The sequence below is a fragment of the Erythrolamprus reginae genome, chromosome 7, assembly GCF_031021105.1.
Source record: "Erythrolamprus reginae isolate rEryReg1 chromosome 7, rEryReg1.hap1, whole genome shotgun sequence".
Lineage (NCBI taxonomy): Eukaryota > Metazoa > Chordata > Lepidosauria > Squamata > Dipsadidae > Erythrolamprus > Erythrolamprus reginae.
In genome coordinates, this window is record NC_091956.1 from 15,953,726 (window position 1) to 16,076,281 (window position 122,556).

General features: G+C 42.1%; 2 protein-coding genes across 3 annotated transcripts; one reads left to right on the top strand and one right to left on the bottom strand.

Annotated features, from left to right (window-relative positions):
- Window positions 1-5,402: 5,402 nt before the first annotated feature.
- RELL1 (RELT like 1) lies at window positions 5,403-43,947 on the top strand. The gene is made up of 7 exons (XM_070757100.1): window positions 5,403-5,525; window positions 28,683-28,913; window positions 30,338-30,409; window positions 35,644-35,701; window positions 37,424-37,654; window positions 41,108-41,366; window positions 43,588-43,947. Exons 1-6 carry the CDS (start codon window positions 5,471-5,473, stop codon window positions 41,322-41,324), a joined length of 864 nt encoding a protein of 287 aa, XP_070613201.1. The 5' UTR covers window positions 5,403-5,470; the 3' UTR covers window positions 41,325-41,366; window positions 43,588-43,947.
- A 17,323-nt stretch (window positions 43,948-61,270) lies between these two features.
- On the bottom strand, window positions 61,271-105,905 carry PGCKA1 (PDCD10 and GCKIII kinases associated 1). 2 transcript variants are annotated; one of them, XM_070757123.1, is made up of 4 exons: window positions 105,295-105,530; window positions 67,491-67,539; window positions 63,925-63,979; window positions 61,271-62,954 (listed from the first exon to the last, which is right to left on the bottom strand). In XM_070757123.1, the coding sequence occupies exons 3-4, from the start codon at window positions 63,954-63,956 to the stop codon at window positions 62,015-62,017; spliced, it is 972 nt and encodes a 323-aa protein (XP_070613224.1). In that variant the 5' UTR covers window positions 63,957-63,979; window positions 67,491-67,539; window positions 105,295-105,530; the 3' UTR covers window positions 61,271-62,014. The 2 variants fall into 2 exon arrangements, with proteins under 2 accessions (XP_070613224.1, XP_070613225.1); XM_070757124.1 differs by lacking the exon at window positions 67,491-67,539 and having other exon boundaries at window positions 105,295-105,905.
- Window positions 105,906-122,556: the final 16,651 nt, after the last annotated feature.

The window sequence follows — 122,556 nt, forward strand, 5'->3', positions numbered from 1 at the left end:
CAAAGGTGGGTTCCTACGGTGTAGTGCACCATTCCATTAGTGCCCCGATTGCACAATTTTGGTGTAACGATTCTAATGCTGCCTTTGCTCGTCCATACGTGCTGCCATCTTTGCCCCCCTCATTCTTGGTGGTTTTTCACCTTTCTGAGCACGTGCAGAAGGAAAATAGTCCCACTTCATATGCGCATAAACAAAATCACACGAGGGAACATGCGCAAGCGCACACAAAACATTGTGAAGCGCATGCAATGCACCAGTAGGAAGGTAAGAGGAACCCATATCTGGGCCAGTCAGCAAAGCTTTCCAAAATTTCTCTTAATGTACCAGTTGTGTCATTTCCAGCATTAGTAGTCACCGTGCGTAGTCATGCAAATTCTTCCAGATTCAGTTTTTGCAACTCACCCCAGTAGGGCTGCCCTTCAAAACCAAAATATATGTTTAGAAAAAAAAATACACAGAGGATGGAAGGAATGGAAAAACGCACACAAAATAAACAGATCCCTTTTTGTTTAGGTTAGTGGCGATCGCTGTTGGAAAAGTCTATTCATTGAAAGGGCCATGTTTACTTTTGACCTCAGGAAACGTTGCTTTTTCTCAGAATTCTGGCTCTTACGTATCCTGGACATGTTAAATTTATGCCATTGAACTGCTGCTCTTTTGAAGCAACCGTTTGAAACGTCACTTTTGGAAGATGCCAAGATTCTGACCTATTCCTGATTGAACTGCATATCTTGTGTCCACGCAATCTTAACAACGGCAGGGGCTTACCTGTTCTCCCGGCTGCTGCCTTCTTTATGCCTTTCAAAGGATTAACAAGTTAATAATTCACAAATATGTATACAATGATTTCCAAGCTCACTGCCTGCTTATTGGATCACAAGCGGAGTTGCTGGCGGATTTGTTTGAAGGGCACAGAAAACCCCCCCCGTGTACTCAGGGACAATAAATCTGGAAGAGGAATGAATTGAATTTATTGGAAATTTAGGTGAATTTCCAAGCTCTTGGGATGAAGGAAAATACTTTCAAATATACCTCTAACACTGATGACATTACCTAGATGGGCCGTGAAAAGTCCATAGGGAAACAATGAGGGTTCTCCGGAAAGTATGGTTACAAGGCACGTAGCTCTCGCGGGGAAATGTTCGCAGGGGAAGTTGGTTTTACTGTTGTGTAGCAGGAAGCCAGCGGAAGAGAACGAGCAGTGCCCAGTAGACCATCAACTGGCGTTGTGGTGAGCGTCCTCATTCTGTTTCTCTCCAAGTGCGAAGTGTGCGCTGTAAAACTCTACCTGAATGCTAAGAGCATGAACACTGCTGTGATGGGTGCCTAAGATTTGTTCCCAATGGGTGCCCAAAATTTTTCTTGCCAATTGCTGAATTTTGAATTTTTTGGCTAAAGGAGAATGGGTATAGCGCTACTGCATTGATTGACGTTTGTTCTCTGACAGAAACGGCTCCGTGATGTCACCAGTGGTTTGCTACCAGTTTGGGCGAATTAGGAGGAACCTGCTCTGCCCTCAGTGACAAACATATCAAAACACACCGTTTGAACGGACTTAATTTAAGCAATGAAATAACTGGCTTAGCAGTAGGGTGGAGAGACACACACACAAATAAAAAAACAACCCTTTTTTGCAAAAAGTCAGTTGTTATTATTATTATTATTTATTGGATTTGTATGCCGCCCCTCTCCGCAGACTCGGGGCGGCTAACAACAGCAGTAAAACAGTACAACAAAATCCAATAAAAAAACAGTTAAAAACCCATTACATAAAGACCAATCATACATACAAACATACCATACATAAAATTGTGAAGGCCTAGGGGGAAAGTGTATATTAGTTCCCCCATGCCTGGCGGCAGAGGAGGGTTTTAAGCAGCTTACGAAAGGCAGGAAGAGATGGGGCAGTTCTAATCTCTGGGGGGAGTTGGTTCCAGAGAGCCGGTGCCGCCACAGAGAAGGCTCTTCCCCTGGGGCCCGCCAACCGACATTGTGTAGTTGACGGGACCTGGAGAAGGCCCACTATGTGGGACCTAATCGGTCGCTGGGATTCGTGCGGCAGAAGGCGGTCCCTGAGATATTCTGGCCCGGTGCCATAAAGGGCTTCATAGGTCATAACCAACACTTTGAATTGTGACCGGAAACTGATCGGCAACCAATGCAGACTGCGGAGTGTTGGAGAAACATGGGCATATTTGGGAAAGCCCATGATTGCTCTCGCAGCTGCATTCTGCACGATCTGAAGTTTCCGAACACTTTTCAAAGGTATTTATTTATACTTATATGCCGCCCAGTCCCAAAGGGACTGCCGCTCAGACACTATACTTTTCCGCTCACCCTGAAAAAAAATTAGAGGGAACACTGACTGTGAGTAGTGACTCCCGGTCCAAATAGGGTCGCAACTGGTGCACCAGGCGAACCTGGGCAAACGCCCCCCTCCTCACAGCTGAAAGGTGTTTCTCTAATGTGAGCTGTGGATCGAGGAGGACGCCCAAGTTGCGAACCCTCTCTGAGGGGGTCAATGATTCTCCCCCCAGGGTAATGGACGGACAGATGGAATTGTCCTTGGGAGGCAGGACCCACAGCCACTCCGTCTTGTCTGGGTTGAGTTTGAGTTTGTTGACACCTATCCAGGCCCCAACAGCCTCCAGGCACCGGCACATCACTTCCACAGTTGCTAAATCAGCTGGGATAAGTTCAAACAGTCTTAACTCAAAGTAATTCAATTAGACTTGGCAAAATGTCCAGGAGTCTTCCTTGATAAGCAATCCGAGGCAGAAACAGAGTAGAGATTTTCACGAGACAATCACGACTGGACAAGACACAGGTCTAAACTGTTGTTTCTTGCAGCCTTTCAGCTGCCTCTATTGTTCTTAAGTAGTCTAGGGGAGTGGCCAATTAGCCCCCAGTCTTACTCCCGAGGTGACCTTCTTCCTCATCGCTGCTAAGAGGTGCTGAAGGCCCTGGTTGAACCTCTGCCTCTGGCACTGAGTCCTCGCCATTCTCTGTTTGGATGCCAGGTGTACAGGCTTGCTGGTGCATCACCAAGTTGGTCTCTTCTTGAACAGGATCCACTATCAGCTGCACGTGCTGCTGTCGGGCCACAACACAATCCACCTCTGGTTTTAAGTGCATATATTGTCCCCGAGTCTTATCCAACTATTTCCTCAACAGCGAGACAGGGCCTAATTATATGGTTTCCCAGAAAGATAATAGATGGTGTTAAAGCACAAATAATTCTTTTCCTGGCTGTCCCCTTGAGCTATCATTTGTGGTTTCTAATTTTCAGAGCAACCTTAGTTAGCAAACCCAGGCTGTGCATCCCCACAAATAAAGGGATTGAGGAGGGAAGCTGAAGGATATGTAGACTTTTATTTTAACGCAGATCAGAACAACGCAGAGGCCGTTGGAATGTATTGGCAAGATCCATTTCTAGTTTCAAAGCTCAGACCGAGTTAACTGCTTGGACCAGGCAGGAAAGAAAATTCCAGAAATCACAGCTCAGAATAATTATTAAGAGATTGGATATTCATTTGTCTACAGTGGTATAGGGTTTCCTGCCAAAGCAGGGGGATGGACTGGAAGACCTCTGAGTTCCCTTCCAACTGTTTTCTCTTCTCTTCTCCTCTCCCTTTCCCTCTATATTCTATTCTACTCTATATTCTATTCTATTCCAAGATGGTCTTCATATAATTTAATAACTGTTCTCCCAGAATAAAAAATGTGAACATGCTTGTGCGTGCACCTTGCACACATGCGTGCTGCATCAAATATGGCAATTCTCTCATGTGTGCCATCCACACATGCATGCAGTGTCCAAACACACAGCAATTTGTTCACAAACATACGTCTGGCATCAAAAAGGTGATATAGGACAGGATTGTGCCTGGTAGTGGCCCAGATCACTACTGCTGATTCACCGGAACCTGTCCAAGATTCTAGTCTACTATTCATCCCATTATTGTTTTGTTGTTCTATTTTTCATTCTATTATTCTGTTCTACTTGTCTCTATTCTATTCTCCTCCTCCTCCTCATTCTATTTTATTCCATTCCATTCCATATTTTCTTTTCTATTCTTCATTCCATTGTGATCTGTTCTATTCTACTCCATTCCATTCCCTATTCCAGGGGTAGGCAAAGTTGGTTCTTCTATGACTTGTGGACTTCAACTCTCAGAATTCCTGAGCCAATCAATGCTAGCTCAGGAATTCTGGGAGTTGAAGTCCACATGTCAATGAAGAGCCAATTTTGCCTACCCCTTCCCTATTCTATTCTACTCTACTTTTATTCTCCTCCCTCAATACTGTATTTGCTATTCTATTCTATTCAAATTTTTCATTCTGTCTCTTCTGTTCCATTCCCTATTCTGTTCTATTCTCCTCCTTCTATTCTATTCCATATTTTCTATTCTATGCCGCCCAATCTCGAAGGACTCTGCCCTGAATCCTTCCAGGTTGAGCAGCAAAGAAGTAAAATTAAATTAATTCTATTCTACTCCTTCTATTCTATTCTCCTCCTCATTCCATTGATTATTGAATAATTGATAAAATGTGGAACTATGAATGGTATTTTTAATATTTAAAGTCCTGGTTCCCAACGTGGGGCCTATGGGGGGGGCAATTTGTTTTTAATAGGGGTAATTGGAACCTTGTTTAAACCGAGTTAATAGCCTTTCAGGTTTCCTCCACATGAATAGGAGTTCACTTTTTGAATAGTAAGAATTATCTGGAGGGGAGATCAGGATTTCAGAGATGCTTAGATGAGGCATTGGCAAAAAAAGGTTGGGAACCACTGATTTAAAGGTATTTATGCCTGAATTTGTTTGTGAGGTAATGGAGAAAAATAAAAATAAAATATTGAGGGGAAAAAAGAAAACTTGCTCGGGCAACGTGGATTGATCCGTCAGTCAATCAATCGATCAGAAAATTTGCTTGGATAAGGTGGATCAATCAATCAGCCAATCAATCAATCAATCAATCAATCAATCAATCCACTTTGTATCTTGTGAGCCGCCCTGAGTCCAGAGAAGGGCCGCATACAAATCTAATTTAATAATAATAATAATAACAACAACAACAACAACAACAACAACTTGCTTAGGCCCCTCAACACATTTCTGGAACTCCCACTTCTGGGACACCCCAAGACTGAGGAAAAGTCCCCCGAAGCGTCCCATCCCGTCCCCAACCCCCCTGCGCGCCAAAAAATGTGCCGTGGACGCGCGCGCAAACTTCTCTCATGCCTCAATGGTCAACTGTCATCCATATCCTCTTACCCCCCACCACCACTTTGGGCGGGCCGCCGCGCATGCTCACTCGGCCTCAACGGGGGGAGTTTCTGGCTGTAGCCTGTGGGGCGGGGCCTTGTGGGCGGGGCCACGTGCGGGCGGGGCCTGCGGGGCGGAGGGCGGGGCTTTCAAGGACTCGAGCCCCGGGGCCGAAGGAAAGAAGGAAGGCAGGAAGGAAAGCCATGCCGCCCGCAGGAACGCCCGCTTGGCTGCTCCCGACCTCAGTCCTGCCTCTAGGTGAGTCTCGGGTCTTTTTGGGGGAGGGGGAAGATCCAAGGGAGGGGTGAGGGTCCTTCCCCCCTCCTACCCTTTGCATTTTGCAAAGTTGCACTGCTTTTACTCGCCCTCCCCATTTGACTGCAGGGCGGGGGGGGAGATCAGGAACCCCCCCTCCCCAATTTTCCCCCTTTGGGGTGTGTGTCAGTGTGTAGAGGAAGAGGATCCCCTCTTCTCTATTTTCTCTCCCTGTCTTCTCAAAGCCGCCCAAATCTGGCTCTAGCCAGAAACTAAAAATTGGATGTACCTGTACCTGGGATTGAACTCGGGCCAGGTAGGTTTCTGCTTTTAGTGGAGGGGAGGGGAGTGTTCACCCCAGAATCTAGTCTTTTTTGGGGGGGGGGTACGATTTCTTGGACGTTTCCTTGCAAAGTAGTGTCGGGTTTCCTGCCTAAACCGGGGGTTGGAGTAGAAGACTTCTAGGGACTCTTCCAACTAATACTACTATTACTTCTCCTCCAACTAATACTACCACTTCTCCTCCTCCTCCTCCTCCTATTATTATTATTATTATTATTATTATTATTATTAGTAGTAGTATTAGTATTAGTATTAGTATTAGTATTAGTATTAGTAGTACAGTATTAGTATTATATGCCCGGCTGGGTTTCGAGTGAGTCCTTTTGTTTGGGGTGGGTGGGTGTTTGCTGCCTAATCGGGACAGGATTATTCCCAACCCCCTTATAAATTTCCCCCCACTTTCTTTCTAAATAAAAGGGGTTGGACTAGATGACCTTCAAGGTCCCTTCTGCCGATTCTGTGAATCTGTAATCTGCAGATTTAGGTTAAGACGTTAATTTTTGTTTGTGTACTGTTCTTTTTAGGAGCTAGGCAGAGGAATTTGAATTCAAGGTCCCTTCCAACTCTGTTATTATTATGATTATGATTAATATTATAAGATGCAGGGCTGAATTTCGAGTGAGTCCTTTTCTTTGGGGTGGGTGGGTTTTTGCTGTCTAATTGAGGCCCTTGTAAATTTTCCTGAGGTTGCTCCCCCAGCCCCCACTTTTTTTCTAATAAAGGGGGTTGGAATAGATGACCTTCAAGATCCCTTCCAGAAATCTGGGAATCTGTTATCTGGAGATTTAGGGTAAATCCTGCTTTAGGATGCATGGGCTGGCTGGCACACAGTAGTGCCAATGATCTGAAATGGTATATAGGTTCTCCTGCTTGAGCAGCGAGCTGGACTAGAGCAGTGTTTCCCAACCTTGGCAACTTGAAGATATTTGGACTTCAACTCCCAGAATTCCCCAGCCAGAGAATGCTGGCTGGGGAATTCTGGGAGTTGAAGTCCAGATATCTTCGAGATGCCACGGTTGGGAAACACTGGACTAGAGGATCCCCAAGGTCCCTTCCAATTCTGTTGTTATTGTTATTATTATATTACTGGCTGGATTTTGAATGAGTCCTTGGGTTTTTGCTGCCTAATCGGGGCAGGGTTATTCACAACACTCTTGTAAATTTCTCCCTCCCCCCTTTTTTTATAATAAAGGGGATTGGAATAGATGACCTTCAAAGTCCCTTCCCCAGATTCTGCAAATTTGCAATTTGGAGATTTAGGATAAATCCTGTTTTAGGATGCTTGGGCCGGCTGGCACACAGTACAGTAGTGCCAATGGTCTGAAATGGGATGGCTTCTCCTGCTTTGAGTAGGGGGCTGGACTAGAACACCTTCAAGGTCCCCTCCAACTCTTATTATTATTATAATTATTATAAGATGCCCGGCCTACTTCAAGTGAGTCTTTTTGTTTTGGTGGGTGGGTGAGTTTTTGCTGCCTAATTGGGGGGGAGGGGCAGGATTATTCCCAACACTCCCACGTATCTCCCCCCAAACTTTCTTTCTAATAAAGGGGGTTGGACTAGATGACCTTCAAGGTCTTTTCGACCGATTCTGTGATCTGGAGATTTGGGGTAAGACGTTATTACGAGCTACGAAGAGGAATTTGAATTCAAGGTCCCTTCCAACTCTGTTGTTGTTGTTGTTGTTGTTATTCCTTGGAGAGGGGCGGCATAGAAATCCAATAAATAACTAAATAAATAGATAAATACTATAGATTAATAATAAAAAATAAGAGTCCTTTTGTTTGGAGTGGGTGGGTTTTTGCTGCCTAATCAAGGCAGGGTTATTCCCAACGCCCTTTTAAATTTCCCTGAGGTTGCTCCCCCCCCTTTCATTCTAAATAAAGGGGGCTGGAATAGATGACCTTCAAGATCCCTTTCATAGAGTCTGTGAATCTGTAATTTGGAGATTTAGGGTAAGTCCTGTTTTAGGATGCTTGGGCTGGCTGGCACACTAGTGCTAATGATCTGAAATGGTATATAGGTTTTATTTATTTTATTTATTTATTTATTACTTAGATTTGTATGCCGCCCCTCTCCGAAGACTCGGGGCGGCTCACAACACGTGGAAACAAATCATAAATAATCTGACAATTTAAAATATTAAAGATTTTAAAAAGACCCCATATACTAACAGACATACACACAAGCATACCATACATAAATTAGACATGCCCAGGGGAAGATGTTTCAGTTCCCCCATGCCTGACGGCAAAGGTGGGTTTTAAGGAGTTTATGGAAGGCAGGAAGAGTAGGGGCAGTTCTAATCTCCGGGGGGAGTTGGTTCCAGAGGGCCGGTGCCGCCCCAGAGAAGGCTCTTCCCCTGGGGCCCGCCAACCGACATTGTTTAGTTGACGGGACCCGGAGAAGGCCCACTCTGTGGGACCTAATCGGTCGCTGGGATTCGTGCGGCAGGAGGCGGTCTCGGAGATATTCTGGTCCAATGCCATGAAGGGCTTTAAAAGTCATAACCAATACTTTGAATTGTGACCGGAAACTGATCGGCAGCCAATGCAGACTGCGGAGTGATGGTGAAACATGGGCATACCTAGGTAAGCCCATGACTGCTCTCGCAGCTGCATTCTGCACGATCTGAAGTTTCCGAACACTTTTCAAAGGTAGCCCCATGTAGAGAGCATTACAGTAGTCGAACCTCGAGGTGATGAGGGCATGAGTGACTGTGAGCAATGAGTCCCGGTCCAGATAGGTTCTCCTGCTTGGAGCAGGGGGCTGGACTAGAAAACCTCCATGGTCCTTTCCAGCTCTTCTTCTATTCTATTCAATGAGAGGAATGTTCACACGCGCACACACCCCATGAAAGGCCCTTGTCTTTGGCTTAGGTTGCTTAAGTTGTGATTTCAAACAGGTACAAATTTTTATCGGTAGGCTGCAAGTCAGTTTCTGTTTTTCCAGATTTTTTTTCCCCCTGACAAGGAAAAATAAAAACACAAAGACACGCACCATTTTTTCACATGCCTTTCCTTTACAGGAAATTTCTTATGTATGTATGTATTTGTGTGTGTGTGTGTGTGTGTGTGTGTGTAGAAACATAGAAACATAGAAGTCTGACGGCAGAAAAAGACCTCATGGTCCATCTAGTCTGCCCTTATACTATTTTCTGTATTTTATCTTAGGATGGATATATGTTTATCCCAGGCATGTTTAAATTCAGTTACTGTGGATTTATCTACCGCGTCTGCTGGAAATTTGTTCCAAGGATCTACTACTCTTTCAGTAAAATAATATTTTCTCATGTTGCTTTTGATCTTTCCCCCAACTAACTTCAGATTGTGTCCCCTTGTTCTTGTGTTCACTTTCCTATTAAAAACACTTCCCTCCTGGACCTTATTTAACCCTTTAATATATTTAAATGTTTCGATCATGTCCCCCCTTTTCCTTCTGTCCTCCAGACTATACAGATTGAGTTCATGAAGTCTTTCGTGATACGTTTTATGCTTAAGACCTTCCACCATTCTTGTAGCCCGTCTTTGGACCCGTTCAATTTTGTCAATATCTTTTTGTAGGTGAGGTCTCCAGAACTGAACACAGTATTCCAAATGTGGTCTCACATTTATGTATGTATTTATTTGACTTCTATGCCGCCCATCCCGAACAACTCAGGGCGGCTTACAACAAAATATAAAAATACAGTTAACAATAAAAAATTTCAGGTTACTTCTCTTTCCTTGATTAGTTTCCCTCCCTTGTTTGTTTCTTGCTATGGTTTTCTGGTGCTCACAGAAAGGTTGACCTCTTTTTAAAGTTGCTCTTTAAAAAAATTACGATTTAAATTGAGTTGATTTAAATCCAATCTGCCCCCTTTTTGGGGCAGCCCCTCAGCTATTGTATGGACCTCAAAGTAGCATTTGGTTAGGACCGTTCTGATTGGATAGTGGCGAAGTGTCCCATGTGGTCAAAAGGCTGTGGCTGAATGTGGATTTTTGTGACGAAAGGGCTGGGACTAACAGCTAGGGGCCTTTTGGCGAGGGAGATAACGCAGTGGCCGATCAGCTGCTGTGGGAAGAAAGAGCTTCATCCAACTGGCGGAGGCAAAAAGTCCCATCCCCAGTATTAATAGAGTAATAGAGTAACTGTAATGCTCTCTACATGGGGCTACCTTTGAAAAGTGTTCGGAAACTTCAGATCATGCAGAATGCAGCTGCGAGAGCAATCATGGGCTTCCCAAGGTATGCCCATGTTACACCAACACTCCACAGTCTGCATTGGCTGCCGATCAGTTTCCGGTCACAATTCAAAGTGTTGGTTATGACATATAAAGCCCTTCATGGCATCGGACCAGAATACCTCCGGGACCGCCTTCTGCCGCACGAATCTCAGCGACCAGTTAGGTCCACAGAGTTGGCCTTCTCTGGGTCCCGTCGACTAAACAATGTCGTCTGGCGGGGCCCAGGGGAAAAGCCTTCTCTGTGGCGGCCCCGACCCTCTGGAACCAGGTCCCCCCAGAGATTAGAACTGCCCCCACCCTCCTTGCCTTTCGTAAAGTTCTTAAGACCCATCTCTGCCATCAGGCATGGGGGAACTGAGACATCTCCCCAGGACCTATGCAGTTTATACATGGTATGTTTGTGTGTATGTTTGCTTTTAATAATGGGGTTTTTAGCATTTTTTAAATTATTAGATTTGTTCTTACATTGTTCTTGTTATTGTTGTGAGCCGCGCCGAGTCTACGGAGAGAGGCGGCATACAAATCTAATTAATAATAATAATAATAATAATAATAATAATAATAATAATAATAATAATATAATAGTGATAGTAATAATAGTAATAATAGTAATAGCATCAGTAATGGGTTGCCAGCAGTACGCCATGCTGCGTACCAGTAGCAAAAATGGAGCTCCTGGTGATTGGTGGATGGGCGTGTCCAAGTGAGATTTGGCTTCTGCACATGCGCAGAAAGTGAAATCTCAAAAGAAGATGTGCGGTCGCGTGAGATTTCAGTACATTCTGCATATGCATGGAAGCAAAATAAATCACTGAAATCTCGCATGATTGAGTGCCCTCTTGTGAGATTTTGCTTCCTGAGCATGCACAGAAACCAAATCTCATCGGAATCATGTGCGTGCCTGCTAATCACCTTGAAATGCACGTGCATCGCATTGGTAGAGGCGGTAAGCAGGAACCCCTGCCTGAATAGCATGGTACTGTATAGCAATAGTATTGTATAGTAATACAGTATAGTAATAGTATGGGTAATAGGTATAGTAATAGTATGGGTAATAGGTATAGTAACAGTAATTAATACATGGCTTGGCTGCACAGGATGCTTGGCTGCATTAGGATGCTTGGCTGCATAGCTAGAGGTATAACAAGCAGGAAGAGGGAGATCGTGATCCCCTTATATAGAGCGCTGGTGAGACCACATTTGGAGTACTGTGTTCAGTTCTGGAGACCTCATCTACAAAAAGATATTGACAAAATTGAACGGGTTCAAAGACGGGCTACAAGAATGGTGGAAGGTCTTAAGCATAAAACGTATCAGGAAAGACTTAATGAACTCAATCTGTATAGTCTGGAGGACAGAAGGAAAAGGGGGGACATGATCGAACCTAAATATGTTAAAGGGTTAAATAAGGTTCAGGAGGGAAGTGTTTTTAATAGGAAAGTGAACACAAGAACAAGGGGACACAATCTGAAGTTAGTTGGGGGAAAGATCAAAGGCAACATGAGAAAATATTATTTTACTGAAAGAGTAGTAGATCCTTGGAACAAACTTCCAGCAGACGTGGTTGGTAAATCCACAGTAACTGAATTTAAACATGCCTGGGATAAACATATAAACATATATCCATTGTAAGATAAAATACAGGAAATAGTATAAGGGCAGACTAGATGGACCATTAGGTCTTTTTCTGCCGTCAGTCTTCTATGTTTCTATGTTTCTACATTATAATTCATATAATAATATATAATGATAATATATAATATATATTATAATATTAACATTTACCCTACAGTATGTATAATATATAATTAATATATAATATATAATAATAATTTGATTTTTTGAAATATACCCAGCAGGAATCAGCAGGCACTGAAAACTACTTGAATCCCATGGACTGTTAGTCTTAAGTACATTTTCATCTCATGCAATAATAGCTTGTAATCACTGGTAATTAATCTACTTTTGTTTAGGAATTTTCTCCACCTAATTGCATCTTTCCCGGTTGAGAGTTGCACAAAAGAAAGATTAAACGGTTGCTGGAAGGAATATGTTTTGCGTTTTTAATATCAACCTTGCAATGTTGGAAGTTATTTAAGCGAGTCAGGGTGGTAGAAATAAGGTTGGAGATAGACGGATTACGAAGTCCTGCCCAAATTCCTCATTCTTCAAATTCTTCATCACAGTATTAAATTGTTTCATTACATTCATGGAAATAATTTTGGATCTCTCCCAAAAGTGAGGTTCATAAAATACCTATGGCTTGGCTTGAATGATTAAAGAAAGTTCATTCTTTGGTTATTTGGTTTAGTGAGCTATTTTATTATTATTATTAATTTTAAATGAAACTACTTCTGTTTCTGCATTTCTTGCTGTACGCATTCTTTGAAAATTTTGGCAGCTGGTTAATATCCTGTTCTGGAAACAGCTGTGACTAACTCTGAAAACTAAGTTTCCCCAAACAGTCTTCATATGGTTTGAGTTTCGTTGTTTGTTTAAAAAAAGCCTTTTAGAGTTTTGTCACTTTTTTTAAAAAAACTTGGAAATGTTGTTATCCGATGCTCTAGAAGTAGGCTTTCACTTATAAGAATTCAAGGTAGGCTTTCACTTATAAGAATTCATTAAATAAAATAAATACATCCATTTAGTGATGGTTCAATATCACTGGTCAACACAAAACAAAATCATCAGCAAAAGTAATATATCTGTTTTATGGAGTTTGATGTGCTGATTCCAAAAGTATGCTTAGTTTTGCTCTATCACACAAAGTGTCTGATAGAGAAGTACAGTGATACCTTGTCTTACAAACTTAATTGGTTCTGGGACGAGGTTCTTAAGGTGAAAAGTTTGTAAGACGAAACAATGTTTCCCATAGGAATCAATGGAAATGCGATTAATGTGTGCAAGCCCAAAATTCATCCCTTTTGCCAGCCGAAGCGCCCGTTTTTGCGCTGCTGGGATTCCCCTGCAGCATCATAAAAACACGGAAGTCTGGAGGTGGGGTTTCCCATGGAGGGGAGCCTCAGGGGAATCCCAGCAGCGCAAAACCGGGTGCTTCGCTGGCAACGGAAATCCGGAGGCGGGGCATCCCAGTGGCAGCGGTGGGTTTGTAAGGTGAAAATAGTTCGTAAGAAGAGGCAAAAAAATCTTAAACCCCGGGTTTGTATCTTGAAAAGTTTGTATGACGAGGCGTTTGTAAGACGAGGTATCACTGTATTTTTGTTATTATGTTACTTCTGATATGTAGAATGCTGTTTTCTTAATTCACCAGTATAGTTATTATACCTTATAATAACGATGCTTGCTCCATGGAAACTCTACCTGCTACAAAAATACTACATATATTTTTGAAATCAGAACAAAAAAAATGATTTAGAAAAGTATAAGGCCAACTGCGATGATTACAAAAAATATTTTTTGTATACCTGTGTATTATACGGGCACTGGAAAAAGTGATTTATGACTATTTTTCACACTTATGACCCAGAGGTGGGTTACTGCTGGTTTGTACCGGTTCTTTAGAACTAGTAGCGGGAATTTGTTGAATCGGGAGCGATAGGCAGCTGGCCACACCCGCGAACCGGCTCTTGGCAGCGCCATAGGGGCGCCATCTTGGTTTTTTGGCTTCTGAGCACCAGCCAAAGCTGTTTTTTGCTTCTGCACATGTGTAGAAGTTTGAGTTTTCAGCGCTGCGCGATGTGGATGCATGGTGTGCAATGCGTGTGCATCAATAATGGGCTCCTACAGGTACAGTCAGGTACACAGAACCGGTAGGAATTTTTTTTTTCTTTTTTACCCTTCTGGGTTTTGGGTATGTTTTTCCTATTGTAGTAAATTAGGTTGAATGTGTATAATTTTAGAAGAGCTGTGTGTGTGTGTGTGTGTACATACGCATACAGTTTGTATAGTAGATAACGTATATTTTTGTGTGCCTGTGTGTAATATGTGTGTACACATATGGCAATATATACATAGAATTAAATAGTATATTTTGGATGTTCAGTAATAGTAAATAGGTAGGGAAATTGTGTCTCTTTGAAGCAAGGAGAGGCCTAACCCAAACCCTTGACATGAGTGACGTCAAGTTGGCCACCTTTAAGCCAGTCATATGACCTTTAAGCCACTCCCCCAGTCACATGATCATCAAGCCACTCCCACCTGGTCACATGGCTGGCAAGCCACACCCACAAAATAAGCCATGCCCAAAGTGTAGTAGTAAAATTTTTGCATCACTTCACTGGTGTGCAACCACGCAGCATGGGTGGAATTCAGCTGTACGTAGGACGGTAAAACTAAAGTTATATTTATTATAGTTATAGTTTATTAGATTTGTTTATAGTTTATTAGATTTGAAGATTCCCGGTCAATGTGGAAGCCAGATTCATGTAATATTAGTAACTTATTAACTACAATGATTCACTTAACAACGGTGGCAAGAAAGGTTGTAAAATGGGGCAAACCCCACTTAACAAGTACCTTCACTTAGTGGTTCAGGTTTGGATTGCCGATACTGAATTTGAAGGGAACAAGCACTTGTTTCCCACAGGAGTGACGTCAATACGGTACCATGAAAAATATTTATTTTCTAATAGAACTTAGAATAATAGAGTTTGGAGACTTTTGGAGGTCTTCCAGTCCTGTAGTCCTACAGTTCCTCCCTTCAAAGTTTAAAAAAAGAAAAAAAAAGAAAAGCATCTGTTAGCCTATCCAGTTGTTGCTTAAAATTCAAAATCCTATCTTTACCCCCCCTTTCTTTGTTTTTCCACAATGCACTGACTGTTTTTCAGTTAAAACCCAAATAATAATTAAATGGAAATGTTTTTGGCATTCACTCCGAGTGTACGGAGAGGGGCGGTATACAAATCCAATAAGTAAGTAAGTAAGTAAGTAAGTAAGTAAGTAAATAAATAAATAAATTTGAGCCGGAGTAAATGTTACATCACAAAGAGTTAAACCTTTATGATGTCAGGAAGGAAGGAAGGAAGGAAAGAGAGAGGAAGAGGAATGAAGGAAAGAAAAAAGAGGGAGGGGGGAGAGAATGTCAATAAATCTAAGAGGTCAGTTTCCAAAAATCAAAAAAAGGAGGGAAAAATAATGTCTTTTTTAAACAATCAAATAAATTAAAGCGAACTGATAAATGATACAGGTCATAAAGAATAGAGATAAATAAATGAAAGATAACATGAGTAGTTCTCACAGACGATTGACTTACTATCCAAAGCATACCCGCTCTGAGGAGGTTTCGCTTCTCAATATAACTTTATTCCTTGAGATTTGGATTTCCATCTTCACTTCCTAGCAAACCACAGGATCTATAAGAAGAACTTAAGTATATAATACTGTTATTGTGTCTTTGAATAACTATCTGTTTCTTTTTCCTGAATTCTCTTTGACTTTCTTCCCTTTTTTTGGATATTTTTATTATTAGAAGAAGCTTGATTTGAACTATATGCATTGTTAAAAACCTTGGGTTCCTGCTCTATTCTTAACAGTTGAATTAAATATTATCCCCCTTCCTTTTCTCTTCTTGCACAACTCTCTTTACTTCATCTTTTTCCCTTCCTTTTTTTCTTCTCTCCTCCTAAAAGTTTTCTTTCCAATTCCTTTCTTTCTGTTCCTTATACACAGCTGACATTCCTTCCTTTTTTTTTTCTTCTTTTTTTTCTTTGGCTCCATTGTATTTGAAAAGGTACCTGCTTTTTTTTTCTTTTTAGCTCTGTGGCACTAAATAATAATATTTTTATTTTTTCCTTCTTTTCCCTTCTTTTTTCTTTTCCTTTGAACTTCGTTACTAATTGAATTGTTATTGAATTGGCATAGTCATATTATAAGGGAAACAAAATATATTGAATAGATTTGGAATTTATAGTAATTTCTTTTCCTTTTCACTACACATAAAATTGAAACTAACTTTAAAATTTGAAATAGTTGATTTTAATTTGATAATGTCCCACACCTCAACCCTTGTTAAAACAACCAAAAAACAAACCACACCAACTACTTTATCTCCACAAGTTTCACCGCACTCTTCTCCTTCGCATCAAGTGCTAACCATGTCTACTAAAGACAAAGACAAAGACAAAACAATGCAGTCCAACCTTGCAACTATACATGAAACTTTGAATACTCTGAAGGACTTTATGGTCAAATCACAAGAAGATGCTACCCAACAAAGAGAGGCCATAAAGGAGGAGGCAACACAGCAAAGAGAAGCCATAAAGGAGGAGGCAACACAACAAAGAGAAGCTATAAAAGCTGACTTAGCAGAATTTAAAGTGGAGATGGCCCAAATGAAAGCTGATATGGGTGAGATGAAAGACCAGATAAAGCAGATTCAACAAACACTTCAAGAAAGTGATGACCGAGTTAAAAAAGTTGAAGAACAATCTGACAAAAATGAGAAAAGAATGGAATATCTTGAAGGGAGAGCCGATGAGAGATACAAAAGATACGATGAATCCATTATCCAACTGGAGATGCAACGAGCTTCGTACGGACTTCGATTTCAGAATTTAAAAGAGGAAAAAGATGAAGATTTAAAAGTGACTATGGCGGAACTCATTGGAGGTATACTTCAAGAGGACCCCATAGCTTTACAGAGAGAAATCGATGAAGTTTACAGAATCTCGAATAGCTATATCCGTCGGCACAATCTTCCAAGAGAGATACATATTAAATTTACAAGAAAGGCGTTGCGAGATGAGATACTTCACTACTCAAGAAACTCCCCGCCCCAACGCCATGGAGTAGAAATAAAGATATTAAAGCAAGTTCCAAGAAGTGTCAGAGAAAATAGAAGAGACTATCACTTTCTAACAAAAATTTTGATCAAAGAAAACATTACCTACCGTTGGCTTATTCCACAAGGACTTTCTCTGACATGGCGTTCTACAAGGTACAAATTGGAAAATGTAGATCAAGCCATGTACTTTCTTGAACAGAGTGGTTTGGGCCACTCCGACTACGCAAGTAACCAACAAGTGGTTCAACTACAACTAGTTCAACAGCAACCAGGGGAAAAACCACCAACTCAGCAAGAAGAAAACCTGGGGGCAACTGCTCAAGTAATAGAGCAGGACCAAGGTGCGAGAAGAGTTCAACCTCAGCGAGAAACTAAAAAACCCATTAAATGACAATGAATAAAGATTTTAAAATCTTCTCTGTAAATGTTAATGGACTTAATGAACCGAGAAAAAGGAAGCAAATTTTTTCTAAAATTAGAAATCAAAATGTTCAGATTGCAATACTACAAGAAGTGCATATTAAAAAAGATAATCAAAAATTACTGTTGAATCCCAAAATTGGAAAAATGTATGCTGCATTAGCAGACCAAAAAAAAAGGGGTGTAGTGATGTATGTCAAGAATTCTATAAATTCCAAACAAATATATAAGGATAAAGAGGGTAGGATATTGATTGTACAAGTAGATATTGAACCTAGACCTCTAGTGGTTGTTTCTATTTATGCTCCCAATGAAGACCAAATGACATTTTATAAAAATTTACACCAAACAATAATAGATTTAGCTATTGACAATGTATTGATAATAGGTGATTTCAATGCTATCGCGAATAGACAACTAGACCATTCAGGAGGGGGAGGTAATAAAAAAAGGGGAAAAGGTAAAAAAACAAGAAGAAATTTGTTACCTAGTACTTTTCAAAAAATGAAAGCGGAACTACTACTAAGCGACATTTGGAGGGAAAGACACCCTCACAAAAGGCAATTTACCTTTTACTCCAATCCTCACAAAATTTGGACGAGAATTGACATGTTATGGGCACCAAAAACGGTGGCAGAACAAATAAGAGAGGTTGAGATAGACGTTAATACATGGGCTGATCACAACCCAATAGTGGTCTATATGACGATGAACAATAAACAGAACAACTGGCGGATGAATAGATATATATTAAATGATAAGAAATATAAGGATTGGATTGAAAAGGAACTAAAAATATTTTTTGAAATTAATAAAACATCAGACACTACTCCACAGAACTTATGGGATACAGCTAAAGCGTATATAAGGGGTTTAACAATATCTTACACAGCAAAACACAATAAGGAAAAGAAATTAGAGTATTTACAATTAACAAACGAACTAAAACAATTAGAATCCCTATCGCAGCAACATACTAAGAACAGAGATCTAAAGACAGAAATAAACGTAATTAAACATAAAATTAGAGTTACAGAACAAAACCAACTAACTGAAAAGATCAAAAGAGCAAAGCAACATTATTTTGAACATGCAAATAAACCTGGCAGATGGTTAGCGTACAAACTTAGAAAACAGAGTCAATCAAAATTAATCCAAAAATTAGAAGATAAAGATGGTAAAATAAAATATGACACAAAAGGCAAGGCAGACATTGTTTATAATTTTTATAAAGAATTATATGCTAAAGCTCATGTTATCGAAGATGAAGTTTTTAACTATTTAGAGGCTTCAAATCTACCACAAATAACAGAAGATCAACAGGCCACCATGGACGGACCAATAACAATGGAGGAACTTTTAACAACAATTAAAAAACAGAAAAACAACAAGGCTACAGGCCCAGATGCCATACCTGCAGAATGGTACAAGATAGATAACGAAATAATAAGAAACCATATGTTAGAAACTTTTAATTTATGTAGACTGGAGGGGAAAATTCCCAAATCTTGGTCAGAATCACTGACAACCTTAATACATAAACAGGGTACAGAACCAGAAAAGATTAAAAATTATAGGCCTATATCACTATTAAATGTAGATTATAAGATTTTTATCGCCATTTATGCAGAGAGACTTAAAAGAGTTATAAATGGAATAATACACCAAGACCAAAATGGGTTTCTTCCAGGAAGACAAATTAAAAACAATATTAGAACTGTAATAAATATACTAGAGTACTATGAACAACACCCAGACAAGACGGCATCTTTAATGTTTTTGGACGCTCAAAAAGCCTTTGACAACGTTAATTGGATATTTATAAAAATGCAATTAAATAAAATGAGATTTGGCCCAAAATTTGTTAACCTAATAGACACCATATATTCAAAACAAACAACGAATATAATATTGAATAATAGCCAATTACCAACACTTGACATAAATAAGGGAGTTCGCCAAGGATGTCCTATATCACCATTGCTATTTATCATGACCCTTGAAACTTTATTAATTAAAATAAGAGCGGACCCCAAAATAAAAGGTTTAACCGTAGGAGATGAAACCTACAAACTCCAGGCCTTTGCAGACGATCTAATGTTTATAATTGAAGAGCCGATTACAACAGTTCCTACTTTACTACAAACCATTGAACAGTATGGAAATGTAGCAGGTTTAAAGATAAACAAAAGCAAAACACATTACTTGACTAAAAACATGAATAAAATACTAGAAACGAAATTAGAAAGTATTTCTGCAATAAAGATCGTAAAAAAGGTAAAATATTTAGGAATAAATTTAACAGCGAAAACAATAACATTAAAAAATGATAATTATATGAAATTATTAGCAGAAATTAAAAATGACTTAGCAATGTGGAATAATTTGAAAATATCTTTCTTAGGAAGAATTGCAACAATCAAGATGAACATTTTACCCAAGGTTTTATTTCTTTTCCAGACAATACCAATAAACCCAGGGGGTATCTTTTTAAAAACTCTAACAAACTTAGTTAAAAAATTTATATGGCAAGGTAAAAAAGCAAGGATAAAAATGAATTGTTTAGAAGATATTAAAGAAAGAGGCGGATTTGGCCTTCCAAATTGGAAACTATACTATCAGGCCGCTGCATTAACATGGCTTAGAGATTGGATAACTTTAGATAACAAAAGAATACTCGACCTAGAAGGACATGATTTAATGCTTGGATGGCACGCATTTTTATGGTATGACAAGGACAAAAATCATTCATATTTTAAAAGGCATACGTTGAGGAAATACTTATTAGAAGTATGGAAAGACATAAAGAAAAATCATTTTTTAAGTATCCCAGACTGGCTAGCTCCTTTAGAAGCAATAATACATCCAAAGTCTATAAAAGATAGGAAAATAACTTATAGATATAAAGAACTATTAAATGATCAGATGAAGCTTAAATCTAGAATTGAATTACAAGAAGAAGGCACAATAATAGATTGGTGGCACTATGCCCAGATCCGATCCAGATATCAGAAGGACAAAATTCTTTACATTTTTAATAAAAGTAAAAATCCTTTAACTACTTTAATCACCATCAATTCAACAAAAATGATAGGGAAAATATATAAACTACTTATTGCTCATAAAAATATAGAGTTGACTTTAAAAGATACTATGATAAGATGGTGTAGAAATATTGGTAAGGAAATAGATATAGACACATGGGAGAAAGTATGGACTAATAATTGGAAAATGACTAAATCAGTTTCCCTAAAAGAAAATCAAATCAAAATGTTTTATAGATGGCACCTTCCACCAAATAGGATAGCAAAAATGTTTCCTAAAACATCCCCAATATGCTGGAAATGTAAGAAGGATATAGGAACCTATTATCATCAATGGTGGACATGTGGTAAAGCAAAAATATATTGGAAAATGATTGAAAAAATGTTAAAAGAAATAATAAAGCAAGATATAGATAATACCCCGGAATTCTATTTACTAGGTGTTACAAATCAGACCTATAAGAAAGAAATCTTTTATTTAATTATACATATATTAACTGCGGCTAGAATAATATATGCGCAAAATTGGAAAGGGGAGGAAATCCCCAAGGAAGAAGAGGTTATAGCTAAAATATTAGATTGCGCTGAAATGGATATGATGACAAGAAGATTAAACGATCAAGAGGATACTAAATTTTATGAAACATGGAACAATGTCTATAGATGGATAGATAAGAAAAAATAAGATATATCCTTAGTTGTTTTTTTTTTTGTGTTAGTTTTTACCTAGGTGATAATAATACTAATATTAGTTTAAAAGGACTTTTTGATGATTATGATATAGTAGTGTATGTATGTATAAGTACAAGCAATATACCAAGATGTATAATAGTTGAATTTAGCTTTATTGTTTGAATTGAAGGTTTGACATTATTTTACTAAAGTAACTAAGATTATATTAAAGGTATTTTTTGGTAATTATGTTATACTAACCTTACTTAATACTCATATCAAGATTTGTAAAACTTTAACTCAAATTTATTAACTTTTTCTACTATAATAGTTAACATATATTTAACTATGTATTCTTTTTCTATACTTGAATGTATACTTTCAAAAGAAGCGGGGGAAATATACCCCCACTTTATGTTTATTGTTTGTATGTATTTGTTTGTTTTTATGAAAAAATAATAAAAAAATTTAAAAAAAAAAAACAAAGAGTTAAACCTTTATGATGTCAGGAAGGAAGGAAGGAAGGAAAGAGAGAGGAAGAGGAATGAAGGAAAGAAAAAAGAGGGAGGGGGGAGAGAATGTCAATAAATCTAAGAGGTCAGTTTCCAAAAATCAAAAAAAGGAGGGAAAAATAATGTCTTTTTTAAACAATCAAATAAATTAAAGCGAACTGATAAATGATACAGGTCATAAAGAATAGAGATAAATAAATGAAAGATAACATGAGTAGTTCTCACAGACGATTGACTTACTATCCAAAGCATACCCGCTCTGAGGAGGTTTCGCTTCTCATTCAAGAAGCTTCTTCGCTTCTGAAGAAGAACTGAAGCAATTCTTCAGTCAGAACCGAAGAAGCTTCTTCGAGGAGAGGTGAAATGTCTTCAAGGAAAAAACGAAAGTCCAGTTGCCTTTTGAAAAAGCTCTTTGGTGGCAACATAATCTGGATGATTGACAATCTCTATAAACAAGCTCGCATTTAATTCTGAGTCAGGATCATGCATACATTCTGGAAATGTAGAAGACTATTTATAGCAGTCTGCCTTGTAAAAAGTCGGTGACTTTAATTTTGCTTTGCGTATTGTTCTTTTTCCAAGCTAGGAAGAGGAATTTGGAATTCAGCATACTATGCATAAACTCTTTACAAAGGATGTGAGGGCACATTCCTCTCTTTAAAAATTACAATTTGGAATTTGACAGTGACCAAACGAAGTTAGGAAAACTAGGGAAACAATTTTGCACTAATCGTCAACTTTACTGTTTAGGAAAAGTGAATTTTTGGGAAATGTTCCAGGGTGGGGTTTTTTTGGACACTAAAGAATTGCTAAGAATTGGAAGAGTGAATTACCCAAAGCAAGGATGAAGGGAAGGATAAATAATTCAGATTCTGGAGGGAAAGAATTCAAATTCCAGAGAAAGAATTCAAATTCCGGAGGGAATCTAAGAGAGCTAGTTTGGTATAATGTTTAAAGAAATAGGGAGATATAATCTGTTCTTTAGAATTCCTGTCTTTAGAATTCCTGTCTTAGACATGAAAGCTATCTGAGTGATTTTGGGCCAATTACCAAGAGACGGTGAATTCTAGTCCCGCCTTAGGCATGAAAGTTGACCAGATGACTTTGGGCCAATCACCAGGAGACGGTGAATTCTAGTCCCGCCTTAGGCATGAATGTTGGCTAGATGACTTTGTGCCAATCACCAGGAGATGGAGGATTCTAGTCCAGTCTTAGACATGAAAAGTGACTTTGGGCCAATCACCAGGAGACAGAGAGTTCTAGTCCCGCCTTAGGCATGAAAATTGGCTGGATGACTTTGGATCAATCACGAGGAGATAATGAATTCTAGTCCCACCTTAGGCATGAAGGCTTTCTGACTAATTTTGGGCCAATCACCAGGAGACAGAGAGTTCTAGTCCCGCCTTAGATGTGAAAGTTGGCTGGATGACTTTGGGCCAACCACCAAGAAGAGACAGAGAGTTCTAGTTCTGCCTTAGACATGAAGGGTGTCTGACTGATTTTGGGCCAATCACCAGGAGATAGAGAGTTCTAGTCCCGCCTTAGATGTGAAAGTTGGTTGGATGACTTTGGGCCAACCACCAAGAAGAGACAGAGAGTTCTAGTTCTGCCTTAGACATGAAGGGTGTCTGACTGATTTTGGGCCAATCACCAGGAGATAGAGAGTTCTAGTCCCGCCTTAGATGTGAAAGTTGGCTGGATGACTTTGGGCCAACCACCAAGAAGAGAAAGAGAGTTCTAGTCCTGCCTTAGACATGAAAGCTGTCTGGGTGATTTTGGGCCAATCACCAGGAGACAGAGTTCTAGTCCCGCCTTAGATGTGAAAGTTGGCTGCGTGACTTTGGGCCAACCACCAAGAAGAGATAGAGAGTTCTAGTCCCGCCTTAGACATGAAAGCTGTCTGAGTGATTTGGGGCCAATCACCAGGAGACAGAGAGTTCTAGTCCCGCCTTAGATGTGAAAGTTGGCTGCGTGACTTTGGGCCAACCACCAAGAAGAGACAGAGAGTTCTTGTCCCGCCTTAGACATGAAAGCTGTCTGGGTGATTTTGGGCCAATCACCAGGAGACAGAGTTCTAGTCCCGCCTTAGATGTGAAAGTTGGCTGCGTGACTTTGGGCCAACCACCAAGAAGAGACAGAGAGTTCTAGTCCCGTCTTAGACATGAAAGCTGTCTGAGTGATTTTGGGCCAATCACCAGGAGACTCGGAGTTCTAGTCCTGCCTCAGGCATGAGCACTGTCTGAGTGATTTTGGGCCAATCACCAGGAGATGGTGAGTTCTACTTCCTCCTTATGGAGGATGGATGATTTTGGACCGGTCAGCCCAACAACCTCATTTGACAAGGTTGTTGGGATAAATAGATTGAGGAAGCAGCATTCATGTGCTCATTGCCTGGAGTTACTTATAAAGTTAGATAAAAATCAAATAAACACCAAGTGGGACAGGCGTACATGCACCCCCGCATGAGATTTCCTAACACGTGCATGCGGAGCAAGCAAAATCTCATGTGAACATGCTCAAGATTTTGGCGATCTTCGCCGATTCTTTGCTTCTGCGCATGCGCGGAAGCAAAAATATCAGCGAAAATTGCCGAAATCTCGCTCTTATGCATATCCTCACGTGAGCTTTCTCTTGCACCGCATTGTGGTGTGGCTTGCATTGGCTGCCGATCAGTTTCCGGTCACAATTCAAAGTGTTGGTCATGACCTTTAAAGCCCTACATGGCATTGGACCAGATTATCTCCGGAACCGCCTGCTACCGCACGAATCCCAGCGACCGATAAGGTCCCACAGAGTTGGCCTTCTCCGGGTCCCGTCGACTAAACAATGTTGTTTGGTGGCCCCCAGGGGAAGAGCCTTCTCTGTGGCGGCCCCGGCCCTCTGGAACCAACTCCCCCCGGAGATTAGAACTGCCCCCACCCTCCCTGTCTTTCGTAAACTACTCAAGACTCACTTATGCCGCAGGCCATTACAAGTTATGCATGGTATGTTTGTGTGTATGTTTGGTTTTATAATAAGAGTTTTTATTTGTTTTATTATTGGATTGTTACATGTTGTTTTTTATCATTGCTGTTAGCTGCCCCGAGTCTACAGAGAGGGGCGGCATACAAATCCAAATAATAATAATAATAATAATAATAATAATAATAATAATAATAATAATAATAATAATAATAATAATGCATGGAAGCAAAATCTCACGCCAATGGCTGCACACGAGCCTCATGGGCGCCCGCAACAGCCTTGAAGGGCGCACTAGTGGCGCCAAAGATGGCAGGCCTTCTCTGCTTTAGGGGTGAAGTAAAAATGAGTGGCTACAACAGGTTTCTGAGCAGAGGTAAAGGAGCTAACTATGAAATAACTATGAAAACACATAGATTATAAGCCTGAAAAAAACTTGATGAGAAAAGTATTGGTATGTATGTAATGTCTTAGCAGCAGCGAGGATTATTTTTGCACAACTCCGGATAAATGAAGATATACCACGAGATGAAGCAATACTGCATTTTTCAGAATAAAAGACTCACCCTTTTCCGCCCTAAAAGAGGGTGGAAATGTTGGTGCGTCTTATACACCGAATAGAGCCATTTTTGGCTTCCTGAAGCCCCCCAAAATTGTCACTTTTTTGGGGGGGAAAATGGGGTACACAGAGGCTTTGGGCTGCCTGCAGAGTGCTTTTGGGGGCTGGGGTAACGCTCTCTACATGGGGCTACCTTTGAAGAGTGTTCGGAAACTTCAGATCGTGCAGAATGCAGCTGCGAGAGCAATCATGGGCTTCCCTAAATATGCCAATGTTACTCCAACACTCCGCAGTGTGCATTGGTTGCCGATCAGTTTCCGGTCACAATTCAAAGTGTTGGTCATCACCTATAAAGCCCTTCATGTCACTGGACCAGGGTATCTATGAAACCACCTTCTGCCGCACGAATCCCAGTGACCGGTTAGGTCCCACAGAGTTGGTCTCCTCCGGGTCCCGTCGACTAAACAATGTTGTTTGGCGGGACCCAGAGGAAGAGCCTTCTCTGTGGCAGCTCCGACCCTCTGGAATCAGCTCCCTCCGGAGATTAGAACTGCCCCCACCCTCCTTGCCTTTCGTAAACTCATTAAAACCCACCTCTGTCGTCAAGCGTGGGGGAACTGAAACATCTCCCCCTGCCTATGTAGTTTTCTGTGTATGATATGACTGTATGTATGTTTTTTTAATATATTGGGGTTTCTTGTTTTTTAGACTTTTTAAATGTATTACTGTTGTTTTAGAGTCTAACTATTAGATTTGTCATTATATATTGTTTTTATCATTGCTGTGAGCCACCCCGAGTCTACGGAGAGGGGCGGCATACAAATCTAATAAATAATAATAATAAATAATAATAAAAACACTCCTGTTTTTGCAAAAGATAAAAATGGGTATGTGGGGTGCACAGAGGGTTTGGGAGACTTGCAGAATGCTCCTGGGGGCTTCGGGAAGGCAAAACCTTTTTTTTTTACTTACCTCTTTGAAATCTTGATGTGTCTTATACACCAGTGCGTCTTATAGTCCGAAAAATACGGTAGTCAAGAAGATACAGTGATACCTCGTCTTACAAACGCCTCATCATACAAACTTTTCGAGATACAAACCCGGGGTTTAAGATTTTTTTGCTTCTTCGTACAAACTATTTTCACCTTACAAACCTATCACCGCCGCTGGGATGCCCCGCCTCCGGACTTCCATTGCCAGCGAAGCACCCGTTTTTGCGCTGCTGGGATTCCCCTGAGGCTCCCCTCCATGGGAAACCCCACCTCTGGACTTCCGTGTTTTTGTGATGCTGCAGGGGAATCCCAGCAGGGAAATCCCAGCAGCGCAAAAACGGGCGCTTCACTGGCAATGGAAGTCCAGAGGTGGGGTTTCTCAGCAAGGGGAGCCTCAGTGAAATCGCAGTATTGCAAAAACACAGAAGTCCAGAGGTGGGGTTTTGAGGACTTCAGTGTTTTTGCGATGCTGTGATTTCACTGATGCTCCCTTCACTGGGAAACTCCACCTCCGGACTTCCGTTGCCAGCGAAGTGCTTGCTTTTGTGATGCTGGAATTCCCCTGCTGGGATTCCCCTGTAGCATCGCAAAAACACAGAAGTCTGGAGGTGGGGTTTCCTATGGAGGGGAACCTCAGGAGAATCCCAACAGCGCAAAACGGGAGCTTCGGCTGGCAAAAGGGGTGAATTTTGGGCTTGCACGCATTAATCGCTTTTCCATTGATTCCTATGGGAAACATCTTACAAACTTTTCACCTTAAGAACCTCATCCCGGAACCAAATAAGTTTGTAAGACAAGGTATCACTGTACTAGATTGGGCAGAAATTGATAGACTGACCTTGAAAATTAAGCAGAAAGAGGACATCACATGTTTTCAAAAAGTGGAATTTATGTTACCAACAGTTGGAAAAAAGTGGTGGAGATTAAGAATGTAAACTTGCATTCTTAAGCAAATTAAATACCCAGACAACACAATGTTTATTAATCGCTAAGAAATGCATTTAATAGAAAATCAATTCAAAAAGGAAAAAAATAACTATGAAAACAGAGGGAAATGACATTTATGATTTGGTGAACTTGTGGATTTCAAGAGGAAATCCGTTTCCTGGATTTGTCCGGTGTTGAATAGAAGTAACAGAAATATAGGAAGGTGAAAAATAATGCATTTCACTGTTCTGATGCTTGGCGGAAATTGATCTCATGACAGCTTATAGGACATGATTGAAAAGACTCCAACAAAATATTTTTGGGAGAGGATTTGGCTTTGCAAGTTAGACAGAAGTCTTCTAGAGGAACAACTTCCCCTCCCCTCCCCTCCCCTTTTAAGACCTGTGGATTTCAATTCCCAGAATTCCTGACTTCATGAAAGCATGGCCCTTTTATGACTTGCGGACTTCAAGTCCCAGAATTCCTGAGCCTGCATAGAAACATGGCCCTTTTATGACTTCGTCTCCCAGGATTCCAGAGCTGGAATAGGAACATGGCCCTTTTAAGACCTTTGGACTTCAATTCCCAGAATTCCTGACTTCATGAGAGCATGGCCCTTTTATGACTTGCGGACTTCAAGTCCCAGAATTCCTGAGCCTGCATAGAAACATGGCCCTTTTATGACTTCGTCTCCCAGGATTCCAGAGCTGGCATACCAAAATGGCCCTTTTAAGACCTGTGGACTTCAACTCCCAGAATTCCAGAGCTGGCATGGGGACAGGACCCTTTTAAGACCTGTGGACTGCAATTCCCAGAATTCCTGAGTCAGCCATAATTTATTAGATTTGTATGCCGCCCCTCTCCGAGGACTCAGAGTGGCTCACAACAACAATACAAGATGTACACATCTAATATTAAAAACAATTTAAAACCCTCATTATAAAAAGAAAAACAATCACACAACCTAACAATCCATACATAAAACCATAGTAGCTAGGAGTGTATTAATTTTCCCATGCCTGGTGACATAGATGGGTCTTCAAAAGCTTTCGAAAGGCAAGGAGAGTGGGGGCAGTTTTAATCTCTGGGGGGAGTTGATTCCAAAGGGCCAGGGCCGCCACAGAGAAGGCTATTCCCCTGGGTTACACCAGATGACATTGTTTAGTCGACGGGACCCGGAGAAGGCCAACTCTGTAGGACCTAATCGGTAGCTAGGATTTGTGCGGCAGAAGGCGGTACCAAAGATATTTTGGTCCGATGCCATGTAGGGCTTTATAGATCATAACTAATGCTTTGAATTGTGACCGGAAATTGATCGGCAGCCAGTGCCGGCCGCGGAGTGTTGATGAGACATGGGCATATCTGGGAAAGCCCATGATTGCTCTCGCGGCCACATTCTGCACGATCTGAAGTTTCCGAACACTTTTCAAAGGTAGCCCCATGTAGAGAGTTGCTTTATATTAGCAAGTTCTAATGCTACCCCTTCACTAAAACAGGTATGGGCATGGCCAGCGTGTGACTCATCCAGCCTGCGGACTGGGAGTTTAGACATTCTACTCCCTCTCCCCACCTGAAAAGAACTTTGTTCCAATTGCCAGTTGCCTTATATTAACACGCTTTGATGCTGAGGAGTTACACATTCTACATAAATTTTCAAGCTTTAAGTGTCAAGTGTATCAAGTTCTCTAGATATTTGACTTGTTGCATTGTCCAAGGGTAGACTTGACCGACACGTTAACCTCTTTCACCTTCTGTTTTGCCTAGGAACTCCTAAAGTCTTGGCAAGCCACAATATTGGAGACGGGGCAAATAAATCTGAAAACGGCGCTTCCAAAGATGCGGGAGGACATCCGGAATATATAGCGTTTTTCCTGATTCCGGTATTCTTTGTTATGGGGCTGTTGGGGATTTTAATTTGCCACATGCTGAAGAAAAAAGGCTATCGGTGTACGACTGAAGCAGAGGAAGAAGATGAACAGTTTGCGGAAAAGATAGGTAAGGAAGAGGCTTTAAAAAAGTTGTTTCTGTATACATACAGGCGTAGAGGAAAAGTTTTGGGTTTTCCCTGAGTTCTAAGTTGGGTTTCTCCTCAATTCCTATCCGTTGTTTCTTGTCCTGCCTTCAGGTGCTTTGAAGAATAAACTCTTTGTTTCTTTGTTTCTTTCCTTCCTTCCTTCCTTCCTTCCTTCCTTCCATCCTTCCTTCCTGTAACTAAACTGCACTGGGATTTTTCCTCTTTCTTTCTTTCTTTCTTTCTTTCTTTCTTTCTTTCCTTCCCTCCTTCCTTCCTTTCTCTGCCTCCCTCCCTCCCTCCTTTTTTCTTCCATCTCCCTTTCCTTTCCTTTTTGTTTTCCTTTCTTCCTTTCTTTTTCCTCCCTCCCTTTTTCCTTTCTTCCCTCTATTTGCTTTCCCCTCCCTCCCTTCCCTCCTTCCTCCCATCTTTCCTTCCTCCCTTCCTCCCTCCCTCCCTCTTTTCTTTCTTTCCTCTCCCTTTCCTCCCTCCTTCCTTCCTTTCCTTTCCCCTTCCTTTCTTTTTCCTTCCTTCCTTCCTTCCTTCCGTCCCCACTCCTCCACTCCTTTCTTTCCTCTCCCTTCCCTTCTTTCCTTCCTTCCATCCATCCATCCCCTACTTCTCTCAACCTCTGCTCTTCTCTACACTTTTTGCAAAGAAATTTAATCTCTATTATTTGATAAACAGAATACAGAATAACAGAGTTGGAAAGGACCTTGGAGGTCTTCTCCCTGCTTAGGGGGGAGACCCTACACTACTTCAGACAAATGGTTACCCAACATCGTCTTAAAAACTCACAGTTTTGGAACATTCACAACTTCTGGAGGCAAGCTGTTCCACAGATTCATTGTTCTAACTGTCAGGAATTTCTTCTTAGTTTTAAGTTGCTTCTCTTCTTGTTTAGTTTCCACCCATTGCTTCTTGTTCTACCCTCAGGTGCTTTGGAGAATAGGTTGACTCCCTCTTCTTTGTGGCAACCCCTGAGCTACTGGAAGACTGCTATCATGTCTCCCCTGGTCCTTCTTTTCATTAAACTAGCTATGCCAAGTTCCTGCAACCGTTCTTCGTATATGTTTTAGCCTCCAGTCCCCTAATCATCTTTGTTGCTCTTCTCTGCACTCTTTCTAGAATCTCCATATCTTTTTTTAAAATATTGTGATTGCCAAATAGGAGAAAATAGGAAGAAATTACTCTTTGGCCTTTATTTTTATAGTTTTTCTTTTTTTCAGCCATACCAATTTTCGATAACAGTCTACCCCACTTCAAGCTGTTTTTCAGAGATAGCGATTTTAATCTCAACTTCATGTGCTGCTATTTTGGAAAATGCGGTTGTCACGTAGTTTATCCTTGCTTTCCAGGAACCAAAGAACAAAAGTTACTTTTTGATTTTTTGTTTTTAAACTTTTAGAGTTGAATGACAGCGTCAATGAAAACAGCGACACCGTGGGACAGATAGTTGATTATATCATGAAAAATGAAGGTAAGGGACTCACCAGGTTTTGGAAACAACTCTACAGAATATATTTTAAGCTCTTTTAATGTCTTTGGACTTTAGAAACATAGAAACATAGAAGTCTGACGGCAGAAAAAGACCTCATGGCCCATCGAGTCTGCCCTTATACTATTTTCTGTATTTTATCTTAGGATGGATATATGTTTATCCCAGGCATGTTTAAATTCAGTTACTGTGGATTTATCTACCACGTCTGCTGGAAGTTTGTTCCAAGGATCTACTACTCTTTCAGTAAAATAATATTTTCTCACGTTGCTTCTCATCTTTCCCCCAACTAACCTCAGATTGTGGCCCCTTGTTCTTGTGTCCACTTTCCTATTAAAAACCCTTCCATCCTGAACCTTATTTAACCGTTTAATATATTTAAATGTTTCGATCATGTCCCCCCTTTTCCTTCTGTCCTCCAGACTATACAGATTGAGTTCATTAAGTCTTTCCTGATACGTTTTATGCTTAAGGCCTTCCACCATTCTTGTAGCCCGTCTTTGGACCCGTTCAATTTTGTCAATATCTTTTTGTAGGTGAGGTCTCTAAAGTGATGGCATCTAGCATTTTCATTTGTGACGTATAATTCATTATTCAGTTTTGTTTTTAAATATTTTTATTGAATTTTTTTTTAAAAGGACAAACAAAAACACACAACATTGAACACTCAAGGAGCTGCCATTGCTCCGCTTATCTTAGAAGTCTAACTACTACGAAAAATAAACACCTAACTATGGTCAGATCAATAGAAAAATAACATACATTTATATTAGATATTTATGGATGGGTGTCAACAAACTCAAACTCAACCCAGACAAGACGGAGTGGCTGTGGGTCTTGCCTCCCAAGGACAATTCTATCTGTCCATCCATTACCCTGGGGGGGGAATTATTGACCCCCTCAGAGAGGGTCCGCAACTTGGGCGTCCTCCTCGATCCACAGCTCACATTAGAGAAACATCTTTCAGCTGTGGCGAGGGGGGCGTTTGCCCAGGTTCGCCTGGTGCGCCAGTTGCGGCCCTATTTGGACCGGGAGTCATTGCTCACAGTCACTCATGCCCTCATCACCTCGAGGCTCGACTACTGTAACGCTCTCTACATGGGGCTACCTTTGAAAAGTGTTCGGAAACTTCAGATCGTGCAGAATGCAGCTGCGAGAGCAATTATGGACTTCTCTAAGTATGCCCATAGCACTCCAATACTCCGCAGTCTGCATTGGTTGCCGATCAGTTTCCGGTCACAATTCAAAGTGTTGGTTATGACCTATAAAGCCTTTCATGGCACCGGACCAGAATATCTCCGGGACCGCCTTCTGCCGCACGAATCCCAGCGACCGGTTCGGTCGCACAGAGTTGGCCTTCTCCGGGTCCCGTCGACTAAACAATGTCATTTGGCGGGACCCAGGGGAAGAGCCTTCTCTGTGGCGGCTCCGACCCTCTGTAACCAACTCCCCCCTGAGATTAGGATTGCCCCCACCCTCCTTGCCTTTCGCAAACTCCTTAAAACCCACCTCTGTCGTCAGGCATGAGGGAACTGAAACATCTCCCCCTTGCCCATGTTGTTTTGGTGTTAGATTGATTGTGTGCTTGTTTTTTAATATTATGGGGTTGTTTTTTATGAATTTTTTAGCTTAACATTGTAATTGGATTGGTGGGTATTGGATTTGTTATTATGTATTGTTTTTACTTGTTGTGAGCCGCCCCGAGTTTGCGGAGAGGGGCGGCATATAAATCCAATAAATCTAATCTAATCTAATCTTTATTAAATTTGACTCTATATGTTAATTAATTACTTTGTCTGTAAAATACTTATTCAAAAACATAATACATAGCATATCTAAATTTATTCTACTATAAACCTTTTTTAAACTATTAAACTCTAACTTATAAAATTTCAAAACTCTAAGTTCAAAAAGTTATAAATTCTTATTACTTTAACTTGTAATATTATTTTTAAAATCCCACCATTCATACAATTTGTTCCATATTTTATAATATTCTGTTTCTACTTGATTATTCAAGCGTTTTGTCACCATATCTAATTCTGCACATTCCATAATTTTTTATAAACTTCTGCGTCCTTTGGTATTTCCTTATCTTTCCATTTCTGCGTAAATGTAATTCTTGCCTCAACCAATATATGTATTATTAAACAATAAATTTATTTTTTATACTTAATATTTGAAATACCCAATAAAAAAAATTCAGGAGATTTTTAAATCTTTTCCTTTATTATTTCATTTATCCATTTCTCTACTTTATTCCAGTATTCTTTTGCCTCTAAACATGTCCACCATACATGATAATATGTACCAATTTCTTTTTTACATTTCCAACATATAGGTGAAACTATTGGAAACATTTTGGAAATTCTATATGGTGGAAGGTGCCATCTATAGAACATCTTAATTTGATTTTCTTTAAAAGAAATTGGTTTTGTTATTTTCCAGTTATATACCCAAATCTTTTCCCATGTTTCTAAATCTATTTCTTTGCCAAAATTTTTGCACCAGCCGATCATGTTGTCTTTTAATATCCACCCTATGGTTCTATGATTTATTAAATATTTATATACATTTCCAATTATCTTTACTTGATTTTGAAGTAATAATTTACTTAATACATTATTTTCTTTTCTAAAGATATAAGTTTTTACATCCATTTGATATCTGGAACTATCAAATTTTATAGATGAAGAAACACATGAGTTTTTAAACATTCACATCTGCTTGTAACTGAAAGTCCCTTTCTTAAAATACACGTTTATTTTTGCTTTTTACAAACATTGGAATAAGGTGGGGGAATGGATAAAAGAAATTACAAAAGAAGTGGAGAAAAAACCCCAGAATTATATTTACAGTGATCCCTCGATCTTCGCGAAACGCTATATCGTGATTTTTCCCACCCGATGACGTCACTCTCTTCCTTCCTTTCTCATCTTTCTTTCTTTCTCTCTCTCTTTCTCTATCTTGCTTCTTCCTCTCTCACACTCTCTTCCTCCCTCTCTCATCTCTTTCTTTCCTTCTCTCTCTTTCTCTATCTCTCCCCCTCTTGCTGGCGGGCGAGCGGGGGCATCAGCGAGGAGCCGGGGTTTCCCCTTTGCGTGGGCGGCGGGGAAACCCCGATCTTCGTCTGCTCACTGCTGCTGCGCTGCCGAGCAGATCAGCTGCTGGGCGGCCGAAGGAACCTTCCCTGGGTCTTCCCCTTTGTGTGGGCGGCGGGGAAGACCCAGGGAAGGTTCTTTCGGCCGCCCAGCAGCTGATCTGCTTGGCAGCGCGGCAGCAGCGAGGAGCTGAATCGGACTTTCCCCTTTGCGTGGGTGGCGGGGAAACCCCGATCTTCGTCTGCTCGCTGCTGCTGCGCTGCCGAGCAGATCAGCTGCTGGGCGGCCGCAGCAGCAGCGAGCAGACGAAGATCGGGGTTTTCCCGCCGCCCACGCAAACTCCACCATCTGCGCATGCGCGGCCATGGAAAAAGGGCGCGCATGCGCAGATGCTGTTTTTACTTCCGCAACCCTACATCGCGAAAAATTGATTATCGCGAGGGGTCTTGGAACGGAACCCTCGCGATAATCGAGGGATCACTGTATTGGGTATTTTTAATAAGAAATTCAAAAAAGAAGTACGATATTTGATTGTTCACATTCTGACAGCGGCAAGGATAATATATGCTCAACAGTGGAAATCTGATAGAATACCAGAAAAAAGGGATGGTAATTAAAAAGGTGATGGATTACGCAGAGATGGATAGGCTGTCAAAGGAGCTAAAAAGGAAAGAAGACTTAAGAGCCGAGGTGGCACAGTGGGTAGAGTGCAGTACTGCAGGACATTAAATCTGACTGCTAGATCTGCAGTCAGCGGTTCAAATCTCATCACCGGCTCAAAGTTGACTCAGCCTTCCATTCTTCCAAGGTGGGTAAAATGAGGACCCGGATTGTGGGGGCAATAGGCTGGCTCTGTTAAAAAGTGCTATTGCTAACATGTTCTAAGCCACCCTGAGTCTAAGGAGAAGGGCGGCATTAAGAACAAAATATCGAATAAATAAATAATATGATCAGATATGGGAGAATTTCTGTAATTGGCTAGAGGAAAGAAAGAATAAAAGAAAAGAAACTGCATAGAACGATAATGCAAGAAATTAATAAATATAATAGAAAGAAAAATATGTAAAAATGCAAAGCATTCCGTTAACAAAAAACGAGGTAAAAAATGGATAATTCACCGATTGAAATTCTGATTGATCAGGGAACGTAAACACCCCAAATTTATGTTTTATATTTTTCGTTTTGTTTTTCATTGTTACGTTTGTGTATGTATACAGTATTAGAAAAATAAAAATAAATTATGAACTCTAGCTCCCTCTTGTGGCAGTCTGCAACTCCTGCAGTCAGAAACAATGTAGTTTCTTATTATATTTATTTTCTCCAGAGTTGGGATACTTGATGAGAAAGATGTTCTTTTTTATTATTAAAACAAAACAAGACACCAACATACGTATAAGAAAACGACAAACATACAACAAAATATAGGAGCTATTACTGCTCCGCTCTTATCAGAAGTTTCCGGAGAAAAACCTTTGCAAATCATATCATACAAAGAAACATAGGTACCTCTACCTAAGAACGCTTCTACTTAAGAACTTCTCTAGATAAGAACCGGCTGTTCAAGATTATTTTGCTTCTTCTTAAGAACCATTTTCTGCTTAAGAACCCGAGCCCGGAAACATTTCCCAGGAGATTTGATAGCGGCACGAAGGCCCAGCCATTCCCCCTGGGTTTCTCTCTCTGGCGAAGTGTATGGGAGGCAGCCTCGCGCCGGGTGTATGGGAGGCGCCTCAGAGTCCCTCTTTTTTTTTTAAGCCTTAAAGTTTTGGATTTTTTTGATTCCCCTCACCTCACCTTCTTCCTTCGGCAGCAACTGTCCTCTTCCTCCTCCTCCTCCCACCCAAATTCCAAGCTTTTATTTCTTTCCTAATGGATTTGCACCCATTATTTGCTTTCACATTGGTTCCTATGGAGAAAATTGCTTCTACTTACAAACTTTTCTACTTAAGAACCTTGTCATGGAACGAATTAAGTTCTTAAGTAGTGGTACCACTGTATTTACAAAGTTATAGCTATTTACTTCTATATAATATATTTAATGATTCCACTTTGGGTCAACACCGGAGTAAAGAATTGGGAACAAAAATATTAAAACGTGATTTTTAACTTTTGCAGCCAACGCAGATGTGCTGAAAGCTATGGTGGCTGATAATTCTGTCTGCGATCCAGAAAGGTAAACCATCTCGTTGCAAATTCTTTGTCTCTTCCTTGTTGTTCTTAGTTGCAAAGTTATCAGGAAAGGCTTCATGAACTCAATCTGTATAGTCTGGAGGACAGAAGGGAAAGAGGGGACATGATCGAAACATTTAAACATGTTAAAGGATTAAATAAGGTTCAGGAGGGAAGTGTTTTTAATAGGAAAGTGAACACAAGAACAAGGGGACACAATCTGAGGTTAGTTGGAAGAAAGATCAGAAGCAACATGAGAAAATATTATTTTACTGAAAGAGTCGTTGATGCTCGGAACAAACTTCCAGAAAATGTGGTTGGTAAATCCACAGGAACTGAATTTAAACATGCCTGGGATAAACATATATCCATCCTAAGAGAAAACACAGGAAATAGTATAAGGACAGACTAGATGGACCAAGATGAAGAGAACTAGAAGAAGAAGATGGATAAGGATGAGGAAGGGAACTAGAAGAAGGTAGATGAGGAAAAAGAACTAGAAGAAGATAGGTGAGAAAGAGAACTAGAAGAAGATGGTGATAAGGATGAAGGAAGATAAATACAAGATGGTAGATAAGGATGAGGAAGGGAACTAGAAGAAGAAGGTAGATAAAAATGAGGAGAACTGGAAAGATAGGATGATGAAGAAAGGACTAGAAGAAGATGGATAAGGATGAGGAAGAGAACTAGAAAGAGAAGATGGATAAGGATGAGGAAGGAAACTAGAAGAAGGTAGATGAGGAGAACTAGAAGAAGATCGGATGAGGAAAAAAGAGAACTAGAAGAAGATAGATGAGGAAGAGAACTAGAAGAAGATGGTGATAAGGATGAAGGAAGATAAATACAAGATGGTAGATAAGGACGAGGAAGGGAACTAGAAGAAGGTAAATAAAAATGAGGAGAACTGGAAAGATAGGATGATGAAGAAAGGGGACTAGAAGAAGATGGATAAGGATGAGGAAGAGAACTAGAAAGAGAAGATGGTACGGATGAGAAGGGAACTAGAAGAAGGCAGATGAGGAGAACTAGAAGACGATAGGATGAGGAAGAAAGGGAACTAATAGAAGATAGATGAGGAAGAGAACTAGAAGAAGATGGTGATAAGGATGATGGAAGACAAATAGAAGATGGTAGATAAAGATGAGGAAGGGAACTAGAAGAAGAAGGTAGATAAAAATGAGAACTGGAAAGATAGGATGATGAAGAAAGGACTAGAAGAAGATGGATAAGGATGAGGAAGAGAAATAGAAAGAGAAGATGGTACGGATGAGAAGGGAACTAGAAGAAGGTAGATGAGGAGAACTAGAAGACGATAGGATGAGGAAGAAAGGGAACTAGTAGAAGATAGATGAGGAAGAGAACTAGAAGAACATGGTGATAAGGATGACGGAAGACAAATAGAAGATGGTAGATAAGGATGAGGAAGAGAACTAGAAGAAAAAGATGGATAAGGATGAGGAAGGACTAGAAGAAGATGGATAAGGAGGACGAAGGAAGAGAATTAGAAGAAGGTAGATAAAGATTTGGAGGAGGTGAGGAATAGAATCAGAAAGTTGGATCAAAGCCTTCAAGATTAACAAGCTTTGTGGAACTAAGATCATTTGGGGGGGGGGGAGTGTGTTTGGAAATCATTTGGGGGGGGGGAGATAGTCGGATTTAATTCATCAACTGCCTGCCTTAAATGGCAATTTTTGGTTTTGTTTTGTATTTCTGCTCCCGAAATTAGCCCCACGACTCCGGCAAGCCCAACGAGTCCTGGTTCTCCGTTGTCTCCCGGAGGTCCTTTGTCAAAACACACTTGCCGAGGACACCACTTGCACACCATCGGCGGCGTGGCCGGGACAGGCGCTTGTTCTCGATGCAGCCACAAACGGTGGAATCTCTTCAGTCCGAACAAAAGAGGCAAAGAAGCCAAAAGACCCCGGCATGGACAGGTCACCGTACTCTCCGTGGGAAGGTAGGTTGGCTTGGTTTCACGAGAAGAGGTGCCTGGGAGGGCCTCCATTTGCAAGCTGGGAGTAGAGGTGACTTTGGGCCAATCCCCAGGAGACTGGGAGTTCTAGTTCCGCCTCAGGCACGAAAGCTGGGTGACTTGGGCCAATCCCTAGGGGACTGGGAGTTCTAGTCCCGCCTTAGGCATGAAAGCAGTTGGATGTCTGGGCCAATCCCCAGGAGACTGGGAGTTCTAGTCCCGCCTTAGGCATGAAAGACGGGTGACTTGGGCCAATCCCCAGGAGACTGGGAGTTCTAGTCCTGCCTTAGGCATGAAAGCCGGGTGACTTGGGCCAATCCCTAGGGGACTGCGAGTTCTAGTTCCACCTCGGGCATGAAAGCCGGGTGACTTGGGCCAATCCCTAGGGGACTGGGAGTTCTAGTCCCGCCTTAGGCATGAAAGCAGTTGGATGTCTGGGCCAATCCCCAGGAGACTGGGAGTTCTAGTCCCGCCTTAGGCATGAAAGATGGGTGACTTGGGCCAATCCCCAGGAGACTGGGAGTTCTAGTCCCGCCTTAGGCATGAAAGCTGGGTGACTTGGGCCAATCCCTAGGGGACTGGGAGTTCTAGTTCCACCTCAGGCATGAAAGCAGTTGGATGTCTGGGCCAATCCCCAGGAGACTGGGAGTTCTAGTCCCGCCTTAGGCATGAAAGCCAGTTGGGTGACTTTGGGCCAATCCCCAGGCGACTGTGAGTTCTAGTCCCACCTCAGGCATGAAAGCCAGTTGGGTGACTTTGGGCCAATCCCCAGGAGACTGTGAGTTCTAGTTCCGCCTCAGGCATGAAAGCCAGTTGGTTAACTTTGGGCCAATCCCCAGGCGACTGTGAGTTCTAGTCCCGCCTCAGGCATGAAAGCCAGTTGGGTGACTTTGGGCCTATCCCCAGGAGACTGGGAGTTCTAGTCCCGTCTTAGGCATGAAAGCCGGGTGACTTGGGCCAATCCCTGGGGGACTGGGAGTTCTAGTCCCACCTCAGGCATGAAAGCAGTTGGATGTCTGGGCCAATCCCCAGGAGACTGGGAGTTCTAGTCCCGCCTTAGGTATGAAAGCTGTCTGGGTGACTGGGCCAATCCCCAAGAGACTGTGACTTCTAGTCCCGCCTTAGGCATGAAAATCAGCTAGGTGACTTTGGACCAGTGTTTCCCAACCTTGACAACTTGAAGAGATCTGGACTTCAACTCCCAGAATTCCCCAGCCAGCCTTCGCTGGCTGGAGAATTCTGGGAGTTGAAGTCCAAATATATTCAAGTTGCCAAAGTTGGGAAACACTGCTTTGGACCATTCCCCAGGAGACTGTGAATTCTAGTCACGCCTTAGGCATGAAAGCTGGCTGGATGACTCTGGACCGTCACTCTTTCTCAGCCCAACTTCTTTCATTTGTTGAGGAAATATAGGAGGCGGAAAATATATTGGGTATGTTGTTTCTAATGTATGGTTGAATTAATAAATGAATGAATGCATGGATGGTTAAATGACAGAAAGAAAGAAAGAAAGAGAGAGAGAAAGAAAGAAAGAAAGAATAGGCAAGGGGTGCAGGCATAATTGGATAATCTTTCTGCTACAGCAAGGGTCTGCAACCCGCACCCCTGGAGCCGCATGTGGCTCTTTCATCCCTCTGCTAGGGCTCCCTGTGGCTCAAAACATGCATTACAACCGCCGATTCGTTGAGCTTTTCGACCCATCTATTTTTTTCAGAGTGTAAAAATGTTTCTGTTGGGCGCAGAAATAAAAATTTGTTTTCAATACCGACACTTAAAATAAATAACTAAATAAATAAATAATAAAATAAATAAATAAAAAACAAAATTTCGACTAGAAACTGACAACATTACTCTTTTTACCTGTTTTTTAAACTCAATGAAACAACGATTTTCACTACAATTTCACAATTTAATCATCCATTTTATCTCAGATCAATCAAGCTATACCTTTTTTTCTTTTTCAATACTTACTACATAGATATAAATATATTTTATTTTCTTTATTCACCCCTTTTTTTTCCATTGCTGATATATTACTGATACACCCAGTAATATATCAACATACCTTGTCGTATCTCCTGATAACGTCTGCTATTTACGCAGATTCCCCCTTTTACCCTCTCTCGTTTATTTAACTTTTCTTTTTTCTTTTCTCCTTCTACTTTTCTTTTGCTAAATATTTTATATAATTCTAATCTTATTTTTCTACTTACCTTTCTACAAATACGTCTTTCACTATTCTTACTAACATTTATTATCCTTATAGGTTTTAATTAACATGATAAGATAGATAAATGAATTATTCATAGTAATAAGATACAAATGTGAATGTTGAATTTTTGTTACATTTTGTTACATATATTATGAAATATATTATCACGTAACAAATACCCTTACCCATTTTGAATCTATGTACCCCCCCTTCCCCTCCCCCCCATTTACCCTTTGCTAATTAATAAACTTTATTTTAAAAAAAATGTTTTCTATGTAGCAGTTCGTTGATTACACAAATGCAACACACTAGGTGTTGTGATTCAGCCTGAGGCTCCTCAGGGACCGGCTGGAGCTCTGCCGGATCCATGCCCAGAGGAGGAGGACAGTGAACAGGAGGGGGAGGACCAGGAAGACGGGGGAGAGGAACGTCAGGAAGAGGAGGAGGGAGAGCAGCCTGAGACCCCCGGGGGGGGGGCTCTCCCCAGCTAGTAGCCTGGATTCATTGGATGAAGATGCACAGGCTATAATAGACATGAGGCAGCGACGAGCAGCTCAAAGACGGGGCCAATTAGAAAGGTATTTCCATCCCTGAATTGGCAACAGCTGGGTTTGGGTGTGGTTCTCCTCAGCAGGGTTGAAAAGGCAGGCCCGCCCTTACAGTCTTGTGGAGAGTTATCAATTGGGAGTCCTGTGACCTTGCTTCGATTCTCGGCCTCTCTGATCTTGGCTTGTGGCCTAGAAGTCTGGAAGACTTGGGGGAGGCGTGGGTTTTATTATCTCCAGCGTTGTTTTTGCCAGCAAGAAGCCTGTTTTATTGCCTGGCCTTCGTGAAACCTCTGTGAAGCTTCATAGTGTTCCTGTCTGTAAGAACAGTTTTTGTTACCTGTGTTTGCTTTGAATTATATAAACTGCCTTTGCTTTTTACCAGTGTGTCTGGCTACTCTTTTTGGTTGGTGTTGGCGTCTGGGGCACCCAGACAGAACAACTAGGTTTTTTTCTTTTAATAAATAGCATAAAGGTAAAAAAAATATATGCAGTGTTATCTTCATTGGAGATGTCAAAAGGTTTTTGTGGCTCCCAGTGTTTTCTTTTTTGTGGGCCCAAATGGCTCTTGGAGTGTTTAAGGTTGCCGACCTCTGTGCTATGGCATCAGTTGCAATTTTCCATAACATCCACCCTGCCAGGTGGACTCCCGTTCCTTTTTAATGAATTGCATTGTTCCAGATTTCGGGTTACCAAAGTGGAAGCTAAAGCTCCTGCGAAGGAGCGAAAACAATTGCTGTCTATCAGCGGAGGCCAGGCCGGCGACGTGCCCTCTACTCCTGGAAAAGAAAGCGCTAAAGAACAGCCGGCTTCTCTTCCTGTCACACCGGAATTGAAAGAGCCGCCGAAATCGACACCGACCAAACGGGGAAAGACTGTGAGATCGGATTCCGGATAGCACTTTTAGGGGGTCCAGAAAGCGATTGGCAGGACATGTCAGGTCAGTAAACTCTGCATCTTTGTCCCAAGTTCTAGAAGCCTTTGAAGTCCAAAAAGATCTCAGGTTTCCTTACCCAAAGAAATACCATGTTTTTTGGAGTACAGTGGTACCTCTACCTACGGATGCCTCTACTTACGAATTTTTCTAGATAAGAACCGGGTGTTCAAGATTTTTTTTGGCCTCTTCTCACAATCCATTTTCCACTTACAAACCCGAGCCTCCGAAACAGTAACCTGGAAAAAGCAGGGAGAAGCCTTCGTGGGGCCTCTCTAGGAATCTCCTGGGAGGAAACAGGGCCGGAAAAGGCGGGGAGAAGACTCTGTGGGGCCTCTCTAGGAATCGCCTGGGAGGAAACAGGGCCGGAAAAGGCGGGGAGAAGCCTCTGTGGGGCCTCTCTAGGAATCTCCTGGGAGGAAACAGGGCCGGAAAAGGCGGGGAGAAGCCTCTGTGGGGCCTCTCTAGGAATCGCCTGGGAGGAAACAGGGCCAGAAAAGGCGGGGAGAAGCCTCCGTGGGGCCTCTCTAGGAATCGCCTGGGAGGAAACAGGGCCAGAAAAGGCGGGGAGAAGGCTCTGTGGAGCCTCTCTAGGAATTGCCTGGGAGGAAACAGGGCCAGAAAAGGCGGGGAGAAGCCTGCATGAGGCCTCTCTAGGAATTTCCTGGGAGGAAACAGGGCCGCCACCCTCCCTGTGGTTTCCCCAACTGCACGCATTAATGGGAAAATTGCTTCTTCTTACAAACTTTTCTGCTTAAGAACCTGGTCATGGAATGAATTAAATTTGTAAGTAGAAGTACCACTGTATAAGATGCACCTTGGGTGGGTCTTATACACCAAATGTAGCCCCGGCCAGCCATTCCCACCCTGTGGCCTCTGCCTCCCAGCAATTTACCTTCTTGCAGCAAACAGAACGGAGCCTGTCTAGTTTAATGAAAAGAAGGACCAAGGGAGACATAATAGCAGTGTTCCGATATCTCAGGGGTTGCCACAAAGAAGAAGGAGTCAAACTATTCCCCAAAGCACCTGATGGCAGAACAAGAAATAATGGGTGGGAACTAATTAAGGGAGAGAAGCAACCTAGAACTAAGGAGAAATTTCCTGACAGCAAGAATAATTCATCCGTGGAATGGCTGGCCTCCAGAAGTTGTGGATGCTCCAACACTGGTAGTTTTAAAGAAAACATTGGATAATCATTTAGAAACATAGAAACATAGAAGTCTGACGGCAGAAAAAGACCTCATGATCCATCTAGTCTGCCCTTATACTATTTTCTGTATTTTATCTTAGGATGGATATATGTTTATCCCAGGCATGTTTAAATTCAGTTACTGTGGATTTATCTACCACGTCTGCTGGAAGTTTGTTCCAAGGATCTACTACTCTTTCAGTAAAATAATATTTTCTCATGTTGCTTTTGATCTTTCCTCCAACTAACTTCAGATTGTGCCCCCTTGTTCTTGTGTTCACTTTCCTATTAAAAACACTTCCCTCCTGAACCTTATTTAACCCTTTAACATATTTAAATGTTTCAATCATATCCCCCCTTTTCCTTCTGTCCCCCAGACTATACAGATTGAGTTCATTAAGTCTTTCCTGACACGTTTTATGCTTAAGACCTTCCACCATTCTTGTAGCCCGTCTTTGGACCCGTTCAATTTTGTCAATATCTTTTTGTAGGTGAGGTCTCCAGAACTGAACACAGTATTCCAAATGTGGTCTCACCAGCACTCTATATAGCGGGATGGTAATCTCCCTCTTCCTGCTTGTTATACCTCTAGCTATGCAGCCAAGCATCCTACTTGCTTTCCCTACCGCCTGACTGCACTGTTCACCCATTTTGAAACTGTCAGAAATCACTACCCCTAAATCCTTCTCTTCTGAAGTTTTTTGCTAACACAGAACTGCCAATACAATACTCAGATTGAGGATTCCTTTTCCCCAAGTGCATTATTTTACATTTGGAAACGTTAAACTGCAGTTTCCATTGCTTTGACCATTGATCTAGTAAAGCTAAATCATTTACCATATTTGTCTGAAGTATTATAGGGTTTCCTACCTAAGCAGGGGGTTGGACTAGAAGACCTCCAAGGTCTCTTCCAACTTATTCTATTCTATTCTGTCCCAACTGAGACTTCAGGCTCACATAGAACTATTTTGCAGGATGACCAGGGATCGCCACCTTGACGCTTATAATTATTTTATTTTTTCTCCTCATCTTCATCAGGATTAGAGAAAGCAAGAAAGACCCTTGGAAGTGGGGAAATAATAATAACAATAATAAAAAGACTTTCCCGAGGAGGAATTTGTGAACGCTACACCGTGGACAGCTTTTGCTAACTGGATCTCTGCATACTGTTTGGCCCCAGATATTTAACACATTCTTAATAACAGAATATTGAATGGCATTTATTCATCTGAAGGCTGCCGGAAGGTATTGCTTGCAATTTTATATATATATATGTATGTATGTGTTATAAATACCTTTTTATTTTTTATTTTCCCTTAAGGAAGCGAGAACTTAAAACTCTTTTTTAAAAAATTTCGTTTTGTTTTTGAATCCAAAAACTTAAATCCAAAAATTCTTTTTTGTGTTGTTGTTTCCGTTTTGCTTTCCGAGCGACTCTTGTACGCCTCGCATGGCACGAGGTCGAAGTACGCCAACCAAAGAATATCACCCAAATCGTGTAAATCCCACCCTGCACGTCTTTTTCGCCTTAATTTATTGCGGGAGTCTCAGTGGCTGCTGAATAAACACACTGCCTTAATCGCGTGATTATCCCCAGATGCTGCAACCATCATAAATGTGAGTCTGCTCCCCAGCATCTGAATTTTGGATCCATGGGGATGTCGCCAGGGATGTGAATGTGAAAAATGTCCATAAGACTCCTTTTTTTTTTTGGTTGCTAAATGTACCATTGTAACCCTTGGGCAGCCTGTATTCTTCTGAGTTAGCCATCCTCTTTTTCACCTTATCCTTGTCACTCCGCCCTCCTACTTGTCAGTGGCATTTGCTTGGGGGCGGGGGCGGAGGGGAAGCATCTTTTGTTGATATTTATTCACTTCTGATATACCATATTTTTCAGAGTACAGTGATACCTTGTCTTACAAACTTAATTGGTTCCGGGACGAGGTTCTTAAGGTGAAAAGTTTGTAAGACGAAACAATGTTTCCCATAGGAATCAATGGAAAAGCGATTAATGCGTGCAAGCCCAAAATTCACCCCTTTTGCCAGCTGAAGCGCCCGTTTTTGCGCTGCTGGGATTCCCCTGAGGCTCCCCTCCATGGGAAACCCCACCTCCAGACTTCTGTGTTTTTGCGATACTGCAGGAGAATCCCAGCATCGCAAAAATGAGTGCTTCACTGGCAACGGAAGTCCGGAGGTGGGGTTTCCTAGCAAAGGGAGCATCAGTGAAATCGCAGCATCACAAAAACACCGAAGTCCTCGAAACCCCACCTCCGGACTTCTGCGTTTTTGCGCTGCTGGGATTCCCCTGCTGGGATTCCCCTGCAGCCTCACAAAAACACAGAAGTCTGGAGGTGGGGTTTCCCATGGAGGGGAGCCTCAGGGGAATCCCAGCAGCGCAAAAACGGGTGCTTCGCTGGCAACAGAAGTCTGGAGGCGGGGCATCCCAGCGGCAGTGGTGGGTTTGTAAGGTGAAAATAGTTTGTAAGATGAGGCAAAAAAATCTTAAACCCCGGGTTTGTATCTCGAAAAGTTTGTATGACAAGGCGTTTGTAAGACGAGGTTTCACTGTATAAGATGCACCTTAGCTTTTCGGGAAGAAAATAGAGAAAATAATCTGCTTACCAGGTATTTATCTGGCTAGCATCCTTAGTCTGGTCAGCTTCAGCACATTATTTTATACCTCCCAATAAGCTTTTTAAAAAAACCTTATTGGGAGAGATTAACTATGAAAGAGCTTGCAAGCCTGTAAGAGCTGGGAACATCATTAGCACCTGGAAAGAAACATTTGGAGCAAATAGAGCAATGAAAAAAACCCTGAAAGACTTAGGGCTTGGAAAAAACATTCTTAGCAAAGAGTAACAATGAAAGAGCTTGTAAGCCGGTAAGAGCTGGGAACATCATTAGCACCTGGAAAGAAATATTTGGAGCAAATAGACCAATGAAAAAAAAAACCCTGCAAAGATTTAGGGCTTGGAAAAAACATTCTTAGCAAAGAGTAACAATGAAAGAGCTTGCAAGCCGGTAAGAGCTGGGAACATCATTAGCACCTGGAAAGAAATATTTGGAGCAAATAGAGCAATGAAAAAAAAAAACCTGCAAAGATTTAGGGCTTGGAAAAAACATTCTTAGCAAAGAGTAACAATGAAAGAGCTTGCAAGCCAGTAAGAGCTGGGAACATCGTTAGCATCTGGAAAGAATCTTTTGGATCAAATAGAGCAATGAAAAAAAAACCCTGCAAAGATTTAGGACTTGGAAAAAACATTCTTAGCAGAGAGTAACAATGAAAGAGCTTGCAAGCCGGTAAGAGCTGGGAACATCGTTAGCACCTGGAAAGAAACTTTTGGATCAAATAGAGCAATGAAAAAAAAAAACCCTGCAAAGATTTAGGACTTGGAAAAAACATTCTTAGCAGAGAGTAACAATGAAAGAGCTTGCAAGCCAGTTAGAGCTGGAAAGAAACTTATTCGGAGCAAGTTAGAGCAATGAAAAATCCCCTGCAAAGACTTAGGGCTTGGAAAACATTCTTCGCAGAGAGAAACAATGAAAGAGCCTGCAAGGTAAGAACTGGGAAGATCGTTAGCAGCTAGTTAGGGCTGGGGCGGGGCGGGGGGGGGGGAAAGCTACATTCAGAGTATATGACGCACCCAAATTATCAGCCTCTTTTAGGGAGGAAAAAGGTGTGTCTTATACACTGAAAAATATGGTAGTTATTTTTGCTACATCAAGATCCGGTCCCTAAATTTGGAAATAGACGGATGATCTCAGTGAGTCTTTGCTCTAAATCAGAGGTGAGGAATTGTGGCCCCTTTCTATGACTTATGGACTTCAACTCCCAGAATTCTTTAACCAGCATGACCAGCTCAGGAATTCTGGGAGTTGAAGTCCACAAGCCATAAAAGAGCCATAGTTCCCCTGCCAGCTCTGGAATTCTGGGGGTTGAAGTCCACAAGTCATAAAAAGCCATACGAGGGTCGCCCAGAAAGTAATGCACCACATTTTTTTTTCTTCAACAATTATTTATTGAACAGAATGAAACTTACACACAAGAAAGAATGCTGTTTCTTGTACACTCCTTATTTTTCCATGTAATCTACGTCCCGTTGTATGGCCTTCCTGCAGCAAGACCCAAGGGCGTGTATGCCCTGTTTGTACCACTCCTTGTTCTGATCGCGAAGCCACTTCTACACTGTGCAAATCACGTCTAATGGCCTCACCCTCTGTGCCCAGTGACTAACGTACTTCTGTCGACTGCAGATTCTCCATAAACTGTACACAAATGTTTGTGAATGTTCCCAGTAGTTTCTTTCTCTGCAGTGAGAAATTCAATGACAGCATGCTGCTTGTAATGTACATCACTTACAGACGCCATTTTGAAACACTGCTGCAGCTACGCTATTTGTCTGAAGAAATGCAAAATTTACACACGCACTCCTGACAATTGAAATAATGTCTATGTAAAGTTTCGCATTCGTACCATTACTGTGGGCTGAGAAAAAAAATGTGGTGCATTACTTTCCAGGCGAACCTCGTAGTTCACCATCCCCGCTCTAAATCTTAGTCTTGTTAACCTGATGCTCAGTGGATTATTATTTAACTACAAATCCGTTCTCGAGGAAATAATCCGATTGCAAGCATCCTTCAGGTTTACAGCAAGTTGTACCAAAAACCAGTTGCATCACCCTCCCCCAGCTAGAAAACTTTTAAATCCACATTGACGTCTTCAGTGATTGACCAAAACCTTTGGATTTGCACAAGAGCATTGATGTGCTTGAATAAGTGGTTCTCAGTTGCAGAACACAATGCTGCCGTTTCATCGATTGGCTTGTGTGACTTGTCAGCTGGCAAAGCAGAGAGGGACTCACTTTTCACATTAAATGTAATTTAACTGTACATTAAATGTATGTTAACCGTTTGGTTTCGTTGTGCGCATTTTGTACAACAGACTTGATGGTTCGTTTTGAACAATAAAAGCAACAAATCCCTTTTTAAGCAGCTGCGTGATGTCATTTTCTTTCAACTTTTCCTGCCCTCTGTATGTGCTTGATCATATTTTATTGTTTTGTTGGGGGGGAGTGTTTTCCAAGTTGTGTGTATGTGTACCTTCTTTCCAAAGAATCAGAGCTTTTAAATTCAAATTGTAAGTAGAATAAGACTTTTCCATGCCTTTTTAACTGGACAGTTAAAGGGAACAAAAAGATACATGGATAAATCAATTATGTATAGAAGTACAGTATAGTTCAGCCAATTTGTTAAATGGAATTCCAGATGGAGAACTGGCAATGAGCATAGATTTGATTTTGGATTTAATAAATATAATGATAGAGATTATTTGCAGCTCAGATTGAACTGTGGGGAACATCTTGCTTCCTGAGCTTTGTTTTCTGGCAGATGTTTCACTGCCAAACTATGTAACATTATCAATGCTAGAAGGGAGTGGGGTTTGCTATAAGCCACATATCACTCACTCATCACAAAATATCCAGAACTGTAAAGCTTACAAACATGAATCTTGGCATGTATGTTCTTCTTGGCGTCTAGATGCTTGCTAAAAAAGGATTTTTCAAAATGACCATCAGATCATTAGTATTTTTTATACAGCATTATATTAACATGCTCTGATGCTAAGGAGTTAGATGTTCTATTCCCCCTCCCCACCTGAAAAGAACTCTGTTCCAACTGTCAGTTGCCTTATATTAACATGCTTGGATGCTACCCCTTTGCTAAAACGATTGTGGACATGGTCAGAGTGTAACTCATCCAGCCTGCGGGCTGGGAGTTTAGACATTGTACTCCCCCTCCCCGCCTGAAAAGTTCTCTGTTCCAACTGCCAATTGCCTTATATTAACATGCTGGGATGGTGAGGAGTTACATATTTGATATAAATTTTCAGCTTTATGTGTCAACATATCAAGCCCTATTGTAACTACTCATTAATTTATCTTTATCAAGCTTTAACTGGCAATCACAAAGTTCCGTAGCGTAGCATGGGTATCCAGCTACTAGTATATGTTGTGATTCAGTCTGAGGCTCCTCAGGGAACCGCTGGAACTCTGCTGGCTCCATGCTCAGAGGGGGTGGACGAGGAACAGGAGGAGGAGGAGGACCAGGCAGACGGGGAAGAGGAATGTCAGGACGAGGAGGAGGGAGAACAGCCTGAGACCCCTGGGGGGGAGCTCTCCCCAGAGAGTAGCCTGGAGTCATTAGATGAGAACGCACAAGCCATCATAGATATGAGGCAGAGAAGGGCAGCACAAAGAAGGGGACAATTAGCCAGGTATTTCCATACCTAATAGGCAACAGCTGGGTTTGGGTGTGGTTCTCCTCAGAAAGGTTGAAAAGGCAGGCCCGCCCTTCCTGTATTGTGGAGAGTTATCTTTTGGGAGTCCTGTGACCTTGCTTCGATCCTTGGCGTCTCTGATTCTGGCTTGTGGCCTCGAAGGCTGAAAACTTGGGGGAGGCGTGGGTTTTATTATCTACAGTGGTGTGTGTGCCAGCAAGAAGCCTGTTGTATTGTCTGGCCGTCGTGACTCTTCTGTGAAGCTTCATAGCATTCCAGTTTGTAAGAACAGTTTTTGTTATCTGTGTTTTCAAAGATATAAAATGACTTTGCTTTTTACCAGCGTGTCTGGCTACTCTTTTTAGTTGGTGTTGACGTCTGGGGGAACCCAGACAGAACAGTATATTAATATATAAATACTATTATATTAAATTCTATTTGATATATAATATGAGAGCAAAACTCCACTCCCTTCCAGCACTTATGATGTTATCTGGTTGAGTAATAAAACATCTGTAAGAAAACTACAAGCCATTCACTGGGGGAAAACCTTACCATAAATACACAACACACCTAATAATCTTTCTCAAAGGACAGAATATGACAACCAATAGAACTGGTTTTGAAATCAGCAAGGTTCAAAATGCATCCATTACTGGTAGTTGCATGGATACAGAAAAATAAAGCATTTGTCATTTTTGTATCCAGTGGGTTATCTTGTCCATATCCGTATATATATATAAATCTCTTCTAGTCCTTCCCTCCCTCCCTCCTGTCGTTCATCTTCCTCCGTTCCTCTCCTTCCTCCCTACTTCCCTCCCATCATTCTTTTTGGTGCTGCAACCCAACAGGACCGACACAGACTTCAGAGGATAATCAGAACTGCAGAAAAAACAATTGCTGCCAACCTGCCTTCCATTGAGGACCTGTATACTGCACGAGTGAAAAAGAGGGCGGGGAAAATATTTACAGTACTGACCCCTCACATCTCGGACACAAATTGTTTCAACTCCTACCCTCAAAACGTCGCTACAGAGCACTGCACACCAAGACAACTAGACACAAGAACAGGTTTTTTTCCAAACGCCATCACTCTACTAAACAAATAATTCCCTCAACACTGTCAGACTTTCTACTAAATCTGCACTTCTATTCTACTAGTTTTTCTCATCATTCCTATCACCCATTTCATCCCATGTTGACTGTATGACTGTAACTTGTTGCGTATATCCTAAGATTTTTATTAATATTGCTTCTTTATTGCTTATTTGACCTCTATGACAATCATTAAGTGTTGTACCACATGATTCTTGACAAATGTATATTTTATTTTATGTACGCTGAGAGCATATGCACCAAGACAAATTCCTTGTGTGTCCAATCACATTTGGCCAATAAAATTCTATTCTATTATTGTTCTGTATCTACAGTATTTATTTATTTTATATATATATATATATATATATATATATATATATATATATATATATATATATATATATATATATATATAATTATTATTATTATTATTATTATTATTATTATTATTATTATTATTATTATAAGCCGCCCTGAGTCCTTCAGGATTGGGCGGCATAGAAGTCGAATGAATGAATGAATGAATGAATGAATGAATTCATCATCCTCCGTCCCCTTCCTTCCTCCCATTATTCATCTCCTTCTGTCCCTCTCCTTCCTTCCTTCCTTCCTTCCTTCCTTCCTTCCTTCCTTCCTTCCTTCCTTCCTTCCTCCCTCCCTCCCTCCCTCCCTCCCTCCCATCCATCATTCATCTTCCGTCCCTCTCCTTCCTTTCTTCCATCCTAAGATAAAATACAGGAAATAGTACAAGGGCAGACTAGATGGGCCATGAGGTCTTTTTCTGCCGTCAATCTTCTATGTTTCTATGACAGATACATGGTTGGAGAAAATGTTAAAACAACATCTGGATTATAAGCCAGAAATATTTTTTGCTAGGCAAAATATCTGAAAGGTATGATAAAGGGAACTTACACTTATTACATATCCTTGACAGCAGCAGGAATTGCATTTTGCACAACACTGAAAAAATGAGAAAACAGCTAGGTGATGTAATTAAAACGTGTTTTCTTTAGATTGCACAGAAGTGGACGGATTGACATTAAAAAGAAAAGAAAAAGAAGATGCTGAGTATTTTTGAACATGGGGCTTGCTTTATAAATGGTTGGATACTAGAGTTAGAAATTAGAAGTGGGAAAAGTATTATATAAACATAATATAAAAGCATGTATATTAATAAATTGATTCAGACAATATGCTGTTCACTAAGCACTGAAAATAATGTGAACACATATAAATAATAATATGAAAACATATAAACTCTTAAAAAAATAAAATAGTGTTTTAACATAAAATTGCTTAGTGCCTTATTCTAGGAAATTATCCTAAATCTTGCAGCTACGTTTTAATTTAATTGAGGAATGTGTTTTTAATAGGAAAGTGAACACAAGAACAAGGGCGTTGGGGGCAAAGATCAAGGTTAATTGGGGGAAAGATCAGAAGCAACGCGAGAAAATATTATTTTACTGAAAGAAGAGTAAATGCTTGGAACAAACTTCCAGCAGATGTGGTTGGTAGATCGACAGTAGAAACAGAAACATAGAAGACTGACAGCAGAAAAAGACCTCATGGTCCATCTAGTCTGCCTTTATACTATTTCCTGTGTTTTATCTTAGGATGGATATATGTTTATCCCAGGTATGTTTAAATTCAGTTACTGTGGATTTACCAACCACGTCTGCTGGAAGTTTGTTCCAAGGATCTACTACTCTTTCAATGAAATAATATTTCCTCACGTTGCTTTTGATCTTTCCCCCAGCTAACTTCAGATTGTGTCCCCTTGTTCTTGTATTCACTTTCCTATTAAAAACACTTCCCTCCTGAACCTTATTTAACCCTTTAACATATTTAAATGTTTCGATTATGTCCCCCCTTTTCCTTCTCTTCTCCAGACTATACAGATTGAGTTCATTAAGTCTTTCCTGATACGTTTTATGCTTAAGACCTTCCACCATTCTTGTAGCCCGTCTTTGGACCCGTTCAATTTTGTCAATATCTTTTTGTAGGTGAGGTCTCCAGAACTGAACACAGTATTCCAAATGTGGTCTCACCAGCGCTCTATATAAGGGGATCACAATCTCCCTCTTCCTGCTTGCTATACCTCTAGCTATGCAGCCAAGCATCCTACTTGCTTTTCCTACTGCCCGACCACACTGCTCACCCATTTTGAGACTGTCAGAAATCACTACCCCTAAATCCTCTTCTGAAGTTTTTGCTAACACAGAACTGCCAATGCAATACTCAGATTGAGGATTCCTTTTCCCCAAGCGCATTATTTTACATTTGGAAACATTTTCCATTGCAGTTTCCATTGCTTTGACCATTTATCTAGTAAAGCTAAATCATTTACCATATTACAGACCCCTCCAGGAATATCAACCCTATTGCACACTTTAGAGTCATCGGCAAATAGGCAAACCTTCCCTACCAAACCTTCCCCTATGTCACTCACAAACATATTAAAAAGAATAGGACCCAGAACAGACCCTTGTGGCACACCGCTTGTAAACTGTCTCTGCTCAGAATACTCGCCATTAACAATAACTCTCTGATGTCTATGCTTCAGCCAGCTTGAAATCCACTGAACTATCCAGGGATTAAGTCCAATCTTCACTAATTTATCTATCAGCTCTTTATGTGGAACCGTATCAAAGGCTGAAAGTAACTGAATTTAAACATGCCTGGGATAAACATATATCCATCCTAAGATAAAATACAGGAAATAGTGTAAGGACAGACTAGATGGACCATGAGGTCTTTTTCTGCTGTCAATCTATGTTTCTGTTTCTAATTCTCATTACACCTGGCTGCCTATCATTAATCCTGCAGATGGCGCTTTTTTATAGCAAGGAGGAACAAGGTCAGAAATTGGTTCTAACTTTGCTGTACCTTCACTAAACATTTACCAAACATACCTCAGTTCTAATTTGCATGAAACTTGGGACATGACCACTGAAATAAAAACAAGGATCGAAAAAGCTTGAACTGCATTCTTCAGTTCAAAGAGGCAATGAGTGGTCAAAATAGGAAGCAGTTTATCCAACTCTGTACCTATTAACAGTGTTCTCCCCCAAGGCAGCGCTTTAGGACCAATTCTCTTTCTTCTTTACATAAATTACATTTGTGATACTATTAAAAGCAACTGCTGTAAATGATTTTACATCATCTTTGCAGACTATTCAACACCACCACCAACGCTGCTATCCTTCAAAAAGACCTTGGTTCCCTTCCAGTTAGAAACAGAAATATTATTATTATTATTATTATTATTATTATTATTATTATTATTTATTAGATTTGTATGCTGCCCCTCTCCGAGGAACATAGAAGATTGATGGCAGAAAAAGACCTCATGGTCCATCTAGTCTGCCCTTATACTGTATTTTATCTTAGGATGGATCTATGTTTATACCAGGCATGTTTAAATTCAGTTACTGTGGATTTACCAACCACGTCTGCTGGAAGTTTGTTCCAAGCATCTACCACTCTTGCAGTCAAATCATATTTTCTCACGTTGCTTCTGATCTTTCCCCCAACTAACCTCAGGTTGTGCCCCTTTGTTTTTTGTATTCACTTTTCTATTAAAAACACTTTCCCCCCCTGAACCTTATTTAACCCTTTAACGTATTTAAATGTTTTGATCGTGTCCCCCTGTTCCCTTCTGTCCTCCAGACTATACAGATTGAGTCCATTAAGTCTTTCCTGATACGTTTTATGCTTAAGACCTTCCACCATTTTTGTAGCCCATCTTTGGACCCGTTCAATTTTATCCATATGTTTTTGTAGGCGAGGTCTCCAGAACTGAACACAGTATTCCAAATGTGGTCTCACCAGCGCTCTATACAGCAGGATCACCATCTCCCTCTTCCTGCTTGTTATACCTCTAGCTATGCAGCCAAGTATTCTACTTGCTTTTCCTACTGCCTGACCGCACTGTTCTCCCATTTTGAGACTGTCAGACATCAGTGCCCCTAAATCCTTCTCTTCTGAAGTTTTGCTAACACAGAACTGTTTGAGGATTCCTTTTCTCCAAGCGCATTATTTTACATTTGGAAACATTAAACTGCAGTTTCCACTGCTTCGACCATTTATCTAGTAAAATCTAGTATGATTCCGATGAGCAACGTCAATGAAGAAGCCAGATTCTTTTAACAACCGGGTGTCAAACCTATCAACGGTGGTGATTCCTTTAACAACAGTGGGAAGGAAGATCATAAAATGAGGCAAAGCTGACTTAACCCAGGTCTCGCTTAGCGACTGTTCTGCCAGGGTTCATGTTATGAGCCCCCAATTAAGTCCAAAGTAGAAATTCAAACAAGGTTGTTTAGTAAATGGGGTTTTTAAATATTTTAAACTACAATTTAGATTTGTGATGAATTGTTTTATTTTGCTGTGAGCTGCCCCGAGTCTGCGGAGAGGGGCGGCATACAAATCTAAATAATAAATAAATAATAAATAAATAATAAAGTAAACAAAGTTGGTTTATCAAAAGGAAAATATTGTCCAAACGCACTTTTAATCAGCCAAAGTGCTCTCCCACAACCCACAAGCCTTGAATGCTGTGAAAAACATAAAACAAAAGCAAAGCAGATAAAAGGCAGCTGTGAAGACGTCACAGCCACCCCCTTCAAGAGTCCTCATACTGTACTTAACTGAATTCTTCCACAAAGTCCTTGAAAAATCCTGAAGCAGTTCACAAACGTCTTTGTAAATCCTGAAACAAACCACAAGTCTCTCTCTCACAAAACAGATAATCTCCCACATCAAGAGGCAACAACACTGGCAATTTATCAGCAGCCCCATTAGCCTAATTGCCCCAGCCACAGGTGTTCTCCCTTATTTTCTATAATACTTGCGCAGTTGTTCCTTCCTTGTCATAAACCTGCGCCTGCGAGCATCTTTGAATACTTCCTCTTCTGAATCTAATGATGAATGATGATGGTTCACTAATGGGGTAATTAGCTAATGGGCTGCCTGTAATTACCTCCTCATCCGATCCTGCTTCACTCCCAGAATCTTCCCCTGACAAAGAAGCTTCACTGTCTGAAGCTGTTGGCAGTAAAACCGGCCTCTGAGAATGTGAGGATTCTCCCACACCAACCCCCACAGTCCTCAGAGCAGGAGCTGGCCCAGAGCCAACCACAACACTGACGTGGGCTCAATTATGGTCGAAATATATACAGTGATACCTCGTCTTACAAACGCCTCATCATACAAACTTTTCGAGATACAAACCCGGGGTTTAAGATTTTTTTGCCTCTTCTTACAAACTATTTTCACCTTACAAACCCACTGCCACCGCTGGGATGCCCCACCTCCAGACTTCCGTTGCCAGTGAAGCACCTGTTTTTGTGCTGCTGGGATTCCCCTGAGGCTTTCCTCCATGGGAAACCCCACCTCTGGACTTCTGTGTTTTTGTGATGCTGCAGGGGAATCCCAGCAGCGCAAAAACGGGTGCTTCGCTGGCAACGGAAATCCGAAGGTGGGGTTTCCCAGCGAGGGGGGCCTCAGTGAAATCGCAGCATCGCAAAAACACAGAGGTCCGGAGGTGGGGTTTCCCATGGAGGGGAGCCTCAGGGGAATCCCAGCAGTGCAAAAACGGGCGCTTTGGCTGGCAAAAAGGGTGAATTTTGGGCTTGCACGCATTAATTGCTTTTCCATTGATTCCTATGGGAAACATTGTTTCGTCTTACAAACCTCACCTTAAGAACCTCGTCCTGGAACCAATTAAGTTTGTAAGACAAGGTATCACTGTACTTCTGTTTCGTAAAAGGAGATGCATTTTTTTTTGGCATCGCTTGAAATGGATGGAAGAGCTTCCAGTTGGCATCTGCCGTCACTCGGTGAAACCTCTGGGCTGGCACAGGAGTTCATGGCCACCATGACAGCCATGGACCTGACTCAAGTAATACAGGGTCCAACTCACGAGGGAGGGCACGCACCTGACATGGTATTCCTTTCCGAGCAATTGAGTAATGGTCCGAGATTAAGGGGCTTAGAAGTGTTGCCTTTGTCATGGTCTGACCATTTTCTGCTACGGCTTGACTTCCTGGCTCCAATCCTTCCCCGCAGGGAGGCGGAACCAATGAAGATGTTCCGCCCCAGACGCCTGATGGACCCAGAGGGCTTTCAGACGGCGCTTGGGGTTATTCCAGAGGCACTCGTCCACAGTTCGGCGGAGACCCTTGCTGAGGCCTGGAACAGGGCTGCGGCAGGGGCTCTTGACCGGATTGCGCCTTTGCGACCTCTCCGCGGCGCTAGACCCCGTAGAGCCCCATGGTTCAACGAGGAGCTCCGGGTGTTGAAACGCCAAAAGAGACGTCTAGAGAAGCGATGGAGGAAGAGTAGGTCCGAAACCGATCGAACACTTGTAAGAGCTTTTATTAAGACTTACAAAGTGGCGCTCAAGGCGGCAAGATGCGCGTACCATGCCGCCTTGATTGCATCAGCGGAATCCCGCCCGGCTGCTCTGTTTAGGGTGACCCGCTCCCTTCTTAATCAGGGGGGAGTTGGGGAGCCCTTGCAGAGTAGTGCCGAGGAGTTTAACACGTTTTTCGCTGATAAAGTCGCTCAGATCCGGGCCAACCTCGACTCCAATTGTAAAACAGAGTCGACTGACAACGAGTCAGTCGAGGTGACTGGGGCACGTACTTGTCCACCTGTCTGGGAAGAGTTTGATCTGGTGACACCTGATGAAGTGGACAAGGCCATCGGAGCTGTGAGTTCTGCCACCTGCTTACTGGATCCGTGTCCCTCCTGGTTGGTCTCGGCCAGCAGGGAGGTGACACAGAGCTGGGCCCAGGAGATTACCAACGCTTCCTTGGGGAGGGGAGTTTTTCCACCACTCTATAAAGAAGCGCTTGTGCGCCCCCTCCTCAAGAAGCCCTCCCTGGACCCAGCCGTACTTAACAACTATCGTCCAGTCTCCAACCTTCCCTTTATGGGGAAGGTTGTCGAGAAGGTGGTAGCGCTCCAGCTCCAACGGTCCTTGGAAGAAGCTGATTATCTAGGTCCCCGACAGTCAGGCTTCAGGCCCGGTTACAGCACGGAAACCGCTTTGGTCGCGTTGATGGATGATCTCTGGCGGGCCCGGGACAGGGGTTTATCCTCTGTCCTGGTGCTCCTCGATCTCTCAGCGGCTTTCGATACCATCGACCATGGTATCCTTCTGCGCCGGTTGGAGGGGTTGGGGGTGGGAGGCACTGTTCTTCAGTGGTTCTCCTCCTACCTCTCTGGCCGGTCACAGTCGGTGTTAGTGGGGGGTCAGAGGTCGGCTACGAGGTCTCTCCCCTGTGGAGTGCCTCAGGGGTCGGTCCTCTCCCCCTTGCTATTTAACATCTACATGAAACCGCTGGGAGAGATCATCCAAGGACATGGGGTGAGGTATCATCAATATGCCGATGATACCCAGCTTTACATCTCCACCCCATGCCCAGTCAACGAAGCGGTGGAAGTGATGTGCCGGTGCCTGGAGGCTGTCGGGGCCTGGATGGGTGTCAACAGACTCAAACTCAACCCGGATAAGACGGAGTGGCTGTGGGTTCTGCCTCCCAAGGACAATCCCATCTGTCCGTCCATCACCCTGGGGGGGGAATTATTGACCCCCTCAGAGAGGGTCCGCAACTTGGGCGTCCTCCTCAATCCACAGCTCACATTAGAAAACCATCTCTCAGCTGTGGCGAGGGGGGCGTTTGCCCAGGTTCGCCTGGTGCACCAGTTGCGGCCCTATCTGGACCGGGACTCATTGCTCACAGTCACTCATGCCCTCATCACCTCGAGGTTCAACTACTGTAATGCTCTCTACATGGGGCTACCTTTGAAAAGTGTTCGGAAACTTCAGATCGTGCAGAATGCAGCTGCGAGAGCAGTCATGGGCTTACCTAGGTACGCCCATGTTTCACCAACACTCCGCAGTCTGCATTGGCTGCCGATCAATTTCCGGTCACAATTCAAAGTGTTGGTTATGACCTTTAAAGCCCTTCATGGCATTGGACCAGAATATCTCCGAGACCGCCTCCTGCCGCACGAATCCCAGCGACCGATTAGGTCCCACAGAGTGGGCCTTCTCCGGGTCCCGTCAACCAAACAATGCCGGTTGGCGGGTCCCAGGGGAAGAGCCTTCTCTGTGGCGGCACCGGCTCTCTGGAACCAGCTCCCCCCAGAGATTAGAACTGCCCCTACTCTTCCTGCCTTCCGAAAACTCCTCAAAACCCACCTTTGTCGTCAGGCATGGGGAAACTAAACATCTCCCCTGGGCACGTCAATTTATGCATGGTATGCTTGTGTGTGTGTCTGTTATCATATGGGGTTTCTTTTCTTAAATCGTTAAATTTTAATTAATTGGATTGTTGTGACTGTTTTTACATGTTGTGAGCCGCCCCGAGTCTTCGGAGAGGGGCGGCATACAAGTCCAACAAATAAATAAATAAATAAATAAATAAAATAAAATCTTTGCTGGCTGAACTGGTAGAGCCTTGGTGGCGCAGTGGTTAGAGTACAGTACTACAAGCTACCTCTGCTGATCACCGGCTGCCAGCAGTTTGGCACATCGAATCTCAGGAGGCTCAAGGTGGACTCAGCCTTCCATCCTTCCAAGGTCGGTAAAATGAGGACCCAGATTGTTGGGGGGCAATAGGCTGACTCTCTGTAAACCACTTAGAGAGGGCTGTAAAGCACTGTGAAGCGGTATATAAGTCTAAATGCTATTGCTATTTATTTCAGTTTTGAACAGGGGTGTACAATTGGGGTGCTAAAGAGGTACAGTCCCAGGGTCTAATTGAAGACGTCTCTTGTTAGGTTTTCAATTACACGTGTGAGAAAAAGTGGGGAGTTTACAGTTGAAACACAAAGCTTGTTTTGACCTCCATCTGTGGATTTTGTAAAAAGCTTTGAGATGAAGATAGGATGGTCAGTAAAAATCTACCTTTAGTGTCCCAAGCGTGTAGATGTTGCAGAACACCAGTGTTAGCCATTTACAACTTTATCCCTTTTAATAACAGTTGTTACATCTGAAAAAAAGGGTAACCAAGTTTCTTGGTTTTTTTAATATCCAAGTTTGCAAGATGGAATCTCAGTTTGCTGAAAATGTAGGGTTTAAAACACACACACGCACACACAACCTGTTGTAACTTACCTGAACAAATACTTTCTGTAGTTTCCACACTACTAATTCTTATCTTTTTTTAAAAATGCAAATCTCCTGGTATCGTTTTAATGCAAATTATCCCAAAGCCTTTCTTATATACCTCAGCTTTATACATGCAAATAATTTCCTTGAAGAAATTTCAACATGAAATGTAAGTATCCTTAATGAAGGGAAGGGGAGGGAAGGGGAAGGGAGGGGAAGAAAAGGAAAGGAGAGGAAAAGAAAGGGATGGGGGGAATGGAATAGGAAAGGGAAGAGAAGGAAAGGGAAAGGAAAAAGGGAAGGGAAGGGGAAGAGAAAGAATAAGGAAGGAAAGGAAAAGAAAAGGAAGAAGAGAAGGGAAAGGGGAAGAGAAAGAAAGAAAAAGGAAGGGAAGGAAAGGAAAGAAGAGAAAGGGGAAGAGAAGGAAAGAAAAACAAAAGAAAGGCAACAAAAGGAAGGGATGGGGTAGAGAAGAAAAGGAAAGTAATATGGAACGGGAAGGGAAAGAAGAAAGGAAAACAAAGGGAAGAGAAGACAGAAGAAAGAAGGGAAGGAGGAAGAGAGGAAAAAGAAAGGGAATGGAGAAAAGGAAGGGAAGGAAAGGAAAAAAAGGGAAGGAAAGGGAAAGAGGGAGGGGAAGAGAAGAAAAGAAAAAAAGGGAAGAGAAGGAAAGGAAAAGCAGTGGAAGTGATGTGCTGGTGCCTGGAGGCTGTTGGGGTCTGGATGGGTGTCAACAGACTCAAGGTCAATTCTGATAAGACGGAGTGGCTGTGGGTTTTGCCTCCCAAGGACAATCCCATCTGTCCGTCCATCACCCTGGGGGGGGAATTATTGACCCCCTCGGAGAGGGTCCGCAACTTGGGCGTCCTCCTCGATCCACAGCTCACATTAGAGAACCATCTTTCAGCTGTGGCGAGGGGGGGCGTTTGCCCAGGTTCGCCTGGTGCACCAGTTGCGGCCCTATCTGGACCGGGACTCACTGCTCACAGTCACTCATGCCCTCATCACCTCGAGGTTCGACTACTGTAATGTTCTCTACACGAGGCTACCTTTGAAAAGTGTTCGGAAACTTCAGATCGTGCAGAATGCAGCTGCGAGAGCAGTCATGGGCTTTCCCAGGTATGCCCATGTTTCACCAACACTCCGCAGTCTGCATTGGTTGCCGATCAGTTTCCGGTCACAATTCAAAGTGTTGGTTACGACCTATAAAGCCCTTCATGGCATCGGACCAGAATATCTCCGAGACTGCCTTCTGCTGCACGAATCCCAGCGACCGATTAGGTCCCACAAAGTGGGCCTTCTCCATCAACTAAACAATGTCGGTTGGCGGGCCCCAGGGGAAGAGCCTTCTCTGTGGCGGCCCCGACTCTCTGGAACCAGCTCCACCCAGAGATTAGAACTTCCCCTACCCTCCTTGCCTTTCGCAAATTCCTTAAAACCCACCTTTGTCATCAGGCATGGGGGAACTGAGACATCTCCCCATGGCCTATATAATTTATGTATGGTATGTTTGTATGTATGTCTGCTTAAAAATGGGGTTTTTTAAATTGTTTTAAATTTTAAATTGTAAATTATTAGATTTGTCAGGAACTGTTTTTATTGTGTTGTGAGCCGCCCCGAGTCTACGGAGAGGGGCGGCATACAAATTTAATAAATAATAATAATAATAATAATAATAATAATACAAAAGGAAGGGAAAGAGGAAGAAAAGAAAAGGAATGAAGAAGGGAAAGAGTAGGAAAACAAAAGGAAGGAAAGGGAAAGAGGGAAGAGAAGAAAAAGAAAGGAAAAGGAAGGGAAAGAGAAGGAAAGGAAAACAAAGGAAAAGGAAAGGGGGAGGGGAAGAGAGGAGAAGGAAAAGGAAAGAAAGAGGAAGAGAAGGAAAACAAAGGGAAGAGGAATAGAAAGAAAGGAAAGAAAGAGAAAGGATTTAAAAGAAAGTTTGAAAGCAGTTCCAATACTGAAGATGGTGCCTGGAACCACAGAAAGCCCCATGTGGTGTCTAAGTTTCAACGTACGCCCTCCTTAACTTCTGCCCTAGTATTTTTTGAGTTCCCAACTTGTTGCTTTTGTGGCCATTTTCTTTCCTTCCCCCAATCCTCAAAAAAGGAAGTGGATGCCAAACAGGGCTTTGAGCACGGAATATTAGTAATGGCCTACTTTGCCATCACTTTGAAAGAGCACACACATTTTTAAAAAATACAGACACGTACACTATCAAATAAGCCCTACTATTCATTTATTTAAAAACAACCCCTCTCCCTCCAGGAATTAATGTGAAATCCCTGTTCATTCTTGGCTTTTATTTCCATCAAGAAATGTCTTTTCTTTGCTCTTTCCAGACAATATATGTATCCCACAAGCCATCAAAATGTAGGTGTTGCGAACCGTTCTTTACAGAAGGATACGTTCTCCTACACCAGTGGTTCTCAATTTTTCTAATTCCGCAACCCCTTAATACACTTCCTCATGTTGTGGTGACCCCCCAACCATAATTCTAGTGCCAATTCTCCCAACAGAGCTTTAATCTGATTGACAGCCCCACTGTAAACGGCTGATTGTTTGGATGTTCCAAGGCGCCAGAATAGAAGCTTTAGTTCCTAACACCATGGGAAAATAGTCTTTCCCCATGGTTTTAGGTGACCTCTGAAACGGTCATTTGATCCCCAAAGGATCCCAAACCCCAGGCTGAGAACCGCTGTACTACACCATGGTCCAATAAAGATGGCTTGGCCAAGATCTTCTAGGGTAGAAGGTCGGTCCATTAGATGGGCGTTGTTCACGAGAGCTCATTCCCATGGGCCTGGAAAAGAGTGGACCCGACAACATCTACTGTCATTATATTATCTTACTTGGTCAATTCCTTTTACTGGCTATGACCATCCTGAGCTCAGACTTCCAAGTGGTTTTCCCAAGTGAAGCAACTCCTTCTCGTTAAAAGAGACACATACGATCATGACAGCGGCCTAATAATAGTCTTCCTCCTCCTCTTCTTCAAACATTTCACCTGCCGTAGCGGCCTCCAAGGCTGCCAGGGCCTCTGCGACCTCGGCATCTTCTTCCAGTTCTCCATTGACCTCGACAAGGCCATCACATCTGGCTTCCCACACAGGCTCCACCTTCTTATTCCTAGAGGAGATCTCGGTGGCTATTTGGTCCTCGAATGAGAGAATGAAATGACTCATCCTCCAGAAACCGTCCCCTTCATCAGACTCGCCATGCAGAGAGTTTTGGTGGTGGACGAGGGTCGTGTTTTCTGCACTTTGGTTGATTTGCACCAGGTGGTTTGAGAAGTTCTCCTTCCCGATGGCCCTGGGTATCTCAGCAGGGTTGTCCTCAGGGAGGAAAGACGGATTATCCAACCGAAGGTCTTTGTGTCGGAACTCCGGTAGGGAACACGATATTGGAAAAATGGGTTCAGCAATAGTCTGAGAACCCTCCTCCTTGCCGAAAGCATTCAACGCATCCAAAGTCTGCTTGGGGTGATTTTCAGAATTAAACATCTCAAGTTTATCATCTGTTTTTGGCTGGAAAACTCTTTTGTCCGGAAGTTGAGCAGAAGAGCTGTGCAGGTTAATCTCTTTAGGTTGGGTTTGATGAGAAGGGGCGCCGAGATTTTTGGAGGAATGAACCCCATTAACATTACATTTTACCACGGAGATTCCACGTCCCTTCTCTGGAACAGCAGGTGTTCTGGAACTCCAAAGAGCATCTTTGGAGTGGTGGTGGAATCCAATTTGGTTTACTACCACCGGCGTCTCGGCAATCTGGACTTCGTTTCTACGGCTCAGAATGTCACTGTTCTGCTTGCTATGAAATCTCCCTCTTCCTTCCTCATCCAATTTATAGTTATTTATCTCATTAATGTATGCAGTCGTTTGCATGTCTTGGGGATGAAAGATGTAGCTAAGGAAAGATGGGAGAGTACCCAGTTATTTATTTATTTTATTCTGTTTGTCAAGCATGTATCAGCACATAATTGTAAGTACAAGGGTTATCCGGAAAGTAAGGTTACAAGGCATGTAGCTCTCATGGGGAATGTTTGCAGGAGAAGTTAGTATTACTATAGAGTAATACATGAGGCTGTTAGGGTCTGGATGGGTGTCAACAGGCTCAAACTCAACCCTGACAAGACGGAGTGGCTGTGGGTTTTGCCTCCCAAGGACAATCCCATCTGTCCATCTATTACCCTGAGGGGAGGAGAATTATTGTCCTCCTCAGAGAGGATCCACAATTTGGGCGTCTTCCTCGATCCACAGCTGACTTTAGAACATCACCTTTCGGCTGTGGCGAGGAGGGCATTTGCGGCCCTGTTTGAACAAGGAGTCCCTGCTCACAGGCACTCATGCCCTTATCCAGAACCCAGGGGTGGGCGTTCTGGCTGGAGACCACCCCTGGGTCCATGGTAGAAAGTTTTGGGGGGGTTGAAGATGTAACAACAGAGTTGGGTAGTGCATTCCAGGCATCGGCAACTCTGATGCTGAAGTCATATTTTCTGCAATCGAATTTGGATTGGTTTACCTTCAGTTTGTATCTATTGTTTGCCCGTGTATTAATGTGGTTGAAGCTGAAGTAGTCATTTTATTAGTCATGAAGTAGTAGATTGTAGCAGACAATTTTGTGCACTAAGCATAGGACGGACCGTAGGTGGGCTAATTTTTAATTTAATTATTTTAATTAAATTATTCCATTTTTTCCCCACGCCTGTTATGGAGAAGCCTGCTAATATCGCCAGGATATCTGAATTTTGAGCATTTTTACCACGGTAGAAAATGGTGCAACTACATTGAAATGGAATTAAAGTTAACTGCCCCGTATTAATTAACCTCCTTTGATTTTAACAAACTGCCTGAAATGACATGGGAGGCTATCCTACCTTTTAATCATTTTACAGCATTTGCACCCCATCTGGATTCTTCTTTTGTCAGTATCTGTAAAGAGAAAGGGGGAGAGACAGGTGTCAGAAGCAGGGAATTTTATGCAAAATAGCAAAAGGTGGAACTTTGCACTTTTTTTAAAAAAAATTGTGGGTTGGTTAAAATGAGTTTCCAATTATGTTTAAACATGAGAAACACTAAGGGTGATGACAATTGACTCAATCAACATGTGGCTTGCACTCCCCTTCCTTCCATCCTTCCTTCCTTCTTTCCTTCCAACCTCCCTCTCTTCCTTCCTCCCTTCCTTCCATCTTCCTTCCTTCCTTCCCTTCCTTTCCCCCATTTTCCTTTGTTTGTTCCTCCCTCCCTCACCATGCTCTTTCTTTCTTTCTTTCTTTCTTTCTTTCCTTCCTTCTTTCTTTCTCTTTTCCTCCCTCCTTCCCTTCCTTCTTTTCCTTTCTTTTCCTTTTCTTCCTGCATTTGTTCCTCACTCCCCACTTTTTCTTTCTTTCTTTCTTTCTTTCTTTCTTTCTTTCTTTCTTTCTTTCTTTCTTTCTTTCTTTCTTTCTTTCCTTCCGTGCATGTCTTCAGAGAGGGACGGCATACAAATCTAATAAATTATTATTAATTATTATTCTTTCTTTCTTTCTTTCTTTCTTTCTTTCTTTCCTTCCTTCCTTCCTTCCTTCCTTCCTTCCTTCTTTCTTTCTCTCTTTCCTTCCGTACATGTCTTCAGAGAGGGGCGGCATACAAATAATAAAAATAAATTATTATTAATTATTATTCTCTTTTTCTTTCTTTCTTTCTTTCTTTCTTTCTGTCTTTCCTTCCTTCTTTCTTTCTTTCTTTCTTTCTTCTCTCTCTCTCTTTCTTTCCCTCCCTCCCTTATATTCTTCTTTCTCCATCTCTCTTTCTCTCTCACCCATGCTCTCATTCTTTCCTATCTAAGACGTTGTGAGGTTTAACCAGTAGATAAACAGCGAAGGCGTTTTCTTTCTCGACCAAACAGGATAGTATTAAAAACAGAAAGCATTTCCTTTGTTAAATATTAACTAGCGGCTTGTTTCCCTCCAAAAGGAGTTGAAAACACCTGCAAACCTCTACTGAGAGGTGAGATAGTGGGAGAGAACCAAATCAGGTGCAAATGTCAAAGAAGTTGATATTGATATTGATAAAATTGAACGGGTCCAAAGACGGACTACAAAAATGGTAGAAGGTCTTAAGCATAAAATTTGTCAGGAAAGACTTCATGAATTCAATCTGTGTAGTCTGGAGGACAGAAGGGAAAGGGGGGACACGATCAAAACATTTAAATACATTAGAGAGTTAAATAAGGTCCAGGAGGGAAGTGTTTTCAATAGGAAAGTGAACACAAGAACAAGGGGGCACAATCTGAGGTTAGTTGGGGGAAAGATGAGAAGCAAGAGGAGAAAATATTATTTTACTGAAAAAATAGTAGATGCTTGGAACAAACTTCCAGCAGACGTGGTTGGTAAATCCACAGTAACGTAATTTAAACACACTTGGGATAAACATAGATCCATCCTAAGATAAAATACAGAAAATAGTATAAGGGCAGATTAGATGGACCATGAGGTTTTTTTCTGCCGTCAATCTTCTATGTTTCTGTTATGCTATAGCAGAGAAATTGAGAAGATCCATCAACTCTTTCAATACCTGTGGCTTATGAGTCCCAAGTGCTGTGAAAAATCTAAGCCGCAGACCAATCAGAAATCAGTGGGGACTGAAAAGACAAGGTCAGAGACCTTCAAACTTGGCAACCTTTAAGACTTGTAAACATCTGCTACAACGTCCTTCCTTCAACCACAGCAACACATGAGCACACAGCAGATACAAATTAAAGTAAACTGCTCTAAACTCGACTGCAGGAAATACAACTTTAGTAACCAAGTACAGTAGTACCTCGATTTACGAACTTAATTCGTTCCATGACCAGGTTCTTAAGTAGAAAAGTTTGTAAGAAGCAGCATTTTTTCCCATAGGAATCAATGTGAAAGCAAATACTGTGTGCGACTGGGGAAACCACAGGGAGGGTGGAGGCCCTGTTTCCTCCCAGGAGATTCCTAGAGAGGCCCCATGGAGGCTTCTCCCCGCCTTTTCCGGTTACAGTTTTGGAGGCTCGGGTTTGTAAGTGGAAAATGGTTCTTGAGAAGAGGCAAAAAAATCTTGAATACCCGGTTCTTATTCAATTCAATTCAATTCAATTTATTAGATTTGTATGCCGCCCCTCTCCAAAGACTCCGGGCGGCTCACAACAATTAAAAAAACAGTATAACAATGGAACAAATCTAATAATAAAATTATATTAAAAAACCCCAACAATTTAAAAACCATACCACACATACATACCAAACATAAAATATAAGAAAGCCTGGGGGAGATGTCTTAGTTCCCCCATGCCTGGTGATATAGGTGGGTCTTGAGTAACTTGCTAAAGACAAGGAGAGTGGGGGCTGTTCTAATTTCCGGGGGGAGTTGATTCCAGAGGGCCAGGGCCGCCACAGATAAGGCTCTTCCCCTGGGGCCCGCCAAACGACATTGTAGGATGCCTGGCTGCATAGCTAGAGGTATAATGAGAAGGAAGAGGGATATTGTGATCCCCTTATATAGAGCGCTGGTGAGACCACGTTTGGAATACTGTGTTCAGTTCTGGAGACCTCACCTACAAAAAGATATTGACAAAATTGAACGGGTCCAAAGACGGGCTACAAGAATGGTGGAAGGTCTTAAGCATAAAATGTATCAGGAAAGACTTAATGAACTCAATCTGTATAGTCTGGAGGACAGAAGGAAAAGGGGGGACATGATCGAAACATTTAAATATGTTAGAGGGTTAAATAAGGTTCAGGAGGGAAGTGTTTTTAATAGGAAAGTGAACACAAGAACAAGGGGACACAATCTGAAGTTAGTTGGGGGAAAGATCAAAAGCAACGTGAGAAAATATTATTTCACTGAAAGAGTAGTAGATCCTTGGAACAAACTTCCAGCAGACGTGGTTGGTAAATCCACAGTAACTGAATTTAAACATGCCTGGGATAAACATATATCCATTGTAAGATAAAATACAGGAAATAGTATAAGGGCAGACTAGATGGACCATGAGGTCTTTTTCTGCCGTCAGTCTTCTATGTTTCTATGACCTTATCGGCCGCTGGGATTCGTGCGGTAGAAGGCGGTTCCGGAGGTATTCTGGTCCAATGCCATGAAGGGCTTTAAAGGTCAGTACCAACACTTATCTAGAAAAGTTCGTAAGTAGAGGCATTCGTAGGTAGAGGTACCACTGTATTTGATGCATGGAACTCACTACCAGACTCTGTGGTATCATCCCCTAAACCCCAAAACTTTACCCTTAGACTTTCCACTGTTGACCTCTCCAGATTCCTAAGAGGTCAGTAAGGTTTGCAGAAACTGGGACATGTAATGGAAGCTCGCTACGTTAGGTAGCACTAGGGTTTTGAACCGCTGAACTGCTGACCTTTCTGACTGACAGGCTCAATGTCTTAGCCACTGAGCCACTGAGTCCTTCTGCCATTAGCCTACTTACCAACAAATCACAGGCAGTTCCAGGACCATGATTTTAACCTCACGGGCATCTGAAATGATAGTGATGAAAGCTGATTAGGAGACAAATCAAGGCCAAGTAAGATCCTAATACCTCCTGATAAAGCCTTAGTTAGACCACATCTAAAATACTGTATCCAGTTTTGGACGCCACACTATAAAAAAAGAAGTTGAGACTCTAGAAAGAGTGCTGAGAAGGAAGTTCAAGGAATTCTTGGATAACAATAAGAAGAAATACAACATTCACAAGACCCAGGAAGTATTTTAACTATTTTCCGCCAGCATATTTTGAGAGTTGCTTCCTTCAATAGCCTTGCCTGAAGTTCACTTTTGACCCACTGATCTTATCTGAAACCTGCTCTTAAGAGTCGAGACAATCTTGTGCTGTCCAGATATTTATGCTATTAATATCCATCAGCTCCAGTCAATGAGGTCAAAAATAATTTTAAAAAATAATGGTAGTTCGTTTATTTGTTTGTTTATTGATTGATTGATTCTGAAACGGAGTCAGAACGGCTAACAACAGTTATAAATAAAACAATGGTAAAAAACCAGTAAAAAATACAACAATAAAATCAACAGTATAATAAAAATGATAATATCATTTTAAAAATATATGCATACATCACAATCAATCTAGTTCTAATTTCATAGTATAAAACACACCTTAGTTTTGGGGCAGGGAAAAGGATCTGCTTGCCAGGCTAGCATTCCTAAATTGGTCAGCTTCAGCACATTATTTTATCCCCTGGTTAGGGCTTTAAAAAAACTTTATTCAGAGAGAGTAACAATGAAAGTGCTTGCCAGCCAGTAAGAGCTGGGAACATCATTAGCACCTGGAAAGAAACATTCGGAGCAAGTAGAGCAATGGAAAAAACCCTGCAAAGACATAGGGCTTGGAAAACATTCTTTGCAAAAAGTAACAATGAAACAGATTGCATACAAATCTAATAAAATAATAATAATAATATTATTAATAATAATAATAATAATAATAATAATAATAATAATAATAATAATAATAATAGACATGATGCTGTGGCACAGATGATCCACTGGAACTTGTGCCGGAACTACCATTTACCAGTGGCAAAGAACTGGTGGGATCATAAGCCCGAAAAAGTGGTCAAAAATGAGCAAGCAAAACTACTGTGGGACTTCCAACTTCAGACTGACCGAATTCTGAAGCATAACACACCAGATATTGTGATCGTGGAGAAAAAGAAAGTATGGATCATCGACATCGCAATCCCAGGAGACAGCAGAATTGAGGAGAAGCAGCTAGAGAAATTAGTGAAATACGAAGATCTAAAAATCAAGCTGCAACAACTCTGGCATAAGCCCGTGAAAGTGGTGCCAGTGGTACTTGGCACGCTGGGCGCAGTACCAAAGTATCTCAGCGGACATTTGAAAACCATTGGAATTGACAAAATCTCCATCTGTCAATTGCAAAAGGCCGCTTTACTGGGATCGGCACACATAATTCGCCGCTACATCACGCAGTCCTAGGTGCTTGGGAAGCACCCGACTGGTGATGAAATACGAAATCCAGCATAGTGATCTCGTTTGCTGTGTAGTACTGACATAATAATAATAATAAAGATGGTAAGAGCTGGGAATATTGTTAGCACCTGGTTAGGGCTGGAAAGAAATATTAGGAGCAAGTAAAGCAATGAAGAAAAAACCTTACAAAGAGAAGGTTTTGAAAACGTTCTTAGCAGAGAGTAACAATGAAAGAGCTTGAAAGCGGGTAAGAGCTGGGAACATCGTTAGGGCTGGAAAGAAACATTTGGAGCAAGTTAGACTAATGAAAAAAACCCCCCTGCAAAGACAGGGCTTGGAAATATTCTCCACAGAGAGAAATAATGAAAGAGTCTGAAAGATAAGAGCTGGGAAGATGGTTAGCAGCCAGTTAGGGCTGAGGATAAAAAGAGAGCTACATTCAAAGTATATGTCCACCCATTACCCTGGGGGAGGGGAATTATTGACCCCCTCAGATAAGGTACGCAACTTGGGCGTCCTCCTCGATCCACAGCTGACATTGGAACATCATATTTCGGCTGTGGCGAGGAGGGCGTTTGCCCAGGTTCGCCTGGTGCACCAGTTGCAGCCCTATTTGGACAGGGAGTCATTGCTCACAGTCACTCATTCCCTCATCACCTCGAGACTCTATTACTGCAACGCTCTCTACATGGGGCTACCTTTGAAAAGTGTTCGGAAACTTCAGATCGTGCAGAATGCGGCCGCGAGAGCCATTGTGGGGCTTCCCAGATTCACCCACTTGTCTACAACACTCCGTGGCCTGCACTGGCTGCCAATCAATTTCCGGTCACAATTCAAAGTGTTGGTTATGACCTTTAAAGCCCTACATGGCATTTGACCAGAGTACCTCCGGAACCGCCTGCTACCGCACAAATCCCAGCGACCGATAAGGTCCCACAGAGTTGGCCTTCTCCGGGTCCCGTCGATTAAACAATGTCATCTAGCGGGCCCCAGGGAAAGAGCCTTCTCTGTGGCGGCCCCAGCCCTCTGGAATCAAGTCCCCCCAGAGATTAGAATTGCTCCCACCCTCCTTGTCTTTTGTAAACTACTCAAGACCCATCTATACCGCCAGGCATGGGGGATTTGAGACATCTTTCCCCCAGGCTCCTTATAATTTATGTTTGGTATGTATGTGTTGTCTGGTTTTCATATGATAGGTTTTTAGTTATTTCTTTTAATATTAGATTTTTGTCACTATAATATTGTTTTTATCATTTGTGAGCCGGCCCGAGTCTTCGGAGAGGGGCGGCATACAAATCTAATAAATTGAATTGAATTGAATAAGATGCACTCTAATTATCAGCCTCTTTTAGGAAGGAAAAAGATGTGTCCTATACTCCGAAAAATATGGTAAGTGTTAGAAAAAACAAGTAGAAAGTAGAAACTGGGAAAACAATATTATGTATACTGAAATGTATTTTTATTTATTATTTAGATTTCTATGCCACCCTTCTCCGCAGACTCAGGGTGGCTCACAATAAGGATATAATAGAACATATGATTACTATCTATACACAAACGTTAGAAGTTGAAACAAGTATGATTATGTACTATTTACATAGTGAAATCACTAACAATGTTTTGTTCTCAAGCAGAAATTAAGAATAAAGTAATACCAAATGCCAACTCCTAATTAGAAGTGAAAAGAGAGAACATGACTTAATTAGAAGTAGACTTAAGGATAGAATTGCAGTTGGTTTAAGGAACATGTGAATTCTTCTTTTGTATTAGAAAGCTGGAACGTTGACTGGCTTGATACTTAAGGAGGGAAATAGGTCCAAGTGATGCTTTTTCCAAAATTTTGCATGTAAAACAACTTTATTTTATTTTTATTTTTGGTTGTGAATGGAGTTGGGGCACTGATTTTTGTGAAATTGTAATGCAAAGTTTCTTTCTGTTTGTTTGTCGGATTAAAAAGTGACCCTCTCAAAGGACTTGAGATATAGTTCAAAAGTTTGTCATTTTTTATTCTGCATTTTGAAGTGTATTTTGCTTTTAATACATACAACTGTAAGTACAGTGGTACCTCTACCTAAGAATGCCTCTACTTATGAACTTTCCTAGATAAGAACTGGGTGTTCAAGGTTTTTTTCCCTCTTCTCAAGAACCATTTTCTACTTATAAACCTGAGCCTCTGAAACTGTAACCGGAAAAGGCAGGGAGAAACCTCCATGGGGCTTCTCTAGGAATCTCCTGCGAGGAAACAGGGCCAGAAGAGGCAGGGAAAAGCCTACATGGAGCTTCTCTAGAAATCTCCTGGGAGGAAACAGAGCCGGAAAAGGCAGAGAGAAGCCTCCGTGGGGCCTCTCTAGGAATCTCCTGGGAGGAAACAGGGCTGGAAAAGGCAGGGAGAAGCCTCCGTGGAGCCTCTCTAGGAATCTCCTGGGAGGAAACAGGGCCCCCACCCTCCCTGTGTTTTCCCCAATCGCACAGATTATTTGCTTTTACATTGATTCCTATGGGAAAAATGGCTTCTTACAAACTTTTCTACTTAAGAACCTGGTCACGGAACGAATTAAGTTTGTAAGTAGAAGTACCACTGTACTGTGCATACTATCAAAGTAATAAAATGTTTATAATATTTTAAAAATGGTAATTGTATGCAAAATACAGTATATTGACTCAGATAATATACTGTCCACCACACAATTACGAGTGCTAACGAAAAAACTATAAATAAAATTATTTCTTTTAAAAATAGAAAACACCTCTTCCTGCAAGCAATCGGTCTTAGGTTATGTTGCTTCGGGATGTAATGTATGGCATGCAGTTTATCTGGACTATGATGATTGTTTATCTTGCTGGAAACCTGAATTCCCCATAGATATGACTGGAATAGGCAGCACTGAGCCAGTTGGTAGGCAAATTGACTCTGCAGTGGCTTACTCGTCGAACCCGTTTTTTCAGGAGGGCTGATGTCGGAAAAGTTGTGGTTTTCACCTCTAGCCTGCAACTGAGGACACAATGCTTCGATTCGTTTTTTGTCAACATGTTTTTAACTCTTACCACCTTCAATCCTGCGAGGGCATTAGTCAGTCACCTCGAGAACTGCCCAAACGGGAAGTAGAGTCGTAGAGAAAAAAAGAGAGAGTTCTCCCATTTTTCTCTGTATTTCCATCTTGTTTTGGAAATACGATTTGGAATGGGACATAATCAGTGGTGGGACTCCATTTCCCAATGCTACCGGAATGGGCCGGGAGCGAGCGCATGCGCGCACGTGAGTGCTCCCTGCGCAAGATTAATTAATTAATAAGCAAGCAAGTAAATTGTGCACAAATTGCGCCATTCTGCCAGTCCTATGGACACCATCTTTTTTCTTAAAATTTTCCATTTTTTTGCTGCGCAGAAGTAAAATCTCACAGATGTGCACGCAAGAGAGATTTTGGTGATTTTTTGCTTTGGCGCATCATGCGCGGAAGCAAAAAACTGTTGAAATCTCTCTCACACATGCCTCCCCTCATGAGATTTTGCTGCATTTTTGCTTCCTTTGCATGCACGAAAGCAAAAACATGCTGGGGCGCGCGCACACATGCACAATGACCGAAGCTGCACACACAATGCACAGATAATAGCAGTAATAACAATCTGCCCCTGAACCCAGTTCAGAGAGCACCAAGGATCCCTGAACTACAGCTGTCCTCCTTTATTGAAATTAGATGTCTTTCTGCTTTGTCGGTACTTTGAACACTTCTTAAAATTGAAAGAGAAGAATTTAATCCTCAAGGCAAGAACAACAATGTTGGCTGGTGGGACCCAGGGGAAGAGCCTTCTCTGTGGTGGCCCCAACCCTCTGGAACCAGCTCCCCCTGGAGATCAGGACTGCCCCCACCCTCCTTGCCTTTCGTAAACTTCTTAAAACCCACCTCTGCCGTCAGGCATGGGGGAACTGAGACATCTCCCCTTACCTATGTAATTTTATGTATGGAATGTTTGTGTGTATGTTTTTATATAAGTTTTTTTTTAGTTTTTTAATTTAAAATTGTTATTTTAGACTTAATATTAGATTTGTCATTGTATACTGTTTTATCACTGCTGTGAGCCGCCCCGAGTCTGCAGAGAGGGGAGGCATACAAATCTAATAAATAATAAAAATAAAAATAATAATAATAATTGCATGACAGAATGCCAAGAGAAAACAAGAAAGTAAGAACCAATGAAGGGCTGCAAAAATGTTTACTCCCACACTGTGGGCGTGGCTTATTTTGTGGCTTATTTGTGGGTGTGACCAGGTTTGACGATCCTGTGACCTGATGGGAGTGGCTTGATGATCATGTGACTGGGGGTGGTGGCTTAAAGGTCATGTGACTGACTTGATATCATTCACGTCAAAGGTTAGGGTTAAGGTTAGGGTGCCTGGCCTCTCCTCGCCTCAAAGAGATACAATTTCCATATTTCCATATCTATTTACTCTTACTGAACATCCAAAATATACTATTTAATTCTATGTATATATGCCCTATGTGTACATACATATTACACACAGGCATACAAAAATATATATTATCTACTGTATAAACTGTATGTGTTTGTCCATACACACAGAGCGCTTCTAAAATTATACACATTCAACCTCATTTACTGCGATAGGAAAAATATACCCAGAGCCCAGAAGGGGGGGGGGGGGGGGGGGAATCAAAATTTTCCTACCAGTTCTGCGTACCTGACCAAAACTTTTCTACTGGTTCTGCATACCTGACCGTACTTGTAGAAGCCCATCACTGATACGAACATCTGCTGAAGACACGAGGCAGGAAGCAATAAGGATAAATCTCACACTACTCACAAGAGCCTACAAAACTTTTGCCAGACGCATCCTTGAATACAGCTCATCTGTCTGGAACCCATACCACATCTTGGACATCAACACCCTTGAAAATGTCCAAAGATATTTCACCAGAAGAGCCCTTCACTCCTCCACTCGAAACAGAATACCCTACGAAAATAGACTAACTATCCTGGGTCTATCTAGAAAGCTTAGAACTACGGCGCCTAAAACACGATTTAAGTATTGCCCACAAGATCATATGCTGCAACGTCCTACCGGTCAATGATTACTTCAGCTTCAACCGCAACAACACAAGAGCACGCAACAGATTCAAACTTAATATTAACCGCTCCAAACTTGACTGTAAAAAATATGACTTTAACAATCGAGTTGTCGAAGCGTGGAACTCACTACCGGACTCAATAGTGTCAACCCCTAACCCCCAACATTTCTCCCTTACACTATCCACGATTGACCTCTCCAGGTTCCTAATAGGTCAGTAAGGGGCGTACATAAGTGCACTAGTGTGCCTTTCGTCCCCTGTCCAATTGTATTTCCTTTATCTCATATATCATATATATTTTTTCCCTTTCATATATCTTCTCCTCTATTTTTACATATTATCTTTATATATATTACTTCATGTCTATTCTCTTCCATATGTATTGTGTATTGGACAAATGAATAAATAAAATAAAAATAAATAAAATGAAATCCGCTCGCAGGCCAAAAGTTATTTCGTGTACAACTGGTTGGTGTGTTCTGAATTGTTCAGGTTCTCTTTTATGAATTGGGATTATCTGGTTCCCTCGGGTGCCAAGTCACATGGAGGAAGTGAGGAATTTTGCAAGAACATCACCTCTGTCTCCCCCCAGTTAAAAATATAAACATGCCAGCCCGGTCAAACTACTCCCATACTTAATTTACCACTTGGCTCACCCAGCCTGTATTCTATTATCCAAAATGGATTACTAGGGATAGTTGCTGGCTCTCTTAACTTTCTTTCAGACAGGCGAGAACGACATACGAATACAGCTAATCAGCGAATGGACAAACACAATTTAGCCCATTTCCATCACTCAGTGAAGCAATAATAATAATAATAATAATAATAATAATAATAATAATAATAATAATAATAATTTATTTATTGGATTTGTATGCCGCCCCTCTCCGCAGACTCGGGGCGGCTAACAACAATGATAGAAAAACAGCATGTAACAATCCAATTAATAAAACAACTAAAAACCCTTATAGTAAAACCAAACATACACACAAACATACCATGCATAACTTGTAATGGCCTAGGGTGAAAGAATATCTTAACTCCCCCATGCTTGGCGATAAAGGTGGGTCTTGAGTAATTTGCGAAAGACAAGGAGGGTGGGGGCCGTTCTAATCTCTGGGGGGAGTTGAGGGCCGGGGCCGCCACAGAGAAGGCTCTTCCCCTGGGGCCCACCAAACGACATTGTTTGGTCGACGGGACCCGGAGAAGGCCAACTCTGTGGGACCTTATATTATTATAATAATAATAATTTATTAGATTTGTATGCTGCCCCTCTCTGAAGACTCGGGGCGGTTCACAACAATAATAAACAGTATACAGTAAACAAATCTAATATTTTAAAAAGAAATATCTAAAAACCCATTATATAAAACCATGCAACAAGCATACCATACATAAAACTATATAAGCCTGGGGGAAATGTTTCAATTCCCCCATGCCTGGCGGTATAGGTGGGTCTTAAGCAATTTACGAAAGACAATGATGGTTTAAGTGAGTTTCTTTGCCCTATTTTATGACTTTCCTAATCACATTTGTTAACTGAATCGCCACAGTCATTAAATGAGTAACATAGATGTTACCCTATTTTTCGGACTATAAGAAGCACCAATGTATAAGATGCACAAAAACTTCAGAGAGAAGGATTTAGGGGTAGTGATTTCTGACAGTCCCAAAATGGTCTTAAGCATAAAATTTATCAGGAACTCAATCTATATAGTCTGGAGGACAGAAGGGAAAGGGGGGACATGATCGAAAGATTTAAATACGTTAAAGGGTTAAATAAGGTCCAGAAGGGAAGTGTTTTTAATAGGAAAGTGAACACAAGAACAAGGGGGAACAATCTGAGGTTAGTTAGAGGAAAGATCAGAAGCAACATGAGAAAATATTATTTGACTGAAAGAGTAGTAGATGCTTGCAACAAACTTCCAGCAGACGTGGTTGGTAAATCCACAGGAACATAGAAACACAGAAGATTGACAGCAGAAAAAGACCTCATGGTCCATCCAGTCTGCCCTTGTACTATTTCCTGTATTTTATTTTAGGATGGATATATGTTTATTCCAAGCATGTTTAAATTCAGTTACTGTGGATTTACCAACCATGTCTGCTGGAAGTTTGTTCCAAGCATCTACTCATCTTTCAGTAATATAATGTTTTCTCACGTTGCTTCTGATCTTTCCTCCAACTAACCTCAGATTGTGCCCTCTTGTTCTTGTGTTCACTTTCCTATTAAAAACACTTCCCTCCGGAACCTTATTTAACCCCTAACCCATTTAAATGTTTCGACCGTGTCCCCCTTTTCCCTTCTGTCCTCCAGACTATACAGATTGAGTTCATTAAGTCTTTCCTGACAAGTTTTACGCTTAAGACCTTCCACCATTTTTGTAGCCCATCTTTGGACCCGTTCAATTTTATCAATATCAATATCAACATCTCGACATTTGCAGTCTCAGGCACCTGATTTGGTTCTATCCCACTATCTCACTTCTCAGTAGAGTTTTGCAGGTGAAAGTAAACACAAGAACAAGGGGGCACAATCTGAGGTTAGTTGAGGGAAAGATCAGAAGCAATGAGAGGAAATTTTATTTGACTGAAAGAATAGTAGATGCTTGGAAGAAACTTCCAGCAGACGTGGTTGGTAAATCCACAATAACTGAATTTAAACATGCCTGGCATAAATATAGATCCATCTTAAGATAAAATGCAGGAAATAGTACAAGGGCAGACTAGATGGACCATGAGGTCTTTTTCTGCCGTCAATCTTCTATGTTTCTATAAGGCAAATGTCACTTAAAATCTGTTTTGATTACCCATGAAAATCTTTGGCTTGTTTGTGGTCTAAGTTGAGAAATTCCTATATAAGCTTCCCCTGAGCTCTGTAGCTGAACCTGGTTATCACAAGTATGGATTTAAAGCTTTAACAAATTGCCTTGGATTTCTTCTGCAGGCGACGCTGAAACTAGATTATGTTTGTAGTAACATACCTGGCATTTAATGTCTCTGCTCAATTTTTTTTTAAACAAGAGCCAGAGGGAAGAGAGAAGATGCAAAACAGGTTTCGAAAACTTCAAGCATCGCCTAAATTGAGGGCTGGTTCAAGGTTTGGGCAGAAATCTCTTTTTTATAAAAAAAATTAAAAATAAACATTGAACCTGCTTCCCGACCTCAAATTTGGATTTTCCTGGAATTGGTTGTAAGAGGTGACTCCGACTTCTGGCACTACAAGAGAAGAATAAAACGTTCCAGCTTTGCTAGAGCTTTCATTCTATTTGTGTTTAGAAAATGGGGTTTTTAAAATGTTTTTAGTAGAAATTTAGATTTGTTGTAAATTGTTTTTTTTCACTTTGTTGTGAGCCGCCCCGAGTCTGTGGAGAGGGGCGGCATACAAATCTAAATAAACATAAACATAAACAAACATTTCCATTCGCTCTAAGCTAAAAGACTGATGGTGTTGTCTGGCATGGTTTGATTTCTTTTCCAAGTACGCTGATGATACCCAGCTTTACATCTCCACCCCATGTCCAGTCAACGAAGCAGTGGAAGTGATGTGCCAGTGTCTGGAGGCTGTTGGGGCCTGGATGGGTGTCAACAGACTCAAACTGAACTCTGATAAGATGGAGTGGCTGTGGGTTTTGCCTCCCAAGGACAATTCCATCTGCCCATCCATCACCCTGGGGGGGGGGACAACTGACCCCCTCAGAGAGGGTCTGCAACTTGGGCGTCCTCCTCAATCCACAGCTCACATTAGAGAAACATCTTTCGGCTGTGGCGAGGGGGGAGTTTGCTCAGGTTCGCCTGGTGCACCAGTTGCAGCCCTATTTGGACCGGGAGTCACTGCTCACAGTCACTCATGCCCTCATCAGCTCAAGGCTTGACTACTGTAATGCTCTCTACATGGGGCTACCTTTGAAAAGTGTTTGGAAACTTCAGGTCGTGCAGAATGCAGCTGCGAGAGCAATCATGGGCTTTCCCAAATATGCCCATGTGTACACCAACACTCCGCAGTCTGCACTGGTTGCTGATCAGTTTCCGGTCACAATTCAAAGTGTTGGTCATGACCTATAAAGCCCTTCATGGCACCAGACCAGACTATCTCAGGGACCGCCTTCTGCTGCACGAATCCCAACGACCAGTTAGGTCCCACAGAGTGGGTCTTCTCCGGGTCCCGTCAACTAAACAATGTCGCTTGGCGGGGCCCAGGGGAAGAGCCTTCTCTGTGGCGGCCCCGACCCTCTGGAACCAACTCCCCCCAGAGATTAGTATTGCTCCCACCCTCCTCGCCTTTCGTAAGCTGCTTAAAACCCACCTCTGCCGCCAGGCATGGGGGAACTGAGATACTCTTTCCCCCTAGGCCTTTACAATTTTATTCATGGTATGTCTGTATGTATGTTGGTTTTACAATAGGGGTTTTTAACTGTTTATATTGGATTGTCATATGCTGCTTACTACTGTTGTTAGCCGCCCTGAGTCTACGGAGAGGGGCGGCATACAAATCCAATAAAATCAAAAATCAAATCAATCAATTAATATGTCCCTGGCATGTAGGCTTGAGAACTGCACAATTTCAAACGGTGACATTTTCACAGAGAGGTGTTCCAAGAACATTACCGTATTTTTTGGAGTATAAGACGCAGCAGAATATAAGACACACCTTAGTTTTGTCGGAGGAAAATAGGGGGAATACCTACCAGGTATTCACCTGGCTAGCATCCATAGTCTGGTCATCTTCAGCACATTATTTTATCCCCTGGTTAGGGCCAGAAAAAAACACACCTTTTTCGGAGGGAGTAGCAATGGAAACAAGCCTGCAAAGACTTAGGGCTGGAAAAAAAAGCCTTCTTGGAAGGGAGTAGGAATGAAAAAATCCTGCAGACTGAGAAGATCATTAGCACCTCATTAGGGCTGAAAAAGCCTTTTTTGGAGGGAGTAGCAATGGAAACAAGCCTGCAAAGACTCAGGGATGGGAAAAACCCTTCTTCGGAGGGAGTAGGAATGAAAAAATTCTGCCCAAGAATAGTTTGACATCATTGTGTTCTGGCCATTTAAGGATGAATGTATTTAAATGGGTTTTTATACTGTTTTATATTGATTTTATATAATTTTTATGTTGTACACCATCCAGAGCCCAAAAGGAGTTGGACGAACTATAAATACAAATAATTATGAATGAATAACAAACAAATAAACAAACAAATCTATTTCAACCCCCTGCCCAAGCAGGAGACCCTAGACCAGTGATGGCAAACCTTTTTTTCCTGGGGTGCTGAAAGATTAGATTAGATTTATTGGATTTATATGCCGCCTCTCTCCGCAGAAAGACTGTGGGCATGCGCTATTGCACTTGCCCAAATGCCCACACCCATAATTCAATGCCTAGGGAAGGCAAAAACAACTTCTCCCACCCCATGGAGACCCTATGGAGGCTGGAAACGGCCTGTTTCCCAACTTCTGGTGGGTCCAGTAGGCTCATGTTTTGCCCTCCCCAGGCTCCAAAGGCTTCCCTGGAACTAGGGGAGGGTAAAAACGCCCTTCTCCATCCGATCGGAGGCTCTTTGAAAGCCAAAAAACTCCCTCCCAGAGCCTCTGTGTGAGCCAAAAATCAGCTGGCTGGCACAAACATGCACGTTGGAGCTGAGCTAGGGCAATGGTTTGCATGCCAGCAGATATGGCTCAGTGTGCCACCTGTGACACCCGTGCCATAGGTTCACCATCACTGTCCCAAGATATTCATTCATTCATTCATTCATTCATTCATTCATTCATTCATTCATTCATTCATTCATTTATTAGATTTGTATGCCGCCCCTCTCCGTAGACTCGGGGCAGCTAAGAACAATAATAAAAACAGCATATAACAAATCTAATATTTAAAATAACTAAAAACCCTCATTAAAAACCAAACATACACACAAACGTACCATGCATAAATTGTATAGGCCTAGGGGGAAGGAATATCTCAATTTCCCCATGCCTGACGACAGGGGTGCATTTTAAGGAGCTTACAAAAGGCGAGGAGGGTGGGGGCAATTCTGATCTCTGGGGGGAGCTGGTTCCAGAGGGCCGGGGCTGCCACAGAGAAGGCTCTTCCCCTGGGTCCCGCCAAACGACATTGTTTAGTTGACGGGACCCGGAGAAGGCCCACTCTGTGTGACCTAACTGGTCACTGGGAAATATTGAAAAGGAAGTATATGTTTCCCTGGATGAGAAAAGGAGAAACATATTTTAAATACAAAGCAGCTTCCTGCAGCTCCCTGCCCTCCCCTTCAGCTCCAGGATGATGGGATTAAGATCTTGACCCTTTTCTGTTTTTGTTAATATCTACTTGATCAAGGGATCTGGTCTCTAACTTCTTATAGACATATTAATCCACTATGTATGGATGTCAAGAGGAAAAGGTGCATGAAAACAAGTCTCTGTTGTATCCTACAAAGAGTACTCTGTGTAGCATTTGGACAAATATGTTATACATATTATTCCTGTAAAAATGAGTTTATTTTTTGCAAGCACTTGCCAATATTTTTAAAAATATTTTTCTTGAAAGGTTGATGATTGAAAATAAATATACATAATATTGGTAGTATGTTAATATTGTTCTAAAGTGTACAAATTAGAAATGTGTCTTTTAGAATTACTTGAGATGAGTAGAGAGCTAATCCCATCCTGTCCCAAGGGTCAAAGTCTTTTATTTAGAAACATAGAAACATAGAAATCTGACGGCAGAAAAAGACCTCATGGTCCATCTAGTCTGCCCTTATACTATTTCCTGTATTTTATCTTAAGATGGATATATGTTTATCCCAGGCATGTTTAAATTCAGTTACTGTGGATTTATCTACCACGTCTGCTGGAAGTTTGTTCTAAGGATCTACTACTCTTTCAGTAAAATAATATTTTCTCATGTTGCTCTTGATTTCCCCCCCCAACTAACTTCAGATTGTGTCCCCTTGTTCTTGTGTTCACTTTCCTGTTAAAAACAGTTCCCTCCTGGACCTTATTTAACCCTTTAACATATTTATATATATAAAAGACTTTGACCCTTGGGACAGGATGAGATTCGCTCTCTACCCATCTCACTACATGGCATCTGGGGAGATTGCATCAGCCAGCAAGGCTCAAGCAAACTAGGACTCAGGATAGCCTACAGCAGTCATGGCGAACCTATGGCATCTGTGCCACAAGTGGCACACAGAGCCATATCGGAGGGCATGCAAGGCGTTGCCCTATATCGGCTCCAGCACACATGTGCGTATGAACCGAGGTGGCGCAGCAGGTAGAGTGCTGTACTGCAGGCCACTGAAGCTGACTTTAGATCTGTAGCTCAGCGGTTCAAATCTCATCACCGGCTCAAGGTTGACTCAGCCTTCCATCCTTCCGAGGTGGGTAAAATGAGGACCTGGATTGTGGGGGCAATATGCTGGCTCTGTTAAAAAGTGCTATTGCTAACATGTTGTAAGCCGCCCTGAGTCTAAGGAGAAGGGCGGCATAAAAAATGGAATAAATAAGTAAATAATAAATAAATAAATTCCCCCTGGTCACCTGATCGTCAAGCCACTCCCACCTGGTCACATGTCCAGTAAGCCACATCCACAAAATAAGCCACGCCCACAATATGGTAGGAAATTTTTTTGCAGCCCTTCATTGGTACCCCCCCCCCCCCCTTTTAGGCATTAAACCATCTTTTCAATCAGCCTCCATGTTTCTGGTGTCTTTCTTCCCACTAGGAACCGAACCAAAATATTTCCCATTTTTCCAAGATGCTAAAACAACACTTTCCCCAAATTTTCCTCGATATAATCCTTTTCCACTGCAGTAGCTTGCTCCCACCTCAAGCCACCTTGAGTCGATTGTCAAAGCAAAAATAATTAGAGGACTTAAACCACTTTGTTGAAAGAACATAAATCATAAATCTGAACATCAGCCAGAAATCGCAGAGCTTTTCTAATCAAGACTTTTATCTCTTCAGGGCATTGTCAAATTGCCCAATTGACTGAAAAAGCACCAGCAATTTCCAGACAAGGAAAGCAGTGTAAATCGTGAGTCGGCTCCAAACAAACTTCTATTTTTCCACCTCCCTATTGAATGGGAAAGGTGTTTGCCTTGTTTTTTTTTAAATCTTAACTTTATTTACCATCCTGCCTTGAAACAATGCCTGGAGGCAGAAACAAGCATTTGTTCCTTGACAAGAGTTAGTATTGTTTGGCTTTGGCTCAACTTGCCAGTTCCATCCATCTTTGGCCTCTCGAAAAGAATAGGATCTCTGTTCAAACCTACCAACCCAAAGAGGAGTAAAAAGCACTCAACTACAATGAAGCATTAGAACGACGTACTGGGACAAACTTCATTTGTCTTCTCCAAATCAGGTTTGCCATCATGCATATAGGCAGGGGTGGGCAGCAGACAGGATGGGGTGGAACGCAGTTCCACCGGCAAAAATGAAGATGTGTGTGCAGCTCCAGCTGATCGGCGGCTGTCACTTCCTGGACTACTGGTCTCGGCTCGGTTCTCCTTTTCTCCCCTGCAGTTGCGTCTGCGCTCCTTGCTTTTTTCCTCTTTCCTCCTTCCTGGCCTCAGACAAGCTTCCCTCCCTCCTGCCCAGCTCCCCTCCAGCCTCACATGGCCACCTCCTACCTGGGGTGCAAGAAGAAGGCGTGGGTGAAAGTGGCGCTGGCAGCATTGATGCTTCTGGCAGCAGCCGTTCGCCTAGCTACCCAGCCTGAGGTGGGGTGGCGACCCAGGAAGGAGAGCGTGGGAAACATGAAGCAATTTGTCACCCCAGTGAGCGATACTGGTAAGGTTGTAAGTTGAGGACTTACAACCTTGACAGTTCACTTGAACGATGATGATAGTTCAAGCCACTCCTACCTGGTCACATGGCCGGCAAGTCACTCCTACCCAGTCACATGACCATTAAGCCACAGCCACAAAATAAGCCACACCCACACTGTGGCAGTAAAAATTTTGTCTGCCCATTACTGCATATAGGGCAGTGATGGCAAACCTATGGCACAGGTGCCACAGGTGGCACACAGAGCCATATCTGCTGGCCTGCGAGCCGTTGCCCTAGCTCAGCTCCAACGTGCCTGTGTGTGCCAGCCAGCTGATTTTTGGCTCACGCAGAGGCTCTGGGAGGGCGTATTTAGCTTCCGGAGAGTCTCCGAGGAGATGGGGGAGGGAATTTTTGCCTCTGGATTCTGTAGAGGGGAAAAAATGGGCCTACCAGGCCCATCAGAGTTTGAGAAAAGGGTTGTTTCAGGCCTCCACAGGGCCTCTGATGGGGGGGGGAGAGAGGCCAGTTTGGCTGTCTCCAGGCATTGAATTATGGGTGTGCGCACTCGCGCATGTGTAATAACAAATGCACACGTGCTTTCGGCACCTAAGGGGAAAAAGGTTCACCGTCAACCTCAGACATCAACCCATAGTTCTTTCTGAGCTACAAATATTCTCTTCCACCAGAAGACTTTCTTGGGTTTTTTTTCAATTGGTTTGGTTTGTTTATTATTTTGACAGCAATGGTGATATCACAATAAAAGGTTCCCACCCTGATTTCCTAGCATATACGTTTAAAAGCAAACCTAACAAACTTCAACAAAACCTCCCTTGCTTTGATCCTGTTGGGCCTGACTTCAATAATGAGGTCATGTCCACCCTTGGGCCACAGAGGGATGTGAGCCACAGGCTGTTTGCTCATTCTGGAGAACATCAGCAGAACATGTGAATTATCCACTTCAAGGTGAAGGAGAAGTAAGAGCATTCCATTTGCATAAACCGGTCCATGTTTGCTGAGCTCATGAAGGCTGTGACCTTGAATAGAACATAGCATTATAGGTCTGGAAGGGATCTCAGAAGCTAATCACTCAGAATATTGTTGGAAGGGACCTTAGAGGTCCTCTAGTCCAGCCCCCTGCTCAAGCAGACAACCTTTATATGACCGTTAGTTTTCTTGTAGCTGCCCTCTTTTTTGTCAGCTGCCGGACAAACATATTTGTTGAGAGTATAGGAAGCACCATGGAAACAAGAATAGCTCTACAATATTTCTCCCAGCTGAGAAATTTGCTGCTTGCTCCACACTTACACACCACGTAAATGAATGAGGCGCGGAGAGAGAGAGAGAGAGGTAAAAGCAAAACCTTACTATAGTTGTCAAAATATGTCGACTGCTAATGACAATATTAAAAAACAGTTTATCAGCCTGCTAATATCACTCCACCGCAGAGGTGAAATCCAGCAGGTTCTGACAGGTTCTGGAGAACTGGTAGCGGAAATTTTGAGTTGTTCGGAGAACTTGCAAATACCACCTCTGGCTGGCATTTTGCAGTATCCTTCCCCCAGGAGCGGGGAGGGAATGGGGATTTTGCAGTATCCTTCCCCCAGGAGCGGGGAGGGAATGGGGATTTTGCAGTATCCTTCCCCCAGGAGCGGGGCGGGAATGGGGATTTTGCAGTATCCTTCCCCCAGGAGCGGGGAGGGAATGGGGATTTTGCAGTATCCTTTCCCCAGGAGCGGGGAGGGAATGGGGATTTTGCAGGATCCTTCCCCTGCCATGCCCATCAAGCCATGCCCACCAAGCCGCACCACACCCACCAAGACACTCCCACAGAACCGGTAGTAAAAAAAAATTGGATTTCATCATTGCTCCATCATCATTTCTATATAACGCCAATGCTATGGTCTAACTCAGGGTTAGGCAAAGATGGCTTTTCTATGACTTGTGGACTTCAACTCCCAGAATTCCTGAGCCAATCATGCTAACTCAGGAATTCTGGGAGTTGAAGTCCACATGTCATAGAAGAGCCAACTTTGCCTACCCCTGGTCTAGCTATATGCAGTTTTATTTATTTACTGTACTTACTTATTTATTTCTAATCTGCATTTATTGCTTTTTACAAATAACTCAAGGCAGTGAAGGTAACCAACATACCTTCCTTCTCTTATTTTCCTTACAGCAATAATAAGAAGAACCTTATTGTGAGGTGAGCTGTATTCTCAAGAGAGGCCCTGGGCCAAAGTCGCTCAGTTTGCTTTCATGGTTAAGAGAGAACTACAAATCCTAGTGTCTGGCTTTCTAGCCTGGCGCCTGAATCACTAGTCTTTCTCAACTTGGATAACTTGAAGTTGCATGGATTTCAACTCAAGCCACCTTAGCTTTCACAGCTAAGGTGGGACCAGAACTCACAGTCTCCTAGTGATTGGCCCTAAGCCACCCAGCCATGCTTAAGGCAGCACTAGAACTCACAACTCTAATAATCTAAATCACACCTAGCATCATTTTCTCTCCCTCCCCCATCCTACATTTACTTAGACAAATTATGAGCCTCCTACAAGGTCATAAAGAAGCATGCTCCACCTTAGCCACTGAACTATATCTTTCAAAGATCCTGGAGCACTGGGGAATTGCCAGAGTACTGGAAAAGAGCTGATGCAGTTCCCATCTTCAAGAAAGGGGGAAAAAAAACAGATTTAGGAAACTACAGACCTATCATATAGAGCACTGGTGAGACGAATACTGTGTTCAGTTCTGGAGACTTCACCTACAAAAAGATATTGACAAAATTGAACGGGTCCAAAGATGGGCTACAAGAATGGTGGAAGGTCTTAAGTATAAAACGTATCAGGACAGACTTAATGAACTCAATCTGTATAGTCTGGAGGACAGAAGGAAAAGGGGGGACATGATCGAAACATTTACATATGTCAAAGGGTTAAATAAGTTTCAGGAGGGAAGTGTTTTTAATAGGAAAGTGAACACAAGAGCAAGGGGACACAATCTGAAGTTAGTTGGGGGAAAGATCAAAAGCAACATGAGAAAATATTATTTTACTGAAAGAGTAGTAAATGCTTGGAACAAACTTCAAGCAGACGTGGTTGGTAAATCCACAGTAACTGAATTTAAACATGCCTGGGATAAACATATATCCATCCTAAGATAAAATACAAAAAATAGTATAAGGGCAGACTAGATGGATCATGAGGTCTTTTTCTGCCATCAGTCTTCTATGTTTCTATGTTTCTTATCAGCCTGATCTCAATACCAGGGAAGATTGTGGAAAAGATAATCAAGCAACGAGTCAATGAACACTTAGAAGCAAATAAGGTAATAACCAAAAGCCAACATGGATTTGTCAAAAAGAGATCATGCCGGAGTGCCAGGGATAGGCAAAGTTGGCTCTTCTATGACTTATGGACTTCAACTCCCAGAATTCCTGAGCCAATCTTGCTAACTCAGGAATTCTGGGAGTTGAAGTCCACATGTCATAAAAGAGCCAGCTTTGCCTACCCCTTTGCTAATCTTATAGCATTCTTTGACAAAATGACAAAATTAACGGACCAGGGAATGCTGTCGATGTGGTTTACTTGGACTTCAGTAAGGCTTTTGACAAAGTAAACCATAACCTACTACCAAATAATCTAGAAAAATTTGGGATGGACAGCAACAACACCAGATGGATTCAAAACTGGCTAACCAAATGCACTCAACATGTACTTCTTAATGGAACTATACTGCTCAAAAAAATAAAGGGAACACTCATATAGCACATCTTAGATATGAATGGAATATTCTCACTGAATACTTTGTTCTGTACAAAGCTGAATGTGCACGGCAGCATGTGAAATTGATTGTCAATCAGTGTTGCTTCCTAAGTGGACAGTTTGATTTCACAGAAGTTTGATTTACTTGGAGTTATATTGTCTTGTTTAAGTGTTCCTTTTATTTTTTTGATCAGTCTATAGATACATGGAAGGATGTATGCAGTGGAGTACCCCAAGGCTCTGTTTTAGGCCCAGTACTCTTCAACATTTTCATCAATGACTTGGATGAGGGGATAGATGGGGAACTTATCAAATTTGCAGATGATACCAAACTCGCAGGAATAGCCAACACTCCAGAAGACAGGTACAAAATACAGAAGGACCTTGACAAACTTGAGCAATGGGCGCTATCTAACAAAACGAAATTCAATGCTGAAAAAAGTAAGGTTCTACTTTTAGGCAAGAAAAACCAAATGCATAGTTACAGTATATGTGGTACATTGCTGATCAGTAGTAACTGTGAGACGCATCTTGGAGTCCTAGTGGACAACCATTTAAATATGAGCCAGCAGTGTGCAGCAGCTGCCCCAAAAGCCAACACAGTTCTAGGCTGCACTAACAGAGGGACAGAATCAAGATCATGTGAGGTGTTAATACCATTTTATAAGGCCTTGGTAAGGCCACACTTGGAATCCTGCATTCAGTTTTGGACACCACGATGCAAAAAGGATATTGAGACTCTAGAAAAAGTACAGAGAAGAGCAACAAAGATGATTAGGGGACTGGAGGCTAAAATATGAAGAACGGTCGCAGGAAATGGGCATGGCTAGTTTAATGAAAAGAAGGACCAAGGGAGATATGATAGCAGTGTTCAGGGGTTGCCACAAAGAAGAGGGAGTCAACCTATTCTCCAAAGCACGTGAGGGTAGAACAAGAAGCAATGGGTGGAAACTAAACAAGGAGAGAAGTCACTTAGTACTAAGAAGAAGTAACTTAGAACTAAGGATAAATTTCCTGACAGTCAGAACAGTTAATCAGTGGAACAGCTTGCCTCCAGAAGTTGTGAATGCCCCTACACTGGAAATTTTAAAGCATAGAATTAGAAATTAGAATAGTTACAGAATTAAAATAGCATAGAATAGAATTAGAAGAATGGAGTGGAGTGGAGTGGAGTAGAGTAGAGTAGGATAGTGTATAATATACTGCTCAAAAAAATAAAGGGAACACTCAAATAACATATGCTAGATATGAATGAATGAAATATTCTCATTGAATACTTTGTTCTGTACAAAGTTGAATATGCACAACAGCATGTGAAATTTATTGTCAATCAGTGTTGCTTCTTCAGGGGACAGCGTGATTTCACAGAAGTTTGATTTGAGTTATATTGTGTTGTTTTTTTTTGAGAAGTGTAGGTAGAATTGAATAGAATAATGAAGAGTAGAGTAGAGTAGAATAGAATAGAATAATGAAGAGTGGAGTAGAATAGAGTAGAATAGAATAGAATAATGAAGAGTAGAGCAGAATAGAATAGAATAAAATAATGTAGAGTAGAATAGAATAATCTAGAGTAGAGTAGAATAGAATAATGAAGAGTAGAGTAGAATAGAGTAGAATAGAATAGAATAATGAAGAGTAGAATAGAATAGAATAATGTAAAGTAGAGTAGAGTAGAATAGAATAGAATAATGAAGAGTAGAGTAGAATAGAATAGAATAATGAAGAGTAGAGTAGAATAGAATAGAATAATGAAGAGTAGGGTAGAGTTGAGTAGGGTAGAATAGAATAGAATAGAATAAGAAGAACAGAGTAGACTAGACTAGACTAGATTAGAATAGATTTCAAAAGGGAGGATCGCATGACTTTGGGACAAACAGCAATGGCCATAAGTATGAACCAGTTGCCAAGCATCTGAATGTTGGTCAAGTGATATTGGAGGTTTTGCCATAGTTTTAGGTGCGAAAAAGGCTCCCAAATCTCTGTTTTTCAGCCCTGTTGTAGCTCTGTACAAGTCATGAAATGGAACTGTTGTGAGTTGAAGACTTGCTGTAAATTCTTTTTTCTGTCATTTTTTAAAAAAAATTATTCCCCAACAGAATCTCCTTTAGCTTTGCAGGTGCAACCAAAACACAAGAGATTTCCCAATTCTTTCCGGCAGCCTCAGTCCCCTCCTCCAAGGAATATTAATCCATTGACCCTCCTTTTAAACCAAGTCCTTCTTATTATCTGATCGTTTCTATTTTTGGTTCCATGGCTCGGGGCGGAGCGCACGGAAAAACCAATATTTGCTAACCTGCTTTCTATTCTTTCATTCTTTCTGTCTTCGTTTTCCCCATGACTTTATTTGCTGTCTTCTTGGAGGGCTTACCCTTCAATTGTCTATAAACAGTTTGCTCCACTAAGTTTTTTTTTTTAAGTATTTTTTTTTCCAAAGTTCCCAATATCTGAGACATCCTTCATGGCGACAATGTAAAGAGTTGAAATGAACGAAAAATGAGGAGATTTAGATGTAATGCAAATTCTTTGGGGATTATCTCTGAATGTGTGTACAATTCCACCCAACGTATCGTATTTTACTGCAACCTCTTGCAAAGGGCACGCGAATCTTAAGTACTAAAACCCTGCATGTATCCAGTTTTTAGTATGGAGAATGCACAACTCTTGTTTTATATGGAGTACTGACTGGCAGTTCATTGTTTGAATGTCATAGAAACAGAGAGACATAGAAGATTGATGGAAGAAAAAGACCTCATGGTCCATCTAGTCTGCCCTTATACTATTTGAAGTTAGTTGGAGGAAAGATCAAAAGCAACATGAGAAAATATTATTTGACTGAAAGAGTAGTAGATCCATGGAACAAACTTCCAGCAGACGTGGTTGGTAAATCCACAGTAACTGAATTTAAACGTGCCTGGGATAAACATATATCCATTGTAAGATAAAATACAGGAAATAGTATAAGGGCAGACTAGATGGACCATGAGGTCTTTTTCTGCCGTCAATCTTCTATGTTTTTATGTTTCTATTTCCTGTATTTCATCTTAGGACGGATATATGTTTATCCCAGGCATGTTTAAATTCAGTTACTGTGGATTTACCAACCATGTCTGCTGGAAATTTGTTCTAAGCATCTATTCCTCTTTCAGTAAAATAATATTTTCTCACATTGCTTCTGATGTTTTCCCCAACTAACCTTAGATTGTGCCCCCTTGTTCTTGTGTTCACTTTCCTATTAAAAACACAAGACACAAGAACAAGGGGACACAATCTGAAGTTAATTGGATTAATTCAGGAAATTCACCCAAGTCCATCTGGTCCTGCAGGTCAGTTGAGAAAAAATGGAATTTGTTTAGAACATCCAAAATTGATTTCGGGATGGGGGAAAATATAAGTGCATTTGCAAAATCTCCAAATGGGGTATGAATTTTTTATCAATTGCTAATTCTACACGATGATGCCAATGATTTTAAATATCAGAATGTGATACTATTTTATTTATTTTATTTATTTATTTTTGTCAATTACATATTGATAGTATACAAAGATATAGCAATATTTATATAAATGATATTGGTCCTAACAAGAAGGAAACATTAGGACAGGGACATTAGGCACACTGGTGCACGCCCCTTACTGACCTCTTAGGAATCGGACGAGGTCAACAGTGGATAGTCTAAGGGTAAAGTTTTGGGGTTAGGTGATGAAACCACTGAGTCAGATAATGCATTAACTACTCAGTTGCTAAAGTCGTATTTTCTACAGTCAAGTTTGGAGCAGTTTACTTTGAGTTTGTATCTGTTGCGTGCCTGTGTATTATGGTTTAATCTGAAGTAGTGGTTGACAGGAAGGACATTGTAGCAGATAATTTTATAAGCTATGCTTAGATCGTGTTTAAGGCGGCGTAATTCTAAGCTCTCTAGACCTAGGATTTCAAGTCTGGTTGCATAGGGCAGTGTTCCCCAACCTTGGCAACTTGAAGATATTGGACTTCAACTCCCAGAATTCCCCAGCCAGCGAATGCTGGCTGGGGAATTCTGGGAGTTGAAGTCCATATATTTTCAAGTTGCCAAGGTTGGGAAACACTGGCGTAGGGTATTCTGTTACGAGTAGAGTATAGTATCTCTGGACGTTTTCTAATGCATTTATGCCCGAAATGTAGTGTGGGTTCCAGACAGATGAGCTGTATTCAAGGATTGGTCTGGCGAAGGTTTTGTACGCTCTGGTTAGTAGTGTGATATTACTGGAGAAGAAGCTACACAGGATTAGGTTAACAACTCTTGAAGCCTTTTTGACAATGTTGTTGTATTGGGCTTTGGCACTTAGGTCATTCGATATGAATGTTCCAAGGTCTTTTACAGAGTGAGGGTTGTCTGTAAGGTCTTCTTTGTTTAGCTTTGGTGTTCTGATTCTTTTTGCCAATTTGTAGGACTTTCAATGTTATTTCCATATGCAGCTCACAGTGCCTTCCACAGACCTATCCAGGCCTTGGACACAGAAAAGCAAGTACAGGTTTTTCTAAAAAATAAAACTTTTACAAATTCTTGCAACTAAATAGAATACCGTTCCTCAAACTTTGGCAATTTTAAGATGTCGGGCTTAACTCCCAGGATTCTCCAGCTGGTAAGTTGGTGGGATTTTTGCGTACGGTCCTAGTATACAGCCTCTATGTTTTACAACGCCTTGTTTTTAAACAAACCTTGGCTGAAACACCAGTTCAATCATTAGCTAGCATTGTCATGCTTTACCTCGCATAGCTGCCTGCAAATGGTTTTGCAGCAAGTTACATTCTTCTTAGAATTAGAGATGTTAACAATGGGGGGAATGAAAATACTCTAATTAAATTCCTGGAGGCACAGGGCTGTTAGGTAGCTGGAGGGGACAACACCACCATTTAATCCTGCAAATTATAGGTTAAAAAAAAGAGGGACAATACTAGAGAGCAGAGTTTTGAGGCATGGCCCACCTTTGGTGGCATTGCCTCAAACTTTATTTGGTGGCCCGAGGCAACGAAGCATAATTTCTAGAGTTGCATTGCACACAGGAGCAAATGGTTCCCAATACAGTGATACCTCTTCTTACAAACGCCTCGTCATACAAACCTTTCGAGATACAAACCCGGGGTTTAAGATTTTTTTGCCCCTTCTTACAAACTATTTTCACCTTACAAACCCACCGCCGCCGCTGGGATGTTCCGCCTCTGGACTTCCATTGCCAGCGAAGCACTCGTTTTTGTGCTGCAGGGATTCCCCTGTGGCTCCTCTCCATGGGGAGCCTAAGTGAAATCACAGCATCGCAAAAACACAGAGATCTGGAGGTGGGGTTTCGAGGACTTCGGTGTTTTTGCGATGCTGCAATTTCACTGATGCTCCCTTCGCTGGGAAATCCCACCTCCGGACTTCCGTTGCCAGCAAAGCGCTCGTTTTTGCGATCCTGGGATTCCCCTGCTGGGATTCCCCTGCAGCATCGCAAAAACACAGAAGTCTGGAGGTGGGGTTTCCCATGGAGGGGAGCCTCAGGAGAATCCCAGCAGCGTAAAAACAGCCACTTCAGCTGGCAAAAGGGGTGAATTTTGGGCTTGCACGCATTAATCGTTTTTTCATTGATTCCTACGGGAAACATTGTTTCGTCTTACAAACTTTTCACCTTAAGAACCTCATCCTGGAACCAATTAAGTTTGTAAGACAAGGTATCACTGTATTTATTTCTTCTAATGCAGGAAATATTCAGAAGTGGGTTGCTCCTGGTTTGGTGAGTTTTTTGCTGCCGCACCTGCGTGGAAGCAAAAAATTGCCGAAAATCACTGAAATATCTCTCTCGCGTCCTTTGCTCTCTGCACATGCTCAGAAGCCAGATCTGACTTGGACACGCGTGTCGGCTACACAGCTCCATTTTTTCTACTGGTACGCAGTGTGGCGTGTACCGAGTAGCAACCCATTACTGTTCAGTTGCCAAGCATCTGAATTTTGATCATGTGACCACAGAAGAAGCTGCAACAATCCTCAATGTCCAAAAACGGCCATAGGTCGCTTTTTCAGCACCATTGTAACTTCAAAATGATCATTAAATGAACTGTTGTAAGTCGAGGATTACTGTATTTTTTGGAGTATTAGACGCACCTTAGTTTTTGGGGAGGAAAAAATGGGGGGGGGGGAAATCTACCTACCAGGTATTCATCTGGCTAGCAAGCATCCTTAGTCTGGTCAGTTTCAGCACATGATTTTATCCCTGGTTAGGGCTGGAAAAAGCCTTCTTCGGAGGGAGTAGCAATGAAAAAATAGCCTCAAGCCAGGAAGAACAGGAAAGAACGTTAGCACCTTGTTAGGGCTGGGGAAAAAAGCTTCAGGGGAAAAAAAAAAGCTACATTCAGAGTTGGCCTTCTCCGGGTCCCATCGACTAAACAATGTCATTTGGCGGGCCACAGAGGAAGAGCCTTCTCTGTGGCGGCCCCGGCCCTCTGGAACCAACTCCCCCTGAAGATTAGAACTGCCCCCACCCTCCCTGACTTTCGTAAACTACTCAAGACTCATTTATACCGCCAGGCATGGGGGAGTTGAGATAGCTCTTCCCCCTAGGCCATTACAAGTCATGCATGGTATGTTTGTGTGTATGTTTGGTTTTATTATAAGGGTTTTTAGTTGTTTTTTATTATTGGATTGTACATGTTGTGTTTATTATTGTTGTTAGCCGCCCCGAGTCTATGGAGAGGGGCAGCATTCGAATCCAATAAATTATTATTATTATTATTATTATTATTATTATTATTATTATTATTATTATTATTATTATTATAAGACGCACCCAAGTTTTCAGCCTCTTTTACGGTGGAAAAGGGTGCGTCTTATACTCCAAAAATACAGTACTTTTAAATATGGAAATTTTTCATATTTAATCCTGACAACTTTCCAGTCTGGCCTAGAATATGACCGAAACAAAAATTACTCTGAGACTGCATGGGGTTTTCTGAGTTCTTAGTTAGCTGTAATTAAATTATGGTTTTTTTAAAAAAGATTTCTTTATTAATTTTTACAAAATATAAATAAAAGAAGGTGTATATACCACAACATCTTTTTTTTTTAACATATCTTACCCATTTCATCATTTCCTTATACAGTGTTCCCTTGATTTTTGCGGGGGATGCGTTCCGAGACCACCCGCGAAAGTCGAATTTCCGCAAATTAGAGATGCGGAAGTAAATACACCATTTTTGGCTATGGACAGTATCACAAGCCATCCCTTAAGACTTTAAACCCCTAAATTGCAATTTCCCATTCCTTTAGTAACCATTTAGATTATTACTCACCATGTTTATTTATTAAAGTTTATAAAAAAAAATATTTATTAAAAGCAGACTAAAGTTTGGTGATGACATATGACATCATCGGGTGGGAAAAACCGTGGTATTGGGGAAAAAACCGCGAAGTATTTTTTAATTAATATTTTTGAAAAATTGTGGTATAGACTTTTTCCGAAGTTTGAACCTGCGAAAATCGAGGGAACACTGTATTTCTATTTTTATTGTTTTATGTACTTACATTTATATATTTACATTTCTATATTGATCTGTTTGTATTTACCTTTGCAAGTTACAGTATTTGTTACATTATATACTTTTATTTGTTTTTGTATGCTTTTGCACATTGTATCACTCTCCTGGGAAGAAACAGGGCCAGAAAAGGTGGGGAGAAGCCTCCATGGGGTCCCTTTAGGAATCTCCTAGGAAGCATCAGGGCTGGAAAATGCAGGGAGAAGCCTCCGTGGGGCCTGTCTAGGAATCTCCTGGGAGGAAACAGGGCCGGAAAAGGTGGAGAGAAGCCTCTGTGGGGCTTCTCTAGGAATCTCCTGGGAAGAAACAGGGCCAGAGAAGGCGGGGAGAAGCATCTGTGGGGCTTCTCTAGGAATCTCTGGGAAGAAACAGGGTCAGAAAAATCGGGAGAAGCCTCTGTGGAGTCTCTTTAGGAATCTCCTGGGAAGAATCAGGGATGGAAAATGCGGGGAGAAGTCTCCATGGGGTCTCTCTAGGAATCTGTTGGGAGGAAACAGGGACGGAAAAGGCAGGGAGAAGCCTCCGAGAGGCCTCTTTAGGAATCTCCTGGGAAGAATCAGGGCCAGAAAAGGTGGGGAGAAGCCTCTGTGGGAAACAGGGCCTCCAGCCTCCCTGTGGTTTCCCCAATCACACACATTATTTGCTTTTACATTGATTCCTATGGGAAAAATTGCTTCTTCTTACAAACTTCTCTACTTAAGAACCTGGTCACAGCACAAATTAAGTTTGTAAGTAGAGGTATCACTGTAAAGTCAAAGGTGTGGTTTTCCCAGTTGTAATGGATGGCAATTTTATTTGCACTCGGAAGCTTCAGGAAGCTTCCCTGCACCCTCCGGAGTACAAAAAACAGCACAACTGCAAACCGGAAGTGCGTTTTCCTGAACTTTTTCCAGTTTTTCACCTACCAGGCTTTGGTGTGGCATGCGCGGTATGGGGGGGGTGAGGGTAGTGTTCATGCATGGGGGGGAGGGAAGAGGTGAGGTCGCATGAACCAAAAATAGTTCGCCATCACTGACCTAAGTGAATGGGAAAGCCGTCTTAACCACTGTGTTAGTAACTTAACAACTGCAGGGGATTCACTAAACAATCATCGCAGAAAAGGCCATAAAATGAGGCAAAATTCACTTAACAATTGTCTTGTTTAATGACCGAAATGTTTGGTCTCAACTGTGACTGTTAAGATGAGGACTTCCCGTGTATTCTCCTGCCTTCCTGTTAAAGCAACGTAGTGAATTGACCACGTAAAAATATTTTACACATTTCGGAGGCAACAATTTGATTCCGCCGATATGGAGCTGCAAATTGGATCCTTTGTTTTGATTCGTCCTACTGCTGCTACCAATGCGCTGTGTTTGCAGCTTCAGGGGACTTGCGTATGTGCACACCTGTGGCAGTATGGTTTGCTTCTGCACATGCGCCGGAAGCAAAATCTCATGGGAGATGCACGCTTGAGATTTTGGTGATTTTTTTTGCTTCTGCGCATGCGCAGAAGCAAAAAATTGCTGAAATCATTCTCGTGCCTGTTCCCTCGCAATATTTTACTTCCTGCACATGCGCAGAAGCTAAAGCACACTGGGACGCATGCGCGCACGACACCCAAAGTTGCGTGCGCAGCTCAACTTTTATTACTTTATCCGTTCCGGTAGGAACCGACTACTGGACTATAATATAGTTGAAACCCAAGTCACATTTCCACTTAAGAGAAAGGAAGGTGGAAGGGAGCCAGTGAATTAGCATCTTGTTTCCATGAAAACGCCTTAGCATGCTAAACCCGCGCTAAGCATCCCAGCACGTCGCAAGGGGTGTTGTTGTGTGGATGCGATGCTAAGTCGGAGTTCATTCGGACTTACGTAGATTGAGGATAACAGAATAACAGAGTCAGAAGGGACCTTGGAGGTCTTCTAGTCCAACCCCCCTGTCTGGGCAGGATACCTTCTATTTAACCTCTATCGGAGGCGGGTTCCTCCCAGTTCGGACTGGTTCTCTAGAGCAGATAGTAACTTGATGGCCTGGGTCGCTAGAACTGGCAACAACCCAGGCCTGACATGCCCCTGAGCTGGTTCTCCCGGCGATGCCAGAGGCTCTGCCATCTTGTTTTTAAATTCTGCTAAAAAAAGCTTTTTCACAAATGCGTAGAAGCAAAATTTCACAAGGGGAGGCTTGCACGCCTGCAATTTCAGTGATTTTTTTGCTTCCACACATGCACAGAAGTGAAAAATTGCCAAAACCTCACACACACGATTGTCCCCTTGTGAGAAGCCAAAAAAAAGAGGCCAATAATATTAATAATAATAAAAAGATAGTGGCACGCAATGGACTGATGGTGATGGCACTGGAGCCATCGCGCGCAAATTACACAATTGGAGGGCCGCTATGGGAATGGCACACCCCAGCATACCGGTAGGAACCCATCACTGCTGTGCTCTATTCTATCGTTGTTAAAATCCCTCACTTCTGAGTATGCAAGCTGGGCTACAAGCATCAACACCTCCACCATCAAAACAAGGGAGAAGCAAGGCAAACATTCAACCTCAGCTGTAGGAAACCTCTCTGAACAACTGGAGCAGATGTTTTACAGTCTCCCTGCAAAGCCACAAAGTTGATTTTTTGCAAAAACCTCACCACCCTTGAACACAACGAAATGCATTTCCGCGGGATTCCTTCCTTTGGAAGTTTTAAATTTCCGAGGATCGGGAAAATGACCCCATTTGCAATATATATATATATATAAATAATATAATAAATCTATATAAATAAAAATGTAAATGTCCGTTTATTCAAAAACTTAAATCTCCCAAAGTTCTTTGAAATTTTGCATTCGAATACGCACGTCTTTTTATATACCTATATTATATAGATGTCACACCTGTGACAGGTAAAAACATAAAGGTGATTAAAACAGGACCTTCTTTACCGATTGCTTTCAAAATTTGTCACAACATTGCATTAAAATATGCATGTGTTTTTATATACCTACTATTATATTATATAGATGTCACACCTGTGACAGGTAAAAACATGCACAGGTGCTTAAAACAGAGCCTTCTTTACCGATTGCTTTTAAAATTTGTCACAATGTTGCATTAAAATATGCATGTGTTTTTATATACCTACTATTATATTATATAGATGTCACACCTGTGACAGGTAAAAACATGCACAGGTGCTTAAAACAGAGCCTTCTTTACCGATTGCTTTTAAAATTTGTCACAATGTTGCATTCAAATATGCATGTGTTTTTATATACCTACTATTATATTATATAGATGTCACACCTGTGACAGGTAAAACATGCACAGGTGCTTAAAACAGAACCTTCTTTACCAATTGCTATCAAAATTTGTCACAATGTTGCATTCAAATATGCACGTGTTTTTATATACCTACTATTATATTATATAGATGTCACACCTGTGACAGGTAAAAACTTGTAGGTGCTTCAAACAGGACGTTCTTCGCCGATTGCTTTGAAATTTTGACACAACATTGCATTCGGATACATGCATGTGGTTTAGATCTACATATGGATTGCTTCTCACATGGACAATTATATGTTGCAAGTTCTATAGTCGGCAAAGCAGACTGAGCCACACCAACATGTGCCTGGGTACAGCTAGTATAAATATAAATATCAATATATTTATATTGAGAGACATGTGCCAATCTTCAAAGGGGATTTTAATACACTAACAAAGTTAGTAGAGAACTAACGAAAGCTAAAATTTTAAACATTCAGTTAATTGTGTTGCCTCTTCATTTATAGATGTAGATATAGATAGATGTAGATGTAGATGTCAATATAGATAAATAAATATTTTATTGTCATTGTATATATATACACAGTATGCCCATGCAACAAAATTTGTATGACGCCAAAGACTAATCTCAACATACATAACAATCCGAAAGAACATGCTCAATTTCCCACCTGAACCATCCAACATCCACACAACAGACCAAGTATTATTCATTCATTCATTCATTCATTCATTCATTCATTCATTCATTCATTCATTCATTCATTCATTCAATTTCTATGCCGCCCTTCTCCTTAGACTCAGGTGGCTTACAGCGTGTTAGCAATAGCACTTTTTAACAGAGCCAGCATATTGCCCCCACAATCTGGGTCCTCATTTTACCCACCTCAGAAGGATGGAAGGCTGAGTCAACCTTGAGCCAGTGATGAGATTTGAACCGCTGACCTACAGATCTACAGTCAGCTTCATTGGCCTGCAGTACAGTACTCTACCTGCTGCGTCAACCCGGCAATTCACTGGTGGTGACCCCCTAGTACAGTGTTGGTGAACCTATGGCACGGGTGCCACAGGTGGCAAACGGAGCCATATCTGCTGGCACATGAGCCGTTGCCCAAGCTCAGCTACAACATGTGCCAACCGCCTGATTTTTGGCTCACACAGAGGCTCTGGAAGGGCGTTTTTGGCTTCCAGAGAGCCTCCAGGGCGTTGGGGGAGGGCACTTTTACCCTCCCCTGGCTTCAGGGAAGCCTTTGCAGCCTGGGAAGGGCAAAACATGAGCCTACTGGGTCCACCAGAAGTTGGGAAACAGGCCTTTTCACCCTCCTCAGACATTGAATTATGGGTGTGGGCACTCACGCTTGCGCGATAGTGCACACACATGATCTTTCGGCACCCAAGGAAAAAAAGGTTCACCAACAATGCCCTACTACATAGATATAGATATACAGTATAGATATATTTTTAAAATAACTTTTTATGGGGTTCTAGTTTTAGATAATGTTTTAGTTTTAGATAATGTTTGACTTCTTTTTATCCCTTTGTATCTATTTATATTGTATTTTTATTATTGTTGTAAGCCGCCCTGAGTCCTTCGGTATTGGGCGGCATAGAAATTGAATAAAAAAAAATATATATAGATATCTAAATATCTAGATATCTAGATATCTAGATATCTAAATATCTAGATATCTAGATATCTAAATATCTAGATATCTAAATATCTAGATATCTAGATATAGAGATATAGAGATACATAGATATAGAGATATCTAGATATCTAGATATAGAGATATAGAGATACATAGATATAGAGATATAAATAATGTAATGTAATAATAGAATAATAGAATAATAGAATAATAGAATATGTAATAGAATAATAGAATAATAGAATAGAGTAGAATAAAATAGAATTAATATAATATAATCTATTCATATCATATCATATCACAAATAAGAAATTAATAGAATAAAATAAAAAGAATAAAATAAAAAATAAACAAAATAAAATAAAGTAAAATAAAAATAAAATAAAATATAAAAAAACAAAAAAGTAAAGTAAAATGAAATAAAATAAAAGTAAAACTTCCAGCTGAAGGGCTTACCTCCCCCCCTGAGTTTGTCCCCATGCAACCCAGTCGTTTGCCAAAGCCAACCATGGGCCATCTGACATCAAACAGTTGATGTTCCCTCAAAAGGTAGGTAGGGTTCCGTGCATCACCCAAGAACACCCTTTGATCTTCTACATTTGAACCACCTGTGCAGGAATTTCCACTTCTTTGCTCATTTCCAAGAAAGCTACGCCTTCTTGGAGAAATATTTCAGGCTCAGGAGCCTTACTATGTATGCCCGGCAAGCGATAAAGGCTCTGCATTTCTTCCTCCCCCCCACTTTCCTGTAGTCCAAATACAGTCTCCAGGTAATCATTTACCATTTTAATTTCTGACTTGAAGGTCGCAAACTCTCTAGAACTAGCCAGTAGGAAGCAGGGAGAGAGAGAAAAATAAACATTTTAGGACGGTCAAACACAGCTGCTCCCAAGGCGGCTGAAAGACCAGTTACACCATTACTTATTGCAAAGGGGGAGGTTTATACACGGATTCATTTGGAGAGACTATTTAGCTTTGCGGAAGACGTCGGCGTGAAAATAAATCAAGAATTGGTGAAACACCTGCTATGCCTCGCGTCAAATCAAGCTGACCGCGTCTTATGCCACAACGAAGGAGTTGTTACATTGAGAGCCCACACTTTTAAAAAATTCTTCCCAACAACCCAGTGTAGTAGGCTAGACAAGAGATAGTGATTTGTAGAGTCAAAAGTCATACTCTAAAGTTGTAGAGTCAAAAGTCATACTCTGTTGGAGTGGGGAGATCAGTGATGGTCTCCTACAGGTACAGTCAGGTACGCAGAACCAGTAGAAAATATTTGAATTTTTTTTCTTTTTTCCCGCTTCTGGGCTCTGGGTATGTTTTTCCTATCGCAGTAAATGAGGTTGAGTGTGTATTTTACAAGAGCTGTGCATTTGTGTGTGTGTACATACACCTACAGTTTATATAGTAGATAATGTATACTGCTCAACAAAATAAAGGGAACACTCAAATAACATATCCTAGATTTGAATGAATGAAATATTCTCATTGAATAATTCATTTGCACGACTACTCCATTTGCACAACAGCGTGTGAAATTGATTGTCAATCAGTGTTGCTTCCTAAGTGGGTAGTTTGATTTCACAGAAGATTGATTTACTTGGAGTTATATTATCTTGTTTAAGTGTTCCCTTTATTCTTTTGGAGCAGTGTACATAAACTGTATGTGTATGTACACACACACACATGCACGCACAGCTTTCCTAAAATTATACACGTTCAACCTCATTTACTGAGATAGGAAAAACATACCCAGAGCACAGAAGCGGGAAAAAAGAAAAAAAAATTCAAATATTTTCTACTGGTTCTGCGTACCTGACTGTACCTATAGGAGACCATCACTGACTGCCCCACTCCAACAGAGTATGACTTTTGACTCTACAAAAAATTATTTTTTTTTTAAAGAAAGATGGCGGCCCCAGGAAGTGATGTCATTAGCAAGCGCCTACCGGTACAGCGTGCCTGACTGTAGGAACCCATCACTGTCCCTTAGGACACATTCTGAGAGTCATCGAAGCCACTTGGGGAGGTTCCAATTTTTATCATGTGACCAGGGGGATCACATGACCACAGTCCTAAGCGCAAACGCCCAATCAGGGGTCACTTTTCTTCAGTGCTGTTGTGACTTTGAACGGCCCCTAAATGCGGGCTACCTTTTAGGTGAACCACTTCGAATCACACCCTTCTTCAGCATGAAGAACCTCTAAGGTGAGAACTGCTTGGTCACCATGCTTTAAAAAAAGATGTGGAGACTCTAGAAAGAGTGCAGAGAAGAGCAACAAAGATGATTAGGGGACTGGAGCATAAAATATATGAAGAATGGTTGCAGGAACTGGGTGTGTCTAATTTAATGAAAAGAAAACTAGGGGAATCTCCATTGTCATTGTCATTGACAACGGAGATCCAAAATAGGAATGAATCTGACTTCTACAAGGTTTGGAAGAAATGATATCATTGGGTATCTCAAAACCCCCCCACTTATCTACCATTAAAAAAGAAGCAATACACCCTCAATACGAAAAGTACTGAAAATAACTTCATAGTTTCGGCCCTAGAAGGCATTGATCCCAACAACCCGAAGACAAATATCAAATCCTATGAACATAACTCTTGATATTGACTATAAAGATAAAATAACCATAGTATTTAATCGCTATTGATATACTAACTTTTATTAATTGTGTATTATCATCTTAACAAAACATAACTGTGAGGAATAAGGTTCAGGAAGGAAGTGTTTTTAATAGGAAAGTGAACACAAGGACAAAGGGGGCACAATCTGAGGTTAGTTGAGGGAAAGATCAGAAGCAACGCGAGAAAATATTATTTGACTGAAAGAGTAGTAGATGCCTGGAACAAACTTCCAGCAGACCTGGTTGGAAAATCCACAGGAACTGAATTTAAACATGCCTGGGATAAATATACAGTATATCCATCCTAAGATAAAATACAGGAAATGGTATAAGGGCAGGAGGTCTTTTTTCTGCCATCAATCTTTCTATGTTTCTAACTGTTCAAGGATAGGCAACAGCCTAGAAATAAGCAGAAATTTTCTGACCGTGTACCACGGAATGCCTTGCCTCCAGAGGTTGTGGGTAGTGATGGGCGAACCGAACCCGCACAATTCGGGTCTGTACCGAATTTTGCGGTGTTCAGTATGCTGAACACGAACCCGAATTTTTTTCACACTTCGGGCAAAGTTTGGGGTCGTGTTCGGCGTTCGGAGTTTTGACGTCACCGGCAGGTTGCTAAGGACGCCAAGGTGATCACTTCCTGGATTCCATGGCGTCCTTAGCAACCTGCCGGTGACGTCAAAGCTCCGCCCCCGGAATCTCTTCGTAGGAGGGATTCCCCGTTCGAGTTCGGGTTTGGTTCGGGTTTGGCCAAATTTTGTGTAAAATTCAGCCGAACTTGCCGAGCCCGAACATCGTTGGGTTCGCCCATCACTAGTTGTGGGTGATTCATCGCTGGAGGCTTTGAAGAAGTGACTGGACAGTCACTTTGTCAGAAATGGTGATAGGGTCTCCTGCTTGAGCAGGGGGTTGGACTAGATGACCCACAAGGCCCCTTCCAACTTTATTATTCTGTTTATGTCCTGCAGCTGTAGGCAGGCAAGGGCATTTGCTCCTAGCAATTTTCCTTTCCCCATGTGACACACTTTTCTGTCCCAACAACTCTTGCCAAGAATCGCCACTTTCGGTGTCGTAGGTATGATTCACTATCAGAGAAGGGTTATTCCCTCCCTGATTTTAGCATCCGTCTTCCTGCATGATTGCGAGCTGTATACTACACGAGTCAAAAAGGCGGCCGTAAAAATATTTACTGACCCCTCACATCCTGGATATAAACTGTTTCAACTCCTACCCTCAAAACGTCGCTACAGAGCACTGCATACCAAGACAACTAGACACAAGAACAGTTTTTCCCCCCCGAATGCCATCACTCTGCTAAACAAATAATTCCTCCAACACTGTCAAACTATTTACTAAGTCTGCAGTGCTATTAATCTCATTGTTCCCATCACCCACCTCCTCCCACGAATGACTGTATGACTATAACCTGTTGCTTGTGTCCATACGATTTATATTAATATTATGTCCGGATTACTTATTTCTATCCTGTGACAATCATTAAGTGTCGAACCTCATGATTCTTGACAAATGTATATTTTCTTTTACGTACGCTGAGAGCATACGCACCAAAGAGAATGGCTTGGCCAATAAAGAATTCTATTCTATTCTAGTCTACTCTACTCTACTCTACTCTATTCTATTTCATTCTCTATTCCACTCCACTCCACTCCTATTCTATTCTATTTATTTTATTCTACTCCACTCCACTCCATGTTCTGTTCTGTTCTGTTCTATTCTATTCTATTCTATTCTATTCTATTCTATAACGGAACACTGAAATATTGAAAAAGTACTTTAAAATAATCAGGTATATTCTATTCTATTCTATTCTACTCTATTCTATTTCATTCTCTATTCCACTCCACTCCACTCCTATTCTATTCTATTTATTTTACTCTACTCCACTCCACTCCACCTTCTGTTCTGTTCTATTCTATTCTATTCTACTCTATTCTATTTCATTCTCTATTCCACTCCACTCCTATTCTATTCTATTTATTTTACTCTACTCCACTCCACGTTCTGTTCTATTCTATTCTATTCTATAATGGAACACTGAAATATTGAAAAAGTACTTTAAAATAATCAAGTACGTTAACAATTCCTAAATTTCCAAGTCCTGACTGAAGTGCAAAACAACTAAAAACTGATCAGCGGAACAGAAGTTGCCTTCAGATGTTGTGGTCACTCCATCCCTGGAGGTCTTCAAGAAGAAACTAGACATCCATTTGTCTGAAGTGGTATATAGGGTCTCCCGCTTGAACAGGGGGTTGGACTAGAAGACCTCTAAGGTCCCTCCCAGCTCTGTTACAGGTAGTCCGAGACTTACCAACTGTTCACTTAGAGAACGTCCAAAGTTTCAAAGTTTGAAGTTTCAAAGTTTGAAGCTTCAGAGGTAAAAGCAGGAAGAGGGAGATTGTGATCCTGCTGTATAGAGCGCTGGTGAGGCCACATTTGGAATATTGTGTTCAGTTCTGGAGGCCTCGCCTACAGAAATATATTGATAAAATTGAACGGGTCCAAAGACGGGCTACAAAAATGGTGGAAGATCTTAACCATCAAACTTACCAGGAAAGACTTCATGAACTCAATCTGTATAGTCTGGAGGACAGAAGGGAAAGGGGGGTTGTGATCGAAACACGTTAAAGGGTTAAATAAGGTTCAGAAGGGAAGTGTTTTCAATAAGAAAGTGAACCCAAGAACAAGGGGGCACAACCTGAGGTTAGTTGGGGGGAAAGATCAGAAGCAACGTGAGAAAATATTATTTGAATGAAAGAGTAGTAGATGCTTGGAACAAACTTCCAGCAGACGTGGTTGGTAAATCCTCAGTAACTGAATTTAAACATGCCTGGGATAAACATAGATCCATCCTAAGAAAAAATACAGGAAATAGTATAAGGGCAGACCAGATGGACCATGAGGTCTTTTTCTGCCGTCAATCTTCTTCTATGTTTCCATAAGTTTCAAAGTTTGAAGTTTCAAAAACAAAGGGACTTACCACGGTTTTTCACGTTTTAAGAACTCTGAAGCCTCTCCGTGGTCACGGGATTGTGTACAGCCGTTTGGCAACGGGTTCTTAACTTACGACCGTCGCTGCCTCCTCTTTTGCCACTTTTGGACAAGCCAAGTTGATGTCCAAGCCAGCCTCCCTTAACCACCTTCACTGATCAGCTGCGGCGCGAAACGTCATTCAACAGGGCAAAACTTGCTTAACAACGGGGCCTCATTTAACAACGGAAACGTTAGACTCCCTTGTAGTGGTAAGTCAAAGGGATTTGAGTTCAAGCCTGCTGTGCCAGCTGCAGTCTACCTGCCCCGTTGTTGGCCTCGAAGGAGCGACCGGGCGCCGGAATCAGAAAGTTGTTTAAAAACGAGGTCGGTTCTTTTTCGACTTTGTCTGGAGAAAGTGAAAATCCACACACACCCCTCCCGCGGCGCCAGGAAGAAAGGATTCCAGGTGGGCAGGAAAGGGGCACAACAGGTGATCCGCGGGTCCTCCTCACCCCGCACGAGAGGAGAAGGATAAAAATAAGAAGTCCCGCAAAGGGAAGCGAAAAACGCGCAGGGCGAAGCGGCCAACTCACCTGCCGCCTCGGGATCGTTTCGGAATCGAAGTCGGCTCGGGATCGAGTTCTGCCATCCCCAGAACTAAGTCAGTCGGTTAATCTGTTTGTCGGCCTCTCTCTCTCTCTCTCTCCCCCACTCTCTCCCACTTTCTCCCCCTCCCACCCACTTTCTCTCTCTGCCTCTCTCTCCAACTTTCTCTCTTTCTGCCTCTTCCTCACTCCCACTTTCTCTCTCCCTTTCTGCCCCCCTCTCTAACCCTCCCACTTTCTCTCCCTCCCTCCCACTTTCTCTCTTTCTGCCCCTCTCTCTTCCACTTTCTCTCTCTCTTTCTGCCGCTGTCCCACTTTCCGTCTCTTTCTGCCCCCTCTCTCTCCCACTTTCTCTTTCTGCCTCTCTCTCTCCCACTTTCTTTCTGCCGCTCTCTCTCTTTCTCTCCCCCTCTGTCTCTCCCTGTCTCCCTCTCTTTCTGCCTCCCACTTTCTCCCCCCCTCCTACTTTCTCTCTCTCTGCCTTTCTCTCCCTGCACCCTCCCACTTCCCCACTCTCCTTCTTTCTCTCTCTCTTTCTGCCTCTCTCCCTCCCTCTTTGCGCCTCTCCCTTTCTAACACACACACACACACTTTTTCTCTGAGCCTCTTTCTCTCCGATTCTGCCTCTTTTCGCCGGAGCCCGTCCGAATGACCGCCCCTCATTGGGCAGCTGGCGTCACGTGGGACGACCAAGAAGGTTTGTGATATGGGACGGGGGGGGGGGGGGTGACGGGGGTGGAAAAGTTTTGCCAAGTTTTTTGTGGGGTTTTTTTTGGACCGCGGGGCTTTCGAGAGGTTCGGGCACCTTCTTTTCAGGCAAGCCAGTCGGGACGGTTTTGTTTTCATTCTTATTGTTGTTGCTGGTTGGGGTTTTTTGGGATGGGTGGGGGGTAGGGGGTGGGGGGAGACAATCTCAACTGACAAAGGATGAAAGGAAGGACCCAAGTTTGTCCTTTTTTTAAAAGAAAAAACAACAACACTAGTCAACAGTCTCTCTTGCTTTGCTGTTTTGCCAGGTATATTTGGGATGCTGTTCACCACAACTCCCCCCCCCCCAAAAAAAAAAAAATCTGAGAAGGGGTTACTGAAGAGGGAATAAGACTCAGGAGTCAGGATCACGGCCTGAGTTACTCCCAAGGAAATCCCAAAGGTGCTTTTTTCAGGAGGCAATTGGACTTTCTTGAATATAATGGAATAGAATAGAGGATAGAACAGAACAGAACAGAACAGTATGATAGGAAAGGATACGATAGGGATAGGTAGAGGAGAGGAGAGGAGAGAATAGAATAGAATAAATATAATAGAAAGGAATGAAATAGGAATAGGACAGAATAAGAATAGAACAGAACAGAACAGAATAGAATAGAATAGAGCAGTATGATAAGAAAGGATACGGGATAGGAGACGAGAAGAGGGAATAGAATAGAATAAATATAATAGAATGGAATGAAATGGGAATAGGACAGAATAATAATAGAATGGAATAGAAATAGAATAGAATAGAATAGTAGGATAAAAAGTATAGGTATGGATAGGGAGAGGAGAGGAGACAATAGAATAGAATAAATAGAATAGCATCAAATGGAATAGGAATAGGATAGAATAATAATAGACTGGAATGGGAATAAGAATAGTATAGAATGGAGTGGAATGGAATGGAATGGAACGGAATGGAACAGAACGGGACAGAATGGAACAACAGAACAGAATAGAAGGATAGGAAAGGATTGGATAGGAATAGGGAAGAGAAGGAGAGGGAGAGGAGACGAGAGGATAGAATAGAATAGAGTAGAATAGAATAGAATAGAATAGAATAGGATAGAATATAAAAGGATAGGATAGGATAGGATAGGATAGACTAGACTAGACTAGACTAGACTAGACTAGAATAGAATAGAATAGAAAAGAACAGAACAGAATAGAATTCTTTATTGGCCAAGTGTGAGTGGATACAGTATTTCAGATTAAATCTGTCCACAGCTAGCAGTTTGATTCTGATCAGTTCAAGGCTGATTCAGCCTTCCATCCTTTTGGGGTGGGTAAAAGGTGGACCTGGGTTGTTTGGGGGCATCAATCTTCTATGTTTCTAAAATGTTGACTGGGTAAACTGCTCAGAGGGCTGTTAAGCACTGTGAAGTGGTATATAAGTCTAAATGTTATTGTTATCCTCCCCCCTCCCTCTGTGGTTAGAATGCAGTATTGCAGGCTAACTCTCCCCACAGGCAGTGGTTCGATTCTGACTAGTTGAAGGTTGACCCATCTTTCCATCCTTCCAAAATCGGTCAAATAAGGATTCAGACTGTTGGGGAGCAATAGGCTGACTCTGTAAACCATTCGGAGAGGGCTGTAAGGCAACGCAAAGCGGTATATAAGTCCAAGTGCTATTGCTATTCAGTTTGAGAAAGTCCTCGGTGGCTTTCAAGTCTACGGGGGTGATCTTGAAAAATGAACCCCAGTAAGGACCCCTTTGTCCCCTTTCTCCTTTCCTTCCTCTTTCTTATAGAGGGATTGCCTCTTTTTGTGCCAAAACGGTGAACAAAGCCTCCCAAATGTTGTGTGTCTGTTGATCATGGCCTAAATTATTTGATGGATGAACCACTATTATTTCCAGAATTATGCAGATACAGTGATACCTCATCTTAAAAACGCCTCATCATACAAACTTTTCGAGATACAAACCTGGGGTTTAAGATTTTTTTTGCCTCTTCTTACAAACTTTTCACCTTACAAACCCACCGCCGCCGCTGGGATGCCTCACCTCTGGACTTCCGTTGCCAGCGAAGCACCCGTTTTTGTGGTGCTGGGATTCCCCTGAGGCTCCCCTCCATGGGAAACCCCACCTCCGGACTTCCATGTTTTTGTGATGCTGCAGGAGAATCCCAGCAGGGGAATCCCAGCAGTGCAAAAATGGGTGCTTCGCTGGCAACGGAAGTCCGGAGGTGGGGTTTCCCATGGAGGGGACCCTCAGGGAAATCCCAGCAGCACAAAAACGGGCGCTTTGGCTGGCAAAAGGGGTGAATTTTGGGCTTGCACGCATTAATCGCTTTTCCATTGATTCCTATGGGAAACATTGTTTCGTCTTGCAAACTTTTCACCTTAAGAACCTCGTCCCGGAACCAATTAAGTTTGTAAGACAAGGTATCACTGTACTCTAAATGCCAATCACTGCAAAACCATTCCAAACCCTGGAGGATGGAAAAACTGTGATCATTTTTTAATTTTCCATTCTGTTCTTCTTTTATGGGCTTCAAAAGAAACTCTTGCGACAGATGATACCTGTTTGTTCTGTTCTCTCGCCTATAATTAAAAGAGCATTAATGCCCTGATTGTCACCATTTGGTGGGTGTGGAAAAATATATATATACTGCTCAAACAAATAAAGGGGACACTCAAATAACACATCGTAGATCTGAATGAATGAAATATTCTCATTGAATATTTCATTTGCACAACTATTCCATTCACACAACAGCATGTGGAATTGACTGTCAATCAGTGTTGCTTCCTAAGTGGACAGCTTGATTTCATGGAAGTTTGATTTACTTGGAGTTTTATTCTGTTATTTAAGTGTTCCCTTTATTTATTTATTTTTGGAGTAGTAGCGTTAAACATGATCTGAGCATTGCCCACAAGAGCATACGCTGCAATGTCCTGCCTGTCAATGACTACTTCAGCTTCAGCCACAACAACACAAGAGCATGCAACAGATACAAACTTAATATTATCCGCTTCAAACTGGATTGTAAAAAAATATGACTTTAGCAATCAAGTTGTCAAAGTGTGTAACTCACTACTGAACTCCATAGTGTCTACCCCTAATCCCCAACATTTTCCCCCTAGACTCTCCACAATTGACCTCTCCAAGTTTCTAAGAGGTCAGTAAGGGGCGTGCATAAGTGCACTAAGGTGCCTTCCGTCCCCTGTCCAATTGTCTCTCCTATCTCTCATATTTCTTTTCTTCCACTCATATATCTCTATATCTCCTCCTCTATCCTCCATAGATGTATTGTACTTTATTCTTATATTTTCACTCCTATCCTTTCTTTCTTTCTTTCTTTCTTTCTTTCCTCTCTTTGATACGTATTAGCACATGGTTAATCTCATTAACCTTCCTTATGTATTGGACAAAATAAATAAAAAAATAAAAAAATACACAAATAAGTAAGTAAGTAAGTGAGTGAGTAAATAAATAAATAAATAAATAAATAAATAAATATGGGTGTGCAACATGCTTGCTCCATCTACTGGTTAATCATAATGTTACTTTTACCTTTTATCTCAAGATCAAACAGTTAACAACTTTAGAATCTAAATTCTAACTTGTCAGGAAATTTCTCCTAAGTTCTAAGTTGCTTCTTTCCTTGATTAGTTTCCACCCATTGCTTCTTGTTCTACCCTCAGGGGCTTTGGAGAATAGCGTGACTCCTTCTTCTTTGTGGCAATCCCTGAGATATTTGAATATTGTTCATATCATAGTCCTTCTTTTCATTATCCAGTTCCTGCAACTTTTCTTTATATGTTTTAGCCTCCAGTCCCCTAATCACGTTTGTTGCTCTTCTCTGCACTCTTTCTAAAACCTCAACATCCTGCCCCCATGTTGCTTAGCAACAAGCCAACCAAGATTCACTTCAGGGCGCCTTCACTTAGGGAATAAAATGGGGCAAAACATACTTCACAATTGTTTCTCTTAGCAATGGAAATTGTGGCCTTCAGTCAAGGACTACTACTGTTACCATCATCTTTTAATGATCCCATACCCTTGCATTGGGTGGAGGCTGAGCAACTGAATGGAGCTGAATATTTACTGGCTGGATATCGTACCTGTTGCCATTGTGAAGTTTTGTTCAGTAGATATATTCCCATTGTGCCGAGAGAGAGAAATATCTGCCTCTACCTAGAACTACCAGCCTCCTGATTGTGAGGCGAGAGCTCCACCTGTAGGCAGCCACAATTTTTACTGCCACACTTTGGGTGTGGCTTATTTTGTGGGGGTGGCTTAATGGTCATGCGGCTGGGTAGGAGTGGCTTGCCAGCCATGTGACCAGGTGGGAGTAGCTTGAATGATCATCATTGTTCAAGTGAACTGTTAAGTCCTCGACTTACAACCTTACCTGTATTGCTTGCTGGGGTGACAATTTTTTTTTCACATTTTCCATACTCTCCTTCCTGGGTGGCCCCCCCTGCCTCAGGCTGGGTAGCTAGGCGAATGAGTGCTGCCAGAAGCATAAATGCTGCCAGCGCCGCTACACCCATGCGTTCTGCTTGCACCTCAGAGTGGAGGTGGCCACGGGAGGCTGGAGGGGAGCAGGGCAGGAGAGAGGGAAACTTGTCTGAGGCCAGGAAGGAGGAAAGAGGAAAAAGCAAGGAGTGCAGACGGAGCAGTAGCAGCAGGGGGAAAAAGGAGAGCCGAGCCAAGACCAGTAATCCAGGAAGTGACAGCCACCGAACAACTGGAGTTGCGCATGCATCTCCATTTCCGCTGGTGGAACTGCGTTCCACCCAGTCCTGCCTCTGCCCACCCCTGCCTATAGGCCACTGCACCACTCTCAAGAACGATTACCTGTACAGTAGTACCTCTAGATACCAGCTGCTCCACATGCGAGTATTCCAAGATACAAGCCACGAGGGGAGAGAAATTTCTGTTCCAGACCCGAGCTCAAATTCAGGATACGAGCCGAACGTCCACTAGGTGGTGCAAGAAGCTTTGCTTTTGGTTATCTCGGAGGGGAAAAGCAAAGTCTAAAGCCATTTGTTCCAGATATGAGTTGCTCGACATACAAGCTCCCTTCTGGAACGAATTATACTCGTATCTAGAGGTACTACTGTACTTGTGAAAAAATTTGTGGAGAATGTGAACTTGGAGGAAAACAACATCAGAAAGCCATTGGTTTTATTACCGTGTTTATATTTATTCAAAGAAACAGTGCGTAGACAAGACAAATATATGGTTGGAGACAGCCATAGATTTCTGATTTAACAACCCTGTAATAAAAGGTAACTAAATTTAACATTTATGAAAATATAAATCTTTTGACCCGGGGGGGGGAGTAATTCTTCCCCTGACAATACAAAGATTACATAAAAACATTCAGTAAGATCTATCGGTTGCAAACAATTTAAGAAAAGGCATTATTCATATTCTAGAAGGGCGTTTACACAAAAGATTTGTATGCCACAGTCTATTCTCTATTTGTTGTACAAAAACGGTAATTAAGGTTCAAAATGTAGACAGTCCAACAGATTAAACTCAAGTCCGGTCCAATCCAATCTTGTGCTGGTTGTTCCTGATTCTAGGGGGCGGTGCTTGTTAGGATTCTGTCCATAATGGTTGGGTTGTATATGTATATGTATATTTGCTGAGGTATTACAGACTGCCACAAGAGGGAGCTAGAGTTCATAGCTTATTTCTCTGAGTCACCCTCTTTGTTTCTCCTTTGTCTAAGCCAGTGTTTCCCAACCTTTTTGGAGCCGCGGCACATTTTTCATATTTTCAAAATCCTGGGGAACATTGGGGGGGGCACTAAAAAAAGTTTGGACAAAAAAAATCTCTCTTCCTCCCTTTCGCTCTATTTCTCCCTCCCTCCCTCTTTCTCTCTCTTCCTTCCTTTCTCTCTCCATCCCTCTTTCTTTCTCTCTTCCTTCCTTCCTCTCTTTCTGTCTCCTCCTTCCTCTCTCATCTCTCTTTCCTTCCTCTTCCTCCCTTTCTCTCTTTCCTTTCTCTCCCTTTCTGTCTATCCTTTCTATCTCTCACCCCTTCTCCCTCTTTCATTCCCTTTCTCTCCCTCCCTTTCTCTCTCATTCCTTTCTCTCCCTCTTTCCTTTCTATCTCTCTTTTTCTCCCTCCTTCATATCTTCTTTCTCTCCCCCTTCCTCCCTCTTTCCTTTCTCCCCCTCCTTTTCTCTCTATCCTTTCTACTTCTTACTCTTTCTTTCTCTCCCTCCTTCATTCAATTTTCTCTCCCTCCCTTTCTCTCTCTTTCCTTTCTCTCCCTCCCTTGTTCTCCCCTGGGGCTGCCTGTGCCTGCCCTGCACCACCCAACACGGACGGACAGCCCCCGGTCGTCGGTTCGTCGCCCCCCCCCACACGGAGGGAGATCAGCCACTGGAGGGAAATCGGGCTGGTGGGGGCGGCGAATCCACCTCCCCACCCGGGTGGAGGGAGATCGGGCTGGCGAGGGCGGTGGATCTGCGTCCCCAGCCGCGCGGAGGGAAATCGGGCAGGCGGGCGGGTGGCCGCGGCTCCCTGCGCGCCTCTGGAAAAGAGTGCGCGGGGGGCATTTTGGGTTGCGTTGGCGTGCGCAGCCTACAGGGAATGGTGCCCGGGGCCGCTGCAGCCGACAGCCTGTTTCCGCTGCCAGTGCCCTCCCGCCAGGCCCCAAAGGACACTTGCCGCCGACGCCAGGGAAGGCGGGAAAAAGGCGCGAAGAATGAAGCTCTCCTTCTTCCTGCCGCCCTTCTTTGGGGCGCAGCAGGAGAGCGCCAGAAACCGCGGCATCGGGCAGGAGCCGGGAGGTCGGAGGCACCGGCAGCGCCCCATCCAGCTGGAGCTGTTGCGGCACACCTGGCCGTGTCTCGCGGCACACTAGTGTGCCGCAGCACACCGGTTGGGAAACGCTGGTCTAAGCTACTCACTGTTAAAGGCTATTCACTGTTAAGTATGCTCTGCTATCTCTCTTTATTGTAGTTATGTATTACAGGTAAAATGTGTTTAGGCTTGATATCTTTGTTTATTTATGACAATATGATTAGACAATTGGTAAGAAAGACTATGTACTTGGTAATATTTGGATTGTTATTCTGACTTATTATGTGTATGACTTTAGACCGCTTATCTGAATATGTTATTTCTCAAAGTGAACTTTAAATTAGGTTAGTATATCTGTATGTGGCGGAATAGCTATTCACAACTAATCTCAATCTAAACATTTCTGTGTGTGCACAACTTTGGTAAACAAGGATTACTCTGCTCATAGATTAACAGTGCTCATCTCTGTTTCAAAGGCAAAGAGCCAGCACTGTCAGAATACATCTCTGTGGTCATGTGGCTGGCATGACTAAATGCTAAAGGCGCACGGAACACAGTTACCTTTCCACCAAAAGTGGTCCCTATTTTCCTACTTGCATTTTTTTACATGCTTTCAAACAACTAGGTTGGTGGAAGCTGGGACGAGTAACGGGAGCTCACCCCATGACGTGGTGCTAGGGATTCGAACTGCCAAGCTGGAGGACAGAAGGAAAAGGGGGGGGGCATGATCGAAACATTTAAATATGTTAAAGGGTTAAATAAGGTTCAGGAGGGAAGTGTTTTTAATAGGAAAGTGAACACAAGAACAAGGGGGCACAATCTGCAGTTAGTTGGGGGAAAGATCAAAGGCAACATGAGAAAATATTATTTTACTGAAAGAGTAGTAGATCCTTGGAACAAACTTCCAGCAGACATGGTTGGTAAATCCACAGGAACTGAATTTAAACATGCCTGGGATAAACATATATCCATTGTAAGATAAAATACAGGAAATAGTATAAGGGCAGACTAGATGGACCATGAGGTCTTTTTCTGCCATTTTCTATGTTTCTAATTTCTATCCATTTCGGTCAGGAGAGAGGTCTAGAAGCTCCTTTTCTTCGTCACCTGAAATCATTAAATCACAGATTTGTTGCATTGAAACGGCAACTACAAGCTTGACTCAACCAATCCAGGTTTGCCATGTATAACAAATGTGACACCCCCAGGGAAGGAGGGAAAACGGATAAAAACAATCCAGACAATAAAATATCCCTTGGCTCTCGTGCTTTGAGCCAACTACCAGGCGGGAGTTGTTACTTACTGCCAGTAGCAGACAGCTCTGTGTCGCCGGTGTGCGTGCATATGGAATTTTGCTTCTGCGCATGCGCAGGAAGCAAAATCTTGCAAGAAGATGCGAGTGCATGTGAGATTTCGATGATTTTTGTTTAATTTCACACATGTGCGGAAGCAAAAAAATTACCGAAATCTCTCTCGCGGGTGTCTCCTCTCGTGACAGTTTGCTTCCTGTGCATGCGCAGAAGTGAAATCTTAGTGGGGCACACCCTGGCAATGCAGACCTGCCCGTGCAGCTCTATTTTCACTACCGGTACACATTGTGGCCCATACCGGCTAACAACCCAATACTTTCTTTCTTTCTTTCTTTCTTTCTTTCTTTCTTTCTTTCTTTCTTTCTTTCTTTCTTTAATTAATTAATTAATTAATTAGATTTGTATGCTGCCCCTTTCCGTAGACTCGGGGCGGCTCACAACATAATAAAACAATTCATAACAAATCTAATAATTTACAATTTAAAATTTAAAGTAGTTAAGAAACCCAATTTTCAAGCAGACATACCTACAAACATACCATACATAAATTATATAGGCCTGGGGGAGATATCTCAGTTACCCCATGCCTGACGACAAAGGTGGGTTTTGAGGAGTTTACGAAAGGCAAAGAGGGTAGGGGCAGTTCTAATCTCTGGGGGGAGCTGGTTCCAGAGAGTCGGGGCCACCACAGAGAAGGCTCTTCCCCTGGGGCCCACCAACCGACATTGTTTAGTTGACGGGACCCGGAGAAGGCCGACTCTGTGGGACCTAATCGGTCGCTGGGATTTGTGCAGCAGAAGGCGGTCTCGGAGATATTCTGGTCAGATGCCATGAAGGGCTTACAGACCATACACATGATCGTAACACTTCCTAACAGAGGATGTGGGGTGAGAGGTGCTTTAGTTGTGTGACATTATGCAAGTAGTCCTTGACTTACAACAGTTTATTGAGTGACAAGTGAAAAAAGTGACTTAAGGCTACTTTTCACATTTTTACGGCAAATCCCATGCTCATGTGATTTACCTTCAGATGCTTGACAACTGACTCACATTTATGATGGGTTGCCGTGTTCCTCGAGTCACAGGATCACCTTTTGGGATCTTCTGGATGAGCAAAATCAACCGGGGGAGGGGGGGAGGGAGGAACCAGAATCACTTAACAACCAGGTTATTAATTCAAACAGCTGCAGCTGCTCATTGTTCTTATTACCTACAGTGGTACCACATCCCAGCAGACGTGGTTGGTAAATCCACAGTAACTGAATTTAAACATGCCTGGGATAAACATAGATCCATTGTAAGATAAAATACAGGAAATAGTATAAGGGCAGACTAGATGGACCATGAGGTCTTTTTCTGCTGTCAGTCTTCTATGTTTCTACCTCTACTGAAGAATTTAATTCATTCCATGACCAGGTTCTTAAGTAGAAACGTTCTTAAGTAGAATCAATTTTCCCCCATAGGAATCAATGTAAAAGCAAATAATGTGTGCAAACCCATTAGGAAAGAAATAAAAGCTCGGAATTTGGGTGGGAGAAGGAGGAAGAAGAGGAGGAGGAGGACAGTCGCTGCTGAAGGAAGAAGGTGAGATGAGGGGAATAAAAAAAATCCAAAACTTTAAGGCTTAAAAAAAAAAAGAGGGACGACTTTGAGGCGAGGAGGAGCACACGCCTCCCATACACCCAGCATGAGGCTGCCTCCCATACACTGGCTGCTGCTCCTGCTATCTGCTTCCTCTTCCTTCCCATGCTGAAGGGTTCCCCTCTCCTCTCACTCGCTCGCTTTGTAGCCGGCGCCTTTGCTTCGCTGTGTTCACTCTTCGGCTTCCCAGAGCGAAGGGAGCATTTCTTTTCTCTGGGCGGTGGCAGAGGTTTATTCCCTGTCCAAGCCCCCAGAGAAAGGAAAAATGCTTCGTTCGTAAGTAGAGGCGTTCTTAAGTAGAGGTGCCACTGTATTTCCTTTTCTATGTATGACTATAACTTAGTTGCTTGTACCTTTTATTTAGTTTCCTAGCATGATTTATGATTTGGCTTCTGTGCATGCACAGAAGCCAAATCTCGCACCGAGAGGCGCACACACAACGACCTCCGAGGGAGCTCCAGTAGCAGGTAAGAAGAAAGGCCCTTCAACTGCTTACAGCCATCACTAAGTATTGCATCTTATGATCTATGATAAATGTATTTTTATGATGACTATGATCAGTTTCCGGTCACAATTCAAAGTGTTGGTTATGACCTATAAAGCCCTTCATGGCATCGGACCAGAATATCTCTGGGACCGCGTTCTGCTGCACGAATCCAGTGACCAGTTAGGTCCCACAGAGTTGGCCCTCTCCGGGTCCAGTCAAGTAAACAGTGTCGTTTGGTGGGACCCAGGGGAAGAGCCTTCTCTGTGGCGGCCCCGACTCTCTGGAACCAACTCCCCCCAGAGATCAGAATTGCCCCCACCCTCCTCGTCTTTCGTAAGCTCCTTAAAACCCACCTCTGTCGTCAGGCATGGGGGAACTGAGATAACTTCCCCAGGCCTATATTGTTTATGTATGGTATGTTGTGTGCATGTTTTTTTAAATTATGGGTTTTTAGTTTTAATTATTAGATTTGTATTGTATATTGTTTTTCTATTACTGCTGTGAGCCACCCCGAGTCTACGGAGAGGGGCGGCATACAAATTTAATAAATAATAATAATAATAATAATAATAATAATAATAATAATAATAATAATAATGATGATGATGATTTATCACTTATAGCTTTAATTTACACTGAGAGCTTATGCACCGAAGACAAATTCCTTGTGTGTCCAATCACACTTGGCCAATAAAGAATTCTGTTCTCTGTTCTATTCTACTCTATTCTTCATTATTCTACTCTACTCTACTCTACTCTACTCTTCATTATTCCATTCCATTCCTTTCTTTTCTTTTCTTTTCTTTTCTATTCTATTCTATTCCAGTCTATTCTACTATCCTCCTCCTCCACTCCACAAATCCTCCTCCTCTCCTTCTTTCTCTTTCTCTTCCCCCACAAGCACTAATGATGTGACATAGTTGAATAATGAAACATCTGCAAGAATATAACCAAGCTCAGGCAATACCAGGGACCCCAAAGTCAGAAAGCAAGACGTATGTTTATTTATTTGGTGTTTGTATGTGTATGTGTGTGCTTTAAAGGACATCAAGTCATTTTATTATATGCAGCTTTTTAAAAATTGGTTTTATCCATGTTTTAAATGTTGGGTTTCATATGGGAGCTTGGATTTGTTAAAACCCATCCTACAATTGTTAGAAATATTCACTTAACAACCGCAATCCACTTTAACAACTCCAGCAAGGAAAAGTCATAAAATGAGTCACTTAACCTCTGTCTGATTAAGCAAATGCAGGCAACAATTGTGATTGTAAGTCAAGGACTATCTAAATTAGTGGTTCTCAACCTGGGGGTCGAATGACTATTTCACAGGGGTCACCTAAAATCATGGGAAAAGACAAATTTCCCATGGTGTTAGGAACTAAAGGTTCTATTCTGGCGCCGTAGAACATATTTTCACAATCCAACCAATCAGGCGTTTACAGTGTGGGCGTCCCTCTGACCTTCCTGCCAATCAGCTTAAAGCTCTGTTGGGAGAATTGGTGTTGGACTTATGGTTGGGGGTCACCACAACATGAGGAACTGTGTTAAGGGGTCGCGGCATTAGAAAGGTTGAGAACCACTGAGTACCACTGATGTAAACCAAGCTGATGAATGTCTTTAAAACGTTAGATGAGGACAAACAAACTGTAAGGAAATCTACAGCTGAATTAAACTAAAGGACAAATGTATTTTGGTCAACAGGGCACATTTGGTCAATTCGGTAGTCTAATATCCAATTTCACCACTGCAAATTTCAGGCAGCTGTTTCCATAGTCCCCCCACAAAACTCCCCACAAGTATCTAGAGCAGTGATGGTGAACCTTTTTTTCCTTGGGTACCAAAAGAGCAGGCACGCATGAGTGAGTGCTCACACCCATACTTCAATGTTGGGGAGGGCAAAAACAACTTCTTCCAACCACCCACAGGCCCTCTGGAGGCTGGAAATGGTGTCTTTCCCAACTTCTGGTGGGCCCAGTAGGTTCATGTTTTGCCCTCCCCAGGCTCCAAAGGCTTCCCTGGAGCTGGAGGAGGGTAAAAATGTCTTCTTTCATCCTCCTGGAGGCTCTCTGGAAGCAAAAAACACTCCCAGTGCCTCTGTGTGAGCCAAAAATCAGCTGGCCAGCACACACATGCACGTTGGAGCTGAGCCAGGGCAACAGCTCGCGTGCCAGCAGATATGGTTCCGCCTGCCACCTGTGGAACCTGTGTCATATGTTCATCATCACTGATCTAGAGCAACATCTTCATCATTGGGTGTACATCATTGGCTTCGCATTATTTGAGAATTCAAGACTTAATGGCCCCCAGGAGGCTGTATAGATATCATCTTTTTAAAAATGACCCCATAATCCCTTGTGGAATGGAGTCTGGGTAACTGAATGGAGCTAGCAGAGTGTTTCATGGCTGGATGCCGTACCTGTCGCCAATGAGGAGTTTTACTCAGCAGATCAATTCTCATCATTCCCAGAGAGAGAAATATCTGCCTACCTAGGATCAAACTCACAGCCTCCTGACTCTAACTCTAGACCACCACACTGCTTTTCCCAGAGGTTATGTATAAAGATATTGATTCTTTTAAAAAGGAAATGGACCCTCCCATAAAGGATATGCAAATTTGCTCCGTGAATAAGTGTAACTCACCCCCTGTGCAAATTTGCTCTCGGTGCTTCTACTCCATGTGATTTTTTTACAAGTAGGATAGCTGGAGTCCTCAAATATTGGTTGACAAAACTGGAACAGGTACAATGCGTTACCTATTTCTGTTATAAAATGCACACGAGCTGGGATGGGACACCAGTGGCCTTTATATTTTAAAACGGAAGAGCGGCCTACACATATAAGCTGTTGACACTCGGAGACATGTAGAAATATTTAATACTTTCTGTAATCAACGGGAGGGATCTAATGTCCGTAATTCTAATTAATAGAAGGCTTGCTAGAGAACTTTGGACTACAAATCCCATCACCTCTAAGGACTAGAAAAGGCAAGGCTGGGAGAATAGGAGGAGATGAGCTTCAAAAAACAAAATATCAGAATTACATCCCTATTGTTCCGAACACACCCCTCCCCACAGGCTTCAAAGTGAGAAAATCTTATAAAAGCCCAAAGCAGGAAATGAAGAGTATGCTATTGTACACAGAAGTAAGAAATTTATTACAAAGTGCAATAGTAAAGAACCCTTTAGGCAGGCAGATTTTTGTTGTCGTCATCATCATTGTCGTTTGCTTTTTTCCCCCAGCACGTATGCGACCTTGTCATTGGAATCCCCGAGTAATTTGGTCATCGTGTCCGTGTTTCGCGCAGGAAAGAACAGGAATGACAATAAGGCAGACACTCAACGCACCAGGAAGGATGTGCGAACACTCGCCGTTCTGATTCCTGCAAGGGTTAGAATCAGCCGGTTTTTCTTAAAAAACAACGGATTGTAAGAGTGTGGGGGTTTTTTTGAGGTAAAAAGGAGAAAATGGAATGGAGTGGATGGTTCCTAATGCCCTTTCTGATGGAAAAATGTTGTCCTTTAAGCCAGGGATGTCAAACACGATTTCATTGGGGGCCACATCAGGGTTGTGTGTGACCAGGGGGATATGGTCAGTTTGCCGTCCCTCGTATCGGGGGCGCCTGTGGTGACGTGAGCACTCTGCCAGTGAAAATGGGCTCCCGAGCTCCGTTTTAGGCTGTGATGGTCTCCTGCACCCCTGTCAGTGAAAATGGAGCTTGGGAATGCCATCCATGGCCCTCACAAGATCCGTTTTCAGCTGTAATGGCCTCCTGTAAACATCTATCAGTGAAAATGGAGCTTGGGAGTGCCATTCATGGCCCTCACAAGATCCATTTTCAGCTGTAATGGCCTCCTGTAAACATCTATCAGTGAAAATGGAGCTTGGGAGTGTCATCCACGCCATCACAAGCTCCATTTTCAGCTGTGATGGCCTCTGTCAGTGAAAATGGAGCTTAGAAGTGCTCCCCACAGCCCTCATAAGCTCCATTTTCGGCTGCAACAGCCTCCTGCAACCCTCTGTCAGCAAAAATGGAGCTTGGGAGCAGTTTTCCCTCTAATTTTTTTTGGGGGTGGGCGGAAAAATATAGTGTCTGAGCGGCAGTCCCTTTGGGACTGGGCGGCACAGAAATAATAAATAAATAAATAAATAAATAAATAAATAAATAAATAAATAAATAAATAAATAAACAAACAAACAAACAAACAAACAAACAAACAAACCAACCAACCAACCAACCAACCAACCAACCAACCAACCAACCAAACAAACAAACAAATAAAAAACCCACCCTGTTTTGCCTCAGAGAATTTCAAAATAAAATACTGTACTGTGTGTCAATAACAGTGAGCTCATAATAGGGCAACTCTATCAATATCAAAATGCCACTTAAATAGTTGAGCTAGTTTCAAACTAGATTTTGATTTTCTTTCTCTCTTCCTTACTCCCATTCTTTTTCTTTCTCTTTTCCTTCCTCTCTTTTTTCTATCTGTTTCTCTCTCTTCCTCTCTTCCTCTCTCTCTCCTTCCCTCTCACTCTTTCCCTTTTGGCTTCTGGGCAGGTTTGGAAAACTCTGAGTTGATGATGATTTTTAAGTGAGCGATTGCTCACTGCTCAGCTTAGAGGGAACTATGCTTGGGAGGGACATATTCAGCTTTCCCAAGCTCCATTTTTGCTGGCAACTCAGTTTTCGTCTGCAGCGGATTCCTACAACCTTCTGTCTGGAGCTTAGGAGTGTCACCCATGGCCCTCACAAGCTCAGGTTTTGGCTGCGATAGCCTCCTGAAATCCTCTGTCAGCTTGGGAGGGCCATATGCAGCCTTCCTGAGCTCTGTTTTCACTGGCAGAGATACTGCAGGCCAGATCTAAGTGTCCCGTGGGCCGGATCCAGTCCCCAGGCCTTGAGTTTGACACCTCTGCCTTAAGCTCTGTACTGAAAGACCTTGGGAAGGATATAGAAAACAGCACAAAACCCAGACCAAACTGCTTTCTTTACCATGGGGTCCCACCTCGGCAACTTTAAGGCTTGTAGACTTCAACTCCCAGAATCCCCCAGTCAGCCATGCTAACAAGTATGTAAGCTTGGCAACTTTAAGACTTGTGTTACTTCAATTCCTAGAATCCCTCCCAGTCAGACATGTTTTACACCCCTACTTTACAGGGTCCAAATAAGCACTTTTATAAAATTTATATTTTTGCAATAGAAAATTTGCCGCCGTTTGAAACGGGGTACAGAGATACCTCGTCTTACAAACGCCTCTTCATACAAACTTTTTGAGATACAAACCTGGGGTTTAAGATTTTTTTGCCTCTTCTTACAAACTATTTTCACCTTACAAACCCACCGCTGCCACTGGGATGCCCCGCCTCTGGACTTCCGTTGTCAGCGAAGCACTCATTTTTGTGCTGCTGGGATTCCCATGATGCTCCCTTTGCTGGGAAACCCCACCTCTGGACTTCCGTTGTCAGCGAAGCACTCGTTTTTGTGCTGCTGAGATTCCCATGATGCTCCCTTTGCTGGGAAACCCCACCTCTGGACTTCCGTTGTCAGCGAAGCGCTCATTTTTGCGATGCTGGGATTCCCCTGCTGGGATTCCCCCGCAGCATCGCCAAAACACAGAAGTCTGGAGGTGGGGTTACCTATGGAGGGGATCCTCAGGGGAATCCCAGCAGTGCTAAAACGGCTGGCAAAAGGGGTGAATTTTGGGCTTGCACGCATTAATCGCTTTTCCATTGATTCCTATGGGAAACATTGTTTCATCTTACAAACTTTTCACCTTAAGAACCTCATCCCGGAACCAATTAAGTTTGTAAGACAAGGTATCACTGTATTTTTAAATTCAAAGGCAATGTCTTCTTGCTTTATGTGGCGACTTTTAGATTACTTCTCCTGCTACTCTACCTGAACCAGGTAAGAGGAAAAACCCATCGGACTGAATCAGTGCTACAGATCACTGAGTTTAGTGACAAAATATTTACATCTTGGTTGTGCCTGAATATCTGGGGGAATTAGCACTATTCGCTGGCTGCAAAAATCCCTTCGCTGCTTTTTAAAAAAACAATTATTTTGCATGTGTTTGAGAGTGTGTGGGTTCTAATAGCTGCGACTTCAAATGTTTATGGAATGCATCAAACTCTTTTAGGGTGACATGTAACATCTGGTTGCACCATCAGAAGGAAAAAAAACCCCTTTTTTGCAAGTGGTATCAATTCAAAATTGCTTCTGGTTAGCTGGATTTTTTTTAAAAAAGATGCTCGATCTGCCCCATTCCAATATGAAATATAGCA

Coding starts and splice junctions, on each gene's coding strand:
- RELL1 (XM_070757100.1), top strand. CDS start 5,471: ATGCCGCCCGCAGGAACGCCCGCTTGGCTGCTCCCGACCTCAGTCCTG. Junction 5,526..28,682: donor GACCTCAGTCCTGCCTCTAG/GTGAGTCTCGGG, acceptor TGTTTTGCCTAG/GAACTCCTAAAGTCTTGGCA. Junction 35,702..37,423: donor TCTGTCTGCGATCCAGAAAG/GTAAACCATCTC, acceptor TCCCGAAATTAG/CCCCACGACTCCGGCAAGCC.
- PGCKA1 (XM_070757124.1), bottom strand. CDS start 63,956: ATGGGGTGCAAATGCTGTAAAATGATTAAAAG. Junction 62,955..63,924: donor TGCTGTAAAATGATTAAAAG/GTAGGATAGCCT, acceptor ATCTTTCCTTAG/CTACATCTTTCATCCCCAAG.